Below are 144,179 nucleotides of genomic sequence, written 5' to 3' on the forward strand. Positions count from 1 at the left end.
CAAGTGAATGAAAACGGAAGGAAACTAAACAGGCTTCCTAGAATAGCACAGAACATTACCAGGTTGACTCAAAATACAAAATAATTTCCTGCACTGGATGCTGTCGTGTCGTTCGTCCGGGGATAATCGTTTTATATACCGGTAAGGGAACGTCACACGGCACAAGGTTAGGGTCACAGACGAGCTAACAGCAGCTAGCGAGCTAGCTGTAGCCTAGGTCGTTGGTTAGCTAGTGCTAACACTTACCACATTATATTGTTTAGTCTGGTAGGACGCCTGGCAGCACAAAGTTACTTTAAGCAGTTCTCTAGAGATGCCGGTTACCTCACAAGCAGTTGACGTTTGTTACTAACAGTCATCTTGCTGTTTAAGTTAGCTTTTTCTATGTTCAGTTAGGTAGGACACAGTAGCTGGCCTTGCAACAGTCTTTACCAGCAGTGCAAGTTTACTTCAGTGACATTACAGTAGCGTTAAACCGCAATATGCTTCTAAATAACAAGGCACCAAACAGCTGTTTCGTAGCTAATGTAATTTAACCTGTGGCGCAAGTCAGCGTGAAACAGCAGGCTGGCATGTTAATCTTTTGAGGCAGTACAGTGAGGGACAAAGTTGTTTTGTTTTGTTGTCGTTTTTCTCCTAGGAGCACCATTGTGCTAATTCACGAGGCTCTATGGATGCTTGGCACTAAAGTATTTCGGAAAAGATTAAATGTTAACTTTACTCCTCATTTTTCCTCTTTTTTTCCTTTCTTTAAGGAGCCACGAAACTGTACACGGGTATACATCTGGTCAGCGTTCGCTTCATACAGCATCTACAGTTTCATAGTATGTCTTCCTGGTCCAGTGCGTGAACTGTGTTCCAAATATTATTATTATTATTATTATGCTGCTGCTTCTTCTTCTTCTTCTTCTTTTGTGTCTAATGGCTGAAATGATTATGCAGTCACATGTCAGTAGGATTTAAACAGATACAGCTGAGTTTGTTTGTTTTTTATTCTTTTAAATTGGACATGGTTGCTAATTGGTTTGCCAGGTGTTTGTTATTAAATAACCTCTAGTTAAATTAAACAAGTTGCATTTCTCATGCAAAATGGGAGTGCAATTTCTCAGAAGATAAAGTGTGGCAGAAGTGCAGTGTCTGGCATGAAAAACATGGATATAATTTTGGAAAAATGGAGAGGGTTCATAAAAATCTTGGGGAAAGTGTGAGTCAAATAGAGAAATGGTGGTAAGGTGGGTGTATTGTGTAGTTTTGTTGCTTTTTCACCTTACTGTGTGGAGTTACACATGTGCTCCCTGTGTCTGTCCAGAAGACATGCATGGTAGGTGCCTATTCTGTATTCCACACAAACATGGATGTATACTAAAGTGCTTAAGGGCTTGGAGTAAATGAACCATATTTTTAAAGCAGACTTCTAATAAACAAAATAAAAACATGTTTCCAAGAGACCAGATATCTGTAATTTTAAAACTGTTTGATCCACCAGTGAAAGCCTTGCTACTATGGTCCAGGTGGATTGGGTTCTAGATGATTGGTAAACACCAACCTAACTCACCAAGCATAAGGCAGAGGGATCTGAACTGGAATACTGTGTAGCGAGATGATTAGACCCACTTCATTGTGTCAAAATGTCCTCATAGGTGTATTGTGATCCCAACTTGGCAATGTCCTAACATGCTATGGAAAGGTTTTTCTTTTATAGGCTCCCTGGTTGCTCAAAAGGAAAACCACAGTGTGGCCATTATAACCTTCTGACCTTAACTCTATTAAGGACCTGGGCTGGCATCTTCAGATCAAATGTAGGTGGAAAGTGTTTGTATAATCTGCATTTAGGGCTCCACATGCACTTGGTCGTCTGGGGCTGTAAACATCCCCGACTGGAAGCTGTCTGCACCACAGAGCTTTCAGTCTGATGTTTGCGGCTGCTGGCTACCCCCTACTGCCAAGTTAACCTTTTTATTCAATATTCATTGAAATCCATACCTGATTTAGACACTGTGCTCCTTTAAAGTGTAGTTTTGTGTTCAGTTGTTCAGACTCAGTTCATGTAAACATCCTACACTCAGCTGTTATTGATTGCCACAGAGGCTGAGAGGAGGTTGTTTACTTGAACTGGTTGGGAATGATACTTGGACTTAAGATGGAGTGCCTTCATTCAGATCGTCTGTTACACATCATTCATGAGCTAGCCTGGAATCGACGGCTCAAGGAGAAGAAATTTGAAGTCTTATTTGTCAATTGTTCTGGTTTTTAACAAATAAAGCTACTTGAATACATCTTTGACTCTGTGCTTATTTGCTTAATTTTTTAAGATAATTTTTAAAAAAGAGATTAACTTATTTAAAATGATTCAAATAACACTCATTACCTTTTTTGCTTATTGTGGCACAGTGGTATGTTATGATTTGCCCTTCTTTCAGGTAAAGGGGAAACTGGATGCTGGCTACAATAATACTAACCGCTCAGTATTTCACTTAAGAACACATTTTGATCATTGTTTTAGTTTTCTATCTCCAGTTCTATTTGATTACCTCTGTATTTTGAAAGCATGCTGTTAGAAGTCAAAATGGATCTGTCCACCTACTGTTCTCCAATCTTAAAAAGAGAACTTTGGAGGGCAGTGACCATCTCTACTGAAAAAACAGAAACCAACTAAACAAAAAGGATATATAGATATCTATATCTCAGTAAAATCAGCTGATGCATTGGGTACAGTGATTTGTAAAACATGAGTTTCACATACAGCTTAGTGTTGCTCTGTCACACCATCCTTGTGTTGGACAATATTTTAGTACTGTATATGTGCTTTTCTGGCAAAACTTCATTATCTGTCATGTTAAAGAGCAGTAAAACATTTAAGACTTTAGCATGCATCAAGATATTTAAGACTCCCCCTTTTCCCCTCACATAAACGTTTACATTGCTTTAAAAAAAAAAAAATCAAAATGAAGAATTACTTTGGAGACCACTGCTGCAGCATTTCATACTTGTACAAGAGAATAAAAACGATCAGCGTGTTTGTAAGAAAAACAACATGAGGAATCTAATGACGATTGACCTTTTAGTACATGGCGTCATGCACTGTAACTGTGTTCACCCACTAGATGTCATGTTTGTGCTTCTATTCAATCAGCAGTCTAATTCTACAACTCACTGGTGACGATAATGATAACTTGGCTGTTTCCTTTTCCTGGTTACCACAGTATATTAAATATGTTACTATATGAGTAGTTTTATTAAACACATGTTGAAATAGTGCAAGCTATAATGAAAATATTGGCAGATTTCAAACATAGTGACAACAGATCAACAGATATTGACATCCAAAGGCTGAGGATAGAAAGTGAGTCGAAATCTTAATTTTAGACCTGTTACAGCTAGACTTAAAGTCTAGCTAAAGAGCAAACTTAATGGGTGTGATACTGTATTGTTGATCACTCATACTCACTCTCTTATATGGTTCACCCCCCCCCCCCAGGCATCCCATTTGCCTCTCTTCTGTCCAGTCCACAAAGGCTTTTGCATTACTGCAGTTCTAAGTTACGTTCTTTGACGTAAATACATTTACATTGCTCCAAATGCACATGCAATGCTCATAAAAAAACTGTAGGTGGCAGAAGTTAACCATAAGTAAAGCACAGTTGCTGTTGTGCTGTTCAGCTATATTTGATGGACCAAGAATGTATCATACTTGGTTTGCAGCTCTTTTACACCACTGTTGTACTTTGACAACCTGTAGGTATAGTGAAGGCCTGGTGAGGTAGTATTTCTTTTTTCCCTGTAAAAACCTGACTTGTCAACCACTTTTTCTAGTGAATATACTTTTAAATACAATCACAATGTAAATTCGATATAAATGACATTGAAAATACACTTAGTTACAGCTGTGTTATAATGTATTACCTAATATTCTCATCACACTACAGGACACCAACAGAATCCCCCAAGTAACCTAGAAGAAAATATAATAGGGTCAATATCCATGGGTACATTTACAACTGTACAATCTCCTTAAAAATGCACTGCCAAGTTAGCTCTGTAGCTGGCATGGAGTTTAGCTGCAAACAAATGTCCTTGCATGATTCACCTGCGTGCTCCATCCCCCACAAAGTAGTAGCACACCTTTTTTGGCTGTGTGTTGACAGCCATCATCTCCGAATTCCTCGGTTTAAACAAGTACACGTATTGATTCAAGATCACACACCGAAAGAGGATTTTTAAGGTTGTAGTTAAGCGCAGGGTTCAGCAGTCTTTGTGAGAACATGCACATGGAAAAGAAAGAGAGAGAGAACAACAACAAATAAACAAAACAGGAAAGACCAGAAAATGCACGGATGGGTATTTGTACTATAGTCACTCGTGTTATTACATTTGGCAAACTAGAACACTGTGTTCAATAATGACTTTATATTCTACTCGCAGGAATAGACATTAATGGTTTGAAATCAGTCAGCTTGATGAGGGAGTTTCTACTATCAAAGGAACACATCTAAAAATGTCTGAGAGGCAGACATGCAGCAGTACATTTTGGGAGTGAAAACTACTGTAAAAAACAAAAAAAACCTAAAACTGATCAGGACTGTGTTAGGGCTTGTTGAGCATGCAGGTTTCATCCAGAGAAGAACTGGTTTATATATTTTTTTAAAACTACAGTTACATTATTTCCTGTGTTGCTTTGTTGAAAGACCTTAAATGGATTCACACCTTTTTACCTCTTACTTCTGTGCTTACTTCTTCTACAAGAATGACATATTTTTGATCTGTTGAATGGTATGTTTAATGACGTCAAAAGGTTAAAAGTAATGAGAAGCACTGACTCAGAATAATAACACATTGAATGAAACAGCATTTCATGCTGCAGCTGAAATGCGGAAATGAGTAGGTGTAACAAAGCAAGACAAAAACAAAAGAAAACATGTCCAAACTGGAAAGACTGGGAAAATTACACAGTAGGTATTTGCAATCATCACATTTGGACATGGACATGACTATGCTCTCAAAACACTTCATTACAGTTGGAGTGAGTGTGATGGGGTAATAGTCATTCAAACCGGTTATGTTGTTTTTCTTTGGGAGGTGCACTATGGCGGTGGACCTGAAGCATGTTGGTACAGCTGACTGGGTGAGGGACAAATTAAAAATGTCTGTAAACACCTCAACCTGCTCTGTAGCACATAACCTCAAAGCATGGAGGTGTTTTCAGCGCCACCTGCTTTTCAGGGGTTAGTCCTCCTCAGTACCTTGACAACCTGTAGGCATAGTGAAAGCCTGGTGAGGTAGTATTTCTACCTCACCAGAGAGAGAACAACAACAAAAAAAACACAAACAGCAAAGACCAGAAAAATGCACGGATGGGCATTTGTACTATAGTTACTCATCTTATTACATTTGACAAACTAGAACACTGTGTTCTAGCTGTGTTTCTGAGACCAACACTAGCACTGTCAGCAGATGAAGATCAGGGTGGAACATCACAGCAACAGGCTTTGCATTTTAATTTTTTTAAGAGTTGCTAATACACTGAAAAGAAGAACCTAAACTTTTAAATGATCTCTTACTGCAGTCAAAATATGACACCAAAATGATCACTAGTGATACAAGTTAAGTTGCAAGTCAGTTAACTAATTTAAAAAGTTCTCTCCTCTGAGGTGTTGCTGTAAGCACGCACACTCAAACGCAACAGAAAACCATGCTAAGCCCTTGGGCATCTTGCTTTCATACAGAACTTCCTACATAACATTCTACTACACCACTAGCATGTCACTGTGACTGTGATGTGATACTACACTATCATGCTTTATGCTATCAAGCTAGAACAGTGTAGGTATAAAACAATATCTTTAGTGATGGGGATTTTTAAAGTCTAAAAGTCAAATTATAGTACAAATATTGTATATTGTATATTGCATAGCTTTTTTTTTTGTTATACGTAAAATTGTATTGTATTTATTTAAATTTTTACTTTTTAATTATTTTATTTGCATTTTTCTAATCACTAGGGTTTGAGAGTAACGCAATTTCTATTCTGTGTATGTCCTGTACATGTGGCAGAATTGACAAATAAAGTTGACTTGACTTGACTTGAAAAAAAAAAAATATATGTGTATCTATTGGTGTCACATTTTTCATATTTTGCATGCAAGGAGCCAGACTTTCTTGCAATTCTTAATCTGGAATCTGGTCTTGTGTGACCATAGCTTTATTGGTGGCGCGCAATTTAACTTGAACCACGTTTTTTGTTTTTTTTTTACCTTTGTGCTTAGTTCTCCTACAACAAAGTATGAGAAATCTTTTCATTTCAGCTGCTCTAAATGCCCTTTTTTATGGTGTGGCCAGAGTTACCCACATTGTCTTTCACTCGACCCCTTAGTTCCAGTGAATTAACTCTTAATGCTTTGGCATACCAAGAGATTTTGGACCATTTCATGCTTTTTGTGGAAACAATTTGGGAATGGCCCCTTCCTGTTCCAACATGGCAGTGCACTAATGCACAAAACAAGGTCTATAAAAACATTGATGAGGCAGTTTAGTGTGGAAAAACCTGACCTCTACCTGACAGAATGACATGACATATGAAAACCTCACCTCTCCACATGCACCTGCTTTTTTTTCTTGATCTTAGTTCTACTCCTCCCTCTATACATGTGCAATGATTTTGTTTTTGTTTTTTTACAAAGGAGTGAAAGCATTGCAGACACAATGCAGAGGCATGTCAAGATGTGTGGTGAATAGCACAGAAAGAAATATTCTTCCAGTAAACACATACCCTGTCATCAAATGTATTATGAGACTAGAAATCTTTTGGTGTCCCGATGCGTCATACTGATGTTATTTTTGACACAATCATTCTTTGCAACAGTTCACAGGATGGTCTTCATTGTCTGCAAGGAAAAGCAGCACCTGTGCTAAAGTTAGGTTTAAAATCCGCCCCAGTTATGCAACAATGGTTCGAAGTTTTTTTAGTGAGTGAGAATGTGTTCAAAGGTTTGAAAAAAAAGTTTACTTCCCGTCCCTTACTTTATTGTTCCCTGTCAAAATTGACTGGTCGTCTTAAATTAGCACAAAAACCATTTTTCACGACCAAATTTTTATATTATTTAATATTCAGCATTCTTTAACTGTGAACAATGTCTCAAAGTAGTGTTTAACATAAATTTATAGAATTAGAAATGAAATAACGGCAATGAAAAAACACGAATATGCACTGAAAATAAATGGAAAACCAAAGACCAAACTCAGCATGAAGTGCTATGATTCACATAAATAAAAATAAAATAAAATGGATGCAACTTTGCATTACCTTATCAAGGCAGTCAATGCCTCCTTTGTTCTTGCTGTAGTCCTGGATCATAAGGGGCTTCCTGTCCTCTGTGGTCCTGATAGGGACAACTTTGTATAGCTTGCTCAGCAGGATGACATTTCTATTCTTCTTTGGAACATTTGACACAAGAGTTTGTGTGTCAGTGAAACCAAATTTTGATGAGAGTGCCTCTCTTCCTCTGGCTGATACCAGTGCAGGGGGAAGTTCAGGCTTGTTCTTTCTCACTGTCCCTACCATGGTGAGCTTTCTTTTTAGCAGCTTCTGACCAAGAGCATATGATGTGAAGAAGTTGTCACATGTGATATTACGCCCCTGGAGACCGGTTGTCACGTCCAGCACAACACACATGCCCTGGTTTCCTTCTGCCCTTCCAGTACTGGGTTTCCCTGTGTAGACCTGCATATTCCAGGCATAGCTGCTTCTGGCGTCACACGCTCACCAGATCTTTATACCACATTTCCCTGGTTCTCTTGGAAAGTACACCTTGAAGGAACAGCGACCGCTGAAAGGAACCAGGCAATCATCAACTGTCACCTCAGGGCCTGGATTGTACATAAGTGGTGGGCGCGCCACCCACCTGTCCTAAATGTTTATGACTGAAGGGAAAACTGTGTCTAATTAGGTGTCTAATTAGACACTAATTAGACACTAATTAGACACCAAATGAGACACAAAGTCTAATTAGGTGTCTAATTAGACACTGTCTAATTAGATGAAAATTGTTTAAGGTTTTACCAAAATAGTACCTGTTTGTCATTTCACCAGAGGACGGGTCATGCATCTCCGTAAAAAAGAGTTGGGAGCTAGACTTGAAGTCATCCACACGAGATATCGCATGCTGTGTTGGTCCTGGTGTCATCTTTATGATGTTTTCCACTCCCGCTCTACTTCCTTTGTCCTGGGAGGATGAAGACCAGAGCAAGTGTCGACTCTTGGACTGGAATGTCTCCTCAGGTGCCTGTTCTTCAGGTGCCTCTCCCTCTCCATCTGTTGATTGGTCAGAGTCCTCAAAGTCTGGATCAAAATCTGTGTTTTCTTCCATTCTGCTCTATCTCTGTTTCAATTTCAGTACCCTCTTGTCCAAAACCCGGACCAGAACCTCTTCGACAGTCAGTCGCCTACTCATTGTGCTCAGAGTAAAAGGAGTGCAAGGCAAACACCAAGCTATATATATGGTCTGTGTGAAGATGATACATTGATTAGTCTGGATGGTGTGATTCACGTGGGGGGATAGGCATAAAAGAATGGGAAAGAGATGGGTTCACATAACAGACACCTGTCTAGTCTGTGTGAAGATATGATACATTGTCTCATCAGGAACTTGATGTCATGTACAGGCAGGCAGGATTTGACCCAAACGCAGGACTCATAGAGGCAAAACATGAAGTTGAAGCTAACCAAACAGAAACCTAGATTGGAAAGCTAGAACCCAAATGCACAAGAAACGACGCAACAAGAAGAACTAACTGACAGGGGCTGTGTGCCAATTCAGGGTCTGCACGCTTGAAGTACGCGCACTACGCGTACTACGTACGGTGCATACTATAAGTACGAGAAGTGCGAAAGTGAGAGGCTTGTGAAATGGGATGGTATACGCTTCGTCGCGCTGTTCAGGTTGCCTAGCAACCATGATACTAACCGCAAGAAATGTTTCATACAGCATTGTGTGACAGAAATAAAGGAGAAAAATGTTTTGTTGGTCATTCATTTTTGTCATGACATCACTTTGATTAGTTGAGTATCTGAGACTGAGACCACGGGACTGTAAAACATGATTGTTGGGCTATATATATACAGTGGGGCAAAAAAGTATTTAGTCAGCCACCGATTGTGCAAGTTCCCCCACTTAAAATGATGACAGAGGTCAGTAATTTGCACCAGAGGTACACTTCAACTGTGAGAGACAGAATGTGAAAAAAAAAAATCCATGAATCCACATGGTAGGATTTGTAAAGAATTTATTTGTAAATCAGGGTGGAAAATAAGTATTTGGTCACCTCAAACAAGGAAAATCTCTGGCTCTCACAGACCTGTAATGTCTTCTGTAAGAAGCTTTTCTGTCCCCCACTCGTTACCTGTATGAATGGCACCTGTTTGAACTCATCATCTGTATAAAAGACACCTGTCCACAGCCTCAAACAGTCAGACTCCAAACTCCGCCATGGCCAAGACCAAAGAGCTTTCGAAGGACACCAGGAAAAGTATTGTAGACCTGCACCAGACTGGGAAGAGTGAATCTACAATAGGCAAGCAGCTTGGTGTGAAAAAATCAACTGTGGGAGCAATCATCAGAAAATGGAAGACATACAAGACCACTGATAATCTCCCTCGATCTGGGGCTCCACGCAAGATCTCATCCCGTGGGGTCAAAATGATCATGAGAACGGTGAGCAAAGATCCCAGAACCACACGGGGGGACCTGGTGAATGACCTGCAGAGAGCTGGGACCAAAGTAACAAAGGTCACCATCAGTAACACACTACAACGGCAGGGAATCAAATCCCGCAGTGCCAGACGTGTTCCGCTGCTGAAGCCAGTGCATGTCCAGGCCCGTCTGAAGTTTGCCAGAGAGCACATGGATGATACAGCAGAGGATTGGGAGAATGTCATGTGGTCAGATGAAACCAAAGTAGAACTTTTTGGTATAAACTCAACTCGTCGTGTTTGGAGGAAGAAGAATACTGAGTTGCATCCCAAGAACACCATACCTACTGTGAAGCATGGGGGTGGAAACATCATGCTATGGGGCTGTTTTTCTGCCAAGAGGACAGGACGACTGATCCGTGTTAAGGACAGAATGAATGGGGCCATGTATCGTGAGATTTTGAGCCAAAACCTCCTTCCATCAGTGAGAACTTTGAAGATGAAACGAGGCTGGGTCTTCCAACATGACAATGATCCAAAACACACCGCCCGGGCAACAAAGGAGTGGCTCCGTAAGAAGCATTTGAAAGTCCTGGAGTGGCCTAGCCAGTCTCCAGACCTCAACCCCATAGAAAATCTGTGGCGGGAGTTGAAAGTCCGTGTTGCTCGGCGACAGCCCCAAAACATCACTGCTCTCGAGAAGATCTGCATGGAGGAATGGGCCAAAATACCAGCTACTGTGTGTGCAAACCTGGTAAAGACCTATAGTAAACGTTTGACCTCTGTTATTGCCAACAAAGGTTATGTTACAAAGTATTGAGTTGTATTTTTGTTATTGACCAAATACTTATTTTCCACCCTGATTTACGAATAAATTCTTTACAAATCCTACCATGTGGATTCATGGATTTTTTTTTTTTCACATTCTGTCTCTCACAGTTGAAGTGTACCTCTGGTGCAAATTACTGACCTCTGTCATCATTTTAGGTGGGGGAACTTGCACAATCGGTGGCTGACTAAATACTTTTTTGCCCCACTGTATATTACAGGATATACTGTATTACAGCAGTGAGCTTGAACTCTGGGTCAAAGATTCAAGTTGCATTTATTTAAATTGCCTATCACCTTAAATCTTCACTCAAAGACAAATATCTTTGACTGTTTATAGATAGATGTATTATATATATGAGACAAATATTGTTCGTTTAATATGTTGGCATTACTAAATTTGGGTCAATGTTTACATATATGTGTAAAAACAAAATGTACGAGTTGTGAAAACTGTTTCTGATAGAATGAAGAGTAGACTGATATATTAAATATTCCTTTATTAGGTGAGAAAATCAGACCATGTCATAACTGCTTTAAGTCATACAGAATAGATATCAGAGCCTTAAACAGGCTGGCTTCTGCTAAATGGGTCAAACTGGGTTGAAAGTCTACAAACACATAACATCCTTATAGAATATGATGTAACACTATAGATCAACTTAGCTCAGAATATATAAAGCATATAAACAATTACAGCAATATGATGCAACAAACACAGCAGTACTACTAATCCAAAATACTCAAAGCTTCACAGAACTCAAACAAACATCTATTTTTAGGTCCATTCTGCTGCTGATACATACTTTAGGTTTCTGAATATTAAACTTGTTTCTGCCTTTCATAGTGTGTAACTTGAAGGCCCTGAGTACTTTCTCCCACACTGAAAACACTGGGATGATAACATTATTTGAACATTACCTAATAAGACTGATTCAGGACAGACAGTTAGTTATGTTAAACTTTTCTAGCAGTCCTTCACAAACAGGGAACAGTCTGTCTATTCTCTCCATCTGTCAGCTGCTGCTGGCTCTTCCTCCTCCTCTTCCTCACACACTGCTGAGTTTTTCCTGGTGGATCATCAGGGGTGCAAAGCCTCACAGGTGATGTGCAGCAGTGGGTCCCTCAGTCTGTCCTCACTCTGGACACTTGCAGTTGTCACACATGGAAATCAAATGTGTGATAAGCTGCAGGATTCAAACACAAGTGTAACTTATAAATACATGTTATACTTTTATTACACAATCAGAGAGAAAGAAAGAGAGAGAGAGTGCAGGACAGACAGACAGGTGTCTCAGGTGTAGACACTGCTACAAAACAGCACAAGAGAAGGAGGATTTAGTGTTTGTGTTATTACGAGTGCTCAACAAGGAGAGTTCCCAGTGGACACATGTGTGACTCCTGTGATTAAAGCATCTTTCTTTCAGCTTAATGAGTGAACCGTCAGCTCGTTCAAACACACGTTAAATCCCGTTTGGCTCGACACCACCGAACAGAGGCAGCAATATAACATAGCTAACATTAACAGTGCAGTGGATCCTGCTTGTGCCGTGATATTTGGCAGCATTCACTGACTTTCAGCTTGTTGTGTTTGTGGATATATGACTGACTTTAATTATTAAACATTTGCACATAAATAAGTTACGTTATATTCAGTACTTTTGACAGTTCACTCTTCGGCCGCTCCATCTTATTAGGGAAATTCCACATACATAAATGTAAATTTCAAAACTCAATCCCATCATTTAATTTGTTTTTAATTGAAATTGAATATTACTTAAACTCTCTTAAATTAACTTCCAATAAAAAAGGTTTATCATTGATTGAAATTCATTCAGAAATGTTTAACGAATGAGCTGTCACAACTTTCAAATACAAAGTTGTTATGAAGTTTGTCACATCCCCCCCCTTTTTTTTCTTTTTTCCGCTTTATTTATTTATCCTTCTTATTTCTTTGTACTGTATATTGTTACTCTTATTTGCCTTGTATGTCTACTGTACAAACTGAACTGGAATGACTGACTGTTCGCTTTATAATTTCAATAAAGTTTGGAAAAAAAACCAAAACTCTTCGGCTGCTCCCTTCTGCCGTACTTTGCAGCAAAATTATCCACACCCACCGCCGCGCTATGAATTGTGGGATATATGGGAACACGAAGCGTACACCGGACCACGCTTGATATTTGGGGAAATCGACGGCGCATTTGGAGTATGCAGACAGCCGTCGTCGCGTGGCGGTGACGTAATCACACTTAAAATGTGTACTTCAAGCGTGCGGTCTCTTAATTGGGACACAGCCAGGGACTAAAATACACTGGGAGGCACATGAGGAAACGAGGAACAGGTTGACACACACCTGGGACTCATTGGGCTAGACAAGACAAGGACGTAAAGCAGAATACACTAACATGAGACAAGACCTTCAAAGTAAAACAGGAAATCCACAGACTGAACTCAGAGACAATACTAACACAGTACAGGGACCGGAGGGTCATGAGACATGACTGACTAGGGAATAAGAGAATAACACGAGGGCAGAATTAAACCTAAGAGCTACAAATCACAACCCAGAAGAACAAGAAATCAGAAACCAAAACCCTAGTACTCATGAACAATAGAAGTAGGAGGATCAGCACATAAGCGCGGGAAAAAAGATGTGTACTCGCAAAAGACATTGTTCAGTCTGAAATGTGTGTGTGAGTGAGTGAGTTGGGGAGGTGTATGGGGATGTTTTCTGTCTGATGGATGAATATAGTCTGGATACCCATGGGTGTCATTATGGTGGTCACATTTGACTGGGAACACCACAGGTGTAAAAAGGTTGATTAAAACACTTAAGTTTCAATGAAAGAGGTGATCATAAATCTGTGGAGGATATCATAAGGCCTTGAGGCAATCAGATGTAAAACCTCTCTTGCAATGCACCAAGGGAAAAATCGACTTGCATGTCATATCCAGTCATATCCATTTACATTTCTTCTGCCAGTTATTGTTTTAGCAGATATAAACAGTAAACAAAAAACAAGAGAAACACCCCAATGAAAAGCAACAGTTTCAGCTGTTTCCATGAATTCTGGTGATGAAGCGTCTGTGATGATGGCTTTCTTCTCCTGCTCACGCATGTTCTTATGAAAGGTGAACATCCTCACAATCATTCTTTATAGGACCAGACCAAATGCAGACTTTATTCAGTAGGATCTCAGTAATCACACTTGTGTACGGGAATCGGAGCTCACTAAAAAGAATAGTGAATCGATGTGTAACTTTGCCAAAACAATGTCCGACTATGTAGTTTTCTCAAGTGCCCTACCCACATACCCCAATTAGTGTGTATCAGGAATGTCTTAAAGAGCTAAACTCATGCCTGAATCCTAAATTCAGATAAAACCGAGGTTATTGTACTCAGCCTTAAAAATCTTACAAATCTGCTGCCTAAACAGATGCTTACTCTGGATCGCAACACTGTCGTTCAATCTGCATATTAAACAAGTAAAATGCTGCAGTGAAAGTACTGACAGGGACTAGAAAGAGAGAGCATATTTCTCCAAAACTGTCTTCCCTTCATTGGCTCCCTGTTAAATCCACATTCAAATTGAAATTTCATCTCCTTACATACAAGGTCTTGAATAATCAGGCCCCATCTTATCTACACTCAAAAAAGTGAAATTTGGTGGTTATTGCATTTACAAGACTCTAACATGTAATTTGAACACAATGAATTTATGTTTCTAAGGTGAACGTAATAAAATCATATAAGATCTACAAGAAATTTACCAACTTAGCGCCTCTTAAATTTATTCTTGTTGATATGACATGATAAAATCTAACAAGAGTGGTTAGCTGCCTTAAAGACTCGCGATATCACAAGATCACGTGAGATTCTAAACAACAAGAGGCAGGAAAGCACATGGTTTGCTTCACGGTCATCTTGGAAAGGTAAGAGTGAATCTATCTTCATCCTTGGCAGGTAGCTCCATGCCCTCCTGGGTTTTAATTGCACCTTAGAACACATATGCATCAACACTACAATGAGCGGGTGGAGGGAGGTTTGGAGTCTTCTCCCACCCCCATTCTCTGCGGCCTGCTGGAGCGGGGGGGCTAGTAGGAGGAGTTGGCCGTCCGACTGCGGTCTGGGGTGTGGGGCCTCCCTGCTGCTGCGGAGTCGGGGTGGTCTGCCTCTCCCCACCGCAGGGAAAAGGGTAACACCACCTGGGTCTGGGTGCAATTCCCCCCTCCAGGGGCAAGGGTACCTAGACCCGGTTTGTAGAGTACGCTTGGGGAGTGTGATTGTGTGTACAGCGTCTCTTTATGTCTGTCTCCACGTTGGTTGAGTGTGGAGTGAGTGCATATGAGAGCATGAGGGTGGGAATGGATGTTTGTGTCTGTGTGTGCCTGTATGTCTGTGTCTATATGTCAGGTTGGGTATCAGACGCCACCTCTCTGGGGACACCTCAGGCCCTCCAAGGTTTGGAGGCCTATCTCCACCCACCACCACTTCCCCTGCCGGTGGCGGACTCCCTCAGGTGTCGGTGTGTTGGTGGTTCTTTGTGTCTGGGGGTGGGCGTCCGGGTACACACCGGCTCACTCCTTGGCGGCCGCTTGTCGGGGCCTGGGGCCTGGGGCTCGCTCGGGCCCCTTTGGAGGTGGGGTGCCCCCGGCCTCTCGGCCTAGGGCTCGGTCACTCAGGCGCAGCTGGGGGCCGGCGGAGCTCACGGGCGCGTCACTGCAACCCCCCCTGGCTTCTGCTCCGCGGCTGCTGAGTGAGCCCTCATCTGGGACTCTCCTCAGCTCTTACTGGAACAGTGGCGCGGCTGCCCCTCTGTTGGTCTTCCATGGTCTCTTGTGTTCTGGGGGCCTCTGGATGTCTGGAGTTTTGATCTCCTCCATACCCGCTTCACACCCTGGAGGATGGGGCTGTGGCCCCCCCACACTCCCTAGCAGATCATTACATGGAGAAACCTTTGGAATGCAAGCATGCTGATCCACACAGGTATGCACACATGGGTATTCACAGACGCGGACTAAAGCTTTCTTGGCTGCTGCCTCAAAGCACACTGTGCGCTGTCTATCTTGCATGCTGCACAATATCGTTTATTACTTAGTAAATACTGATATCTATGACTAGCTAGTTTATTGTGATGGTGCTTTGTTTTCTCTATTATTATGTTGCTCTTTGTTGTTTGCTGTCTCCTCTGTTTGTTTGTTTGTTTGTTTTTTCTCCATACAGGTGACCCAGGAGTTTTTTTTTTTTTTTTTGTCTCTCTTCCCCCCCCTTCTCACCGTCTCTTCTCCCCTTGGGTTTTCTTTCTTTCTCTCCCCCTCTCTCTCTCATTCATTCCCCCTGTCCTATTTATTAAAAAAAAAAAAAAAAAAAAAAATGACAAAGGATGAACTGAAGCTCTGCCATCACGTAATGTCGCATACTGCTGTTTCTGATGTCATTTAAAAAAAAAAAAAAAAAAAAAAAAAAAAAAAAAGAATCTATCTTCATCCATCTTGATGAAAATACTTTTTGCACAAAGGCATCATTAGTTTGTCGATTCTTTTCAGTTCTATTTATTCACATTTGTTTTTTTGTTTTTAAAAAAAAAAAATCTGTTTGTTTATGCCATTCTAGCTAGCTAACACGTTAGTGCAAGAATATAGCACAATGTCATGCTAGCATGATAGCCTAATATGAAAGACTTAGCTACTCCAAATATAGATATTGTTTATAACTTAACCTCTGCACATAAGCTAGTTTGGCTCTACCACAGAGACTGTTGTGATAAATTTACATTTTACGTGTGGGTTGTTGAAATTTGTAAGTTTGTAAGTTGCTGATGGACAGTGGTTTATTTAACAATTTATGTGTTTTTAGTACACTGAGGAGGAAAGACAAAACATGAACAGATATGTTTTGCTGTTTTTTAATTTTTTTGAAATTAAATATTTTTCTACTTAATAAACTTGGAGACTTGCAGTTCCCTCCTGTAAAGATAATAAATGTTTAATCTTATCAGGTGGTGAAAGGTCTGGAGAGCTGGCAGGCCAGTTCATCAAATTCATGGTGAGCTAATATTTTTCTTAAAAATTATCACATTCCCATGTTAAAAATGTAATATATTCATTTGTAAGTGACATATAGTTTTGAGACCAAGAAACCATTGCATTCTGATTTTATGTACACATCATCTAAACTTTCTTGAATTGGGGGTATGGCATGATTAAATTAATACACAAATTACAAAACAATATTAAAATGACAGACTTGTCTAAAATGCATAAATACTATTTGAAAAGATTAAGACCGTAATACAATAGCCTCTGTATTTCTCATAAATTCCTGGTAATTCAACTAAAAGTTCTTTAATCCCACTGCTAGGTCGTTGAGATGGATTTCCGTATATATTTGTTTTTTTCCCCCTCTGTGTATAAAGACTGATGCTGTTGAAATCAGAAGAGAATACATCGCCAAAGGTCTTTGCGTGTACCTGAATGAAGATCCTGAGAAGCTGGTGAAGAATTACCTGGTATGTTAACTTGCCTGTATCCTTAACTAAGGAGATGATCAAAGATAAGCTTGAACTACATACAAAAAGTTTCAGGGGATGGGGTTTTCCTATAAATTACCGGTGGCTGTAAAAAATACCTTTTAAAATAGGAAAAGTAAGAGCTTTAAGTTTCTCACTGGATACTACACACACCATTTTTGAGTGTTTTATACTATCATTATTATAATATCATTATAATAACCTCATTCATACACACATTCATACAAGATTTTTATGTAACATTTACACTTCAATGGATGTATCAGGAGCAACTTGGGGTTCAGTATGTTACCCATTGATAGTTTTAGTATCAGATTAGAGAAGCCAGGGATTAAACCAGTAGACAACTTGCTCTACCTCCTGTGCCACAGTCACCCCTATCACAAGATTTTGAAAGACAGGACATTGTTGAGGTACTGAATGAACTTCTCATGAGTCAGGAAAAATATCGGGCAGTCAATTTTGATTACATTTACATTATTATAAGTCTTGAATGAATAAAGCTTTTAGGTATTTTACATTAATGTATAACAGATATTTACTTTTAAAACTGTTTGCAATGGACATTAGTGAGAAATCATTATCTCTTTTTTGTTTGTTTTATTGTCACAGGAAGTTGATAAAAAGCATCGCCACTGCCATAGCAGAGACAGTCTTTGGAATCTGTGTCATTCGGTCAGAGGGTGCGGAGCCTGGCGATGACCCTCAGGATGTTGTGATTGTTCTAGAGGGGGTGGAAGTGATGGGTGAGTTGGGCAATGTAGTTTTTGCAGTGACAATGTTGCTTGGTCTGGTCTATTCACTGAACCTGAGCTACCCTCTGGAACTCAGGTACACCTTTGAGGTCCTGCAGAAGATTCTTATGGAATTAGATGCACACAAACTATCCAACAGCACACAAAGTACAGGTTCTCAAAACACTATTTTCTCGTTGAGAAATGTTCCCATTACAACAGCTACACCATGTATCTGGACCATGAACCTAAAATAATTGCAGATATTTTCTTTTTTGAAAGTGCATCTGTTGACCTTCAAAGTAGTTGTATTGGTCATCGGAAAATCACCTGCTTCAGCCATTCATTGTTGTTAAAAAATTGTTTTAACAGGTTAACTTTCCACTTTGTCCACTACTTTTTTTCTGTTATGTAACTTGTACTTGCATTTCATGTATTCTTTATACATTATGTGAAATTTGCTATAAATTCAATAAATTGGAGAAAACAAAAAGATGTGTATGACAAATTTTTATTTACCTTTTAGATGTAATAGTGAAATGTATGTTAACCAGACTCTAGACTTTGTTAAATGCTCCAAAAAATTACTCTTTAAATTAACTTAAAATAATCATGGAAAGAATTTCCACGTGATTAAATTGCTTTCTATTAGCATTAAAGACTTGTGTTGGAATAACTTAATTTGTATGAGTTGGTTCAACTCAATTAACTTAAGCTGGGACCAAATTTAGTAAATTAGTTGGAGAAAACCTACTGAATTGAGTTGGAACAAAACTCTTTAAGTTGGATCAACACTATTAAAATATATTGGATCAAAATGCAGCAAATACGTTGATTCATCAATCTTTAATTAAGTTGGTCCAACTTGAGTGCATTAAGTTGGAGTAACAGAATTGCATAATGCTAAAATAAAGCAATTTAATCACGTGGAAATTCTTTCCATGATTTTTTTATGTTCATTTAAAGAGTTATTTTTTTGAGTGTAATTGACCCCAATACTGGTGATGTGGTAGTATAGGTGTCTTTGCTCTCAGACTGCAGGCTTACTGATGGTTCCTAGAGTATTTAACCTCCTAGGACCTGGCGTCCACATATGTGGACATGACATTTTTGGTTATTTAGACCCAAATGCTCAATTTTGCTGTGGTCGGCATGAAGTTGGACACTCTGGTGACAGTGGCAGAGAAAAGGACATTAAAGAAACTGCTGGACAATTATGGACAATGCTGGGCATCCTCTGCACACGGATCAGAGGAGCCTATTCAACGACAGGTTGCTTCTCCCAAAGTCAAAAACCAACAGACTTCAAAAGTCCTTTGTCCCACACACCATCAGACTGTTTAACTCCTCACTGGAGGGGAGAGGGAGGGCAAACAGGGGGACTAGGGAGAGCGGGAACAACTCAGCTGTAGAGCTTTTTTTCACTGTGCAATATTCGCAATATTTTTTCTTATATTCGAATGTACAATAATCACTATTCAATATACTCACTCAAATGTGCAATCCTATTTATCCATATTATATATTCTGTATTTATATATGTGTACATGTGTCTATATGGTATATTTATGCTTATATTCTTACTCTCATTCCCCTTATTGTATCTGTAAGATGCAACTTCTGTTGGTGCTGTGCTACTGGAAACTGAGTTTCCCGGAGGAACCCACCCGAGGGATTAATAAAGTTTCATCGAATCTAATCCAATCTCTCATTTTTCTTAGAAACAAACATTGGGTAAAAAAAAAAAAAAAGGTAATTCTTTGGTTTTCACATTCATCGGGCCCCAATATGCCCAAATATCAAAGAGAAATTAAAAATGCATGCTGTGGAAGAGTTCAGGTCTGAGGAGGTTAAACGTAGAATGGGAGGCAGAGCCTTTAGGGCCATGTTTATTTTGCAGTCAGTTCAGTTTTACATTCAGTTTAATTTTGTCTATACAGTGCCAAGTCACATAAACAGTCACTTCAAAGTGCTTCATATTGTAAGGTAGACCCTACTACTTCTACTACTACTACTAATATGATTCCTTTGCTGCATTTTCTAAGATGTTTAACCCATATGGAAAATAAATAATAAAAACTTATATGTGATTACTCATGAAAGTGGCCACTTTCATGAGTAAATCATATAAGGCTTACATGATTTACTCATGAAAGTGGCCACTTTCTCATTACTTTCATATATTGTTTTAGTAAGTATCCAAAACATACAAGTTTCATTATATAATTTTTCAAGGGATCTTATATCTGTTTTCACTCTTATATGCTTTTCATACAAGTTTCACACAAGACAGATACAAACTTTATAAGATTTATATATATCTTTTCCATATGGGAAGTTCAGGTTTTACTGTTTAGTCTTGAGTTTAGTTCTTTTTGCCTTTAAGTTTATTTCTAGTTCGTGTTTTCTTGTCTCTGTCTCATCACTGTCTCCTGTGTCGTTCCTCTCTTTACGTTTTATTCCATGTCTGCTCTGTCTGCGTCATGTGTCTTTCCGTGAGCTATCTAAAGTCTAAATGAATCAATACCACATCTGACACCTCTGCATTTGCAAGTCTCAAGTCACCATTTCTGCTTTACTGGAACAGGAGGAAAGTTAAGAACATAATGACACAAAGACATGTTGTCAGGTGTGGTGCAGAAACTTCTTGAACTGGAAACTTTTGTCTCATCCTCATGCGTCATGCTGATGTCACCGTGAGACATTTCATTGACAAAATCTTTCTTGGATATCAAACAAAGCAGAGATATGATCAGTTTAGACACAATTCAGAGGATGTTCTGTGTAATCAATTTGAGGAGCAGTAGAAGGCCAGCTTTTGGTCCAGATAATCCCCCCCTTCCTTACCGGAGTCTTTGTCGTGGTTCTGGCAGACAAGTTCAAATTACGCCGACGTTGATCTCAAAGCAAAAATATTCAGCTTCACCTCAAGGTCAAGATCACAGTTATTGTTTTTCTGAGAATCTTGTCAATGTTATAACTCAGAAGGAATTGGATTACCTTGGGTTAGGGACAAGGTGCAGAGTGGGACTGGGACCAGGGACACTGCATTTCTGCCTTATTGCCTATTCACACCATGAACTAAACTGGCACTCTTAGCCTGGATTTATTTCCAATTTATGCTCATTGCAACAACATGTTCACACACCCATAATAAGACTTGACATACTGTTCTGGGACTTTCTAAAAACGTTCCTCCTATAGGAAGGCCGTAGTACGATGAGAGTTCTAAGAACTTGGGTGGAGGTTTAAGGGAAAAAAAGTAGAGGCATGTCGAGAGGTGTGATTACAGGTGTGGATATAGCACACAAAAACATGATTAAAAAGAATCACCTTGAACCCACAACATGAATAACAAAAAAACAGGAAAGTGCAGTGATCACATGTCCTGCCTTGCAACGTTGATTTAGTTATTGTTTGTTACTCATGTTGTGTTTATAGTGAAATGTTATAATTACCTTTGTTGTTAATATACAAAAAGGTACAAATATTGACAAAATTGTACGTTTTTAAATTTCTTTTTGTTGGAAACCTTTATACCATGCCATTATTGCTAATATCTATCTGCAGCAGTTCTGTTGTAGATGTGATTAACTTTAATTGTGGTTACTATTTTGCATCATTACACACCAGTGACATGTGGGAACATTTCCAGAAAGCCCTGGAGATATGAAATATACTGACAGCCTTATGCAGCTTTCTGGACTCTTCATGGTGTGAGATTATTATGCTATCATATGTTATCCTATGCCTATAATGTGAATGAGTGAATCATGATACTGCTGTAAGCCACACCATACTTCTTGTTATAGAGCAGACCTTCCCAAAGTGTGGGGCCCGCACTTCTGAAGCATATCTTCCCTTTGGCTTCAATTGCACAAGTGCAAAGGTAGGTCTCCCTGCAGAATTGGTTTTCCCTGCGTCGAGAGCAGGCGCTGGGCTCTTCAAATCACGGACAAACAGTATCCTACATTCTTGATTTTTAGTTCTATGACTAACTACTCCTGACATTTTGGAGATGTTAGCTCTTTATACAGTAAAGTTACAGTGGGATATGAATAATATCAGGCTGATCCTGCCAGGATTTGTTCCCTTGGTTCAAATCACAGACAAACAGTATCCCACAGCTGTTCATGTTTTTAAACCCATTTTGCACAGAGAGGCATTATTTGAAAAATGTATTGATAGCAATGTTGAATGTTATTACACAGGACAGAAAACAACAACATGTAAAATAATCACACCGTGACGCCTCTGCCTTTCTAAATAGAGGGACAGTAACTGCGTGTGTAAATGTAAGCATGTAAAACCTGAAGATAGAGACAAAATACCGTTAATCTGACTATCTGCCATTCTGCAATTCATCTCCTGTAAACGTGGTGCACAGCGTCATGTGGAAATAGGCACATGCCTTTAACTTTGCATGACGAACTCTGAACAAACATTTCATACTGCCGAGTTAAGGAGAGAATATTGTGTGCAGAGAGCACAGAGCACATTCCACAGGAGCTTCACCCCCACCTTTGTTGGAAGCAGAAAAACAGGGAGCCAAGGTCATAACTCAGGCTCACTGGGAGATAGAAAGTATGTATGTTTAGGTTTTTACGACTAGGTGGGGGCCATCAGAGGCTATAAGAGTTTGAGTAACCCTCCACCATTTTGAGATTTTGCTGTGACCCTCTTCATGCATGTCTCCTCATCCGGATGGTTTATGCTCATAAAGTGTTGAATTGTATGGAATAAAAGACTGTTGATTGAGCATTTATACACCGAGTATTGTCCTTCCTTCAGTCCAAAGATTCAATCAATTGGGAGGATTTAACAATGGACATCTTCAACTTTCTGAAATTCAAAAAAATAAAAAAGCAAAACATTATTACTGTCACAGTCTACAGGGTCAAGTTTGAGTTTCTTTTCCTATTTGACTTTTTCTGGGTTTTTTTCTCTTGTACTTTGGTTCAAGTTTTATATCCTCTCATTATCCATTATTTATATTTAAGTTTTCAGTTTCCCTCTGCCTTTTGTCATGTCCTCCTTCACATTTTCCCTCTTTGAAGGTTTGTTGATTTTGTTTCTTTGTTTTTATACCTTCCTTAAATTCTGCAGTAATTTTGTTTTATAGTTTAACCTTTGTTTATGAGTCCTGCATTTGGGTCAGACTCCTGCCTGCCACACAGGCAGCTGTGAGAATTAAATGCATCGTTAATAAGTATCTACTGAGTAATCAAAAATTATTGGTTCATGACTTCATCACGGATGAAGTCTTTTAACTTACATGCAGTACCATGATCAACTACAGACCGTATAAAAGCTTGCTGTGGCTACCCTAATGCTTCTCCCTTGTAAAAAAGGCAGCCACCTCTGTGACACAGAACTTTTTTTATGAATCTTGCTTCACAGTGAAACCTTTAATAGCCATGCTCTGCTTGCTTGTTTTGCTTTGAATAGGATTTGCACTGTTACTTTACTGTGGCAAGCATAAGCTTGTCTTTACTGGAACTGGTGCAGACTTGTGTAGAACTGGTTTGTATTTGCATGTGGTGTATTTTAGCAGTTTGTCAAGGCATTAATGTTTTATTTGCTTTTTTCTACAGCTGTTTATTTTGTCTTCATTTATTTTGTTTTACTTTAGTTTTATATTATTTCAAGTGGACCTTTTGCTATATTGGTCCACTTGATTGTCATAGTTTATTTGCTCTTTATAATTTATTTTTATTTGAAGTTATTACAATCAGAAAGGACAGAACTCGAGGACAGAAAAGAGAAACAATATGACTAAAGAGAAGTTGGGAAGAGAGTTAACAGAAGGAGAAGGGAAAGAAAAATAGAGGAAAAGAGGGATAGAGAGAAAAGACACTGAAAATCTGCTTCTCTATTTGCTTTGCAAAACAGGAAAACAGCACAGAAGGGAAACTACAGCAACAACCAACATAAGCATAGGTAGCAGTAAATAATAAATATTGAATCTTATTGAGTGGCACACAAAGCCAACAACACATGAGATGCTTAAAGGCAGCAGCCAACCAAGATAGTGTGTGTCTGTGAGTACCTGTTTGTACACCTGTGTGTGTGTGAAGGAGCAGGTAGTCACATTTGACCATTGTGACTGTATTTATTCATAATGTCTATTCTGTGTTATTTTCATGAGATTCGTAAGCATGAGATTGTTGTTTTTCCACAGGAAAATGCAAAAAAGGATATTACGTGCTATTAAGGACATGACAAAGGAATCACACCGTATGGAACTTTTAGCCAAGCAAAATCCTTAAAAAAATCATTTTTCTTTCATGCATTTGGGTCAAGTTATAATTTCGTCACTGCCCGCCTCCAAACATCAAACCAATTTGACCCTAAACAAGAAAGGTGTTCCTGCTCGTCTCTAAGCTTTGCTCCACATCCACACATACAGGTAGAATACAGTAGGTAGAGTAGTTTTTGAGTGAAAAACTTTGCATGGTCACAAGAATTTTGAGGTTATCAAGATTTCTGTGGTGTTTCTGCACCACGTTGCATTTAAAAATTATTATTCCTAATCTTCCTCAGTTTGTAATGTGTCTAGTTCAATGCAGAGGGTTTCTTATAAGATTTTTTCCTTCCCACTGTTACCAAGTGCTTGCTCATATGAGGCTGTCTGAATCTGGAGGTTTTCTCTCCATTAATGTAGCATACCATCTTTGGTACCTTCTTAATAATATAGTATCATCTTGTACCATGAAAAATTAAAAAACAAACAAATCCTCCCCTCTGGTTTGTGTATAGAGGTTGAATGGCATTCTAAAACATTTCAAAAAGCATCAATTTTTATACAAGAGATGACTGGTATGAATGACTCCAATTAGAATTGGTAAAGGAGTAGATCACATCAGCTTCAGCACAGGTGAACTACTGCAAACAATAATAAAATAATAAATATAATTATAATAACAGTCATTCATCATTTTCAAAAATGAAACTGAATGAAACTCATTTTCCCATCTAGCATTAAATTATATATAATATTAAGAAATATAATAATAATAATGAATACAAATAAAATCATGTGATATTCTGCTTCTTCTTCTTCTCATTATTTATGGTACTACATTCATAAGCTCATATCAAAAATAATCTGACATGGATACATGGTTTCCTTCCATGTATGGTTTTCATGGGTTAAACAGATCATAAATAAACCCTCCCAGGTAATACTACACTGGCTGTTGCACAGTTAACAGACAGGTTTTTCCTCTTTTCTCAATTCTGAGAACAACCCAAACAATTCAGCTTTCCTAGAACCAAAAATAAACCCCACTATTTGAATAGTAGCTCACCAATTCAAATCTTTCACAGGCTCTCTGCCTGCTTTCTACCTCCTTTACTTTTGAAGGTAAGAGAAAATATAATTACATTTAACACTATTAATTACTCATGACAAGCTTTATAGAACCTCTTAAAAAAACTTATTCAGATGTTGTTAAATATATAAATTTAAAAAACATGTTAGCATTATAGTGTGACTGAATTGTGTCTTTCTGTTTGATTCTTTAGCAGGTTAATAGGATCATTTAGTTTTTAGGAGGTAGAGCAGGTCATCTGCTAAGTGGAATGTTGGTGGTTTGATAGATCAGAAGAGAACACTATAAGAACCAATCTAATTATCAAATATTTTCAAAGCTGTCATGGTCCTGGGTCGGTGACCCAGCGCCTTGAGTTTGTGATTATTATTTTCTAGTTATTCTGATTTGTATTGGTTGTTGGGGTTTGGGTGTCGTGTTTATTTTCCCTACCTGTGTCTCCCTCTGTGCTCTGTACGGGTCCCCGAGTTTTGTGTTGTAAAACAGTCTGGGTGTTTCCTGTTTTACTTTATAGGTCTGTCTCGTTATGCCCATTAGTTCCAGCTGTGTCCCCTCCTGTGTACCATTTCCCGATTACCTGGTGTGTGTATTTATAGTTGGTGTCTGACTGTGCTTCTCGTCGCGTCATCTGTGTTTCTCTGTGAACTTCCCGCGTAGTCTGCATTATTCCATGTTTCTTCGTGTCTCTCTGCTCCTCGCTTCATGTCCTCCATTTTGTATTAGTTTTCCCAGTTTAGGTTTATGTTCGGTTCTGCCCACACCTTGGTTTTGTGCACTGTAAATAAAACCCACTTGCACCTCCGCCATTGTCTGCTATTGGATCCTCCTTTCTCACCCTCCACACGACTGCCGCCCCAGCCGTGACAAAAGCGTCTTTCTATGTTATATTAAATAAACATTGTCCAAGATGTTTTCCTTTCTACTGGGTGTCATGTTATGCTATTTAAGTAGAAAGGCAATGTCTTTTAAATGAGTTAACACATATAAACCCCTCACATATAGCACTGATTATGCAATGCCGTCCCCAGATTATGTCACCAAGGTTGCTTTTGAAACGGTGGATAGTGTTTTGTTGTAGGCTTCTTTGTAACATTGTCTACATTCTTAGATTTACTCACCTGAATGTTTCTCCACTCACTAAATCCACAGATTGTTCTTCATTAAAGATGAATTACAGACAGAAGAAATCCGGGGTTCTTATTTCCCTACTCCTGTGCATCGCAGTGATGCCTATGTTTTTCAGTCCTTCATGGAATTTATCTGTTTACTCCTTTGGGCCCTGGAAGTCAAGCTTTTGTTCCTGTCTCAAATGTATAAGAGATGGTGATCCTTGGTTTAGGGAACAGATTGATGCATCTCCTGAACCCTTTTTGCCAAGAAAACACAGCATCTCAGAGAATGATTTCCTCTGGTGGAAGGTAAATTAAATGATCACTAAACAAAACAAATGTTGATTAACTTTGCATTTCATTATATTTTTCCAACTGTTGGAGCCACTGAAACATATACTTGGAACGTGTGAGATATCCATCTATATATATATATATATATATATATATATATATATGTATATATATATATATATATATATATATATATATATATATATATATATATATATATGTGTATATATATATATATATACATATATATATATATATATATATATATATATATATATATATATATATATATATATATTCAATGTTGACAAAAAAAGTGTAAAACTTGCTGGTTACCAGTTCCATTAACTTTATTAACTTTCCTCTCTTATGTCTGTCAGAAAATAAAGCAGGAAAAATACGACTTCGCTTTCTTCAATGCAACAGTAGACAAGGTGTTTGAGATGCTACCGATCATTTCAGAGGATGTAGAACCCAGGCCTGATCGCTGCAGGATTTGTGCTGTAGTGGGGAATTCTGGTAATTTGAATGGATCACGTTATGGACCTCTGATTGATTTGCATGATTTCGTAATAAGGTAAAATAGAATACAATCAAACATTCACTTTTACTTAGAGTTGACTATTATGTTGTTTAGGGGTGCAACGATACACAAAATTCACGGTTCGGTTCGATACTTTGGTGACACGGTTCGATATTTTTTCGATACAAAAAAATGTTCATGCTTTTTTAATTTGTCATTTATTAAAATTATAAATATATATTTTAACTCAAAAGTACAGTTTTTAAATTTAATGTTGCTGAAACAACAAAGTAATAAAAAAATAAATCTATCTGATCGAGAAATCACTCATCTTTGGAAAAGAGAGTTTATTACAGAGAAATGGCTCTTTCCAAAATAAAAGCTATACTATACGCTTCTTCTGGGGTATACTCTCAGCAGCATATTAAACATATCAGGTGCTCATAAGGAGAATCATGTGCTAACGGCTGTCTAAATGACTCGGGTAAAGTTTGTAGCATGCGTGCTTGTTGTTTTTGTCTGATTCCACTTGTCTTTGCACTAGGATGATGTTGGCGTAAATGTGCAGTCATATTCATTGTGTTCCCACTAGTGCTGTCAGCGTTAATCTGAAATCACGTTAACGCCACAACAAGGCAAATCTCCGTTAACGAGCTACCGCGGATCGCCCCGTGCGTGGGGCTGGGCGGTGTCAACACGTTAACGAGCATGGTTCCCACCCATGCAATTGAGCATTGCGTGGCACATCCGACATACCGTTTTACTTTTGTCCATGACGCGCTTACCTTCAGGGTCATACTTCACATGAAGACCAAAATAGTTCCAAAGGCCAGATCTGAATGAGGGTGGGGAAGGTTTAATTTGCCATGTTGCAATGAGCTTAGCTTCTGTCTTGCTAGCTTGCGCTGCGCTAAGTGGATCTGCGCTCGACAGTGCAGCCTAGGCGGAGTAGTCAAACGCAGATCCACTTCTTTGGCTCTCGGAGGAGGCGGACGCACTTTTTCTCCTCTCCCTTATCTTCCCTGCTAGTTCTTATGTCCTTGTCTAGTCTCGTGTCTTTTTTGCATTACTTTCCCTGGAACACTCTCTCACAGTCTGTGTCTAAAACCTAAAAGATAATTATGGATTTGATCAACTGGTGTCTGAATGCTATTGACACCCTTTAACGAGAAGTCTGGGCTCGGGAGAACCTGAGTTCCCGGGAGGGACTTTCCCTGCCGGATACACGATGGACGGGTGGCAGAGGATTGTGTGCCTGGCGGGACTGTCGATCGAGGACGCTGAAGATATCTACCTGTTCGGAACCATGATAACAGGGTTCTTGCTGATCGGAGCTGGCTTGGCCCTGGCTTATCGGAGAATTAAGAGAGCGGAACCGGCTGTTCAAACCCCCACAAGGCTGCCCGCTGGGATTGGAACGACAGGTGCAACTTCTCAGAAAGGACTCACTGAAGGCAGCATGGTTAAGAGCTTGGAGGCGCTTACGACTGCAGTGAATGCTCAGAATAACACCTCTGAGCGTATGTATGTTGGATTACATCAGGAAAGAATCAACTCAGAACAACATCTCTGGGCGGAAGCTGGATTACATCTCGGATCAGTTGGCTGCGGTCGTGAGGTCTCAGAATCTGCTATGTGAGCAAAAGAGCGAACAGAATCGATGGCTAATAACATCATGGAGAAACTCGCAGCTATTAACTCATTCACTGCCATTGACGTCTATAGCCGTCAATTGCAGTGAATGAGTCAATGGGTTTAACTCATTCACTGCCAATGGCTGGCAGTGAATGAGTTAACGGGAGATTGAGAGACCAGTGTCGGAGTGTTAAAAACAGCTTGAAATTCTCATGAGTTGTTTGCAAAAGAAAAATCACCATCATAATGCGGCTACCCCTTCGGCGCCAGCTGTGGGCTCAAGGCTGGAGCTGAACAAAAACTCCCTGATAACGACTGTGTTGAGTCTTTTCCTTCCCATTCCCTACAAGGCCACCTGGGTTGGCTGGAAGACTGTTTACTTAGCCTGGCGGGGCGAAGGACACTGTCTCAGCTGAACTATGGACACACACACACATACATATACTGATACTGGTAAGCACTCACTGACGCATTACTCTCCCTATCCAACGCCACCTCCAACCCTTACCTCCCCCATGATGTGGACATCGGGTCAGCTGGAGGCGCAGTCGAAGATTGCAGCGGTCCCAGATCAGATGTACACACTGGAACACTTTACCATGTTGCTTGTCTGTGTTTATTGTGTTATGGTGTGTTGATACCTGTGCATTCCTGTATTATCCTTTTGTGTTACACATTTCGATGTTTTTTTCCTCGCTACCTGGCCTGACCTGTCTCCCCAATGTGATGTTTGTATTGTATGTACGGTCGGCAAGGTCTGTCATCTTGGTTGTAGGCAAAAGGCCTGCAACTGACAAATAAAGGCTATCTCATTTCATCTCATTCCCTGAGCTCTCAACACAGACTGCATCGTCAGAATAAAAGTTGATAAAATAAATTAAAAATTTTGTATTGTTCGATACATATGCGTACCAAACCGAAAGAACTGTATCGAACGGTTCAATATCGATACGAGTATCGTTGCACCCCTAATGTTGTTGTATTGACTCTATTCACAAAATATGATTTAACTGCATGATGTTAAATATGTATAATTTAGAATGAACTATGGGCCGACCAGAGGCTTTGAAGTGGATGTTGGTACCAAAACAACTCATCGTGTCATGTATCCAGAGACTGCTAGCTTATTGGACCACACCACTCACCTTGTGTTTTTTCCATTCAAGATGGAGGATTTTTTGTGGCTCCTTGAGAACGTTGGGTAGTTCAAACATTGCTGTTACCTTTTTATGTTTTTGTATTTAGAATATATATTTAGTACACTTTAATATTTAGGGTTGTGAAAAGCTTAACAAATTCATTATTGTGTGCATTTATCATTTCAATCGGAATCTAGCGTTAAATGATTCTAATCACATAATTGCTAATTAATTCCTTTTCTAGCATATATGCCATTAACGTAAAAGCATATTTCCAACAGAGAAAATGGTGATTTAAACAAACAGAGCCTAGCCAACAAGAATTTGGTGAGTACATTATTCTATATTTTAACAAAAATGACAAACTGTATATTCATATATCAAATATAATTTAGTTAAAAGATTATATTGTGCATTATTCGCAGAATAAATGACCTTGTTTAATTACCAGGTGATGATCCTCAATCCGGCTTTCATGAAACACGTTCATCAAGTTTGGTTACTAAAGAAGGGTGCTTATCCATCTACTGGCTTCATGGCTTTGGCTTTGAGCTTGATGATTTGTGATGAGGTAGGATAACATTCCAAAAGTCAAAGAAATACCAGTGAAGCAATAAGGACTGCTGTGCAATAAGTACATATGCCATAACTGCCAACTATGCTAAAAACCCCCCCCCCAGAGAATTGTAATTTTATTTTTGTCCATTACATCTTTGATTGCATTATTTTGGATCTACACTAACAAAAAAGGCCACTTACTTAATTCAATAGTGGACATTGGTTGCACGCAATTGTTTTGCTTTCGCAGAAACTTAAACAACTGAGTTAAATCAACACAACTTTTTCATATTCAATAAACCTGTGCATTTTGTGTTCATAAAATGCGATTGAAACATGTTTAGATGAAGTAAGTTGAGTTCTTAGAATATTTGAATCCTTCACAATTTTGTCATTTTATTTCAACACTATTCAAAACCTTTTACCCCAATACAACTTGGTCACTTAAATACTACATGTTGTCTTCATATTACATAATGTCTAGAGTCTGGTTACCATAAAAAGTGAATGGCTCTACAACAACTACGATCCTCCTATCTTTATCCTGGTTGCAGGGGGGCTGGAAAATAACCCTGAAGTGATAGGTTACAAGACAGGGTACACCCTGGACTGCTCATCTGTCTATCACATAGAGACAAACAACCATTTGCATTTACATTCACGGGTAATTTAGAATCACCAATTAACCTAACTCTAATAACTGCATGACTTCTAACTGTGGGAGGAAACCAGAATACCCAAAGAGAAACAACTGCAAACTAGCCAGATTGTGGATTTGAACCCAGGACCTTCTTACTGTGAAGCAACAGCACTAACTATCATGCCACCAATTCAGGAAATCTATGATTTCAAGCTTTGATGCAGAATTCTTTTGTTTTTGTCCTTGACAGGTTAAACCACTATAAATAGCAATAGCATGTACGGGATGTGTGCTATTGTTGTTTAATCAAAATTTACAAAGACCAAAGAGTAAGAATGATAATGTGCTGTTTACCTCTTTCTCCTGTTTGAAATTAAACAAAGTATACTGTGATGCTGACTTTCCCAACACATGTATAGTAAATCCTTATAGCAGTGGTTCCCAAAATTTTTTGCTAGGCCCCCCTTTGTTTTAGAAGATCATCACAGTGTTGCCAACTTAGTAGTGATGTGTCGGTGGCGAACGAAACGGCTCTTAGAGAATATTTGAAGTGAACGACGCAAGCTGGCTCCTCATTGGGAGCCGTGGTTTTTTCTTTTCTTTCTCTCACCCTCTCTCTCGCACTTTTTTTCCGCTTCACTCCACACGCAAGCCTTGTGCTTTACGCTGGGAAGAGGGGGGCGGTAGTAGGGCTGGGTATCGTCACTGATTTCTAGAATCGATTCAATTCCGATTCACAAGGTCCCGAATCGATTCGATCCACGATTCGATTTCATTCGATTCGATTCGATTTAAATCTGGGAAATTTTGACAGTCAGAAATATTATAATTCAGATCAGCACATTTACATATTTTTGTATCAATAAAAAGGAAGCTGACACACGCAAGACTTTATCACAGGTGTAAGCGTCACAGCAGATGCCTTTGTGTCAAAGTAGCTGAGGATAAAACACAGAAAAACATGAAGGTGATTTTCCTGGCCTGGGATTTTATAAAAATATTCTGCAGTACATCAAAAACGAAAGAAAACCATTAATCAACATATGAACATTACCTCTGAAGTTACAGAAGTTTTATTAGAGACACAGCTAAGCGTTTTGCATTTTGAATAATTTTAAAAAGTTTAAATTTGTTCAGTATTGAACAGCAGAAATGAGGTTTTCTTTTCGGAAGAATGTAAAAGGGAAAAAAACATCGTCCGACAGCGCTGTAAACAACAGTAGACTTGTGCGTAACAAGCAAGCGAATAATGAAGAAAGGGAAACTGTTCTTGAAGTACAGAGAGAGAGAGAGCTGTGCATCGCGATGGAAGCAAAACAGTAAAAGTCAGAGTGAATTCATGACGATGTTTAATGTGACGCGTTTGGATCTTCTTTTGCTGCTGGTTCGGTCAATATTGTTTGGAGAGAGATCAAACTAACAGCTTTAGAATCGGCTCATAAAGCGCGTGAACACAAAGCGCGGACCCGCCGACAGATCAGAATCAGCGAGCTGTCGGCTTTCAGCCCCGACTGTGAGAAAGGCGACATCTAACTGATTCTGATCCGCGGGTCGCGCTGTGTGTTTAAGTCTATGTGCAGAATCCATGTACCTGCTCTCATTTACTGTCTTAACTGTTTGGTGGTTCTTGAAATTTTGTGAGATGTCACCAGAGATTCTGGCATTTCGGGCAAAATAAATTTATATTAAAAAAATCGATTCAGGATTTTAATGAATCGATTTTACGTTATCCAAGCCAGAATCGATTTTAATCGATGAATCGATTATAAAAACCCACCCCTAGGCGGTAGTTACACTCGCAGTAGCACAGGAACAGAGCGGGAGGGGGAGAGAGAGAAAGAGAGCCAGGGACAACAACGTCACATTAGAAAGGTATAGTGATTATCCACAACTATTTTCAGTTGTGGACGATAAAGGATTCAGAAAGTTTATTCATGTAGGTCCATATGACGGAGAATGTGCATTTTCTTTTTGTTTTCATATTTTTTCATATTTATATTTAATTGTGTTGTGGTTTTTTTCAGTGTTTTGTCTTGTTCCACTTTAAATTTGTTTAAAAGGAAAAGCTGAAAATTTAAATGGTTAAAAGTTGAAATGTAGTTTTTTTTGTATTATATGATTTATTTATTACATTTTATGTGGATTGAATAAATAAAAGTATATTTACGGTGGCTCGTAGAGACAAAGCACATACAAACTCCAAAATACGTACAAACTCCAAAACACATACAAACTCCAAAACACGTACAAAGCACAATAGAAGTGCTCCAGGATGCTAGGGGCAGTGTTGAGCTTTTGTTACCTAGTGGCAAGTCAGGAAGTACCAATGACTGGATTTGGTGTGTGGTAGTAACAGGTAAATGAACATTTTTTAAAATTATTTGAATATATATGAGTGCTTGTGTATAAATACACAAACAATACACATATGCTTTCAATTGTGTAATTTAAGTGATCTAGGTAGCTCTGTTTTGGAAGTTCAGTTAACGCTAGAAATGTGTTTTGGAGTTTGTACGTGTCTTGGAGTTTGTACGTGCTTTTTGGAGTTTGTACGTGTTTTGGAGTTTGTACGTGCTTTTTGGAGTTTGTATGTGATTTGTCTCTAGGAGCCACCATATAAATTTATATACAAGCATATATAAATAAAACCACAGTTTTGTTTTTACATTAGTAATTCCTTTTGTGCATAATTTTATATTGCTGTTAATAATTAATTAAAGCAACAAAACAACCTGAAGATCCGGTTGCGAGCCGAAAGAGCCAGCTCTTTTTAGTGAGTCAAGCCGAAAGAGCCGGTTCTCTAAAAAGAGACGGAAATCCCATCACTACAACTTAGTGACTTGGTCGCTAAATTTAGCTACTTTTCAAATCCCCTTAGTGACTTTTTCCCCCTAAAAAAGCGACTAGCGACAAATCTGGCAACTTTTTCTGGTGTCACTGGAGTCTTGTGACGATGTCATTTAGCAACTTCTAGCGACTTTTAGGACAGCCAAAAGCGATTTTCCTTACTTGTTGGCAACACTGCAAATACACCCTCCAACCACACACACGCCCACTGCGGTTTATTCTACACCACACATTCCTATAAATACATTGTCTCTCTGTGCAAAATGCGGTTAAGGAGGATCTCGGCGCTTCCCCAGCTGAGCTAGTGTTTGGTCAGCCCCTCCGCATGCCTGGAGAATTCTTGCCTGAAAATCCTCCTCCCTGCTTCGATCCATCGGTGCTATCTCTCAACCCGCTTTTGTACTCGCTTCGGGTTCCTGGTCCGGTGCACCATTGCGTGCCTGACACTTTTGTTCCAAAGACTTTAGAGACTGCTAAGTTTGTTTTTGTCAGGCACGATGCCCACAGGACACCGCTGCGGCCGCTGTATGACGGCCCATTCAGGGTTATCGAACCGGGCCAGAAACATTTTGTTTTGGATTTTGGGGGTCGAAGGGAGACTGTGTGTGTTGACAGACTTAAACCTGCACATGTTCTTCCGGACAGTAATGTAGTGCCAGCCCAGGCCCCTCGCCGTGGCTGCCCTCCTTCGATGGGGTTGACAGACTCTGATTTTCCCCCCAGAACTACCCCCGGACCACCGGCGTTTGAGCCTCCTCCTGCCTTTCCTGCTCGCCTTCACCAGCCTCGTTCATGGGATGGACCTTCCTCTGCCTGTTCTCTCCCTCCCAGGTTCAGTCGTTCGGGTTTGCTTAGGCCCAGGGTCCTGGACTGAATAGAGACCTGACTGTGTGTTCAGGGCGGGGTATGTGTAGCGGACCACCAGGTGGCTCCACTCACACCCAAGTTGAAGGGAAGTGCTGAGGTGGAGATTTTGGCGCTTACTATATGTGAAGTTCTGAGAGTCAGTTAATAAAGTTGGAGTGAGACACTGAGACCTCCCCTGTTGTTATTACATACCTCCACAGCATTACCATTCAGTTTGAGGGTTACAACAGAAAATGTTATATTTATTATTCTCACGTGGTATCGGACGGGATTATTTTAACAAGCGAAGGACATTTTACCTGATTTTTTTTTTTATCCTCCTGTAACTTCACTGTATAAAAAGCTAAAACCTTCAAAGTTTCAGGAGTGGTTATGAGAAGTCTTTGTGAACTAAAAATCAAGAATGTGGCTCAGATTGGTGAGGTGTGGGTAGGGGGTTATTGCCTTTGGAACGGGAGTCGCTAGTTTTATTCCCAGTAATGGTCCTGGCTAGACCCCACATGCTAAAAAAACAAAACAAAAACCAAGCTGTAAAATGGCGCAGCTACGTATGCAGCTTGTCCGCACCTCGGACACAAACATTTCACTACATGTTGTACTCTGTACTCTGTATGTGACAAATAAAGGTTGTTGTTATTGGCATCCTGGTGTGCCAGAAGGCAGCCAATGATTCTTTTTTGACAGTGTTAATCACTCTGTGCAACCTTCCTGTTCTCAATTGTAGCCCTCAATGGAGAGCATGCTCTCCTACTGTTAGGCCTTCTTTACCAGGGTATTGGTGTATTGGGTCCAGGTGAGATCAGCAGAGATGTGGGTGCCCAGAAACCTGAGGTTGGGGACAGATTCCAGCCGTTCTGTGTTTTTAATCAGAGGGGTGAGGACCTCTCTGTGCCTTGTGAGTTCTTTTCCTTTAACCCTTTAAAACCCGTTGGAGTGGGCGCGCTCCATTTTGCATAACTATTTCTAAATCGCTGTAGAACTGGAACCACGTAAGCTAGCGCAATAACTTTTTTTGCATATGAAACCGGAGGAGTTGTACTTACATCTTATGCCATCAGCTTGCCCTAGGTCACGGTTTCCTTCCACATATAGCTTTGCAAAAATTGCATAAAAAGCATTTGCAGCAACAAAAACGTAATATTCCAGAAACACACTTTGCCGATCCGATTAGCTGTTCAAAACACTTCCTACGTTGGAATAGACCTCAGCGCGAACTATCGCAGGAAAAAGATGTTCAATTCTTTTGTAGTTTATTTCATTTTTTGGCAATTTATGTAGTTACTATGGACTTAATGCATACATATTATTAATATTTGGGCTATAACGGTTGTACTGATGTATAGGAACTTGAAATGGCACTACAGAATGTAAAACTATAAAGATAAGCTCTGGTGGACTTGGTTCTATGGTAGGTCTTAAAGGATTAAGGACGTTCATCTTCAGATGATTTGCTGAACACCAGTGGGACAAGTTCTCTATCTCCTCCCTGTATGCTGTCTCATCTCCAACACACATGAGCCCAACCAAAGTGGTGTCATCGGCATGCTTGATGATGACGTTGTTTGGATGGGTTGGTGTACAATCATAACTGTACAGCAGGGGCTGAAAATGCAGCCCTGGGGGGAATGGTCAAGTCGGACTGACTGAGGCTGGTTTGTGAGGATGTCAGACATTCTCACCACCAAACTGCAGGTGATCCAGTTTGTTGGTGAGATTCCAACTGAGCAAAAAGGTATTGAGCTCTGCGAGTCTGAGGCTGCCGTCGGGGGTTGGGGGCCTCTGTTCTTTGTAGTTAGTTCAGTTAGCTCTTGTGACAAAGCTGAAATTATATGACATATTGAAATTTAACTTTCATTATTTATTTCTTATGTATTTACTTTTTTTTTTGTCCAGGTCAGCGTCTTTGGGTTTGGAGCAGACAGCAATGGAAACTGGGGCCATTACTTTGAAAAAATCAAAGAGCAAAATTTTGGAACTGGATATCATCCAGGAACATATGAATATAATCTTATTCAGCAGCTACACAAAATACAGAAAATCACATTGTATAAAGGACATTAATTTTTTTCCTTTGTTTCCCCTTCCTCTTTTTTAAATCCAATGTTTACAGTACAGCTTAATTCATTGTTAACATAATTTATTTTGTGCTTCAGTGTTTTTATCTTTAGAGGAGTCATCAGATTTCTTTTTATAAAATTGATTCTCATGGTGTGTTTTTATATATTCAAAGACAAGGTCTTCAGGTTTACTAGTGCTTCTAAATCATAGATGTTAATGTGAGTGTGAAAAGTTGTCTGTCCTAAGACTAGGGTGTACCTTCTTCCAGTGACAGTGGAAATAGCATTGAGCTTCCTCTCCTCTACACCCATCTACATAAGAGCTGAAGACGATGGATAGATGGATAAGTGTTTCTTTTGAGTAGGCATCAAGATTATGATAGTTAGCTAAAAGTAAACTGAAAACTACTAGTTGTAATAAGAAAATATTCTTAAATTCTCTATTGCCCTTCCACACTTTTTAAGCAGCCTAGTGTTGATCCACTAATTATTCTTTAAATCAGACTTAATCCGCTTTTAATTACAAAGAATGTATTTCATTTTTGCACATACAAGCTGTGTGGTAATCATTATTAGGATGTTGAAAAGGTGGTGCAGAAAGCTGGTCAGAAGAAAAAAACAAAAATAAACAGCTGATGATGGACAGATGCAACAATATCGATTGTTACTACCTTGTGCAATAAAGAGTATGTAAGTTGTATCACAAGACACAATAAGACAGCTGATTATTTTGTTTCACTAACTCTTCCCGGAAATACATTTTGTATAGGGTATAGGAGCTGTGGCTGTTTGTCTGTGCCCACCTTTAAATTTTAAATACATATAGACATTGAGGGTTCTTGGGAGGGGCTATGCTGACACCGGCTGTTGTCTGGGAGTTGGTCGTTGGCACCCACTGCTCTGCTGTTTTCGTTCTGCATCAGTGATATACTGGCTGCCTTTGTTTGTGATTGCCAGATGCAGTGGCTGCATTTTTAGGGAAATTGTTGTGTATAACTTTATTGTTTACAAAATTTGTGCATAGGTTTTTATTTCTTTATATTTGCATTTCAAGTTGTGAAAATAATTCAGTAACCATGTCTGTGGTTTTTACATAAAAATATATCACTTTTTCCCTATTCGGTTTTTAGGTTTTTTGAGTGATTTCAGATCAGTTGTATTAATACAGTAGTCAGTGAAAAAATAACTGTAAATCGACATATGTGAGACTGTATTCTGAAAATAAGAATACCAAACAAGACAAGACAAAAAACATTTCTAAACGTGAAATATCAAGGTAAAATCAAAAATAGTCAAGAATGATATTACATAATTAGTATCACATACAGTGTTCCCTCATTCATCGTGGGAGTTATGTTCTAAAAATTGATCTACGTCCCTACCCCCTACGGTCACGAGCTGTGGGTAGTGATCAAAAGAAAAAGATTGCGCATACAAGCGAAATGGGCTGCCTTCGAAAGGTGGCTGGCCTCTCCCTAAGAGATGGGGTGAGAAGTTTAGCCATCTGGGAAGGGCTCAGAGAAGCGCTGCTGCTCCTCCACATCGTAAGGAGCCAGTTGAGGTGGTTCGGGCATTAATCTGAGAATGCCTTGGTGTTCCCCCGGATAAGCAGAAAAAGATGGATAGATGGACATCTGCAATACTGGCCCTGTATTTTCTTGGTATTGGATCGACACCAAAATTTGTAGTGTAGCACAGCACTACTATGAATGAGGGAAAGTGTGAATGTTGAATGTTTTTGATGAAATGTCCAGGCAAGCATATACATATTAAATGACACGATATATGTGTTCTAATAGCTAACTGATAACTTCAGGTTTTTTATTTCTATATGACAATTCTTCATAATTAAACAATAAGAACAAGTAGTCTGATGTCCTCTAATCATTATGAAGATATAATTTGAAATACAATAACACATTAAGATTTTTTACAAAGTATCAGCACTGGATCAGTAAATCGGAAAGGAAATCAGTGGTATCGCACATCACTTCCACAAAGCTGCAGAAGAAACCTAGGCCTGAGAAGAAGCCTTATTTCAAATACAAAAGAGTGTGAAATTGTAGTTAGACTTGTATTTGTAAATGAACCTCATGATGTGTAGATTTCTTGATTTTATACATATTGGGCTACATACTTATTTATTATAATTATTATAAGGCTATATAGTACATAAAAATTCACGTTTTATGTTAGTGAAATGTTTAATTATCTGGGCTAAAGAAAATAAAGTTATAGACTATACTTATATGAAGCTTGTATACTTACTGCATTTGATGTATTTTAACCATATGTAATGCACATTACAGGATGTAACACCTGCTTATATGTAAAAAAAAAAGGCTTTGATTTTGCCACCTCTTTTGATTTCCATGCCAAAATTTCTCTAGATCCGCACCTGATACGCATTTAATAACTTGTGATGTTGTAAACTGTTTAGTTGTGTTTGGAAGAAAAGCTAGTATATCACAGCTAACAGCTGGATTTTTCAGTTTGAGTGCAGCCATTGAACAGCAACTTACGAGACCAGAGTGAACGGGAGTGAACGTGAACAGTATAACCTTTGTTTCTTAACATAAAACTAATTGTTGCAGCTAGGGACAGCCCAAATTTTATCTCCTTAAATTGACTTTAGTTTTAGTTTTCTTTAGTTAACTAGCATAAATTAATGTACTATTACCCCCCTCCAACCACATGATGATGCCTTTCTGAGCTGACAGAATGTCACCTAAATATGTTTGTAAAACTTTGACTTTAAGCACTTATTTCTTAAATCCAGCTTCACAGACAGTGTTAAATCTATGTCAGTTTTTGAGAGCTGGGCTCAATGGTGTAATTTAGGCTCTAAATGTGTAGCATTTTATGTGCCCTTTAAATTTTTATTTTATGCTGTTTGTTATTAGCAGCCAATCATGAAACAGTATCATTTGTTCCAATTTCTTAAATTTTATTTCACAAAATGAATATTTCATAAAAATATTGTTTGAGATACATTATATAGTATTTTTGCACAAAAAAGTGATTCTTTATTTGTGAAAGTGGAACAATAAACAACTGTGTTACTGCTTCACCACTATTTAAGTTTGGACATGTTTCAATAATTCGATGCACCCGTTTCCCAGTTTCTTCGCAACATTTAAAGCAGTCGGGGGGGACTCAAGACTAAGTATTGTAGGTTATCAAGTTACCCTTAGCTTAGTGTTTGTGTTACAGGCCTTCAATGGGGTCTGTTTTTATACAGAAAAGTAGAGGCAGGAGACATGAGTAGCGTTTGGTCTGCAGGCTCTTCTTCGTCTTTTTATTAACAGAATTTCACACCATTCTTCTCCGTTCGTATAAACATTCCTCTTCTAGCAAAAAACATAACTTTGAATCTGGTTTACATGTTAAACCCATTTGATCACCTTGTTTTCCTCACAAGTATAAATCTACAATATAATTGTTGTATATCAGTGTCCTTATTTACAAAAAATCTGTAACTAAATTCTACTGCTGTCCAGCATCAACAATATCTCTGTGCAGTAATCTCAACACTGCGATTAACCTGCTCATTATTACTGTTGTAAGTTCTTTATATCTTAACAGATTCAACAATATATTACATTTGTAAACAATAAACAAACATTCCACAATTGCCCAAAAAACAGTTACATCAGATTATATACATATAACAACATAAAGAATAAAAACTAGATTATGTTGAAACCACCTTTATCAGCTGTCAACATACCAGTAATGTCAGGATAGAAGAGGTGTATCTAGGAGCTACATTTGCCACAAAATAAAATGTGTAATAAGACCGGCTACCTCTTTAGACTACAAGTGGAATTGCGGCTTCCATCGCGAATGGCAGGAGAGTTCGGTTTCTTTCAATGAAAACAAACTTTCTCATGACATTTGTGGCCTTTAAACTAAGACAGAAAAAAGTTTCTTGCCTTGTGCATCACAGTTAGCCAACTCAAACTACTAACCTGTTCTTATACATAAAAGTAGAGACAGGAAACATGAGTTGTGTTTGGTCTGCAGGCTCTGCCTCATCTGAGGTACAGAGCTACTTCCTCCTTGTGGCGATGCCATCCAATTGCATCCTTATAACTTTAACTGAAAAGTGCAATACCACAACGCCTTTTACATCACTAAATATTTAAAACCAATTACAACTGTGACCATAGACTTGTAGGTGTCACACTTGCACATGCTTAGAGTGGCCAAGTGAGTGTTTTCTACACACAATGCTATACCATCTTCTGTCACCAGAGACCAATATTGAGTTAACACCCCTTAGCATGCCTAATCATAAACTGTTGGTTTTGGTGTATTGTAAGCACATGTTTATGTTTATAGGTTAGCAGGACTGTTTCGGAATGAACGGAATGTCATGCTGTCATCTTATCTTGTTTGCACATCATCATTGTACATGGGCTGACTGTTTTCCAAGCTGACTACCAAATTCACCAGATCTTAATTCCACTATCCACTGGTGGATTTGTATGTAAATAAGATTGTGAATAACCTTAAGTCTTCAGAGGACAGTTTAACTTTCTCTGTGTCTATTAAATATCTGTACCTAAAGTACTGATATATGCCAGGATACATTTTCTCTTCCCCCAATATTTTGATGGATTTGAACATTTACGTGTTATAAATTGCATACAAATTGTGACGGAGTTACATCGCCCTGGGCCCCAGACAGCTGACCTGGGTGCATACACACACACAACAACCATTAGATTCTACACTTGTCGCACTGGGTTAATGTGGCTGCGGCCAACATATTTTGCCACTTACCTTTAATAAAAAGCCGGTTGTGTAGACTCCCCGTGATCGTCAGTTACACGAGTAGTTGGGCAAGACGATGGTACGTCTGGGGGTCTGTTCTGGGGTTTAAATCGTGGGTTCGCGCACACTTGTAGAGTTACATGAACTGCATTATTTTTTGTTTGGGTTTTCTTTTATTATGAAATGCTGTAGGCTGCCTGAAAGTGGCTATAAATGTATTTGTGAATTATTGTAGAAATACAGCTGGAAATAAGCCGAGGAAAAAAGATTGTTTTGTGAAAGAAATGATGGAGGGATGACTGTTATGCCCAGTGGGAGGGGCAATGGGATATAAAGGCAGGCCACTAGGGCCTACCGAGGCAGTCCGTGAGATGTTACAGTGAGGTTAACATGTAAGCTGGCTCAGCCTCTTGCGTTCTGCACACAGATTTTTGTTTAGTGATGAATAAGTTAGTTGTTTATTTTCTTTGTAAATAATGCATCTGGGAGGCCAGCAGAATAAAGTATACACACTGAACGTTTCCTGACGATGCCTGCATTTTTTCAGGAGAAGTTTAGGAGAGGACCCCACGAAACAAATAATTACAACTTTTAATTTTAATAATAGGGTACGGTCACTTATTTAGAGTCCTCTTTATATTTATGAGACTTATGTTTCTGGAGTCACTGTTGACTGTCTACTAAACCGCTGAATCACTCACACACTGAAATATGCATATTGTACGCTTTAGTCAGTAGTTAATAGCTATTATTATGCAAGAAAAATAGTCTTAAACTGAAAAACTTTGTAACTAGCTGTTGGGTCTGCACCTCAGCAGGCCCTCTAGTTCAGACTTTATTCCCGTGAAGAAAGCAAGTGTTACGAAATCAGTTTCTATTTATTCCTCGGGCATCCAGAGACGGCACCAGACTCAGTAGTCATTTTAACAAAACCTTTATTCATCTTTATTCATCTTCATTTAAACATGCATCTTCTAGAAGGGGAGACAAGCAAGGCCGGTGTCCCTCTGCAAATCTTCCACTCCTTTGTTTGTTATAGTCAGCTTTATAGAAGCGACCCCATCATAAAACCCCCATGGTGTGCTGCAAACTCTGTGTTTGTGTGTGTATGCGCGAGAACGTGAGTGACTGTATGCGCGTACCTGTGTGTATGTGTGAGTGCACATGAGTGAGTGTGCATGTGGGTGTGTCGTAACAGTCAAAGCACTGTGTACAGTGGGGCAAAAAAGTATTTAGTCAGCCACCGATTGTGCAAGTTCCCCCACTTAAAATGATGACAGAGGTCAGTAATTTGCACCAGAGGTACACTTCAACTGTGAGAGACAGAATGTGAAAAAAAAATCCATGAATTCACATGGTAGGATTTGTAAAGAATTTATTCGTAAATTAGGGTGGAAAATAAGCATTTGGTCACCTCAAACAAGGAAAATCTCTGGCTCTCACAGACCTGTAACGTCTTCTGTAAGAAGCTTTTCTGTCCCCCACCCGTTACCTGTATGAATGGCACCTGTTTGAACCCATCATCTGTATAAAAGACACCTGTCCACAGCCTCAAACAGTCAGACTCCAAACTCCGCCATGGCCAAGACCAAAGAGCTTTCGAAGGACACCAGGAAAAGTATTGTAGACCTGCACCAGACTGGGAAGAGTGAATCTACAATAGGCAAGCAGCTTGGTGTGAAAAAATCAACTGTGGGAGCAATCATCAGAAAATGGAAGACATACAAGACCACTGATAATCTCCCTCCATCTGGGGCTCCACGCAAGATCTCATCCCGTGGGGTCAAAATGATCATGAGAACGGTGAGCAAAGATCCCAGAACCACACGGGGGGACCTGGTGAATGACCTGCAGAGAGCTGGGACCAAAGTAACAAAGGTCACCATCAGTAACACACTACAACGGCAGGGAATCAAATCCCGCAGTGCCAGACGTGTTCCGCTGCTGAAGCCAGTACATGTCCAGGCCCGTCTGAAGTTTGCCAGAGAGCACATGGATGATACAGCAGAGGATTGGGAGAATGTCATGTGGTCAGATGAAACCAAAGTAGAACTTTTTGGTATAAACTCAACTCGTCGTGTTTGGAGGAAGAAGAATACTGAGTTGCATCCCAAGAACACCATACCTACTGTGAAGCATGGGGGTGGAAACATCATGCTATGGGGCTGTTTTTCTGCCAAGGGGACAGGACGGCTGATCCGTGTTAAGGACAGAATGAATGGGGCCATGTATCGTGAGATTTTGAGCCAAAACCTCCTTCCATCAGTGAGAACTTTGAAGATGAAACGAGGCTGGGTCTTCCGCCCGGGCAACAAAGGAGTGGCTCCGTAAGAAGCATTTGGAAGTCCTGGAGTGGCCTAGCCAGTCTCCAGACCTCAACCCCATAGAAAATCTGTGGCGGGAGTTGAAAGTCCATGTTGCTCGGCGACAGCCCCAAAACATCACTGGTCTCGAGAAGATCTGCATGGAGGAATGGGCCAAAATACCAGCTACTGTGTGTGCAAACCTGGTAAAGACCTATAGTAAACGTTTGACCTCTGTTATTGCCAACAAAGGTTATGTTACAAAGTATTGAGTTGTATTTTTGTTATTGACCAAATACTTATTTTCCACCCTGATTTACGAATAAATTCTTTACAAATCCTACCATGTGGATTCATGGATTTTTTTTTTCACATTCTGTCTCTCACAGTTGAAGTGTACCTCTGGTGCAAATTACTGACCTCTGTCATCATTTTAGGTGAGGGAACTTGCACAATTGGTGGCTGACTAAATACTTTTTTGCCCCACTGTATGTGTCTCTGTGTATGTGACTTCCTGCTGGTCATAAAAGTAATCTCCTCACTCAATCTACACCAAATCCTTTAGACAACATACAAAACACAGTTAACATATTACAGACACTGAGACCCCCACTCTGCATCCACTGGGCCACTGGCCTCTTGTTGTCTTACATTTACAGATAGGGTGGAGAGTCTCCTGCAAACCTACTTCTAAGTTTATAACAATTATGACCGTTTATTAGATTCAGGTTAAAGCATCAGCATCCACATCCCCCACTGTAGCTTCCTGTCTCCTTTTATGACAGGCAAACCCCCAGTGTCAATAAATTTCTTTCTCTCTACACAATTACACACACTCTCAAGCCTACAGCTAAGCCAAACTAAAACACACAGAAATCCTTCCCTATTCCTCTGATATACTGCTGGACCCTCTCATCTAAGCAAGTTTAGCACATTGTATTCTAATAATTGTTTTCTTGTACTCACACAAGACAGAACAGCGATCAGTTTTCACATGCTAGCATGGACCGCTCGACAGCATTTCTGCCCTCCATGCCAAACAAGTCCAAAGAACCAGCACCCCCTGCAGCCTTTTATTGTGTGACACACAGTTTACACAAACACCCATTGTAAAACCCCCTGTGGTGTGTCAGGCACTTTATATGTGTGTGTATGTATGTGTGTGTGTGTGTGTATGTGAGTGAGTGAGTGTGTGTGGATGGGGGTGCATTTGTGTGACTTCCTGCTGATCACAAAGGGTCATTTCCCCTCACCCCTGCCTTTTTAACCGTCTCACCATACACATAAAGGCCAGGAAGTCACACTTCTTACATAGAATGTGCCTGCAGTTACACTATAGCCCCCCTCACCATTCAACAAGCTAGGGAGGACAATAGAAACAAAAGAATGTCTCTGAGCATACAGTTTAAGGCAAGGCTTACAAATTTAAGTACAATAATGGCAACATTTAATAATTTCAACCTAACACTAGTATGAGTCATACTGGTCACAAGTGTTGGTCAAGTTACTTGAAAATCAGTAACTAATTACTGATTACTTCCCCAAAAAAGTAATCCCGTTACTTTACTGATTACTTATTTTCAAAAGTAATTAATTACTTAGTTACTTAGTTACTTTTTAAAAACACGATTTACAACCTGAAGAGGTGATAAAGTGATAGATCTTTCAGCCCAATTCTACTTTTTTTACATAATCCATCATACAAAATGTAATCAAATGGAAAAGTCTCTTTTCTAACTTGTTTTATCAGTTTTAATCTTTTAACTTTATGCATCCGGCAAAAAGTTAATTATATGCAACATTCTCTGACTTGAATAAGTTAGTTTAACATTTAAACCTATTTTCTGCACATTCCAGCACATAAAAAAAAAAAAATTGTGTTTACACTCACTCTTTCAAATAGATGCAAGTAAAACACAGCAGAAAATAAATAAAGTCAAAGACTCAGCGGTCCTGTTGCTCTATTTTCACCTGTAAAGCAGGACTAGGGTAGGCGGAGGTTTACCCTGGTGCAGGTGTGCCGCGGTCAGTTGAAGAATCTGCGAGTTTCTCTGTGAATTTCCCATTACGTCGTTGTGCACTCGGTGCTTGCTTGGAAGTTTAGGGGTTTTTTTCGCTGTAAAAAGAAGTTTTCTTCCCACGCACGATGGACGCTAATGTTTTTGTCACTTTTTATGGAATCAAACTCAAAGTAAGGTCAGTACTTCCACGCTTTCAACGCTGCACGCTCATACTCTCTCCCACAATTGATACGTGATCCATTGTTGATCTGCACACAGCTGTTGTCACTAACGGAGCACTCGCTTCCGTCACTGTCATGAGACATTCTCGCAAAAAATCACGGTTTTAGTAACGCAGTAACGCAGTGTTCCTACGGGAAAGTAACGGTAATCTAATTACCGTTTTTGCAATAGTAATCCCTTACTTTACTCGTTACTTGAAAAAGTAATCAGATTACAGTAACGCGTTACTGCCCATCTCTGCTGGTCACAAAATAAAGTACAAATCTAGAACTAATTTAACACATTATTACGAGTCCTTTCCTCTGTAGCTTTGACAGTTAATGCGTTGGCAACTTTAAAATGCATCCACACCTTCTCTGTCAATATTCCTTTCAACTAAGCTGATGCCTCAGCAGCTGGTGATTGCAAAAACATTGACTTATCTAAGTGATTTATATCTAAGTAACATAGTAGAAATAGCACAAATAATACCCCAAAATTCCTTGAAACGTAAAAATATGAATTTTACAAGAGAGAACTAACATGCCAATTAGGCCTATTCAAGAATCAACTTTCATTGCCATCATGGAAAGAGGCAAGGCAAGGCAAGGCAAGTTTATTTGTATAGCACAATTCAACAACAAGGTGATTCAAAGTGCTTTACAGAGACATTAGAAACAAGAACAAATAAAAAGCATGGTTTAAAATTGATTAAAACAAGCAAATAAACTAACTAACTAATTAACAAACAAACAAACAAACAAACAACAGTATATAAAATCAAAACAGATAAAATCAGAACAGTAGATAAAATCAGTAGTTAAATGTAAGTTTTGAAATTTAAGCTTAAAGTGTGGATTTGGTGCTTTATTCAAATGCAGCTGAGAACAGGTGAGTCTTCAACCTGGATTTAAATAAACTGAGTGTTTCAGCTGATCTGAGGCTTTCTGGGAGTTTGTTCCAGATATAAGGAGCATAAAAGCTGAATGCAGCTTCTCCGTGTCTGGTTCTGACTCTGAGAACTGATAAAAGACCGGATCCAGATGACCTGAGGGATCTGGATGGTTCATACTGGGTCAGGAGGTCATTGATGTATTTTGGTCCTAAACCATTCAGAGCTTTATAGGCCAGCATCAGAACTTTAAAGTCTATCCTCTGACGGACAGGCAGCCAGTGTAAGGACCTGAGAGCTGGACTGATGTGGTCCACTTTTTTGGTCTTAGTGAGGACTCGAGCAGCAGAGTTCTGAATGAGCTGTAGTTGTCTGACTGATTTTTTAGGTAGACCTGTAAAGATGCTGTTACAGTAATCAAGCCTACTAAAGATGAATGCATGGACTAGTTTTTCCAGGTCCTGTTGAGACATCAGATCTTTTATCCTTGATATATTCTTGAGGTGATAGTAAGCTGACTTTGTTATTGTCTTAATGTGTTTTTCTAAGTTTAGGTCTGCATCCATCACTACACCCAAATTTCTCGCCTGGTTTGTGGTTTTTAGATGTATAGATTGAAGTTCTCTGGTGACCTGTAATCGTTTTTCTTTGGCGCCAAAGACTATTACCTCAGTTTTGTTTTTGTTTAGCTGGAGAAAATTGTGGCACAACCAGTCATTGATTTCCTCAATGCATTTACCAAGAGCCTGTACAGGGCCTCGGTCTCCTGGTGACATTGTGATATATATTTGTGTGTCATCTGCATAGCTGTGATAGTTTATTTTGTTGTTGTTTATAATCTGTGCCAGTGGGAGCATGTAGATGTTAAACAGAAGGGGTCCCAAGATGGAACCTTGGGGAACTCCACATGTGATACTTGTCTGCTCAGATGTGAAGTTACCTATTGATACAAAGTATTTCCTGTTTTCTACGTATGTTTTGAACCAGTTTAGTACAGTTCCTGAAAGACCTGTCCAGTTCTCCAGTCGTTTGAGTAATATGTTGTGGTCAACTGTATCAAATGCTACACTGAGATCCAGTAAAACTAGGACTGACATTTTTCCACTGTCTGTATTCAGACATATGTCATTAAACACTTTGGTCAGAGCGGTTTCAGTGCTGTGGTTCTGTCTAAAACCTGACTGGAAGGCATCGTAGCAATTATTCTGTTTTAAGAAGTAACTGAGCTGTTGAGAAACTGCTTTTTCAATGATCTTACTTAAAAACGGGAGATTTGAGATCGGCCTGTAGTTGTTCATTTGTGTCTTGTCAAGATTGTCCTTTTTCAGTATAGGTTTGATTACAGCAGTTTTTAGTGATTCTGGAAACACACCTGATAATAAAGAAAAGTTGACGATCTGTAACAGGTCTGACTCTAAAGTCTTTGAGACCTTTTTGAAAAAACTTGTTGGCAGGACATCTAAACAGCAGGAGGAGGAGTTCAGTTGACCTAAGATGTCCTCCAGGTCTTTGCTGTTAATAGGTTGAAACTGTTTCATGGTGTTTAAACAGTTTTTTGGTGGACACAGTACATATCCTGGATCTGCTGTTGATGTACCAATTGCTTGTTTAATTTTTTGGATTTTTTCAGTGAAGAATTTGGCAAAGTCATTGCAGGCCATGGTCGAATGAAGTTCAGCTGCCACTGACACAGGGGGGTTTGTTAGCCTGTCAACTGTAGAAAATAAGACCCGAGCATTATGGCTGTTTTTAGTGATGATGTCAGAGAAGTAGGACCTCCTTGCATTCCTCAGTTGTAAATTATAATTGTAAAGTTAGAGAACAGGCATCAGCTAACATATTATCAGCAAAGATCATAATGTGTGTTTTAATGCAAAAGTTTTACATAACACTTCTGTTTTGTAAATATTAAATAACTACTTCCCAATGTTTCATTCTCCATCCACCCGTCCATTTTCTTCCGCTTATCCGGAGCCGGGTCGCGGGGGCAGCAGCCCAAGCAGAGAAGCCCAGACCTCCCTCTCCCCAGACACCTCCTCCAGCTTATCCGGGGGAATACCATGGCATTCCCAGGGCAGCCAAGCGATATAATCCCTCCATTATGTCCTGCCCCGGGGGCCTCCTCCCGGTGGGACATGCCCGGAAAAACTTGCCTAGGAGGCATCCTTGTCAGATGCCCGAACCCCTCTTAACTGGCTCGTTTTGATGTGGAGGAGCAGCGGCTCTACTCTGAGCCCCTCCCGAATGGCCGAACTTCTCACCCTATCTCTAAGGGTGAGAAGTCCCCTATGAAGAGACCATCGAGGGAACAGTTCAGCCTGCCCGGGATAGGGTGCCCGAGGGCAAGCGTCTGGTGACCGGGCGTTAGTCCATGGGGCACAGCCCGAAAAAGGGACATAGGCCCACCACCCACAGGAGGCACCAAAGGGGTCAGGTGCAATGTGAGTCGGGCGGCGGCCAGGAGCAATGGTCCTGGCGGACCGATTCCCAGCTATCAAGACTGTTTCATTCTATTTAGTAATTATAACAATGGTTCTTTCACTTGCAAAAAACAAATAAGAAAAATATAAAAAATATAATACTATTTTATTTTTGGGTCTTGTTCACAAGTGAAGGTAGATCGACCGACAAATTGGTGCTGCGGCTGCAGTGATGCAGACGCTGTACTGGTCCGTCATGGTAAAGAGAGAGCTGAGTGTAAAAGCAAAGCTTTGAATTTACCAGTTACCCTACCCTCAAGCTAGAGGAGGTGGCCCAAATGTTTAAATAATAGATTCCATTAATAAAGCATGTAAGGGAAAAAAAAATAACACAATGTCACAGACTCCAGGCACAGAGACATCCATAAAGACAAGTGATGAGGGATGAGGACTGCGGGATGAGAACAAAATAATAATAATAATAATGGATTTATATAGCGCTTTTCAAGGCACCCAAAGCGCTTTACAATTCCACTATTCATTCACTCTCACATTCATACACTCATTCACTCTCACATTCATACACTGGTGAAGGCAGCTACAGATGTAGCCACAGCTGACCTGGGGCAGACTGACAGAAGCGAGGCTGCCATATCGCGCCATCGGCCCCTCTGGCCATCACCAGTAGGCGGTAGGGTAAAGTGTCTTGCCCAAGAACACAACAACCAGGACAGAGAGCCCGGGGATCAAACCGGCGACCTTCCGGTTACAGATACGCTTCCCAACCCCCTGAGCCACGGTCGCCCCAATAAAAAAAACACACAAGACACACAAGGTTAGAATAAATACCACAAGTTTCACTGAAGGCCTAATCACTGTGAGTTGAAAAAATAAAAGATCACAGTGACATCAGTGGCAGAGAAGTATTAATGAGGATATGCTATTGTAGTTCTTTTGGCAGGATCTGGTGGCTTTGTGGAGACAACTTACGCTGGTTTTAGTAACCTCATTGAATCATCAGCACTGTTTTTTGCAAATCAAACCCAGTTTGTGCTGCAAACTGGGTTTGATGAACATTATTAAGTGATAAGAACAAGTAATCTGATGTCCTGTAATCATTATGACGCTATAATTTGAGATACAATAAATAAAATACATTTTTGTATAAAGTATCGGTATCGGATCAGTATCGTCGATACCACCATGAATATTACTTGGTATTTGTCACGGTCCTGGGTCGGGTCGACCCAGCATTTTGAGTTTCTTATGTTTTGGTTTATTTTTGCATTATGGATTGGTTATTCTCTGGTGATACTGTTTTGATTACAATTATATTCTGATTCTTTAGTTATCTGATGATGATGTTGATGACGATGATGATTATGTCTGGTTTAGGTTTTGTTATCTTGCCCTTATGTTTGGTTTAGGTTGCCTGTGCTTGGTCTTCTCTGCCCGTATGTCCCTCTGTTTGTCCATGACGTCATTATGCCTGTTTACGAGTCTGTCTCTGTCTGGCGTGTGCTTCCTGTCTTATTTTGTAGGTCTGTGTCCTTTGTCAGTGCGTTCAGCTTTGTGCTCTCCCTGTCTCGTCAGTGTAATCAACGTCAGCCGTGTCTCCCAGCTGTTTCCTCTTTGCTCCGTTCACCTCTTGTATTTAGTGTCTGTGTCTTCCCCTACTCGGTGTCGCATCTTTAACGTCTGTTCACCCTCACTTGCTGCGTGTTTAGGATTTCCAGTCCTCCTGCATCTCTGTTTAGAGTTTTGTTTGCTTTTGTGAGTTTTATTTTATCTTGATGTTCTGCTCCAGCAATAAAGCTGCATTTTCTGTCTAAACCTCGTGTCCTGAGAATCCTGCATTTTGGGTCCACCACTCCTGCCTGCCTGCCACACAGCCGACCATGACAGTATTGGATCGGAAAGGAAATCAGTGGTATCGCACATCACTACTTTAGACCATGTTTATTCCAACTTGGCTGGAGCTTACAAAGAAACACCCCTCCCCCACATTGGACAATCATCTCTCCCTGTTCCTCACACCTCTGTATTCACCACTCATCCAACGTGTGAAACTTAGGACAATTAAAGTGTGGCCAGAGGGGACAGACGCAGTTCTCCAGAACAGATTTAAAAACACAGACTGGAATATGTTCACCCACACAGACCTGGACCAGTACGCCTCATCTGTACTGGATTACATTCTGTCATGGTCCCTGTGCCTCACCATCTGATTTTGTATTAGGCAACATGTTCTCTCTCTCTCTCTCTCTCTCTCTCTCTCTCTCCTGCCGGGGCGATGCTCATTATGGGCTCCCGCCCCTGGCCCACGCACCTGCTGCCGATCGGGATAATCACAAGGCCGATTTAAGACAGCAGCACTGTGTCACTCGTCGCTGGATCGTTGAGTTATCAGCGTCAGTCGCTCAGTAGATTGTAAATAAGGATCTGTGAGTTCGTTCCGTCTGTTCGCCTCTAACTATAATCTCTGTGTACAGATCTATCCCGGACCTTTCCCTGCCTGCCTGTCATCCCGTGGACGAGTGAGTGGATGGTGTTTCCCCAGTGTGGGGAGTGAAGAGAGAGAGCCTTTGGAGGACGTCAGATTCCCGTCTTTTCCCTCACATACCCCGGAACCCTGGACCCCCCTCCCCTCCCTCCAGCACTTTGTAAATAGCATCACCTGGTGTCGTTGTGTAAATAAAATCTGTAAATCCTGTAAGGAGTCCCGGTCTGCGCCTGAGTCCGTTAACTGAAACCTGACACATTCACTCTGGTGGCTGTAGCTCAGGTGGCAGAGCAGGTCAGCCACTAATCAGAAGGTCGGTGGTTCGATCCCAGGCTGCATCCTGGCTGCATGCCAAATATCCTTGGGCAAGATACTAACCCCATGTTTGCCTACTGGTGGTGGTCAGAGGGCCCGGTGGCGCCTGTGTCCGGCAGCCTCGCCTCTGTCAGTGCGCCCCAGGGCAGCTGTGGCTACAATGTAGCTTGCCATCGCCAGTGTGTGAATGTGTGTGTGAATGGGTGAATGACTGAATGTAGTGTAAAGCGCTTTGGGGTCCTATGGACTAGAAAAGCGCTATACAAATGCAGGCCATTTACATCTCCAAAACCACAGACAGTGTCACCACCCAGAAACGGATCACTATGTACCCCAACCAGAAGCCTTGGATGAACCGGGATGTTCGTCTCCTCCTGAAGGCCCGCAACACCGCCTTTAGGTCAGGAGATGCACACGCCTACAGTACAGCCAGGGCTAATCTAAAGAAGGGTATCAAAAAAGCCAAACACCACTACAAAAAGAAGGTAGAAGAACACTTCTCCAACTCCAACCCCCGACGCATGTGGCATGGACTCCAGACCATTACAGACTACAGGACCACCAAACCCTCCTCCGCATCCTCTGATGTCTCCTTCCTCAACGAGCTCAACAACTTTTATGCTCGTTTTGAGCGAGGGAACCCCACAACCACAACCAAAGCAGACGTGATGCCAGACCACCAACCTCTGACTCTCTCCCCCACCGATGTAGGAGCGGTGCTGAGCAGGATCAATGTCCACAAGGCTGCAGGCCCTGATGGCATCCCTGGGCGTGTTCTCAGAGCGTGGTCTGGGGAGCTTGCAGGAGTGCTCACAGACATATTCAATCTGTCTTTGGCCCATGCTGTGGTACCGGCCTGCTGTGGTTCCGGCCCAATGGTCCCGATACCCAAAAACTCCAACCCATCTAGCCTCAATGACTACCGCTCAGTAGCACTCACCCCCATCATCACTAAGTGCTTAGAGCAGCTGGTCCTAGCACACAAATCCTGTCTCCCCCCCCACCCTGGACCCCCACCAATTTGCATACCGCCAGAACAGGAGCACAGAGGATGCAGACTCCATCGCACTGCACTCTGTCCTCTCACACCTGGACAACAACAACACCTACGCCAGAATGCTGTTTATAGACTTCAGTTCAGCATTCAATCCAATCCTCCCCTCACAACTCATCAGGAAACTGACAGACCTGGGCATCAGTTCCCTCATGTGCAAATGGTTACTGGACTTCCTGACCAACCGCCCCCAACATGTCCGGCTGGATAACCACTGCTCATCTACAATCACGATGAACAAGGCTGTGTGATGAGCCCTTTCCTCTACTCCCTCTTCACCCACGACTGCAGACCTGCCGATGGTTCTAACACCATCATTAAGTTTGCAGACGACACCGCAGTGATTGGCCTCATCAGTGACAACGATGAGGCCGCCTACGGGGAGGAGGTGGATCGTCTGGCTGAGTGGTGCAACACAAACAACCTGCTGCTTAACACCGAGAAGACCAAGGAGCTCATCGTGGACTACAGGAGGAATGCTGACCCACATCCACCCATCCACATTAAGGGGACGGCTGTGGAGCATGTGAGCAGCTTCAAGTTCCTGGGTGTCCACATCTCCGAGGATCTCATCTGGACGACCAACTTCTCCAAGCTGGTCAAGAAGGCTCACCAGCGCCTCTTCTTCTTGAGGACTCTGAGGAAGAACCACCTGTCCTCAGACATTCTGGTGAACTTCTATCGCTGCACCATCGAGAGCATCCTGACCAACTGCATAACAGTCTGATACGGGAACTGCTCTGCCTCGGACCGGAAGGCGTTGCAGAGGGTCGTGAAAACTTCCCAGCGCATCGCCGGAGCACCACTTCCTGCCATAAAGGACATCAACAGGAAGCGGTGTCTGAAAAGGGCTGGGAAAATCACCCATCACATGGACTCGTCACCCTCCTGCCCTCTGGGAGGCGCTACAGGAGCCTCCGGACTAAGACCACCAGGTACCGAAACAGCGGCTGTATCCCAATTCAGGGTCTGCAGCCTTAAAGGCTGCATTTTAAGGCCGATTACGTCACAGTGGCGCGCCGTAGGCTGTCCCAATTCAAAGGGTGCTCGAAATGCGGCCCTCAAATGCGTCCTTCATTTCCCTGAATTTTAAGGCTGTGGCAGTGTAGACTTCGTGGCCCAACATATCCCACAATTCATAGCGCGGCAGTCGGTGTGGATAATTTTGCCGCAGACGGCAGAAGCGGAGCGGCCGAAGAGTAAACTGTTAAAAGTAAGTACTGAATATTATGTCACTTATTTCTGTGCAAATGTTTAATAATGAGGAGCATTAAAACATTGCTGTTGGCCACATGTCGACAAACTTATTTGCCATTAGCGATGTTTGTACGTTCAGGTTTTACTTACTTTTAAAGCCTTTAAAATATAATAATACAATAGTTGACTTTAATCTTACAGAGAATGAGATGATTTTGTGGATAATTAAAGTCAGGCATATATCCACAAACACAACAAGCTGAAAGTCAGTGATGCTGCTCGGTTTGCAGTCCTGAATATCACGGCACAAGCAGGAGTCACTGCACTGTTAATGTTATATTGCTGCCTCTGTTCGGTGGTGTCGAGCCAAACGGACTTCAACATGTGTTTGAACGAGCTGACAATCACAGGAGTCACACATGTGTCCACTGTACCAGCTGGGAACTCTTCTTATTGAGCACTCGTAATAACACAAACACTAAATCCTCCTTCTCTTGTGCTGTCTTGTAGCAGTGTATACACCTGAGACTGTCACCTGTCTGTCTGTCCTGCACTCTCTCTCTGTTTCTTTGTCTGTGATTGTGTAATAAAAGTATGAACATGTATTTATAAGTTACACTTGTGTTTGAATCCTGCAGCTTATCACACATTTGATTTCCATGTGTGACAACTGCAAGTGTCCAGAGTGAGGACAGACTGAGGGACCCACTGCTGCACATCATCTGTGAGGCTTTGCACCCCTGATGATCCACCAGGACAAACTCAGCAGTGTGTGAGGAAGAGGAGGAGGAAGAGCCAGCAGCAGCTGACAGATGGAGAGAATAGACAGACTGTTCCCTGTTTGTGAAGGACTGCTAGAAAAGTTTAACATAACTAATTGTCTGTCCTGAATCAGTCTTATTAGGTAATGTTCAAATAATTTTATCATCCCAGTGTTTTCAGTGTGGGAGAAAGTACTCAGGGCCTTCAAGTTACACACTATGAAAGGCAGCAACAAGTAGGGATGGGTACCGGTGTCTGGTGCCATCATGGCACTGGTTCTGACATAAACGGTAGTAACCAGACCGAAAAGCAGCGCACATTTCGGTGCTTTTTTTTCCTGAGCTGTGATACACTTCTAGCCAATCATTTTACATTTCCGAAGATAGTAGGCGGGGCCCAGGTACGTACGTTCTTTTAGAGCAGAGCTACAGATTAAAAATGTCCAAGGCGAAGCGGTCAAAAGTCTGGCTTTACTTCACAGCAAAATATGCAAACTCAGCAGCCTGCAACAAGTGCTTTAAGCTGATACTGTGATACTGTCAAAGGAGGTAACACCTCAAATCCGATGAAACACCTGGCGACGCATAGCGTTTTTTTTTTAAAGCCGAAAAATGCGCCGTATTTGATAGCTTGCTGCGAGACCTCACACCGAGCACATATACTGCGGGTGGGTTGCCTGTTATGCAACATCCCCCAAAAACACGAAGAGGAGAGTCCTGGCCCCTAGCCCTGCCAGTGTAGCAGAAATGATGACAGATGATGATGGCAGCAGCCGTTCGTCTCTGCGTGAGCAGCTTAATGTTGTTCGTGTGTAATTTACGTTGAGTAGGCTAACCACGTTATTACATTAATGCATGTAGGCTGAACTAGCAAACATCATCATAGCTACATGCGGCTGTCCTCTTGTTTGATGGCAGATACTCCCTTCACCCTGGCCAAAAAGGCTAAAAAGACCAAAGAAAAAGTGGAAAACAGTTAAACATGAGAGGTTTAGGACAAAGTTTGTGTTTTTTCCATTGTTTAAGCACTGCTTCCAGCCAAGAGTGATACCATATATGCCCCATAGCTGCAGAAAAGGCTAACATTGTTATCTTTTTACAAAAAACAGCTGAACATGAGAGGTTTTTCGACAAATTTTGTGTTCTACATTCTTTAAGCACCGGTTTAAGCACCGTTTAAGCACCGGCACCGTTTCAAAAGTACCGATTTGGCACCGGTATCGGATAAAACCTAAATGATACCCATCCCTAGCAACAAGTTTAATGTTCAGAAACCTAAAGTATGTATCAGCAGCAGAATGGAGCTAAAAATAAATCAAATCAAATCAAAATTTATTTATATTGCACATATTAAAACAACAGTGTTGACCATAGCACATGTGATGTGACAATAGAAGTGATTTGATTTGAGAGTTCAAACTCACTGCTGTAATAACTAATAATGATTAATATAATAACTATAATATTGGCCATATCATATTTACACTGACTTTAGTCTCATGAACAACATTAACTATTTGTTATTTACTAGCTAATCTTATATGACTGTTCAAGGCAAGGCAAGGCAAGTTTATTTGTATAGCACAATTCAACAACAAGGTGATTCAAAGTGCTTTACAGAGACATTAGAAACAAAAACAAATAAAAAGCATGATTTAAAATTGATTAAAACAAGCAAACAAAAACAAACAAACAAACAAAACAGTATATAAAATCAAAACAGATAAAATCAGAACAATAGATAAAATCAGTAGTTAAAATGTTAGTTTTGAAATTTATGCTTAAAAGTGTGGATTTGGTGCTTTATTCAAATGCAGCTGAGAACAGGTGAGTCTTCAACCTGGATTTAAACAAACTGAGTGTTTCAGCTGATCTGAGGCTTTCTGGGAGTTTGTTCCAGATATAAGGAGCATAAAAGCTGAATGCAGCTTCTCCGTGTCTGGTTCTGACTCTGGGAACTGTTAACCCTTTAAAGCCAGTCAGAGCGGGCACGCTCTGTTTTGCGTAACTATTTTTAAATCCCGGTAGCTCTGCAACCACGTAAGCTAGCGCAATAATTTTTTTTGCATATGAAACTGGAGGAGTTGTACTTACATCTTATGCCATCAGCTTGTCCTAGGTTACAGTTTCCTTCCACATATAGCTTTGCAAAAACTGCATAAAAAGCGCTTGCAGCAACAAAAACACAATATTCCAGAAACACGCTTTGCTGATCCGATCAGCTGTTCATAACACTTCCTACGTTGGAATAGACGTCAGCGCGAACTTTTGCATGTCCGCCATGACCTGCCCGAAACCGGAAGTGACGTCATTTTGCGGAAATTTGTAAATTTTGTAAATTTTGTGTAGTAAACTGTAAATTGTAAATATTGTAAAACTTTTCTTCTGTCATTTAATGGTCGGGCATTGTACAGCTACAAGCATTTCACCCCCATGTCATACTGTGTATGGTTGTGTGTGTGTGACAAATAAAATTTGAATTAGAATTTTGAATTTGAATTTGAAATGTAGTTTTTTTTTACCATCAGGGCCTCATGAGCCTATTCTGGTGTTTTTAAAAGTTTTCTTTGACTTTATGCCTTTCTGTGTCGTTTCTGGGATGCTTAGGACTCATATTGCACTGCTGGAAATAGTTTATTTTGATGCATATGCTGCTTTTTTGCAAATTTGCAGTATAATATTTATTTTCGTTTTTCCTGCAGTATATAAAAATTGGTGTATTTCAAAAATAAAACTATGAAGACACTCAAAATAAATTTCCTGTGGTGGGAAACTATTCTGTGCAACTTTTTTGTATTTACAGTTTTGAGGGATAAGCCTCTTAAATTTCTCTAACTAGAAATATATGTTAAAAAAACAAAAGCGATTTTCAATTTTTTGGTAGTTTATTGCACTTTTTTGCAATTTATGTAATTACTATGCACTTAATGCAGACATATTATTAACATCTGGGCTATAATGGTTGTATTGATGTATAGCAACTTGAAATGCTCCCAAAAATGGCACTACAACATAAGCTCTGGCGGACTTGGTTCTATGGTAGGTCTTAAAGGGTTAAAAGACTGGATCCAGATGACCTGAGGGATCTGGAGGGTTCATACTGGGTCAGGAGGTCACTGATGTATTTTGGTCCTAAACCATTCAGAGCTTTATAGACCAGCATCAGAACTTTAAAGTCTATCCTTTGACGGACAGGCAGCCAGTGTAAAGACCTCAGAGCTGGACTGATGTGGTCCACTTTTTTGGTCTTAGTGAGGACTCGAGCAGCAGAGTTCTGAATGAGCTGTAGTTGTCTGACTGATTTTTTAGGTAGACCTGTAAAGATGCTGTTACAGCAATCAAGCCTACTAAAGATGAATGCATGGACTAGTTTTTCCAGGTCCTGTTGAGACATCAGATCTTTTATCCTTGATATATTCTTGAGGTGATAGTAAGCTGATTTTGTTATTGTCTTAATGTGTTTTTCTAAGTTTAGGTCTGCATCCATCACTACACCCAAATTTCTCGCCTGGTTTGTGGTTTTTAGGTGTATAGATTGAAGTTCTCTGGTGACCTGTAATCGTTTTTCTTTGGCGCCAAAGACTATTACCTCAGTTTTGTTTTTGTTTAGCTGGAGAAAATTGTGGCACAACCAGTCATTAATTTCCTCAATGCATTTACCAAGAGCCTGTACAGGGCCTTGGTCTCCTGGTGACATTGTGATATATACTTGTGTGTCATCTGCATAGCTGTGGTAGTTTATTTTGTTGTTCTTTATAATCTGTGCCAGTGGGAGCATGTAAATGTTAAACAGAGGGGGTCCCAAGATGGAACCTTGGGGAACTCCACATGTGATACTTGTCTGCTCAGATGTGAAGTTACCTATTGATACAAAGTATTTCCTGTTTTCTAAGTATGTTTTGAACCAGTTTAGTACAGTTCCTGAAAGACCTGCCCAGTTCTCCAATCGTTTGAGTAATATGTTGTGGTCAACTGTATCAAATGCTGCACTGAGATCCAGTAAAACTAAGACTGACATTTTTCCACTGTCTGTATCCGGTTGTTCAGTGATGACGCGACGAATCCTACTTCCGGGCCTAAAGTAGTCTGCGTTTAATATGGCTTTTGTGTTGTTAACATGTTTAATGTTAAGTATTTTCTTCTATTTGATCTCAAAAAGCTCCTAAAACAGTCAGTGATCACTGTTGACCTCCCTCGGCTTTTATTACCGCTAATCATTTATTTAAGCTCAGTTTTTAAAACCTTAGGATGTAACTACAGCCCAGCCCATGCAGCAGTATATGAATGACTAACCTCATATTCCATCCATCCATCCATCTTTATCCGCTTTATCCGAGGCCGGGTCGCGGGGGCAGCAGCCTAAGCAAGGAGGCCCAGACCTCCCTCTCCCCAGCCACCTCCTCCAGCTTATCCGGGGAAACACCAAGGCGTTCCCAGGCCAGCCGAGAGATATAATCTCTCCAGCGTGTCCTGGGTCTGCCCCGGGGCCTCCTCCCGGTGGGATATGCCTGGAACACCTCACCCAGGAGGCGCCCAGGGGGCATCCTTGTCAGATGCCCGAACCACCTCAGGTGGCTCCTTTCGATGTGGAGCAGCAGCTGCTCTACTCTGAGCCCCTCCCGGATGGCCGAACTTCTCACCCTATCTCTAAGGGAGAGGCCAGCCACCCTTCGGAGGAAGCTCATTTCTGCCGCTTGTATCCGCGATCTCGTTCTGTCGGTCACTACCCACAGCTCGTGGCCATAGGTGAGGGTAGGAACGTAGATCGACCGGTAAATTGAGAGCTTCGCTTTTACACTCAGCTCCCTCTTCACCACGATGGACCGGTGCAGCGTCTGCATTACTGCAGCTGCAGCCCCAATCCGTCTGTCGATCTCCGGCTCCCTTCTCCCATCACTCGCGAACAAGACCCCGAGATACTTGAACTCCTCCACTTGGGGCAGGAACTCATCCCAGACCCGGAGTGGGCACTCCACCCTTTTCTGGCTGAGAACCATGGCCTCAGATTTGGAGGTGCTGATCCTCATTCCCGCTGCTTCACACTCGGCTGCGAACCGTTCCAGTGCAAGCTGGAGGCCCTCACCCGTTGAAGCCAACAGAACCACATCATCCGCAAAAATTAGAAATGAGATTCTGAGGCCACCAAAGCGAAAGCCCTCCGCCACTTGGCTGCGCCTAGAAATCCTGTCCATAAAAAATTATGAACAGAACCGGAGACAAAGGGCAGCCCTGGCGGAGCCCATCACCCACCGGGAACGAGTCCGACATTTTGCCGGCAATGCGAACCAAGCTCTTACAACGGTTGTATAGGGATCGAATGGCCCGTAGCAATGGGCCAGACACCCCATACTCCCGCAACACCTCCCACAGGACACCCCGAGGGACACGGTCGAATGCCTTCTCCAAGTCCTGGTTGGGCAAACTCCCATGCACCCTCAATTATCCTCGAGAGGATAAAGAGCTGGTCCAGTGTTCCGCGACCAGGACGAAAACCGCATTGTTCCTCTTGTATCCGAGGTTCGACTAGCGGACAAACTCTCCTTTCCAGCACCCTGGCATAGACTTTCCCAGGGAGGCTGAGGAGTGTGATCCCCCTGTAGTTGGAACACACCCTCCGGTCCCCCTTCTTAAAGTTGGGGAACACCACCCCGGTCTGCCAGTCCACAGGTACTGCCCCTGATCTCCACGCAACATTGCAGAGGCGTGTCAACCAGGACAGCCCTACAACGTCCAGAGCCTTCAGGAACTCGGGGCGGACCTCATCAACACCAGGGGCTCTGCCACCAAGGAGTTGTTTAACTGCCTCAGTGACCTCGCCCCCGGAAATTGGCGGGTCATTCCCCTCATCCCCAGACTCTGCTTCCTCCTCGGAAGACGTGTCAGTGGGATTAAGGAGGTCCTTGAAGTATTCCTTCCACCGCCTGACAATTTTCTCAGTCGACGTCAGCAGCGCTCCGCCAGCACTATACACAGTGCAGGTAGAGCACCGCTTTCCCCTCCTGAGACGCCTGACGGTTTGCCAGAATCTCTGCGAGGCAGTCCGAAAGTCTTTTTCCATGGCCTCTCCGAACTCCTCCCACACCCGAGTTTTTGCTTCAGCCACTGCCCGAGCCGCATTCCGCTTGGCCTGTCGATACCTGTCGGCTGCCTCCGGAGTCCCACAGGCTAACCAAGCCCGATAGGACTCCTTCTTCAGCCTGGTGGCTCCCTTCACCTCTGGTGTCCACCATTTGGTTCGGGGATTACCACTACGGCAGGCACCAACCACCTTGCGGCCGCAGCTCAATGCAGCAGCTTCGGCAATGGAAACGCTGAACATGGTCCATTCGGACTCAATGTCCCCAGTCTCCCTCGGAATGCTGTTGAAGCTCTGCCGGAGGTGTGCGTTGAAGATCTCGCGGACTGGGGCCTTTGCTAGACATTCCCAGCACACCCTCACTACGCGTTTAGGTGCACCAGGTCTGTCCAGCGTCCTCCCCCGCCACCTGATCCAACTCACCACCAGGTGGTGATCAGTTGACAGCTCAGTCCCTCTCTTTACCCGAGTGTCCAGAACATATGGTCGCAGGTCTGGTGATACGATTACAAAATCGATCATCGACCTACGGCCTAGAGCGTCCTGGTGCCACGTGCACTTATGGACACTCTTATGTTCGAACAGGGTGTTCATTATGGCCAAAATGTGATTAGCACAGAAGTCCAATAACAAAGCACTGCTCGGGTTCAGATCAGGGCCGTATCCGGGTGGCGGCCAGGAGCACAGGTCCTGGCGGACTGACCCCCGGCTGCCAAGACTGGCAATAGGGATCTAACCTCATATTATGGATGGATTATCTCAGTTGTTCTCCTGGCTGAAGCTTGGTCCTTTTACAGCATCCTGCCATGCGATTACATTTGTTCCTGACCACTGAGAACGCTCACGTTAACTTTTATCGAGTGGAAAAAAAGTTAGCTTGTTTATATTATGCTAACATAGCTGTGTTGCTAGCGGTCACGTAGCACATCATTATATACCAGCTAGCCCAACTTCAGTAACCCTACAAATGTCACTGCTGTTTAATTTTCTGTCTTCATTTATGTTGGAAGTGATAACAGAGCTGTATGTTTTAATTTGTTTCCAAAACCCCACAGTCAGGAGATGCTATATTGTATTTAGATAGAAGCTAGCAAGGTAACTCCCTGCTAACTTCTAACTCCGTTAAATGTCATAAATTCCGTTTTCATGGATGCCTGGATGTTAAACTCAATTGTTACACCTGGTAGAGCAGGACGCTGATCATTTTATTAAAGATGAAAGACTTTAGACAGTTTTTCAACTCTCAGTAATGCCATAGTGATCGTTTGATATATGGCCCTGCAGCGAAGTTTAGGTCCAGACACGGCTAGTGACGTCAGACTGAACAACCGGATTCAGACATATGTCATTGAACACTTTGGTCAGAGCAGTTTCAGTGCTGTGGTTCTGTCTAAAACCTGACTGGAAGGCATCATCGCAGTTATTCTGTTTTCAGAAGTAATTGAGCTGTTGAGAAACTGCTTTTTCAATGATCTTACTTAAAAATGGGAGATTTGAGATCGGCCTGTAGTTGTTCATTTGTGTCTTGTCAAGATTGTCCTTTTTCAGTATAGGTTTTATTACAGCAGTTTTTAGTGGTTCCGGAAACATACCTGACATTAAAGAAAAGTTGACAATCTGTAACAGGTCTGACTCTAAAGTCTTTGAGACCTTTTTGAAATAACTTGTTGGCAGGACATCTAAACAGCAAGAGGAGGAGTTCAGTTGACCTAAGATGTCCTCCAAGTCTTTGCTGTTAATAGGGTGAAACTGTTTTATGGTGTTTAAACAGTTTTTCGGTGGGCACAGTACATATTCTGGATCTGCTGTTGATGTACCAATTGATTGTCTAATCTTTTGGATTTTTTCTTTGAAGAATTTGGCAAAGTCATTGCAGGCCATGGTTGAATGAAGTTCAGCTGCCACTGGCACAGGAGGGTTTGTTAGCCTGTCAACTGTAGAAAATAAGTCCCGAGCATTATAGCTGTTTTTGGTGATGATGTCAGAGAAGTAGGACCTTCTTGCACTCCCCAGTTGTAAATTATAATTGTAAAGTTTTTCTTTATAGATGTCATAGTGAACCTGGAGGTTTTTTCTCCATCTGCGCTCAGCTTTCCTACACTCTCTTTTTTCATTTTTCACTAGTGTGGAGTTTCTCCATGGAGACTTTTTCCTTCCAGAGATAACCTTCACCTTAATGGGAGCAATTGTATCCATTACATTTAACATTTTTGCATTGAAGCTATTGACGAGCTCATTGACTGAACCACTGGACAGGTCAGGTGTTAATGGGAAGACCTGGTTAAAGATCACACTACTGTATTCAGTTATACACCGTTTTGTGATCACTGCTGTTGATATATTTGTGTGGCCTGAAATTTTACTTTCAAAGAAAACACAGTGATGATCAGACAGGCCCACATCAGACACAGTAATGTTTGAAATGCTCAGGCCCTTGGAGATCAGTAGGTCAAGAGTGTGTCCTCTATTATGTGTGGCCTCTGTTACATGCTGAGTCAGCCCAAAGTTGCCCAGAGTGTTACTCAGGTCTTTAGTCCCTTTGTCCTGAGGGTTGTCCACATGGATGTTAAAATCCCCAACAATAATTACACAGTTGAAATTAACACGGATCACAGACAGCAGTTCACTGAGGTCATTAAAAAAGTCTGTGCAGTATTTGGGAGGCCTGTAAACATTAAGAAACACAACTTTGGATGGGGCCTTCAGCTGTAAAGCCACATATTCAAAAGACTGAAAACTTCCAGGAGATAGCTGCTTACATTGAAATGAGTCATTAAATAAGACAGCAACCCCTCCTCCTCTCCTGCTCACCCTGGCCTCACTGATAAAACTGTAGTTAGGAGGGGTCGTCTCGATGAGAACAGCTCCACTGTTACTTCGGTCCAACCAAGTTTCAGTTAAAAACATAAAATCAAGGCTGTGCTCAGTGATTAAATCATTACCGTAATTGTCGGGCTATAAGCCGCTACTTTTTGCACAAGCTTTGAACCCTGCGGCTTTTAGTCAGGTGCGGCTTTTCTATGGATTGTCCATGATTTTTGTCATATCATAAGACAATTTGTTTTGTTTGTTCTGCTGTTGTACGGCACTACGTTGCAGAGGTGTGGACTCGAGTCACATGACTTGGACTCGAGTCAGACTCGAGTCATTAATTTTATGACTTTAGACTTGACTTGAAAAAATGTTCTAAGACTTGTGACTTGACTTGGACTTTTACACCAATGACTTAGGACTTGAATTGGACTTGAACCGGTTTACTTGAAAAGACTTGATATTTTACCCCAAATATAAAATTTAACATGCATATTATATAGAGATTGAAAATGTGACGTCATTCACGGGTAGAACCGCAAAGGATTCTGGGAACTCGTGGCAAGCGGTACTAGCGCACGCAGGCTTTCAATTAAAATCAGTTATACAGCGATAAAAAGAAACACAAAAATGTCAAGAAGCTGTTGTATTATTAACTGCAATAGCCGGTCGCATGACAGCCACGGGAAGCCGACGGGTAAAGAGATCGGTTGTTATCGGATTACGTCGCTGAAGAGAAATTGTTCGAGCCATGTTTCCGAAGAAACAAGGAGGCGACTGGATTGCAGCCATTCAAAGACCAAATATAACGTCCCAGAACACTCCAGCTCACAGGTTAGTCTGCTCCAAGCATTTCCACAAAGGTCAGTCTGCTGTTGTAGTTAATACGTCATTTTTCTTAACATAATTGGTGATATAGGTTACAAGCAAGTCTGGCGCTGAACAGAAATTGTCGCGCTATGCTCCTTTGTTTATTGTGCATAAATAGTGAATTGTCCTGACACAATATTGCGTTTCGCTTCTGTTATTATGGTACATTGACAAAAACATATACTTTTATCCACAGGATAAAACAGTTGTTTTGTATCACTAATTGCCCAGTACGATTACAGCATACAATATTATTGTCACTGCTACATTTCTGTGATGCTACCAGAAATTATTTCCACTGCTAATTAATTACCATTGAGCTCAAAGGTCCTATTAATAAACGGTTAACGAATGTGTATTTATGACGACGATTTGTGAGACTGGTAAACTTATGATACGTACGATGGTCTTTACTTTCTACACGGTGCATTTCAAGGTCCTGCACCCATCCGTCGGTAAACTGTACCTGGGCTTGTTGCAGTGACCGGAAGTTACTAAACTTCATGAGTGTATGCACTCACTCCAAGAAGCGTATAATTATAAATATGCATATAAATATGCTACGATGAGATAGCTGACTTCATCTAACTAGCAAATGTTTTCCAGGCTACGTTGGTGATGCAGTTTTTTTTTAAATGATATTTTAAAAAAAATATCATTTATTTATGTATGATATTTTTGTCATGCGATTTTAAAGCCAGTCCTACAACCGCATCCAAGAATAACATGCAGCTTATCTCAGAACTGTCGGTGAAAATTATTCTTGGAGCTAGGTTTAATTGAGCTGCATTTTAAAGAGGTGCAATTTCACAATTTGTGTATATTTTCTAAGTTCACTATTTTGTCATGTGTTGAGAAAAACACAGATTTAAAAATTACATGGTCTAATATTTACATTTAGCATAAAACTGCAACATGCTTTTTTTCGTTTTTTTTTTTAAAGACTCGAAAGGACTTGAAATTCAAAATTTCAGACTTGTGACTTTACTTGGACTTTTACACCAGTGACTTGAGACTCGACTCTGACTTGCCTGACATTACTTGAGACTTGACTTGAGACTTGAGGATAAAGACTTGAGACTTACTTGAGACTTGCAAAACAATGACTTGGTCCCACCTCTGCTACGTTGCCTGGCGGAAGGATCGGGGTTCAAGAGTGGTATGTTAGTCACATGTCCGTCCGCCAGGCAACGTAGTGCTGTACGAAGTAGCGCAAAAAACAAACTTCAAAGTAGCGCTACGCGTTCAGCGGGAGGCGTGGATGATGAGCGGCGATAAACTTGCGAAAAACAAGTTATGCCCAACTCCACCGGTGGATTCTGACAGCGTGGAAAAGTGTGAAAACATCCGCGATCACCACCAGATTTTGAAGGGCTGGACTGCTGCATGATGGAGAGGAGGACACCGACACTGACAATGAGGATTTCTTTGGTTTTGAAAGTGACAACGAAGGAGAGAAGCGGAGAGTGGATGACGAAGCCATCCTGAGCCTGTTTGTATCTGACACTGGAGAAGAGGACTTTGGTGGTTTTAGTGCGCAGGAAGAAGAGAAAGATGGTGGTGAATGACTGACTTTTCTTCTTGTTAAAGCTGTGTCACTGCACCTGAGCCTAAAAGGTAGGCCGAATCTATTTTTCTGGTGTGCTGTAGGTTACTGTTATGTACTACATGTGCAAATATGTACCCATAACTTGTTTTTCAAAATATTAATAAAAGGGGTGTGTCTCCAAACAGCCATCTCTTTTCTGACAATTCCCTTTGTGCATATTCTCTGACATATGATAAGTCAACATCGAAACACCTGCGGCTTTTGGTCAGGTGCGGCTAATGTATGTACAAAACAGGATTTTCCCCTGATTTTAGCTTGTGCGGCTAATATTCAGGTGCGCTTTGTAGTCCGGGAAATACGGTAATTAAAAATGTTTTCCCAGCTAAAGATCTAACATTTAATAAAGCCAACTTAAGTGTTTTAGAGGCATTACTTGTCCCCTCGTGTTTGGGAGCAGTCTGTGGCACACAAGGTATGTTTACTATATTTAAAGATCTTTTAGAGTGCAGCTCTCTGTGTTTTGACCAGGCCACATGTCTCCTGTCACCTAAAAGTACAGAAATTTTAAAACCTTCTAGTAAACAGGGTCCCAGCTTCTTCCACTGCCATAATCCTCGCAGCCCAGACCCTCCACACATCACACATCAGACTGTGGAGACAGAGCATGAAGGTGGTAAGGAGGAACTAAGGGGGGCGAGGCTGGGCAATGTGACTTCGATTGCTCTGTTGAGGGTGGGGCTCGATGGCGAACCTTTAGCTGCTCTGGTGGGGGGTTTATGGGGGACAAAAAGGGATTGGGCCGGGGGGTAGATCTGAGCCCAGCATTGACCCGCTCCATCAATTCCTCAGTGAATTTCAGGTGTGGGCAGGAGGGAGAAAGGGAGGAGGAGGAGGGTGATGGGGGTGATGGCCTGTCAGGGGTTTGGGGGACTGGGGAAGATCGTGGTCCCTGGTCCTGGTCCTGGTCGTCCGTGTTGTTGAAAGAGTTGGAGGCAAATAGGGACCCCTCTTCTTGCCTCAGATGCCTCTCCTTTCTGAGGCTCTTCCCGGGTGGGGGCAGATGGAGCTCCTCCTCAAGGTTTCTGCTGGGCTTTGTCTGTTCTTGGAGTACTGTTTGTTCCTCTTTATGAGATAACTCCTCGTTTATCTCAGCCTTGGCACCAAGCACAGATGGATGACGTATGGAATAAAACAAGTTGGAGGTGAACAGTTTCACCCCTGACTTGTTAAAATTAAATCCATTTGCTTTAAACAGATGCCTGCATTCCCAAAAAATATTAAAGTTGTTGATAAAATGCACTGAGTCGTCAGCACATGCTGATAGTACAGATATGAAGCCCAACAATCATGTTTTACAGTCCTGTGGTCTCAGCCTCAGATACTTATTAAATCACACAAAGCTCATTTAGAAACAAATAAACAAACAAAATATGCTCTCCTTCATTTCTGTCAACCACACGTTTCTGAAGCTATTCACATGGTTGCTAGGCAACCTAGGCAGCGCGACGGAGGCTAGACCGTCCCATTTCACAAGCCTCACACTTCCGGCCTTAGCGGTCTTTGAGTACGCTGCCCTTGAGGACTGTTGAGGCTGCGTACTTTAAGGCTGCAGACCCTGAATTGGGATACAGCCAGCTTCTTCCCCACAGCTGTCAGGCTCCTGAACTCTGCCTCCTGACATCTGACCCACGTTAACACATTGACTGGACATACACACAGCCACAACCACCTACACACACACACACACACAATGGACAACAGTACCCTCAAACACACAATAATAACATGGACTGAACCACCACTCACAACCACTAGCACTTTATATAGCCTCTTAACTGCACTACTGTATAGTTCTGTGTAAATAATCATACGATAATTTTTAATTCTATAACTGTTTACAACTTGCATAGTTCCCATTTCTGTATAGCTGTATATCTCATATATGAATTTCCTTCATATTCTGTATAGTTTTTTTCACATTTATATCCTGTTCATTGCCTGTGCATAGCTTGTACTCACTACAGCCTGTACATACTTATAGTTATAGCATATTCATAACATACTTCATACTGTGTGCATATTACATACCGTAATAGACCCATTTCTGTAATATACTTACATATCTATATTATTGCTAATATATATTGTAATATATCTATATCATGGCTAAAGCACTTCTGGATGGATGCACACTGCGTTCCGTTGCCCTGTACCTGTGATGCAATGACAATAAAGTTGAATTCTATTCTATTCTATTCTATTCTATTCTATTCTATTCTATTCTATTCTATACCACACCTTTTATCTGTACCACTGACAGTTCATGTGCTGACATGTTGCGTCCACACCTTCTCTGTCAACATTCTTTTCCTCAAAGCACAGCTGCTGCCATTAGATTGATGATGATTGTAAAAATAAAGACCTCACCTAAGCAGCTTATATCCAGTGACTCAACAAGTAAACAAAGTAGAATTGACAAAAATAATACCCTATTGCAAAATGTATAAACTCTTTCAAGTTTAAAATTAAAGATCTGAAATTTCTTTAGAGGGAATTAATGTACACATCCAAGGCCAATTCAATGGCACTTTAAATGATTTACTCTAACTGTTATAATGGAAGGAGTACCAAAGGGCTGAAATGGTCAAATATATATACAAATATCAATAAAATGCTCCTCTGATATCTATAAAATTAACATTAAATATCATGTATGTTCTGCAAGCCTGAGATAACTCACACAGTTATCACACTAGTGATCAGCATCAGCCAACAGCAAATATCATAATGTGTACTTTATGCAAATATTTTCATCTCGAAAGCTTCAACTTAAGACAGCGGCTGAGGTGCGACAAAGGATCACTATTTTTGTACTAACTTTGTCTTTCTTTTCTTTTTTACGAGTAGTGTAATTGAATATTTATCTGTTATGCTCTAGATTAAAGACTATGGTTTGTTTATAACATTCTCTACTTACCTTTAGCTGTTTTGGCAGAAAGTGGTAGCTTTATTTATACAGCTTCTCTTACTTTTTGACTTGGTCATATGCGTTCTTTTAGCCTCATTGAATTTTCAGTGTTTTTTGCATATTTTTAACCCACAATGTTCTATATGGTTTTTTTTAGTTAGAGTTTTTTTTAGAGATATGACCATATATGAGGGTGGAATTATTTTCAGCTAATGAGAAAGATCCTCTAGTAAGAAGTATTCATAAAATGTTATGGTGCAAAGCATGGACACAAATTTCAGCTAATTACTGCTGAGTAACAGGCTAATAGATTATATATTTATACGTATGTATGTATATTTGTGTGTGTATGTTTTGTGGGTTTACATAAAACATTTAAATTGTGTGCAACAGTTGTGTGGCAATTCACAAGTCAGACACAACCCCAATAACTGTTTGCACATAGTCCATAACCCCTCCCTCCCTCTCCTTTTGAAAAGTTCCTCTTTTGTTGATAGCTACATAGATAGCTTGGTAGATGTATCATACAGGTTCTTCTTGACTCATATTCCTGCTTTTGTAATTTCATCTTTTTGCTGGTAAGACACCTTAAATTTACACTCTGTCTCATCTCACACTAATCTGTACTGAACCTCCAGTCATTAAGTTTCCCAAATGTATTTTTCTCTCACTATATGTGTGTGTTTGTGTGTGTCTATATATATGTATGTATATATATATATATATATATATATATATATATATATATATATATATATATATATATATATATATATATATATATATATATGTATGTATTAGAGATGATATTTTAGGTTATTCATCAGCAATAGAGTTAATACTACAATGGCACAAGTAATTCATGCAATTACACCAACCGACAGACTCTGAAAGTATTTTAAGTTCTGTGTTTTCCTTTCTGTTGGCTGTCATGCTATTTGATTCAACTTTAGGCAACACACCGTGATGTGCTCAGGAGTAGCAGCTGGTTTATGCTGGTAAATGCTATCTGTGCAAATACCATAAATACAAGAGGACATTAAACCTTCTATGTTTATCTGATTTTTCTGCCTTCCAGTGCAGTGCTCTTAATATGTTGCCAACTATAAATAATTTTAATTAAAGAGTTATCATTTCTGTTACTGTTTTCTTAAAGGCTTAGTGCTAATTTTCACATTCACTCACATTGTATTTGTTCATAGATTGGAACTCCATCAAGATGTATTTCAAAAGGGGAAAATTCAGAGTGCACATTTCCCCACTACTGAGTATCACAGCAATTGTTTTGGTCTCCATCCTTTTATGGAATTTATCTGGATATACCTTCTGTCATCAGGAGTCAAGACTTTGTGCCTGTCACAAATGTCTAACAGACAGTGATCCTTGGTTTAATGACATCATTAGTGAATCTCCTAAACCTTTTATGTCACAGAAACATAAACCCTTGGAGGAAGATTTCAACTGGTGGAAGGTAAATAATGAAAACATATTACAATAAACCTTTGTCCCACTGTGGCCATGTTAAAGTTGTTTTAACTGCCCATCCCTTGTTTATTTTATGACACCTGTGTTTACTGGTATAGCAAGAGCAGTATATTCAAGTGTGTGCTACCTCCACCCAAAAAACCAACACAAATATTCCTCCGTAGTTTAGCTACGGATTAGATAAGTTTAAAAAACCTTGTTTGATACTTATCTTTCTTTCTTTTATGTTTACTCAACTCTTTATCCTTGCAACCCATATTTCTAACTGGCTGAAGAATTGTAAAATACAATTACTTATATAGACATCTTTAAAACAGTGGTTCTTAACCTTGTTGGAGGTACCGAACCCCGCCAGTTGCATATGCGCATTCACTGAACCCCTCTTTAGTGAAAAATAAAATATGATTTTTTTCAAATTCAAGACATAGATATGTTTTTTACTGGTGCACAAAATGAGCCGTGGTGGAGGCTCTGCCGAACCCCTGAGACCGACTCACCGAACCCCTAGGGTTCGATCAAACCCAGGTTAAGAACCACTGCTTTAAAATGACAAAAGAAAAAAAAAGAAGTTTCACCACTCATCTGAGAAGCTTCTTCAGTTCTAAGAGCAACTGGTGGAGAGTCCCAGATCTGAACCTTATTGGAAGTATCCAATTGGAGGGATAATAGGTACTTTGTATCAAACCAGTGATTTATGACCCGCCGTCAAATGATGTATGACAGAAGAAGTAATAAAGGAAGTAATAAAGGTTTACGACAGTCATAATTTTTATGAATATCATAAAATTATATAATAAACAATATAAATAATCATATGACCCAAAATATATCATCATGGAAGTATGGTGATGTAATAGGATGATAAATAGGATGTTAAATGATAAATGGCCTGCATTTGTATAGTGCTTTTCTAGTCCCTAAGGACCCCAAAGCGCTTCACACTACATTCAGTCATTCACCCATTCACACACACACTGGTGACAGCAAGCTACATTGTAGCCACAGCTGCCCTGGGGCGCACTGACAGAGGCAAGGCTGCCGGACACCGGCGCCACCGGGCCCTCTGACCACCACCAGTAGGCAAACATGGGGTTAGTATCTTGCCCAAGGATATTTGGCATGCAACCAGGAGGCAGCCTGGGATCGAACCACCGACCTTCTGATTAGCGGTTGACCTGCTCTGCCACCTGAGCTACAGCCACCCACCCATGTTAAAGCCAAAAGGTTTACTTTTTTGACAAAAAAATTTCATCCTTTTTAGACAACTGTTTTTGGGGACCCGTGCGTGTGTGTGTGTGTGTGTGTGTGTGTGTGTGTGTGTGTGTGTGTGTGTGTAAAAACGTGTTAAAAGGATCTCTTCACAGCCCCCTCACCCAGTTTTCAATTGGAGATGCTCCATGTTTCAGCCATAACTGAAGAGTCCATTCCTGGAAATGGCTTGCATTACCTGGATTTAATTGACACACAACTGAGTTTAAGATTGAAAATAATGAACAGTGATGGCTCTTATCTGGCCCTTGATGTCCTGGTTGTTGTACTTTTGAAACGGTGCCGGTGCTTAAACCGGTGCTTAAAGAATGAAGAACACAAACTTTGTCCAAAAACCTCTCATGTTTAGCTGTTTTTCACTTTTTCTTTGGCCATTTTAGCCTTTTTGGCCAGGGTGAAGGGAGTATCTGCCATCAAACAAGAAGACAGCCGCATGTAACTATGACAGTGTTTGCTAGTTCACCTTACATGCATTAATTTAATAACGTGGTTAGCCTACTCAACGTAAATTACACACGAACAACATTAAGCTACTGATGCAGAGAAGAACGCTGTTGCTGCCATCATCATCTGTCATCATTTCTGCTACACTGGCAGGGCTAGGGGCCAGGACTCACCTCTTCGGGTTCTTGAGGGATGTTGCAAACTCCAGGTCCGATAACAGGCACCACACCCGCAGTAGATGTGCACGGTGTGAGGTGTCGCAGGTCAAGCTATCAAATACGGCGCATTTCTCGGCTTTTAAAAAAACGCTATGCATCGCCAAGTGTTTCATCAGATTCGAGGAGTTACCTCCTTTGCACAGTACCTTAAAGCACTTGTTGCAGGCTGCTGAGTTTGAATCTTTTGCTGTGAAGTACAGCCAGACTTTTGACTTGGGCATTTTTAATCTGTAGCTCTGCTCTAAAAGAACGTACGTACCTGGCCCCACCTACTATGCTTGCTAAGGTAAAATGATTGGCTAGAATCCAAAGTGTATGACATCTCAGTAAAAAAAAAAAAGCACCGAAATAAAGCCCTGAAATGTGCACTGCTTTTCGGTCTGGTTACTACCGTTTATGTCAGAAGTATTTTTTGCCTGTTAAAAACATTCAATTCAAGACTCATTCCACGCAATTATTAAAAAAAACATTATAATACAGTATAGGGCAGTATAGGGCTTTGTATCTACCACTCAATTCAATTCAATTTTATTTATAAAGCACCAAATCACAACAATAGTCGCCTCAAGGTGCTTTATATTGTAAGGTAGACCCTACAATAATACACACCGCTCATTATATCTCACTCCGCTGTGATATAATGAGCTGTCACGGTCACGTAGCTTTCCGTTGCCCTGGAGGTCCACCCATTTGTAGTAGTTAGAGCAACAAAAGATGCCTGGGACAGTTCAGCCATAACTTAAATCTTTTCCTGCTCATACATGCTTGGAACGATCTTGCCACTAAAGCGGACGTGCAACGGGATATCACTGCGTGGCTCAAGCACATTCATCATAGTTTAAACCCCTTGTTTTGCACAACGTCTGCAGCTAAACACCCCAATAGCTTCTGTAATAGCTTTAGCCCGGTCGGACTGGGCAGCAAAGGGCTGCTTAAATACCGCAAACTCCTCTGCTAGCGCTGGCCATAACTAATGCTTGACAGACCCACCACGCGCACCATACACATACTTTTTTTTCTTCTTTTTCCAATCTTACGGATCAACCGTGATCCGTTACACCACTAATGAACACCCATTTCCCAACCAGAGAATCACCACAATACCACCTAATAAACCAGGCATGTCCAAAGTCCGTCAGATTCCAAGTGGCCCACAGCTTCAGTCTAATTATAACTTTCTAAGTCTGAATAAATAAATCATGAATTTAAAGGTGTAATTCTTTTTTCACCACATGGTGGCAGCACCGCCCCCCCCCCCCCCCCCCCCCCCCCCCGCTACTTGCACCTGTGCTGCGAGCCCGCCTTTCTCTGCTCTTTTCTGCCATGGCGACTGTACAAAGAAAGAGAAAGGTTGATGGTGAGAGCTGCCGCTTTCAGGAGTGGTGGGAATTGCAGTTTTTTTTAACTGAAATTCGAGGCAATTGTGTTTGCCTGATTTGTAAAGAGACTGTTGCCTTGTTTAAGGATTTTAACATTAGGAGACACTACGAGACTAAACATGCTGCAACATATAACAAGGTAACAGGGAGTGAGCGCGCTGAAAAAGTGAAGCAACTCCAAGCTGCTCTGGCTTCGCAACAGCGATTTTTCATGCAGGTCTGTGAGACACATGAAAATATCATGAAAGCCAGCTACGAAGTGGCTATGTTAATAGCTAAACATGGCAAACCTTTCACTGAAGGTACGTTTGTCAAAGACTGTGTGTAACTCCGAAATGACAACACAGGCACGGCTTCTTCAAGACGGGCGCTTCGCTGCATTTATTGAACGCCGTGAAAAAATTACAAACATAAAACACAAAGGCTTTAAGCGCTTCAGTCTATCAAAAGTAACACTTGTGCTTTAACAACAAGAAATTACCTCGTGGCCGCCTGCCACTTCGGAGGTCCTAGAACAATAACCTTACTGTGCATTCTAAATTAAAACATAAAATAATTAGAACACCATACATTACAAATTTTCACAATATTACAATACAGTTATAGCAAATGACAAATAGCTTGTACAGTTAGTAGACTAACCAGGCCTTTGCAGATAGCTCGCTGAACTCCTTAGCGTGATTATTAAACGTGGGCTCACAGCCTATATTATCACGCCCAAAACCTTGCGATAATAGCGGTGTAACAAAACTTGTTCTTTGTGACAAGATAAACGCACCTTTACAATATTGTCCACAGAAATGTACAAGCAAGAACATTTTAACTGCTGGAACCATCTATTAAACTTCTTTATACATAAACCATTTCTGTGACACTAACACTGTGTCATGAAAATGGTGGAGAACATTTGCCCAGAGAAGAAGCAAGAATTTCTGAGTGTTTGCTTGGCACACAACACTGTATTCGCTCTAAAGCTCTGTACCACCAACAGTTTCAGCAGTTTCTGCATGACATCCTGGCTGAATATGGTGACGCAATTTATTACAATGATGTGAGGTGGCTAAGTCGGGGGTCTGCACTACAGCGATTTTTCTCTCTCAGAGAGGAAATCAGACAGTTTTTAGATGAGAAGGGACAACCAATGGAAGAACTGTCTGATCCTGTATGGCTAGCAAATCTGGCTTTTTTGGTTGACATCACGAAGTATCTGAATGCGCTGAATGTTAATCTTCAAGGAAAAGACGTAGTGGTGAGCCAACTATATGCTCACATCAAGGTCTTTGGAACCAAACTGCAACTTTTCCAAAGACACTTGTCCCTCACAGAGCCCTGTACCGCACACTTCCCAGTTTTGAAAGAGGTTATTGACAGTTTCCCAGTGGACATTAATGTCCAAATGAAGAGTTACGCAACAGCTATCGCATTTCTTTCTGGAGAATTTAACAAACGCTTTCAGGACTTTGCAGCTATCGAAAAAGACATGCTGCTTTTCTCATCTCCCTTCTCCATGGAACCTGATGATGCTCCTCCGCAGCTTCAGCGGGAGCTCATTGAGCTGCAGTGTGACGATGAGTGCCGCGGAAAACACCGGCAGTGTTCTCTTGTTGACTTTTATCGGCAGCTATAGACAAAGACAGGTTTCCTGAGGTGTGATCTCTTGCTAAGAAAATGCTGAGCTTATTTGGTTCCACATATTTGTGTGGCATTTAACACCATCATCCCCTCAAAACTTGCCACGAAGCTCGTCGACCTTGGGCTGGGAACACCAATCTGCAGATGGATTCTAAACTTCCTCACAAACAGGCCCCAGGTGGTGAGAGTCGGTAAGCACACCTCCTCATCGCTCATCCTAAACACAGGTACGCCACAGGGTTGTGTGCTTAGCCCCCTCCTATATTCCCTGTTCACACACGACTGTGTTGCTAAACATGAGTCCAACATCATCATCAAGTTTGCGGATGACACAGCCATCATAGGCCTCATCACAGACAACGACGAGACGGCGTATAGAGAGGAGGTGATGGCACTGTACGAGTGGTGTCTGGAAAATAACCTGACTCTCAACATCAGCAAAACTAGAAAAATGATAGTGGACTACCGGAAACGACCAGTCAGGGAACACCAGCCCATCCACATCAACGGTGTCAAGGTCGAAAGGGTCAGCAGCTTCAAATTCCTTGGAGTCAACATCACCGAGGACTTCTCCTGGACTCTTCACACAGACACTGCTATCAGGAAAGCTCGCCAGCGGCTTTATTTCCTGAGGAGGCTGAGGAAATTTGGCATGAACGCCAACATCACCTCAGATTTCTGGAGACTGAGCTGAGGGATGCAAAAGATGCAAACTCAGCAGCCAGCAACAAGTGCTTTAAGGTGATACTGTGCAAAGGAGGTAACACCTCGAATCTGATGAAACACCTGGCGACGCATAGCGTTTTTTTAAAATCAGACAAATGCACCCTATTTGATAGCTTGCTGCGAGACCTCACACCGAGCACATCTACTGCGCGTGAAGTGCCTGTTATCAGTCCCGGAGTTAGCAACATCCCCAAAAAACCCGAAGAGGTGAGTCCTGGCCTGTAGCCCTGCCAGTGTAACAGAAATGATGACGGATTATGATGGCAGCAGCAGCCGTTCTTCTCTGGGTCAGTAGCTTAATGTTGTTCGTGTGTAATTTACGTTGAGTAGGCTAACCATGTTATTAAATTAATGCACGTAAGGTGAACTACACCGTCGTAGTTGTTTGAAGGCAGATACTCCCTTCACCCTGGCCAAAAACGCTAAAATGACCAAAGAAAAGTAGAAAACAGCTAAACATGAGAGGTTTTTAGACAAAGTTGGTGTTTTTTCCCCCCCATTGATTAAGCACTGCTTCCAGCCAAGAGTGATACCATAAATCCCCTATAGCTGCAGAAAAGGTTAACATTGTTGTCTTTTTACAAAAAAACAGCAAAACATGAGAGGTTTTTGGACAAAGTTTGTGTTCTTCATTCTTTAAGCACCGGTTCGAGCACCGTTTAAGCACCGGCACCATTTCAAAAGTCCCGTTTTTGTACTGGTATAAAACCTAAAACGTAATTAGCAGTGCTAGTTAGTATAGCTCCAGGCTCAAAGGAAACAGAGCAAAAACAGTCATTAGAATTTAATGTAGCCCCCAAAAGGCAGTCTCAGTAATCTCAGCCGCAGGGAAACCAGGAAATCCACAGTTATTATTGTTCCCTGTCACACAAAACACAGCCCCCGAATAAATAGTCCAAAGTCTGAAACAGAAAAATTGTCCTTTTTACTCACCAAAGCCGGCTGCTCTAAAATCCCGGGGTTGGACTGTGGTGAGGGGCAACAACGGCGTGAGCACCACTTCCCATTTGAAGGCTGGACCGACGGGCCGAGCAGCGAAGCGGTAATGGCTGGGTGAGTGGTAGTGCCCGGGGAGCGAAGGTGAAGCTCGTTCAGAATAAAATCCTGTGCGAGCGGATTAAGTGAGCTGAGCAATCAGGGGAGACCGGGAACTAATCGCTGTAGCCGATTAGCTATAGCTTTCCCCTTATGCTGCGGGGACAGATTGATTAGCCGCTCCACGGAGTAGATGACGTTCCTCTGGAGCTCCTCGGATGGATTAAATGCAGCGGGGTCCACAGTGGCTGGTTCCTACTGTCATGGCTCATGGGGCAAGCCATGTGGATTTTAATGAAGGACCCAAGATGCAGACAGCTTTCAGATGCAAGGGAGTTTCATTAGGGAAGTGAAATAAACATAAATACAGTGGGTATGAAACAGAACCTGAGGATAACCTAAACTGGAGACAACTAATAACAACAGACCTAAAGGTGATACCTAAAGTGTGTGAATGTGTGTGTGAATGGGTGGATGACTGGATGTGTAAAGTGCTTTGGGGTCCTTAGGGACTAGTAAAGCGCTATACAAATACAGGCCATTTAAAGGGGAGATGCAGGGAGACTCGGGAAAACCACACAGGAAAACTATGTCTACTATGAGCGACCATCTTTGAACAGAGGCGGTGGCTCACGACACCAACTGTCTACCATCTATAATCCAGTTTTGAGATCCCTTCCCAGACACCTTAACGCCCACCCAGGAAATCACATGATAGGGTGGGGTTAGGTTTCACAATGAGCTACCCGAAACCTTGGCTGATTGTGACCTACACCCGTTTTCACACCTTGGCTCATGTGATTAGGTAGAGGATCAGTAGGGGGTCCATGTCCCTCTTGGGGGACACTCCCACGGGTCTTAAATCTGGGACTCTCCACCATTTAACCCTAGAAATGAAGAAGCTTCTCGGATAAGAAGTGAAATGTTTTCAAGCAACTCAAAGAAATCGAAGACGCTTTTCCCCCCCAAGCTCCTTAGACTACAATGACCTGGATGATTGAGAACCTTCACAGACATATCTCAATAATTAATAACACAAATGTGAATACGTTTGATCCTTGAAGACACTTAGAAATAGATGCTGGTGCTATCTATCAAATAACTGAAATTGAATCAAACTGAATTGATTTCATGATTTTTAGAATATTGTGTTTCTGTGACTGACAGGGGATTTCTAAAAATCACCCCGTAGTTCTTCAGCTAAGACACCTGAGTTAGAAAACACAAACACTGCAGTTGTCTTTACTCGCGAGGGCAGTCATGAACGCAAAACCTGCGACCTGCGTCTCATCACTGTCTGCGTTCTTTATTTATACTTCAGAATCAGAATCAGAATACTTTATTAATCCCGAAGGAAATTAGGGTTATTTGTCTGTATGTCTGTGTGTGTGTGTGAACAAATAGCTTCTTATTCTAAGAACTCTGAGCTGAGGTTCCCCTTTTTCTAAATCTGTATGTTCTTACAGAAAGAGGAAGCATTAGTTGTTTATCACAGAAAAAGTACATGTCAAAAGTCACGTAGACATTTGCTTAGTGATCAATAAAAGAATACATTTCATGGAGCTGATCACATTATATAAAAACAATTTTCCTCTGACAGTGACAAAAGTCAGAAAGTACGTATATTGTATGATTGGAATACTTAGAATCAGAACAATATTAATCCCTAAGGGAATTACACTATTGCGCACAGTTGCTCCAAGACAATGCAGATATTTTGTCATTAGCAGGGATAATGTTAAAGACGAAATGTGTTTTGAACAAGAGATGTGATCTGAGGTTGCAAAACTTTATTCTTTTTTCTCAGCCCTTACAGGGGGAAAAACAAAACTTCACTGTCTACAATAAAACACTAGAACGTGTGTTTCAGACAATAACACCCATTGCAGATGTTGAAGAACCTCGCCCTGATCGCTGCAGGAGATGTGCAGTGGTGGGGAATTCTGGAAATTTGAGAGGATCCCAGTATGGACCCCTGATTGATTTCCATGATATTGTGATAAGGTAATAATAATTTAATGGCATTTGTCCCGATTCGTGATTGAGGTGTGAGACAAACGACTACTGGTCCAAGTGCGTCAAAACAATGATTTTATTAAACACATGTGTGGAAAGATACACAGCTCGATATTGTCAACCCAGATCTCCCGTCAAAACATACTTTCAGCATGGTTTTATTATGTCAGGGTAAACACCCCTTCTCGCGTTAGACAAAACATCACATGTATAGGTTATCATTAAGTTTCCGTATTTAACAGCATTTTTCCCTATATGGTTGTCCGGCTCCTCCAGATGCTTCCTGTAGACCTTGGATCACTAGTTGCCAAGCAGAGACAAAGCAAGATGTCTTTCACTTTTACCCTAGAAATTATACTTCATGTCTATGTGTATGTAAGCATGTTAGGCATTCATTCACAGCATTCAAGTCATTTCATCAATATATCAGTTCAGACATAACGCTGAACGACATTTTAAACCTTCATTAGACTGTATACTTAACTCTATCATGAGCACAAATGAAATGTGTGTTAATAACATGATTGAAACTGTATGTTTAATAAATGGAATAAATGTTTAATCAAATGCCATTGCTCAAAGCTTAATAAAAAGATAGAAAGGAATCAACATGATATAAAATGATATAATCCCCACACATTATAACCATCATTACACAAAAACAAAACACAAAAGCTAATTTCAACAGCACTGTTCACTGACAAAACCTGAAAAGCCTAGATTCATGTCACAAAAAAATCTAAGTTTTGTTATGTTTTGTTATGCATATAATGTGATGTAAATTACAATGTGTCTAAAATGCTAAATATGTAAACTTATATATCCTTCTGTACTATTTAGAGTCAACCGTGGGATGACCAAAGGTTTTGAAAGAGATGTTGGAACTAAAACAACTCATCGTGTCATGTATCCAGAAAGTTCTACTAGATTGGACAACAAAACTCATCTTTTGTTTTTTCCATTCAAAACACCTGACTTTTTGTGGCTTCTGAAGTCATTAATTCCAGGGTAGGCCAAACATGGCTTCTGTCTTCACTTTAATTATATTTCAATTTCTTTTAAAACTTATGTTGCTAGAAACTGTACTGCTACTGTACTGGAATGGCATTATGAAATTTCAGATTTTAATATCTTTGCAACACAGTCTTAGCTAACTATAAGTAAAGGTGCAAACCAGGTTCGTCTGTTTGAACAAGCAAATTAAACAAGGTTCAAAATTTAGTTAAACCTTAAAGGGTTCAGATCAATGGTGTATATTTTGTTTGGCATTGAAATTATATATTTTAATTTTCTTTCCTGGCCCTTAAACTCATTTACACAGTGGTCCCAACAGGCCAAATGGACTGCAACTTAAGAAAACACCAGCAATGAGAAAAACGCTGCAAAAGCAAACAAAACACAACGGAAATAGAAAAAACAAAAAAAAGAAATAGGAAAAAACTGATTTCCAAAAGCACCAGGGAAGTGTTTCTGGGGAGACAATTTGCAGTAACCAAAATATGCTAAGTATTGCACTGGGAGATACTTAAAAGAAGTGGAGGATCTATCGGTTTTGTGAGGAAAGAAAAGATGAAAGGCAAGTGTGTTACCCTAACTATTAGCCTAAAAATCCATCATAAGTATTATATGAATCATGTTTTTTCCTATTTCTGTTTTTGTTTTTCCCATTTGTGATTTCTTTTTTCCTATTTCTGTTTTGTTTTTCCTATTTCCGTTGTGTTCTGTATGCTTTTGCAGTGTTTTTATTGCTTGTGTTTCCTTAAGTTCCAGTCCGTTTGGGCTCTCAGGGCCACCATACATTTAGCTGTAAAATGTATAGAATGTTATAAATCCTAAATGCTTCAAATAACTTAACTAAATGTTAAAAAAATGTCATTGTTTTGTTGGCTGACATAAAGGGGAAAAAGATTATTTGGGGTAGTATCTATCCACCTAATGCTGATGATCAGACTTTTAAGTGCTTTAAACAACAATATTGCCCTGGTGGGGATTTTACGGTGTCAGTGGATCCAGATCATAGTGCCACTGTAATTTGTAGGCTTGAAAACAAATGTACACTGGCGAAGGCATTTGAAGGTGGTAAACACACTGGACACAGTGAAATAATCTCCTACACAAATCCTTTGTTTACTCCAACACAGATGACTCAAGTTTATGAGCAATGCTGCAGCTATTAGGAGATATCAATATCAGGCCTATATCTCATATCCCAGCCTAATGTATGGGTAACTGAACCCACAAAAAAGAAACTATATGTGGTTCTGTGTCTTTCCTGGGGTGTTCCCACAACTGTTTCATGGGGAAACTTGCTTTAAAGAGCGGAAACACCCACACCCTCTAGCAGATCATTACATGAAGGAACCTTTTAAAAACAAGCACGTCCATGCTCACAGGTGTACACACGGGTGCTCACACACACAAACTACACCCTTTTTGGCTCTTACCTCAAAGCACACTGTGCGCTGTCAATATTATGTGCTGCACAATAATGTTTAATATTTAGTATTTACTGTTATATTCCCATATATCATCGTGATGTTGTTTATTGTATTGCTCTCGTTTTCTTCTGCTTGTTTTCTTTTTTCTTTCTCAACAAGTGATCCGGGTGATTGATATATGTATTTTTTTGTCTGCTTATTTAGTTGGTTTTTGTTTTTTTGCCCTTTATCCCCGTCCCTCTTCTCCGCTGCTTTTTCTCCCTCTTCCTTTCTCCCTTTTCTTTTCCTCATTCAAGTCTGTCCCGTATCTAGCAAGTGAAAATAAAAAAATAAATAAAATAAACTGGGCGATCGTGGCTCAAGAGTTGGGAGGTCGCTGTTGGGTCTGTGTTTCCACAAACCCCGCTAATTCTAGAGACTTATTCATCATGAAGAAAACAAGACAGTCGATCGATCCATTACTTGCGCAAGGGAGGCCTCGTCTGTGTCCAGCACGACAATGACCCCAATGGTGGCCTCCTCTCGCTGCCTTTTATTGACAATCTTCAAACAATAGTTTACAAAGCACCTCCCCTTGCAACCCCCCTTTGGTTACATAGACAAGGCACTGTATGTAAATGACATACACTGAGTGTGTATGTGTGTGTGTGTGTTATGTGAGAATGTGTGTGTGTGTGTGTGTGTGTGTGTGTGTGTGTGTGTTGATCAAAGGGTCATAAACCCAGGAAGTTTACATCAAAAGAAACAGATCTTTCAGATAGGATGTATCTACAATAAAACCTCCCCCAGCACAGAGTGGCTGGAAAGGTGGTCAGGATCAAAGGGATGGCTTTGATCCTACTGCTTAAACTAAGACTGTACAAATTTAAGAAACACAATGGCAACATTCAACAATTAGACTTAACAGTCGCCTTGTAATCGGAAGGTTGCCGGTTCGAGCCCCGGCTTGGACAGTCTCGGTCGTTGTGTCCTTGGGCAAGACACTTCACCCGTTGCCTACTGGTGGTGGTCAGAGGGCCCGGTGGCGCCAGTGTCCGGCAGCCTCGCCTCTGTCAGTGCGCCCCAGGGTGGCTGTGGCTACAATGTAGCTTGCCATCACCAGTGTGTGAATGTGTGTGTGAATGGGTGGATGACTGGATATGTAAAGCGCTTTGGGGTCCTTAGGGACTAGTAAAGCGCTATATAAATACAGGCCATTTACCATAAACAATAAAAGGTGAATCAAATAGACCATTACGGCAAGGCTGGGATGGTCAATTTGATAAAGTAAATCCGTTGGGCATCTTTCCTCGCCTTTAGACAACAATCCTGATGGCAAAAGAGCCAAACGGGACAGGCAAAAAAAGAAAAAAAGATAAGAAAAAAAGAGTGAAAACACAAACGTGTTCTTCATCAATTCTTCTACCAGGCTCATCTTTGATTCATTTTCTCACAATCTACTTCATTTTTCTGCATACAAAAATGCCTTGATTTCCTAAGGGTCATGAATTGAACATCTTGCATTGTCCCATTGTATGTGTGGTCAAGCCTTTGACAGAATGTTAGCTTCAAACCATCCATCCATTCGCTTCCACTTATCCTTTTCAGGGTCGCGGGGGGCGCTGGAGCCTATCCCAGCTGTCATAGGGCGAGAGGCGGGGTACACCCTGGACAGGTCGCCAGTCTGTCGCAGGGCTAACACACAGGGACAGACAACCATTCGCACTCACATTCATTCAAACATTCACACCTATTGGATTATCCAATTAACCTATCCCCACAAGCTGCATGTCTTTGGACGGTGGGAGGAAGCCGGAGTACCCGGAGGGAACCCACGCAAACATGGGGAGAACATGCAAACTCCACACAGAAAGATCCCGGTCTGGTGTTGGAATTGAACTCAGGACCTTCTTGCTGTGCGGCAACGGTGCTAACCACCGTGCCACCGTGCTGCCTAGCTTCAAACCATGTTTCCCTAAAACAGGCACTGCATCTCCCCATTAAATCTGCTCTCTAGTTGCCGTTGGGACCATTGGGAATTTAACTTACAGCTGAAGCAGTAATACTATTACTTTTAGCTGCATATCCACTTTCTTTAACAATTTGCACATTTTTTAGTGGGCTAATAAACAGGAAATATTAAAACACAATTTTGAGACACCCCACTCCCCAAGAGCTGTTTGATATTAAAATATATTCCTATGATATATTCTGGTTTTTCACATAGCTAGCAGCAACTCTTTTTTTTTTACATGGAAAAAAGTTAAATAAATTGTTTTATGAACAACTGAACATCTTATTGTGATTCTTAAGTCTTAGGTAATTATTAGCATTTGTTTGTTAAACAATAATTTCTTTAACAAATTCAACAATATATTTTCTTTTCAACAGGGAAAACGGTGCTCCAAACTCTAACAAGATAACTAACAAAGATTTGGTGAGTATTTTAGGTTTACCTTAACAAAACTGGCAAATGTTGATGCCCAGGAAGTCCAATAATAACTTTATGCTACCATTAATTCAGGCATGCATGCTTACATAGACACACGCAGTCACTGTCCCCCATTTAGAAAGACAGAGGCGTCACACACTCTCACAAACCAATCCCGACATCAAAGTCGTCATTTGGAATAAATGTAATTTTTTAAAATAAGAATTATGTATGCTCCCACTAAAAATCAAGAATGTTGGATACTGTTTGTCGGCGATTTGGACAGCCCAGCGGGTGCTCCCAATGCCTTTGGAGTAGGTGAAGCCTAAGGCAAGATATGCTTCATCACATTTTCCAGTAATGCCCCCCCCCCCCTCACAATGGCTCTCCCCACCCCTCAGCCTTTACTTTGTTGCAGTATTTGTTGTTTACTCTGTTCTGCATCCGGTATGTTATTGTTTTCCACAGTTGCTCATACTTGACAATTATGTGCTCGGAAGGTCATGCATGTCACTGAACAAAGCCATGCCACTAATAGTGGCTTCTTTTAGCCACAGTGGTGCTTATTTAAAGTATTTTGTATATTAGTATATTGTGCATATACTTCATAAAAGAACAATTAATAAAACTCAGATTTAAAGATTTGTCTGATTCATAACAGGTGTCGATCCTTCATCCAGCTTTCATGAAATATGTTCATGATGTCTGGCTGAGAAAGAAGGCTGCTTATCCATCCACTGGCTTCCTTGCTGTGGTTCTCAGCTTATTAATGTGTGATGAGGTATGTTCACCTTACACAATCTACTTCTACATTATAGACATACTTGAAGAAAAACTGATTAAGAAGCTGTAGTTTATGGAGTACACTTGCAAGAGAAAGCACTTCTGAATATATTTCAAGCATGAAAAATGGTAATCTTGAAGCTCCTTAAGTGGAAGGTTGATGCAGCTTTAATGAAGAATGCTATTGTAAATATGTATTCATATTGCCAACTTATAGAAATACTGTTTCTATACTGCTGTAACTGCTATGAAGCTGTAACTTTCACGAAATAATATATTCTGATGTGCCAGCAAAGCATGCCGTCATATGTATTAATATCGTTATATTTTGTAAAGTTCAAGTTCAACTTGTGATAGAAATACTGTCAACAGTATACTGGTGCATTTACAATCTGAGTCGATTAGAGATGATGCCAGTGGCAGTGATAAAACAAAAAGGAGGATGGGGATTATTTAATACTAACAGTTTCGTCAGTGGATCTCGGGATGTTAAAGGAGCTGTGGATGTCAGGTAATTTTTCATGGAGTTACAAACATGTTCACTCAGCTGGTTAACCTAAGAAATATGTATTTAACAGTAAAAAATGAGTTATCATTTATATAATATTTTAACATACAGTATTCTAATACTTTTCAAAGCAGTGCAAAAATGTTGCATCTAGCTTTTGCCTGATTAATTTAGGGCTTGCTAGAAAAAATAAAACTTAAATTTGACTGCAAGGAATGCAAGTAAAACACAGCAAAAAATAAATAAAATCAAAGATTCAGCAGCACTGAGTCCTGTCGCTCTTAAATTTATTGTCACCTGTTTAGCAGGAGTGTGGCGGGTGGAGGTTTGCCAGGTGCCGCAGCGGTCATGTCAGTGGGAGGATCCGGGGGTTTCTCTGTGAATTTAACATTCCTGTGGCAGCGTGCTAGGTGCTTGCTCAGATTCGAGGTTTAATCTTTCGCTGAAGAAAGAAGTTTTCTTCCCACACAGAGTGTACAGCGGACACTAATGTTTTTGTCACTTTTTACAGAATAAAACTTAAAGTAATGCAAGTATGTCCACACTTTAAACGCTGCAAGGTCATAGTCTCTCCCACACTCCTTATGATCTATTGTTGATCTACACACGTCTATTGCTGCCACGGGTGTCGCACATGCTTACGGCATTGTCATGAGACACTTTCACAAACAAAATCATGACAGTTTAGTAACGCAATAACACAGCGTGCTTACAGGAAAGTAACAGTAATTTAATTACATTTTTGTAATAGTAATCCCTTACGTTACTCATTACTTGAAAAAAGTATCCGGAATGCGATACTGCACATCTCTGTTGTTGGAAGTGGAGATAAGGGGTGTTATGATGTGAGAGGATGATAGCAAATCAGAGGGGTTAAAGAACATTTGTAACCTTCCTCTTCTTTATGTCAGACAAAAGACATAGGTCAACAAAAAATTTTTTGTAATCATCAGAAAGCACAAAACACTTTTCTAAACCAGTTTTTCATGCTGACTTCAGTCACATGAACTTTTTGAATTATTAGTAATATTCATTTGCAATAGACTTGGATGCATTTTTTTATTAAACGGCGGGCACCAACCAAGTAAATTTTCAGTGCGAAGTCAGATAGGCAAACACTGTGTCATAGATATAATGACCAGTGTCAGTCAGCTACCAATGTACTGTACCGGCCCACCAGGTATTAAAGCCATAAAGCCTTTGAATGAAAACAAACACTGTTGTGACAGTGATATACACTGTCCTGTTGGTATATGTATGATTTCTATACATTTTACATCAGATAAAAACTTTGGTTGTAAGATTCAGATAATTATTTAATAAAAGCTTGACATTTTAAATGAGAATACAAAAGAAAAGTATTTCTTTGTGCCCCCCTCCCCCATTTCCCTCTTAATGCCCTACCTGCCCCCCTGGCAAAACTTTGCTGGACCCACCCCGGCACAGTTACTAGCTGTCAGCTACTTAGAAAAGGATCCTGGTGTTATTTGTCTCTCAGAAACAGTTCATAACTTCCCATCAACTCATTCATGCCACCTTAAAGATTAACCTGTTTCTCCATCACCTGTTCAGGTCTGATGATTCAGCAGGGATCTCTCCTGGTTTCATCTTCATGTTTCCCTCTCACCACATATCCAAACCGATATCATGACCAGCTGCTTTTACGGCTGTGACTCCAGCAAACATCAGCTGATACTAAGAAATATTAAATAAATTCTAACAACAGCTGATCATGCTGTTGTTTATAGCGCGACATCGCTGGTTTCTTCTTTCTGGCGCAAAGTGGGAGATAAACAAACAAGAGAGAAAAGCCGATCAGCTGATCATTGGTCAGTTTCATGATTAAAGTAGCTACAGGAAAGGGAGGGAGAGAGAATGAGAGCAGCTTACAGCATAAAGACAGAGTAACTCCAGCTTTGTGTCTTTTTCCATTCTAGCTGAAATCCGGGACAAACTGCGTTCCTATTCAGCTCAATGCGAAACGTTTTCTCTGAATACGAGACCATTCAGTTTTTTACGGGACGGTTGGCAACTCTACTAACTAAACTTATGAACAAAATAAACTTCACTATCAGCCCAGCAGCATAGAAACTCCGTCATGCTAGCTAGTACGCAGTACCAGTTATTGTAACTAAATTTAAAAAGTCAGCAAACCGAAAATAAACTACACCTAAACTTGGTTTATATCTGACCCAGATAGACTGCAGGTCATAACTTGACACTTGGACCCTCATCCACCTGCTGGCCTCTGTGGAAACTCCACCATAGCCACCACCAAACAACTGAGTTATTTTTACACATCGGCCAGCATCTGGCCAATCCACCACCATTCATTGTTTATACCGTTAAAAAAAAAAAAATCATTGGCCCATAAAAACGAAAAATCACCATCGGCCCACCGGGCAAATGCCCGGTATGCCCAATGGCTAGTCCAGCTATGCCTCAAGGCGCTTTTTCTGGAAAGGATTCAGAAGTGTGAGTGTAGGAAGTGTATTTTCATTCACATGCGACAGCCCAGTTTCTGGTAGGAATCAAGCAGATGCTGAACTCCTTCCTTGTATGTAGCAGACTTGTGGATGCCCGCAAAGTTTTCGCAGAGCCACTTGAATGCCTCCCAAGCTTCAAACTCTGCTGTTGAGAGTTTTTTTGAAGCATTCATTCTGCAAAACTGACTTGATCTGCGCACTTACAAATATCCCTTGCTTCAATTTCGCAGCACTTATGTTTGGAAACTTTTCAGCAAAGTACTGAAAATGTAGTGAGTTCACTTTGCCCGTGGCTTTGACAAGATTCTTCATTAAGCTTCTTGATATAGAGAGGTGGCAAAAATATTTTATGCAGTTCAACCAGAGGCAGAAACTTGACATAGGCATCTAGTGGCTGCCAGTTACGCTTGACACAGTAGATTGACTGCCCACAGGCCCAGGAAACGGCAGTATTTGGTGATTTGCCTTCCCAAAAGCTTGCATTCCCATCAACATACCAGTCACCTACAGATCACTACTGGTGAGTTTTATATGCAACTGACTCAAGCAGTGTCTTCATGTTGTCATAGGACTCCTTTAGATGAACCGAATGGGCAATCGGCACACTTGGTCTGGCATTTCCATTATGGAGTAGGACTGCCTTCAAGCTTTTTTGTGAAGAATCATTGCAGAGATGACATTCAGCTCTTGTGTCTTGGAACATGCTCTTGTGACAAACTGCTGAAGAGTCCGTTGACGTCATGACAATACCACAGTGAGTCATCAGCAGTGAAGAATGCTGTCAAGTTATGACTTTGACCTCTTTACAGTAACATCCTTGGCAAGCAAATGCTTCAGCTTAAGCCTCAAAGGCAAGAAGTTCTCCTATGTCTTTTGACAGATTTAGATCATGAACGATATTGTACAGCTCTGCTTGTGCAAAAGTCTCTGGTTCTAAATAGTCATCAGGCACGTAATAAAGATCTGATGACTCTGGATTGTAACCAGATGCACCGTGACTGTGTTCCTCGTAATGTTCTACAGAATCTAATGCATCATGTGACAGTACAAGAACAGGCAATTAGTTATCATGAGAAACAGGCCTTATTTTAGAATCCAGACTGGGATATAAAGTTTTGTGCTTATTTTTGGCTGAGAATCCTGTTGTATTCACGTGACAAAAATAGCCACCGTTGAGATGATCTTGCGGTTCCCACCACACCATCAGGATTGCAAATGCCATTGCTGCCACAGATTTAGCTAGTAACACAGTCCATTGGAACAACTGTTGTAGATAACATGTGGAGCCCAAATTTATCCTGGTCACCCAGTGGACAGTCAGAGTACAATTTGCATATCTTCTTAAGGTCTGTTGTAATTGGGTGACATTGTGCTTTCATCGTGAATAAACCAGACAAGTAACAGAAACTGTCTGGATGAGTAAAGCAATATCTAGGCATGGTAACAACTTAAATCAATCGCAAGTAAGGACATGGACCGCAGCTGATGGTTCTCCTATTGCAACTTATGGGGAAAGGTTAGTGACTGCTAGTTTCCACGGTCGGGAATTCCAGTGGAACTTTGTTGTTGATGCCAGCTCAGTGCCTATCTTAGGCGCTGATTTTCTTGCTCACGGGCTGTTAGTCGATTTTGCTCACAGACGTTTGATTAACGCTCTGTCATTCTTTTCGCTGCCCTGTTTTATCCGGGCCGCTAACCCCCTCATCTTGGCCAATTTGGTAGCCCCTGGGGACGTGTTTCAGCGTTTGCTGTGTTTCCGTCACTGTTAACTCCTAATTTCTGCAGCGAAACAAGGGGTTGAGCATTCCCATATCCCATGGTTGGTTCCGGTGTTTTTGCACATGCATTGCCTCGATCCTGCGAAGCTGTCTGTTGCCCGGGAGGAGTTCGCGGCCATGGAGTGCCTGGGCATTGTGCAGCATTCGAACAGTGCCTGGGCCTCTCCCATTCACATGGTGCCCAAGTCGGACAGGCGGTAGTGACCGTGCCGGGATTTTGGACGTTTAAATAACGTTACGGAGAACGAACGTTACCCGATTCCCCACATCCAGGATTTTTCCACCCATCTCGCTGGGACCTTGATTTTTTCCAAAATCGATTTGGTGCAGGGGTCAGTAATACCAAGTGCTGGTACGCGCTGAGGATGTTCCTAAAACCGCCATCATCACTCCCTTTGGCTTGTTGGAGTTCCTGCGCATGCCATTTGGGTTGAAAGGTGCCGCTCAGACGTTTCCATGCTTGATTGACTCTGTTTTGTGGGGCTGCCTTTCGTTTTCGTCTACCTGGATGATATATTGGTGGCCAGCAGGTCGGTGGGCCAGCACCAGGTTTTTCAGCATTTGGTGGAACATGGCCTGATCATCAACCCGTCCAAGTGCCAGTTTGGTTTGCCGGTCCTGGATTTCCTGGGGCACCGCATCTCCGCTGACAGTGTGGTCCCATTGTCAGACAAGGTTCAGGCTGTCACAGCTGTTCCGCGTCCCACCTCAGTTAAGGTGTTGCAGGAGTTCCTGGGTATTGTCAATTTTTATAATCGTTTCGTTCCCCGGGTCGCTCACCTGTTACAACCGCTCTACGCTGTTTTAAAAGGTAAAACGTCTAAAGACCCTGTTGACTGGTCTCCAGACCGCATCTGTGTGTTTTCTGTGGGGAAGTCAGCACTGGCCAATGCTGCTCTGCTGGCACACCTGTCCCGATCAGCGGAGATCGCATTGGCCATCAACCCGTTGGATGTAGCGTTGGGCGCCGTGTTGGAACAGCGGGTCTCCGGCGTCTGGCAGCCCCTTGCCTTTTTCAGTCACACGCTCCGAGATGCTGAGCGTAAGTACAGTGTTACGTACAGAAAGTTGTTGGCTCTCCATCTCACAACACAACATTTTCGATTTTTCCGCAAGGGTCCCAGTTTTACCACGTACATTGACCATAAGCCTCTGACCTTCACCATGTCCAAGGTTTCTGATCCTTGGAGCACGTGCCAGCAGTGTCAGTTGGCGGCCATATCGGAGTTTACTACGGACATTCAGCACGTGGCTGGCAAGTCCAACCTGGTCGCTGACTGTCTGTCCCGCGCGCTGGCGGGACAGACAGTCGGTGACGACTACGCTGCCATGGCTGCGGAGCAGTGCACCGACCCGGCCGTCCTTGCCCTTCGGTCCTCGCAGACGGGCCTCGTGCTGGAAGACACGCCAGTGTGGGACAGTCATCCATGGTTGCTGTGCATCGTGCACCTTTTCTGTGCCTGGCCCCGCGCACCACTCTCTACCAGACGTTTTTGTTCCGCTGTTGCTGGGCTCTTCTAGTTTCGTTTTTGTTTGGCATGATGCCCATCAGCCCCACTTACGTCCGTTTTATGACGGCCCGTTTTGGGTTATTGAAACAGTCCCAAGCATTTTTTATTGGAATTCGGGGGACTTCATGTTCTACAGGAAGCTCCACTGATGCCGGCCCGGGCCCCAGGGTTGCTGACGGACAGTTGGACTCTGACCCTTCCTCGGAGATTGCTCCGCACCCCCGGTGCTCGTCCAGCCAATGGAAGGTTCAGCCTGTCTTTCCCGGCCCGGTGAGCCCACAGCCAGTTCTCTGACTCCCCATCTCAGCCGTTCTGGACTGTTTAAGCCCTGGGTCCTGGACTAGTGGACATTTTCTTTGGGTTTTTGCGAGGGCAGGGGTGGGGGGTGGGGCATGTGTGGTGACCCACTAGAGGGCTTCACTTCCACCCAAGCTTGGAGGAGATGTTCTGTTGTGTTTGGGTGCGATATCCTGAGTTGATGTGTGGAGGTGAATAAAGTTGTAGTGGAAAACTAGAGCTCCTGTGTCGTGTGCCCCATGCCTCCATTATGCCTTTGTTTTTTTTTTGTTTTTTTTCAATTGTAGAAAATAGTAGTTTAGTGTTCCAGAACTAGGTTCAACATTTTTGTCAGTGCTTTGACATATATACAGTATATTTACATGTTTCTTTGAATTGTAACTCCATGAAAAAAATGGTTCATAAAGAAAATTTCAATTACATTGGGGGGTTTTTATGCCTAAAGAGGAATAAAAAAAAACTCTGGAAAGTTTTTTTTCCATGACTGAGGTTTTCATAATTCCTGTGCAATTTGTGGCAACATTTATTTAAGTTCAATACTAAAGACTTAATGACTGTAAAAACTTTGTTTCTTTAGGTTAATGTCTTTGGGTTTGGAGCAGACAGCGAGGGAAACTGGAGCCATTACTTTGAAATCCTTAAAAACAAACGGTTAAAAACAGGAGGCCACCCAGGAGAAGAAGAATATAAAATGATTGTTAAATTACACATGAAGAAGAAAATAGTGTTTTTTAAAGGATGGTAATTTCCTTTACTTTTTCATTTGTCTCCTCATCATTTTCAAGTCATCGTCAGTGATAACCATAACTCCGTAAGAATAAATAAATTTAGTTCTAAAAAAAAAATCTGTGACCAGCAAAACCAAACAGCAAAAAACACAATTACTGAAACTGACATGCACGGTTTGGGATTTTTAGTAATGAAGACTCAGACCTCAAGAGATAAACATCTGTTAATAGAATCATCTGTTAATCCAGTGGTTCCCAAACTTTTATTGGCAGATATAGACAAAATACTGTTACTGTTAATCTAACTATGTTGAGTTTTTATATGCTTACACACACCCTTTCTAAATGGAGGGACAGTAACTCCATTTAGAAAGGCGTCATGGTGTAATTATTTCACGTGTAGTTTTTTTTTTCCTGTGTAATAATATTCAGCATTGCCATCAATACATTTTTTAAAAAATGCCTCTCTGTGCAAAATGGGTTCAAGAACATAAACAGCTGTGGGATACTGTTTGTCCGTGATTTGAACTGGGGGAACAAATTGTGGTTCAGACTGATATTATTTGTATCCCACTGTAACTTTACTGTATAAAGAGCTAACATCTAGGCCCCACACTTTGGGAACCTCTGTGTTAATCTATGACAATTATTAAGCACTATGTAGCAGAGATGGCGACTTGCAATCGCAAGTTAGACCTGACCAAAACAAAAACCAAACCAAAGTTTTGGGATTCGAGTCTTGAGACCTTGTCATGAATTGCTGTGTGAGGCAGGTAGGATTAGACCCAAAATTCTGTTTATTGCAACAACCCTGAGTGAGTATGCACTTATCATTTTAAATGCTGTTGTACATCAATAAAGCAAAGGTCATATAAGATAATTCATAACATTTTACAAGTGTTAGAGAGACTAATTGGTCAATAGAATATCAGTTTCATCCATTAGACTCTTGAGACTTGACTTGGACTTGAAAAAAATTGCTGGTGAATATTTCTTCTATGTAGCATGTCTACATTTTGTCTCCAAAATAAAATGAATACAAAATGCAATGCTGCTTTCAGTTTGTCACTTTTCACTCCATTACCTGATTAGACATGAATGGGTACAGTGCCATTTAGTATCAATCATGAATTCATGCCATTCACATTAAACTCCTGTAACTTGTTCATTATCAAGAAACTATGTATATATGTTTGTTGCTAAAAAGTTATTGAATATATTCTACACTCATACTGGATGCTTCCATCAGAACAGAAGGTTTGGAGATGTTCTACAACACTTCACAATCAGATTTATAATAATGAATGGATTATGTCATGGTGTCTATGTCCAACCTTTGCATGTATAAATATCTGCAGAAAACATGGTGTGGCGATGGTAGGAAGCTGAAGTACTTTGATACAGTCCAGATCAAAAGTGTAAGACTACTTGAAAAATGGTGAAAATAAATAAATAAATAAATCATATTTTGCATGGTTGGATCTTAACAAGGTTCCAAGTAGAGCTTCAACATGCAACAAGAAGAAATGGGAGAGGGACAAAACACTTTTTTGAGAATGCAATTTATTGAAAGCAATGCTTAAACTGTGGTAGCAAATGTTCGCAAGCTTGGCTACCGTTTGGGCCAGCGCCTCCTCTTGCTGGCTCACTCGTGTTTCCGCCATGCCCCAATCCTGAGTTTCAGCACCACTGTCGACTATGCATGATGGACCCGACCACATTTTCCTGTATTCCCGGTTGTCATCTTCACAGACACCAATGGACGCAGATTTTCAGCGGCGTCCTGGACATAACAACAACAACGACAATTCAGAACCCAGTTAATTCTTCTTAAGCAGGCGAGGCACAATTACTGATGCAGCTCCAGCGTGTCCCTGCAGCGTCCCCATGGATCATGCCCTTATACAGGGACGCCATAAGACAGTCATTTGGAATTTTTTAAATGATCCCGGGGGTTATGGAACAAAAAAGTCAAGTGGAAGACCCCAATTACACTAGCACTGAGGCAGAGGATCCAATTGGCTGTCTGTCATGACACTGGACAATCCTAGACGGCACAAAACCGACTGTTTGGACTTTGCAAGAGAGCTTGGGATAGTGAAAGGTGGAATAAAGTTTCCAACATTACTGACATGACAAGCAAATCCCTCCCAGTTTGTGGACTGGTTAGACAATGAGTAATAGCAGTCACCTGTTGAAAGGACTTGTTAAAAAATCTGGCTCAGCACCCATATGGCGCGAGGCCCAGACTCCAGGAAGGAGCACGTAGAAGCCAGGCATGAGAGAGAAGGACCAGCTGCCTGATCGCCAGATGGAGCAGCTTGTGCGACGATCGGTGGGACTTTATTTTTCAGTTTCAATATTTGTTTCAGTTTAGTTTTAAGGTTGCATCGTTGTAACCCCATACAAGCGGGCCATCACTACCATTCAGCAAATAACGCTGTGCTTTGAATTAACGTTATTGTATTCCCAACTCAAAAAAGAAAGCTAACAAGGAGTATTTTAGTTTTACCTTAACAATCAGGGATATTGATATCAAAGAAATCCAGTAATAACTTTAAGCTACCATTAATTCAGGCAGGCCACAAAGTCAGCTGATTTTACTCATTGAACTGGCAAATCTCATATACAGTTGGTTTTACTATTAACCTGCTTTAGCCGAACCACCGTTGCTACAAATGTGCAAGCCGTTTCACAAGCCACCTGCACCTAAACTTTTACTTTGGGCGTTGTCGGGTATTGTTATGGTTTTTCCCAGTCGCTCACACTTGACAGTTATGCGCTTGGAAGGTCGTGAACAAAGCCATGCGACCAAAAATAGATAGTGGCTTCCTTTAGCCACCGTGGTGCTGATTTAAAGTATTTTATTGTGCGTTCACTTCAAAAAGATAAGAGAAGTTTTAATAATAAAACTAGGATTTAACGATTCGTCTGATTCATAACAGGTGACGATCCTTCATCCAGCTTTCATGAAATATGTTCATGACATCTGGCTGAGAAAGAAGGCTGCTTACTGGCTTTCTTACTGTGGTTCTCAGCTTATTAATGTGTGATGAGGTATGTTTATCTTACACATTTTGTATTTGTCCATTATGCATCTGACTCACAGTCATGGTAGTCAGACTCCAAGACACACTGACTAACCAGCAATGTCAGGAAGACATGTATTTATGAAATGTAATTTATGAAAATGTATTTATTGTTATTACTTGATAGTGCACCACTGATTGTGTAGTTGTTAACACATTGGATTGGCAATTGAAAGGTTGCTGGTTTGATTCCAGCTGGAGATACACATGGCCTTTTGGGGTTGTCTGAAAGGGCATCCAACATAAAAAGCTCTTCCACATCAAAGATGCAGAGCTACCCACTTGTGTCAAGCCAGAAATAGTTTTACATAACTCTCTGATAGCACTGTATAGTGATGCCTAACTTAGTACTGACCAAGTAAAGACAGGACCAGTGTTGGAGTCGAGCAGACTCAACTAACACTTTCAACTTATAAAAGCAGCGTATTCATGTCCATGTAGGGGAGAACAGTGTGATGTGACCTTTGAGCCGAATATATTATAAATATATTTGCATAATAATAATGTAAATATATTCTAATTATCCTTTAACTTCGCATTTTTTCATGGAATATATAGGTGTGTATATCTAACCCCAACTTAGACCCTCGGTCAGGAGTCATCCACTATATTTGTCCATGGGCTAAAATTTTCTCAGCAGATACTGTGAGGGTCAGATGCTCTTGTAAAATAAAATTTATATTTTATCTTGGGCACCAATTGCATGTTAGCCTTTGTCAGCATTAACAGACTCACATTAACTGTACTGCAGCAAGCAACTAGGGGGCATACCCTGAAAAGGCCCAAACTGTTGCTCTGACATCTCAATACTCATAGTACTAACCAAACTTCAAATGAACAAGAGAGGATAACAAGTACATCTCTGCAGGCTGCCTGGACAGTCTCCAAGCATAATTAGCCATTTACAAGCTAATGTGAGGAAGGTGATGCCTCTGGCCCAGGTGGCTCTGTTGATGTTATTGAAACCACAACTGTGCGCTACTGTGTGTGTCCTGCAGGCCACCAGCTGACATTCACTGCCCCAGGTAATCAGAATATGCAAGTTTGATTGTTAATAAATTGTTCCAAGTCTTATCAATCAGGGAACAAAAACATAAATCCGTATGGAAAAAGGTTATTTATTTTATACACAGTTATTAATGCTAACACAAAGCTAGCAGTGAAGAAATGAACAGCAACATAGGATTATACATTTCTATCCATATTCTTTTCTTTTGCAGAGTCATTGTCACCACAACGTTTTTGGCTTCCTATTGGCCAGTGGTGGGAAGTTGGGTGAGTGCCAAAAGTTCTTCTTATCTCCTATTCCTAACCTATTTTTCTTGACCTCAATGACATTTTCATTGAGTAGAAGATGGACTGCAAAACACCCATCTAACTTTTCACACCATGCTCTGTTGTTTTATGCAGGACATTTAACGAAGAAAAGCCTATGAAACATATACATTCAATACAAAGGTTGCAATTATAAACAATAAGGACCATTAAGGGTCAGATTTACTGAAGTCTGCAGGAGCCAAAAGCCTTCTCTGGACATTTAAAAGCTACTGTGTTTAGTGAGAGGCACAGTGTCAATTTGTGACTGTCAGTTGTGAATAGCACTATGTATTCATTAGAGTTTGACTTAAGTAAGTCTGTCCAATAGCATATAACATTTCATAAATTGTATTTATTATATTTAGCTTCTGTATAACTCCTTCCCTACTCCCTGTTTAGGATTTTTGTGACTGCAGTAAAATACCCTCCATCCATTACTTATTCGAGCAGAACTTTACTGAAGTAAAAATTAATCCTAAGACTGCAATACAGCAAAGGACTTTACTAATGAACACTGATTATAAAGAAAGTTAATCACATTTTTATCAGTTAATAGAGATCATAATCTTGAGCTTATCAAGCATTCTGTGTTTTTATGGAAGGCAGCAACTCAGTAATAAATAGTTTTGTTCCAGCGGTGTAATGCTCAAAATTCAGCTGTGAGTTTAGAAAACTGTTAAGAGCTATAACTATATCAGGAAGTTATGGCATGGAATGGAAAACACAGTTACAGTTAACATTTATAGATCTGCACAACTTTGTCTGTTGTTTTAATCAATGGTCGCATGGTCCGGCACAAAGAATTGGGCGACAGCATTTTCTACTTTCTTTTCATAAAAGATGGTGCAAATTATCCTATGCTAATTTAGTTACATGTCCAACAAAGTGGACGCCATGCACTGAGTATATTACTACTGCATTTCATACCACTACTGTAACTTTGTTGTTCTGGATAAACCTGAGCTGCAGTTACATTTTTAGTGTAAATAAATTGATCCATCCATCCATCCATTCGCTTCCGCTTATCCTTTTCAGGGTCACGGGGGGCGCTGGAGCCTATCCCAGCTGTCATAGGGCGAAAGGCGGGGTACACCCTGGACAGGTCGCCAGTCTGTCGCAGGGCCAACACATAGGGACAGACAACCATTCACACTCACATTCACACCTAGTGGCAATTTGGATTATCCAATTAACCTATCCCCACAAGCTGCATGTCTTTGGACGGTGGGAGGAAGCCGGAGTACCCGGAGAGAACCCACGCAAACACGGGGAGAACATGCAAACTCCACACAGAAAGACCACGGCCTGATGGTGGAATTGAACTCAGGACCTTCTTGCTGTGCGGCAACAGTGCTAACCACCGTGCCACCGTGCTGCCACGCAAATAGCCATAAATAAATTGATATTAATTGATATTTGTTATTAGAATTCATTTTTCTGATGGGAGCGGGCTTGTTCAGGGTGGTATGCATGTAAGCTTCTGTAGTGCCAATGTGGATCAGCAGGGGAGCTGGCTCCAGGGAGGTGTACTTGTCTTCACCCCAGAGGAAAGGGGACAATCTCCTGGGTCTGGGGGTGGATTGCCCATTAACTAACAGGATTAGTTAATAATAGCAGTAGTGTCAGTGGATCTCAGGATGTTTTAAAGGAGCTGTGGATGTCATATGTATTCTAATACTTTGCAAAGTAATGCAGTCTAGTTCCTGCCCGATTAACTACAGGCTTTCTAGGATTTTCTACAGGGGGGAAAAAAGGAACATACTCTTCAGTATTACTGAAATTTACAGCACTTAGGTATGGAGGTCCAGGAGTGATAAAATTAATTGGTACCACTTTACAATAAGTCTCCCCTTATAGATGCTAATAAATAGTTTATAGCTATATTATTAATTAATCTGTAAATGCTTTATAAACCATTATTAATGGTTTATTATGCATTAGTCAAGGGTGAGAAAAAGAAAAAAAAACTGACCGGTTTCTTGCCAAATAGTGAGCCAAATGTGTTCACCTATATATTTCATCTAGAGTTGCTATATTAAACATTTCAGACTAAGTTACTATCCTGTAAGCACAATCAGCATTTGTAAACATATTTTTTATCATATAAAATTGTACTTCATAAATGCATTATAAATATCCACAACTATCAATCGGAGCTTTGTTGTAAAGTGTAAAGCATAAAACCATTTATTAATATAAATTTAATGATGCACATAAACAAAACTAAAAATATACTGTACAACTAAGTGATATAAATCGTTTGGAGTAACCAATAGTAATAGAGCTATTCACATGTTATGTGATGTTAGTTAGCCACTGTAGCTAGCAGCCAAATGGCTCGGTAGCTAGCTAGCTAGCATTATACTCACCTTCATGTCTAACTGCTGACGTCGTTGGCTTAGTGCAATCTAGATCATCCAGTCTCTGCTTTTTGTATCTCTTCGAACGTGTGCTAACTGTGTAAGTCGCAGACGCACACAAATTTTTATCTTCTGCTCCATCCATGGCGCAAGAACTTGAACGAGCGCCTTCAGTGTTTCTGTTCGTGCCCCTTTGGCTTGACCTTCCAGAGCGCTCCACTGCCTGTCGCGCTCTGAGAGGAGGGGCTTTCCTTAATAAAGTTAACTGTGATTGGATGGTTGTATAAGCTCCTCTGCGTTTAAATTAAATTTGTTTTCCCTCCCTTTGGCGGCAGAACATATTTCTTTAGCATGAATCCAGCGGGTTAGATCTACATAACAAAGTCGGAGATAGGGCTGGGCGATATGACCCAAAATTCATATCTCGATATTTTTTAGCTGGATGGCGATATAAGATATATATCTCGATATTTTTTTTAAGCCATAAAGTAAGAACAAAAAGAGAGTTCTTAGTTAAAGCTGTGTCCCAGATGTCACACAGGCACTTTTATTAACATACAGCACAGATGTACATGAAAAATTACTCAAAAATAAATTATGAGCATTCATTAAATAATAATGCTCCATAAATAAAATAAAACAATGTTGTTTTTGTGCATAACAAAGAGCTCACAATTGTGCAGTCAAAATGTAAACTAAAAGACGCTGAGCGTAATAACAAAGACAGACAGATTTCACAGCAGCTCTATTTCCAAGTTTTACTGCGTGACTGACAGCCTGGAGTTTGAAATCCACTTCATAACCACGTCTCTTACAGGTGCTATTTATGGTCCTTATACACACACAATACGGTAATATTACGTTGAAGCACAGTACGTATCACTCCGCGAGGCTCCTCGGTAGCCGTAATGCGCCGACAATCTATCAAGCGGTGCAGCTCCGTAGCTGACCAAAATCGTACTCAAACATTTTTGACAGATTGCTGAGCGCCGCGTACCACATAAAATCGGTTCGCGTCCATCAAGCACAACCAGAAATCATACATAAGGCGCGCTGTCAACTTTTGAGAGAATGAAAGGATTTTAGACTATGCAGCCCGTAGGGACTAGCGCGGTTAGCTCGTTAGCATGGTTAGCTCGTTAACACGTTGACGCCGTCCAGCCCCACGCATGGGGCGATGCGCAGTAACTCGTTAACGGAGATTTGCCGTGTCCATCTTGTCGCTGCCTGCACGTGAAGCGATGGGGGAGGAGGGGGAGTTGTGTTCAGTGAAGGATAGAGGCGAGGAGGAGTAATGTTGCGTAGAGACAAAAGTAGACGAAAGAGAGGCAAACTTGCGGCTCCACAACTATAATTATAACGTAACATAGACTATATCGATATAAAGGATATTGTCACATCTTATATCTCGTATAAAAATATATCGATATGTTTTAAAAACTCGATATATCGCCCAGCTCTAGTCGGAGATACATTATAACAGGTGAGACAATCCTCTTTTTTGCGTGGGACTATTTTTGATTATAGGGCTTGTTTTATATAGCATGTGAAGTTCTTTAACTCTGAACCGATTTGCACTAGACTCCCATAGAGTATTTTACGGTGTTTCGAGGTGATAATAAAATAAATTACTCATTTTTTCCCACCAGAATGTCTCTGGGAATGAGATTGCGCGCCAGAATAGAAGGAAAACAAACTAAATATAAGGCACTAAGGCTCATTAAATGGCTGCAGAAGAAACACCTGCTAAAAAAGAAGCTTAGATGTCCTGTTTGTCACCATAAGATGAAAATGATTTCCGTGGTGAAGAAAGACCAATATATGTGGTATGTATAATGCATGATAATGTAGTGCATGTAGTAAATATAACAAAATATTTCGGTTATCAATGCAAGAGGGAGCATTAACCTCTTTTCATTATTATTTTCTTCATACTTAATTTTGTGATTATCTTTTCAATTAATGCTCTTGTTTAAGGGTCCATTTCTTTACTTAACTCATTTGTATGTTCTCAGGTGCTGCAAAAGAGCAAGTCATAGGAAAGTTTCCAGAACAATTAGAACTGGCTCCCTCTTTGAGAAATCAAAAACATCTCTTTTCAGTTGGATGAAGTTCATTTACAGGTATATGTAGATGTAGACATTAATAGTAATGCACCTTTCATAATTGAACACCAATACGAGACTTGTGAAATAAAATTAGGGCCTCAGAAAGTAATAATTGCCTGGATTTCTATCACAGATTTTCACAAGGGCTCAGGCTCAGACAAATAGATATGATCGATGATGAAGTGGCTGGCAGCTCCAGAACACTAAGTAGCATGGCAAGACACATTCGACATGTTTGTATACGTGCAATTAAAAGACACAGAATAAACAATGGACACCGTCTTGGTGGTGACAGAGAATTTGTGGTTATAGATGAAAGCTGTCTCCGTCATCAGCGAAAGGTTGGTAAACTCTCAGACAGGTTTGTTAGAATCAATGCAGATCTGAATGTGTCCTCTAAACATGGAAACCTTTACCATAAGTAAAAAAAATTAGTAGAAGCAACCATCTTTTTGAATGTTTCTTTGTAGATATTCTGTTTAATTTTATTCTTTTTGTTTTCAGTATGCACGTGGACGCTTTCGAAATGCATGGAAAAGGAAGAAATGGGTATTTGGAATGATGGGAATTAAAGACAAAAGGCGAAGGCTTGTGTTAAAACTTGTTGAAAAACGATCAAGGTGCCACCTTGTTCCTCTGATCAGACAGCATGTTAAGTTGGGTAGTGCCATTATCAGTGATGAGTGGAGAGCCTACAAGAATGTTTTGACAAACATAGGGTACAGACATTACACTGTAAATCACAGCAGGTGGTTTGTAGATCCTCAATCTGGCAGTCATACACAGCATATCGAAAGGGCTTGGATGACCATCAAAGGACATGTCCGTAGACTAAGAGCAAATCGCACTGAGAAGTTGCTGGAGGAACACCTGATGGTTCTTGAGTGGTCATCTTGGCTTGGTTCGCGACACCCTGATGGACCACTGGGACGCTTATTTAAGGACATACAAAAAATATTTCCAGTTTGAACCAGTCTGGCATGAACTTTTTCTGGAGTGGGTGACTGTTTGGTGTTTTAAAAAACACATTTAATGTTACATGTGTTACTCTTACAATACATTTTTGACAGTAGTTAAATGTTATTTCAAGCACTGATTGTAATTTAGGTCTAAGTGTTATAAATGGTGACATTATACATTTAAGACTCACTTTTGGCAATTAAATGTTTATTAGTGATTAATAAATGGTGTTATGCTTTACACTTTACAATAAGGCTCCCATTTGGCATTTATAAATGTTTATTTGTCATTAATAAATGGTTTTATGAATTACACTTTACAATAAGGCTCCCATTTGGCATTTATAAATATTTATTATTCATTAATAAATGGTGTTATGCTTTACACTTTACAATAAGTCTCCCATGTGGCATTTATAAATATTTATTATTCATTAATAAATGGTTTTATGCTTTACACTGTACAACAAAGCTCCGATTGATAGTTGTGGATATTTATAATGCATTTATGAAGTACAATTTTATATGATAAAAAATATGTTTACAAATGCTGATTGTGCTTACAGGATAGTAACTTAGTCTGAAATGTTTAATATAGCAACTCTAGATGAAATATATAGGTGAACACATTTGGCTCACTATTTGGCAAGAAACCGGTCAGTTTTTTTTCTTTTTCTCACCCTTAACTAATGCATAATAAACCATTAATAATGGTTTATAAAGCATTTACAGATTAATTAATAATATAGCTATAAACTATTTATTAGCATCTATAAGGGGAGACTTATTGTAAAGTGGTACCAATTAGTTAAATAAACATGCCATGAAATAATTAAACATTTTATTAATTAATTAAAATGCAAATCACCTAAATAATATTTGAATAATTAAATAAATGGCCACTCTGAAGACATTTAATAAATTATTCATATCAAATTTTATTTAATTATTAGTAAATGGCCTGTATTTGTATAGCGTTTTACTAGTCCCTAAGGACCCCAAAGCACTTTACACATTCAGTCATCCACCCATTCACACGCTGGTGATGCCAAGCTACATTGTAGCCACAGCCACCCTGACAGAGGCGAGGCTGCCAGGCACTGGTGCCACCGGGCCCTCTGACCACCACCAGTAGGCAACGGGTGAAGTGTCTTGCCCAAGGACACAACGACCGAGACTGTCCAAGCCGGGGCTTGAACCAGCAACCTTCCGATTACAAGGCGAACTCCCAACTCTTGAGCCACGATCGCCATATTTTTGCATGTTTTAATTAATTATATATTATTATTATTTGACCACAATTAATTATTTAATGACATGTTATTTAATTAATTTTGGCATTCAATGACAGCTCGACGGACCCTCAGTTTACCTGCATATATCCTGTTCATGATTTTATAATTAATTACATATATAATATAATTATAATATATAATATAAATAAAATCAGAAATAAATAATGTATTTGATGTGTTTTACATTAAATTAATGGCATTTAATTAATCAATTCCAATTTCAGGCTAATCTGTTTCTTATATTTTACTGGTTTAGAGTTATTCCAGATTCTGACTGATACTGCTGTCTGATATGACACGTTTTTCATCCTGTGACCAACCACTCATATACTCTAGCTTACAATGAGGGTCAAAGGTCAGACTGCAGTAAACAACCTTGTACATAAACAGTGGCATGAAAGATTATCTTTCTTCTTTTTGCATTTGTTACATGCTATATGTTTCAGATTGTGAAACTAATTTCAATATTAGACAGTAAAGTAAATGCAAAATGCAAATTTTGTGTATGATGATTTAATTTGGTAAGGAAGCAAAAAACAAATTATCCAACCCTGACCCTATGAAAAATTAATAGTCCAGCCAATACAGAGTTTGAGTTGAATGTAATAATGTGACAAAAGAAAGCAAATGTTAGGCATTTGTTACCATCTTTAAACCAGATGCTTAACAAAAACCCATATTTACAGATATATACAGATGGCACATGTTATTGCACAAATTATGTTTTATAACCATTTCGTTAATTTTATTAAATAATAGATCATTCATCAGTCGAAAATAATGGATTGCATTTATATAGCGCTTTTTGAGACCCTCGACGTGCTTTACAATTCCACTATTCATTCACTCTCACATTCACACACTGGTGGAGGCAAGCTACAGTTGTAGCCACAGCTGCCCTGGGGCAGACTGACAGAAGCTGCCATATCGTGCCATCGGCCTCTAATGGCCAACACCAGTAGGTGGTAGGTGAAGTATCTTGCCCAAGGACACAACGTCCAAGACAGACAGAGCAGGGGATCAAACCGGCAAACCCCTTAAAGCTTGGTCCCCTCAAAAAAGTACATATTTCACACCTTTGATTAAATACTGTCAAGGGCTGAGTGAGCGGCTGGTGTTTTTCCATTCCTGGGTGGGATCCTGGACACTCACCTCTTCCTCATTCAGTGACAATCAGCATGGCTGCATTTAAGCTCGGCATGGTCATCTCTCCTTCGTTAGTCCATCAGGTACCTATGGTAACAACACGGCCACAATTCCTTGTTATTTAGCTATTGCTTTTTGCATTCTTACCTCGTCTCCTTGTGTCTAAAGCTTGCCTTGCATCCACTCTCAACCTGACTCTGTCTGCAACCTCATGCCAGCCTCACGGCATCACGGGCATTGGCGGAAAAAACATTAATATTACAGATAATAATAAAACATTAAAACATAAACATTATAATACAGACTTATAATTTGGACCGATGTTTTTTCGAAATTCTTTACGCGAAAAGTGAGTGCGAGAGCCCTCGGTGCGCCTGCTTGCTGCTGAAGTCAAAGTAAACTTTATTGTCATCTCCGCTACATACAGTCCAGTATATAGAGAGACGAGATGATAAGGCTCCAGTTACAGCAGTGCAAGAAAACAAACAATAAATATAAGAAGAGTAAGAAAATAAATATACACTTTAGCACTAGGGGAAAAGGGGTCAGTAACAATTTGAATGGTAAATGGCCTGTATTTATATAGCGCTTTACTAGTCCCTAAGGACCCCAAATCGCTTTACATATCCAGTCATCCACCCATTCACACACACATTCACACACTGGTGATGGCAAGCTACATTGTAGCCACAGCCACCCTGGGGCGCACTGACAGTCGAGGTTGCCGGACACTGGCGCCACCGGGCCCTCTGACCACCACCAGTAGGCAACGGGTGAAGTGTCTTGCCCAAGGACACAACGACCGAAACTGTCCAAGCCGGGGCTCGAACCGGCAACCTTCCGATTACAAGGCGAACTCCCAACTCTTGAGCCACGATCGCCCCACAAAATTTACAATTTACAGTTTGATGATTTAAAGTCTCACACACGTCGAAAGGGGGGGCTGCTGCTTCCAAATAGAGCACATTTCATTTATAATGTTGTAAATCCAAGCCCATTATGGATTCATGATTTGAATCCTGGGTTGTGTGGAATCCCAGAAATACACCTTAGACAAAGCGAATCTGTGAACTAAGGTGTAGGTCTGTTAGGTTATGTTGTGGTGATCGTCGAGTTGGGGGACTTATATTCATACTGAAGTGCGAAATTAAAACCAATGGAAGATGGACAAGAAAAGTTGAAACCCATCAGGTGCTCAGTTTAGAAAAAAGAGAAAAGAAGAGGAGGAGAAACGAGCAAAAGATGCAGGTAAGCAGATGTGTCATTGGATAATGGCATGTATCCTGAAACAATCAGAATCAGAATACTTTAATATTAATCCCCAAGGAAATAACGTGGATTGCAGTTGCTCCAAGAAGAAATGGTAAAAATAGTAACAGTAACAGACTAAACTCCAAACATTAGTCATTGTCACCTTAGTTTTATTGTTGTTGGCGATATTCACCTGGAGTCATTCACTCTCACTGACAATCACTTATACACGCGAGGAACTACTTGGATTACGGTGGTCCTGTTTGTCAATGTACGACTCTTCTAATGCTCGGACAGATGTGATTCTTGGTGAGGATTTATTTTACCGGTCAAAGACTAATTTTGGAAAGCCCCGCCGCTTGAGAAAACGCGGAAAGAAAGGCGGCGTGCGTCAGCATGTAAGAAAACTTCGGAGGAAGAATCGTGTTCCTCTGCCTTCTGTGATTCTGGCCAATGTCCAATCTCTTAGGAACAAAACGGATGAATTACAAGGAAATGTGCTTCATCTACAGGGAGGCTTGTCTGATGGCACTTACCGAGACATGGCTGACCGATATGGACAGTGACACTTCACTGCGAATCAGCGGCTTTGGGACCCCTGTCAGATTGGATCGGAACTGTGGAGTAACACGCAAATCTCACCGAGGAGGGGTTTGTTTGTATATCAACCAGGGCTGGTGTAATAATTTTACTGTGCGGGAGCGGTTGTGTCTTCTTGACATCGAGCTCCTTTCAGTATCTGTCAGGCCTTTTTACTTACCGAGGGAGTTCCCTCAAATTTTTGTCACTGTTGTTTACATTCATCCTAAGGCTGACGTTAAAGTTGCTGCCGATGCCATTTTTAAAGTGGTACACAATCTGCAGACTCTCTCACCGGATGCTCCTAATTTTATTTTTGGTGATTTTAACAATTGTAATCTTAAGAAATCACTGAACAATTTCTTTCAATATGTCACTTGTCCTACAAGGAATAACAAAACGCTGGATTTGTGTTATGGACCAATTAAGGCGGCATATAAGTCTGTGGCTGGACCTGGACCTGGTTCTTCGGATCACAATGTTATTCACCTCCTCCCTGCTTACAGATCTGTGATTAGGAGGGAGAAGGCCTGTGTGAAGCGGACTAATGTCTGGACAAAAGACAGTTGTGTTGCCCTTCAGGGGTGTTTTGATTGCACTGACTGGTCCTTGTTTCAAGAGAGCACTTCTGATTTGGATGAACTCACCGATGTGGTGTGTAGCTACATCTCTTTTTGCAAAGACTCTGTGGTTCCAGTCAGAGAATTTAAGACTTTCCCTAATAACAAACCATGGCTCTCTAAAGATATTAAGGATCTGATTCTTAAAAGGAAAATTGCTTTTAACGAGGGAGACGTTCCCACTATGAGAATATTGAGGAAGGAGGTGAGGGCTGCAATAAAGATCGCTAAGATGAGGTACAGAAATAAGATTGAGGCAGAACTCAGCAGTAACAACCTGAAAAGAGCTTGGCTTGGTATGAAAATAATGGCAGGGCTACACACGAAAGGTAAAAGTAGCAATACCTTAGAGGGGTTTACCTCTGACAAACATCTGGCAGACAGTCTTAACAGTTTTTACCTTCGTTTTGAGAACTTTGACTGTTCTAGGCAGACCAGCACACTGAGGGAAAAGACTATCACTCCCCCATCTATTTGTATTGATGAGAGGGGGTAGCTAATCTTTTTAGACACACTGAAAGCAAGAGTCCTGGACCTGACAACATCTGTGGACAGCTACTGAGAACTTGTGCTGATCAGCTGTGTGGGATTTTTCACCATATCTTCTCACTTTCTTTAGAGCTACAGACAGTACCTAAGATTTGGAAACATGCTATGATTGTTCCTGTTGCTAAGGGCAGTTCTCCTAAGGCACTGAATGATTTTAGGTCTGTGGCTCTGACTTCTTTAGTGATGAAGACATTTGAGAAGATAATTAAGAAGGAGATTTTAATGCAGGTTGAACACCATCTTGACCCCTTCCAGTTCGCCTATAGAGCAGGGAGAGGTGTGGAGGACGCTGTTGTCATACTCCTGCATCTCTTGTATAAGCATCTTGAGGCCCCCCACACCCATGCAAGATTATTATTTGCTGACTTTTCGTTTGCATTTAATACAATTCAACCCCTCTTACTTGCGGACAGGCTTTACAATCATTTCAAGCTTGACACTAGTCTGGTCGGCTGGGTGACAGACTTTCTGATCAATAGGTCAGAATGTGTGAGGGTGAATCATGTATTTTCTGATGACCCCAGGGTTGTTGCCTCTCTCCTCTTCTGTTCATTCTGTACACGAATGAGTGTCGCAGCAATTTCACAAACAGACACATCCTGAAATTTGCTGACGACACAGTAATCGTCAGTCTTCTAGTGGGGGATGAGTCAGGCCATGGACAGGTTGTAGATGATTTTGTGAATTGGTGTGATGAGTCCTTCCTTTCACTTAATGTGTCAAAAACTAAAGACATGATTATTGATTTTAGGAAGTCCTCTTATTGCTCATTACCTACTATCATTAAAACTGCCGATATTGGGATCGTTGAGAGTTATACATATCTAGGTGTGGTACTTGACCATAAACTGTGTTTTGAATCTCATGCTGATGCCACTACTAAAAAAGTTCAACAAAGACTGTTCTTTTTAAGGAAAATGAGATCTTTTAAAGTCTCATCTGAGATGTTGTCTTTGTTTTATAGAAGTTTTATCGAATCTGTGATGTCTTTTTGTATTGCTGCCTGGTTTGGTAACCTGATGGTGAAGAATAAGAATCGGTTGGGACTTCTGGTAAAAACTGTGTCATGGTTCGAGTTTTTGAGGAGGAGACAAACGACTGCATGGTCCTCAGTAGATGTCAAAATAGTGGTTTTTATTATACACATATATATGTGGGGAAGATGAGCATCATAAACCTTTCAGAGCTGATCTCCCCCGAACAACCATGTCACAAGGCTTTTATTGCAATGATGACGTCAAGTCACATGATAAGTATCAGTCAGTTCTCAGAACTCAAGAAGTTCTCCTTATATGGCCATCAACTGCTACTTTAGAAACAAACAAGTGTGTATTATGTTGTGCAGTTTTGTGAAAGTATGTGCAAAGAGAGACTGTCCTGAGACGACCTCCCTGTCCTTAATAAGTGTGTGTGTGAACGTGCTTGTTTTACATAACTATGTGCATGTTGTTATTCGCCTGAATATGTGCAAGTGAATGGAATAGGCCCTACTGGACCCACCAGCTCGAGTGGTGTGGATACAATGATGTGCAACAGCTTAAGCAGATAGAAAGAATGATACAGAACAACAATAGACTGATTAAAGTGATGATAATCTGTGTACATTAATATCTTGCTCAGATTGACATAGCTATAAATCAAAGATTATTCTGTCAACTGATTCGACAATGCTAAATGATTGATTAATGATAGTTCTGACTATAAACTGTCACCATAAGAATACAAAATAAAATATCTCTTGTCCACAACTGCTAGCAAAATTTCAGGGCGCTGGCAAGATGGACTTTTGGCCATTTACAATAGAAATGTGCTTAGAAAGGCTCATTCTATTATTAATTATGTGAACCATCCACTTCACAGTGAGTTTGAGTTTTTGCCTTCTGGCCGCCGTTTTAGAGTACCTCCGAGGAGGACCAAAAGACTCCAGGTCTCTTTTATCCCTACTGCGACTTGTCTCCTTAATGGCAAATAATTGTCCTTGAACTTTCTATCATTAATATTGTTATTATTATTTTATAGTATTGTTCTGTTTATTTTTATCCTTCTGCTGCTAAACTAATTTCCCCTTGTGGGACAATAAAGAAATTGAATTGAATTGAATTGAATTGAATTGAATTGAGCCAGCATAAGAAGTGGTCCTGTCTAGTTTGGTTTATCCTTTATGTGGATAACAGGTGGTCAGAACAACAAAAACAAAGCAACAAAACACATTCAAACATAACACTGGGAGAGCACTGAGAGAGTACTGCAAAAAAATTCATTTCATTTGTTTATGGCTGTAGCAGGGCCTCCTGTGAATTTGACCTTGTGAGAGTGTGTCCCAGCATCTTTCCTGCCTCAATTGTCACACTTTTTGTTCACCTGACTCTACTCAGCAATTAACATGGAATACCTAAGTGCAAAGAGCCTTGTTGGTTTGCAGCTAGTGAGCTGTGTGTGTGATGACTGCTTGCTCTTTTTTGTTTGTTTGTTGATTTAACCTTTTAACTTATTTTTCAGTTTAGTGACCAACTCCTAGGGTTTTGTGTTGTTTTCTTTCTTTAAAGGTGAAAGCAGCTTGCCTGTTGCCTCTAGTTTAATTAGTAATTTAAATGTTAATAAAAATCTAATTTGTGGACATTTGATTCTCTAAATGTAAAGATACATATCATATAGAATAATTCCATGTAGAATAGAACAGAATAGCCCTTTATTTTCATTGTGCATGTACAATGAAATTATGTGTGATCCATGCCAACTATAATATATACAGTCTAGAGGAAGATATACATAACCTGAGTAAAGCACACTATGGAGGGAAAAGTGCTTGGAAACAGTGTAAAAGGACTTAGTCTGAGTATAGAGTCCGTATGTGAGTGGCCTGAGGGTTATTTAGACCATGGCTCAGATAGGTGAGGTGGGTGGGGTGTGAGGGGATAGTGTTTGTTAACAGTCTGAGTGGCCCAAAGGAAGATGCTGTTGTGAGTCTGGAGGTGTGGGACCTGATTAACATGAGGTGCCAACCAAAGGGCAACAGGTCAAACAGGTTGTGGGTGGGGTCACCTGGGATGGACCTGGTTTTTCTGAGGCAGGAGGCAGTGGCAGAGGGCAGCCAGTGTTTTTCTGGGCAGTGTTAATTACCCTCTGTAGAGTCTTCCAGTTCTCAGTTGCCCATGCTTACCAAACACCCGGGAATGTGAAGGGCACACTCTCCACTGAGGAGTGGTAGAAGGCCAGCAGCAGCTTCCGGTACAAATGATTCTTCATCAGGTCACAGAGGAAGTGCAACTGCTATTAGGCCTTCATTACCAGGGTGTTGGTGTTGTGGGTTGGGGTGACATTAGCAGAGAGGGGGTTGCCCAGAACTGAAGGTGGAGACAGAATCCACCCGGCCCAGACAGTGGACCATTATGTTTTTTTTAAGGACGTTCATCTTCAGGTTATTTCTGAGCATCAGCAGGACAAGTTCTCTACCTCCACCCTGCACGCTGTCTCATCTCCATCAGAGATGAGCCCAACCACGGTGGTGTCATCAGCATACTTGACGATGATGTTGGTTGGGTGGGTTGGTGTACGATGAGATGTAGGTGGATTGCATGGAGCTGGAGTGAAGAGAGATGGAGATGGGAACAAGGGCATCTGCAATGGAGAATGACAAATGTGCAGTGAGATTTAAAGTATTGCCATGAATGCTGGCCTGGAGAGGTGTGGGAGAAGGTGATTGGACCAGTGATGACACAAACAGCTTGACAGAGTGATAAAGCTTAGATTTAGCCAGCAGCATTTGGGAGTGGACAGATGTGTAGCCATAGAGCTTCCTCACTGAACTTACGCATAAGCTTCATTTATTACCTTATACTTGATGTCTGGCATCTAAAACAATCATTTTTGCTATTTTCCTTTTCACCTTTTCAATTCCTTTATGAGCAGTTTATGGCTGGGATTGCTTGTTTTGTCTGCACAGGTCCTTGTGTTACATTACATTGACTATACCATGTGGTAGAGTAGAGGAAATTCCTCAAAGGATCAAGCAATGGAGATCAAGCATTTTTTTAAATTTTTTTTTTATAAATTTTATTTTCAGTCACAGCAGCATGTTAACAACAAAACATTGAACATACAGTAGTTTGCTGTTCAGTAGTTACAATACCCCAAAAGATAATAGAAATAGAGAAGGAAAAAACAAACAAACAAACCAAAGAAACCCCTACAAAACAACAAAAAACAAACAAACAACAACAAACAAATATAAAAATAAAATGTATAAGGGACATTCAGTGTACAGTTAACTATGATAGTGATATAGAGATATGGCATCCGGTCATGATAAGGTGGTCATTTTAAATGTTTCCATGTACATCAGGAATGGCTGCCATGCCTTAAGAAATTTGGCGGTTGAACCTGCCAGTGTATATCTCATCTTTTCTAAATGTAAAAACCTCATGAGCTCCGCAAGCCACTGTTCATGTGTGGGAGGAGCTTCCTGCTTCCATCTTAAAAGTATAAGGCGCCTTGCGATAAGTGAAGCAAAGGCAATAAAATTCGAATAGCATTTTGGCAAAGTGATGTCTTGAGGTATCACCCCAAAGATAGCCGTTAGAGCAGAAGGATCATATTTAACGTTATACATCTCTGACAGAGTGTTAAATATAGACACCCAATAGTTATGAAGATTGGGGCATGTCCAAAAGGTATGAAGGAGCGAACCTGTTTCTGCTTTACATCTGTTACACAGAGGGTCAGCTCCTGGATAGAACTTGGCTAACTTTTCCTTGGAGATATGTAATCGGTGTAGGACCTTAAATCGAAGGAGCCCATGCCTGGCACATATCGAAGAAGAGTGTACCCTCTGGAGAAAAGATTGCCGGAGCTCATCTGTTATAGTCATCCCAAGGTCTTTCTCCCACTGTGCTTTAAGGATGAAGAGAGAAGGAGATTGAAGATTTAATAGTATAGCATAGATTTCTTTAATCGCCCCTCTCTTATGAACGTTTATATTAATAATTTTATCCAAAGAAGTTTCCTCAGGTAGTTCCGGAAATGAAGGAAATCGACTCTTTACAAAGTGACGAATTTGTAAATAGCGGAAAAAAGGTTGCCGAGGAACATTAAACTGCTTCAGGAGCTGCGTGAATGAGGCAAAAATCCCATCTACAAAAAGGTCTTTGATATTTCTAAGGCCATTACTTTCCCATATTTTAAAGGCCGAGTCCATCATGGAGGGTGGGAACATATGATTTGAGCAGATAGGTGCTTTAATTGACATTAAGTGTAACCCCAACCTTTTCCTACATTGCACCCAGATTCTGAGCGAGTCATACAACAAAGGGTTACGTTTATAGGTGTATAGTTCTAATGGGAGAGCTGAACTCAACAAAGCTGATAGGCAAATTTCGCCACAATTGGATGACTCAATTTGGAGCCAAGCTGGAGTCTCTGTAGTAACATTACTCATCCAGTACAGCATATTACGAATATTTGCTGCCCAATAATAAGACTGAAAGTTTGGCAAGGCTAATCCACCCATTGGCTTAGTCCTCTGCATGAAATCTTTACGAATTCGTGGACTTTTGCCATTCCAAATAAATGCAGAGATATGCTTATTCAGTGTTATAAAATACTTATTGGGTAAGTAGCATGGGATACATTGAAATAAATAAAGGAACTTGGGTAGTATGTTCATTTTGATAGAATTGATGCGGCCAATTAATGACAGTGGTAAATTGTTCCATCTCTGAAGATCTGTCTCAGTATTTTTAAGCAGCAGGACAAAGTTTCTTTCATAAAGATCTTTGTATGAGTGGGTAACCTCAACCCCCAGATAGGTCACATACCCTGATTTAACGTTCAATTGAAAATCCGAAAATGAAATCTTTCTGGCTATAGAGTTGACACAGAGAAGTTCACTTTATGCAGGTTCAACTTGTAACCTGAAATATTACCAAAACATTCAAAAATGGCAAGAGCACAGGGAAGAGAGCATAAAGGCTCTGACATATACAGCAGGAGGTCATCAGCATATAAAGATATTTTGTGCTCCTGGTCACCTCTGAAGATGCCCTTAATGCAACTGTCAGCTCGCAGTTTAATCGACAGTGGTTCAATTGATAATGCAAAAAGAAGAGGGGATAAGGGACAACCTTGTCTCGTACCACGGAGAAGTGGGAAATAAGAAGAGAATAATGAATTTGTTCTAACACGTGCCATAGGTGAGGAGTAAAGTAACTGAATCCATGAAATGAAATTAGGGCCAAATCCAAATTTATGTAGCGTATAAAACAGATAATCCCACTCCACCCGGTCAAATGCCTTCTCAGCATCGAGTAATAAGGCAATTTCAGGGGTTGTAGTTGACTTGGTGTGTAATATGTTTAAAAACCTGCGCAGGTTGAAAAAACCATGCCTACCCTTCACGAAACCTGTCTGATCTGGAGAAATTAACAATGGTAGATATTGCTCTAGCCTGAGAGCAAGTGTTTTTGACAGTATTTTTAAATCTACATTTAAGAGTGATATAGGACGATATGATGAACACTCTAATGGATCCTTATTTGGCTTCAATAGGAGTGAGATGGTCGCTTGTCGAAGCGTTAGGGGAAGACATTTTGAAACCAATGACTCAATGAACATGTCTCGTAATAAAGGTGATAAACTGTCTTTAAAGGTCTTGAAAAATTCAACCGGATACCCATCCGGACCCGGGGATTTGCCATTCTGCATTGAGCTAATCGCCAATTTAATTTCTTCCACTGTATTTTGCTCCTCCAATTGGTCTCTGAATGCCGGGGTTAAAGTCGGAACTGTCATTCCATCAAAAAAAGCCTCAAACAGTCCAGGCGTGTTTAAAGATTCAGAATAATAGAGACTGGAATAGAATATTTTGAAACTCTCATTTATTTTTTGTGGTGTAGTGGTGACATGTCCAGATTCAGTCCTAATTTCAGGGATTATACGAGTTGCTTCTGATTTACGAAGCTGATGTGCTAAAATTTTAGATGCTTTTTCTCCGTGCTCATACCATCTTCCTCTAGATTTAAGAATCATAGACTCTGACTGCTGGGTTGAGATTAAATTAAATTCAGTCTGTAACGTTAGTCTTTTATACAAATCTGGAGAGGGGGTTGTAGAGTGTTGCTCATCCAATTGCGAAATAAGGTGTATCAATTCAGAAAGACGTTTCCGTTTCTGTTTTCTAGTATATGAACAGTATGATATAATATGGCCCCGTAAGAATGCTTTTAAGCTTTCCCAAACCGTAATATAGGCCATGCCAGGCGTAATGTTTGTTCTTATAAAGATATCAATTTGTTTGGAAAGATATTCCACAAACTCCTTATCTGACAAAGAAAGAGGATTGAGTCTCCAGGAGTGCACAAAGGGTTCATCCGGGAAGCCGAGTTCCAAAACAAGTGGACTGTGATCAGATATTACTATGCTATTGTATTTACAAGTCTTGATATTGGGAATCAATTTTTTGTCAACAAAAAAGTAGTCTATACGAGAATACGTTTGATGCACTGCAGAAAAAAAGGAATATTGTTTAGTGGAGGGGTAGAGAAATCGCCACGCATCAACAGCCCCATAGGTTTGTAAATATGACTGTAACACTAATGAGGATTTAGGGAGTGGAAGTCTTTTATCTGAGGAGCGATCTAGTACTGGATCCATAACAGTATTCATGTCCCCTCCAAGGATCAATTGGTGTGTATTGATCTGTGGAAGGGAATTAAGAAAGTCATTGAAAAAAGTTGAGTCATTCCAATTCGGAGCATATACGTTTGCTAAAATAAGTGAAGTATTAAACAGGGACCCTGTCACAACTACATAGCGACCATTTGGGTCAGCTATTGTGTGAGAGACTATAAATGGAGTATTCTTATTAATCAAAATTGCTACACCTCTGGCTTTACCATTGAATTTGGAATGAAAAATTTGTCCAACCCAATTTCGTCTTAATCTGGCATGATCTGTATGCTTAAGGTGTGTTTCTTGAAGAAATGCTACATGTACTTTAAGATAAAGAAGATGAGAGAGTACCTTATTTCGTTTCACTGGGCGGTTCAATCCCTTCACTAATAAAGTTAACATGGCAGCCATTACTCACAGCAGTTGAAGTGTCATCAACAGAAGTCATCACCATATAAGTACATGATGAAAAAGGCGGTTCCAAACGCAAATACCAATCCTATCATGGGTGCACACTGAAATGTTGTTGTTAACAATAATCTGAGCAAATAATATACAACAAAAAAGAAAAAAAACAAAAGAAAAAAAAGAAGTAGATAAGTTCCTCCCACCCACCTCCCCGTGTTCAGTGTTGTCCCCAAACGACACACACCAATTTCCCAAAGCTCCCCAGCTTCTATTAAGAGTCCTATTCACCTTATTCATAACCACAGCCCCACATGAAGCATCTGAACTATGAATCACACATGTAGTCCAAAATATATTCAAATTAGAAAGTCACAAAGTCCAACATAATAGAGTAAAATAATTAAGAGACGGAAAGAGAAAAACTCCCACGTCGCATTTACCCGTAACCGAAAAACGGACCTGTTTCACTTCTCATCAAAGCTGACCCCGGAGTCCCTTTTAAGTGACAAGTACTGGAATATAGTTAACCTCCCAGGAAACAAGGGCAAACTCACCAACATCTGAGATTTCTAAATGAACATTGAACATGAAACTAAGCTAAACCAAAGATCGTCCGTTTATTGATTGACAAAAATATAGTCACGATGGTACGAAAGTCCCGGTGGTTCTTATGAAATGTCATTCGGGAGATGACTCAAACTTGGAGTCAATGAAATCTTTCACTGCTTTAGGAGAGTCGAATACCTGTGTTTCTCCATTAAACGAGATCCGAAGCCGGGCAGGATAAAGAAGACCATAGCGAACTCCGTCTTTTTTCCGTAGTAGTCCCTTCACCTCGCTGAAAGCAGCCCGGCGTCTGGCCAGGTCGGCGCTGTAGTCAGGAAAGATGAAGATCTGCTTCCCTTGAAACTCCAGCCAGCCTTTCTGTCTGGCTAAGCGCTGTATCCGCTCCTTCTCCTGGTAGTAATGAATGCGAACAATGAACGGCTGCGGTCGTCCTCCCTCCGTCGGCAACGCAACCGCCGCCCGGTGAGCTCTGTCCAGGATCGGAGCCTGCTCCAAACCGCCGGGACCACCCAGTACAACGTGCAACAGATCAGCAACAAATTTAGTGGGATTCCCTTGTTCGGCTCCCTCCGGCACTCCTAATATACGCAAGTTGCATCGTCTTCTCCGCTTCTCCAAGTCGTCCGTTTTCAGCAGCAACTTCTTGTATTGGTTACTCAGATCTGCGAAACATGTCTCCATAACTTCTAGCCGCCTGTCCAGATTATTGAAGCCTTCTTCGTGTTCGCCCAACTTCTCAGTACATTCGTCAAGAGTGGTTTGGATGGGCGAAATGGCTCGTTTAATTTCGTCCCGTAGGTTGTCATTTTCCTCTTGAATCACTTCTTTGACAATGTCGCAGAAAGCTAGTAGTGTCGCTGGGTCAACGGTAGTTTTGCTAGCGGTCCCTGAGCAGCTAGCCTGCGCTCCTTTAGCAGACTGCTTAGGAGGCATTTCACTTAGAGATAAGGCAAAAAGACGGAAAGAACAACAGCTAAAACAATGCTGACTTTCTTAATAGAGCTTAAGAAATCTCTGAATTGGGCCACAATAGGTGAACCATAAAGTAATTTAACAGATAAATGAGATCTCGTGGTTTGCGCGTCTACTCCATAACGCGCCCCCTAGCGGACCCCCGAGATCAAGCATTTTAAGGCCGGTTTCGTCCCAGTGACGTGATGAAGGCTGTCCCAATTTGAAGGGTAGGGGTGTCCAAATTCATAGGCTGCATCCTCCTGAGGACCCATCCTTTGCGGTCTACGTGGGCTGGGTCCTCAGAAGGTCGGGTAGACCTTCAGGTAGACTGGAGTGAGGTAGACCTTGAGCTCCCGGCTAGCTATCGAGCTGGTAGATAACAGACGTCTCCGAAAACGTCGGAGCACTTTTGCAAATATGCAATGTCTTGATAAACCAAGCAGATACTTGAAGTTTGCACAACTACATTCTTGCCTGAAAATATGTTAAAAGTTTCTTTTGTCACCCAGAAAGAATAATAAGAGTAATATTAAAACTTAAAAGTGGCCGCTATTGTTGGAAAATGGAATTGGCTTTAAAATACTTTAAAATATATGCAGTTCAATAGTTGACCTTTATCTTACAGAGAATGTGATGATTTTATGGATAATTAAAGTCAGGCATATATCCACAAACACAACAAGCTGAAAGTCAGTGAATGCTGTTTGGTTTTGTAACGGAGCGGAAAGGCTGATTTTATTTCCAAGATGTTTTGTGTTTTTAAAAGGAAGGAAACCTTCCTCAAAACGGGCAGAGCAGTGGAGCTGCCAAGGGAAGCACACAATTTAAACTGTAAGATTAAAAATATAATTTATTATATTTAAATAGTTAAAAATGTAAAATGAATTAAAAGGGGTAACACAATAAAAAGCAATAAAACACAACATTAAAAGTCCAGTGGCATCCGCCACGATATAAAAGTCACAAAGAACTAACAAAGTCCAGCGAAGTGATGTAAAAGGGAAACCCAGCGGAGTCCTCGCCTTCCTCCCCGCATTCCGCGTCCTGGTACGCTGAAGAAAGGGAGGGAGCGGCAGTCACTATTCTTTTCGGCAATTTTCATTCAATAAAAGGGGCTAAGTCGAAGACTTACCCCAGGTGGGCAGAGCTCTCAACTCCGCCCGCCGCTTCTTTAAAACTGCAAATCGGCACCAGCTGTCTCGCCGCCTCTGCTCTCCCGCAGTGCACAAGCTGGGCTCTCGTTACTACTGCCGTCCGCCTGTTCGCTCCGCGTCCCTAGTCGCTGGTGCTGTCCGTCCTCCTCTTGAACGCCAAGCTCCACCAGCCCCTTCGGCTTGCAGGCGCCGCCGCCGCCGCCTGGCACCACTTACTCCTGGCCGTCTCTCAAGCCTCTCGGTCCAACTCCTTCCTGTGGTCTGTCAGGCCCTCTTATTGGCCTCTCTCGGATCTCTCGCAGGTGTGATCAGTTTATTATCAGGTAGGGGCGGAGTCTTTCCAGGACAAGTCACCAAATAAATACCATTAAAACATGCAGTAAAACTCATAAAAACAAACCAGTGTACAATATCAAAACATTAAAAAGGTAAAACGCAGCAAAACATGCACAGTAGACAAACTTAGATGACTTGTCCCTTTCCACCCCGTGACAGTTTGCAGTCCTGAATATCACGGCACAAGCAGGATTCACTGGACAGTTAATGTTAGCTATGTTATATTGCTGCCTCTGTTCGGTGGTGTCGAGCAAAACGGACTTTAACGTGTGTTTGAACGAGCTGACGGTTCACTCGTTAAGCTGAAAGAAAGATGCTTTAATCACAGGAGTTGCACATGTGTCGACTGTACCAGCTGGGAACTCTTCTTGTTGAGCACTCGTAATAACACAAACACTAAATCTTCCTTCTCTTGTGCTGTTTTGTAGCAGTGTCCACACCTGAGACTGTCACCTGTCTGTCTGTCCTGCACTCCGGCAGAACCAGGCTCAGGGAGGGGCGGCCATCTGCTGCGACCGGTTGGGGTGAGAGAAGGAAGACAGGATAAAAGACATGCTGTGGAAGAGAGACAGAGGTTAATAACAGATATGATTCAATGCAGAGAGGTCTGTTAATACATAGTGAGTGAGAAAGGTGACTGGAAAGGAAAAACTCAATGCATCATGGGAATCCCCCGGCAGCCTATGTCTATTGCAGCATAACTAAGGGAGGATTCAGGGTCACCTGGTCCAGCCCTAACTATATGCTTTAGCAAAAAGGAAAGTTTTAAGCCTAATCTTAAAAGTAGAGATAGTGTCTGTCTCCCGAATCCAAACTGGAAGCTGGTTCCACAGAAGAGGGGCCTGAAAACTGAAGGCTCTCCCTCCCATTCTACTTTTAAATACTCTAGGAACAACAAGTAGGCCTGCAGAGCGAGAGCGAAGTGCTCTAATAGGGTGATATGGTACTACAAGGTCATTAAGATAAGATGGGGCCTGATTATTTAAGACCTTGTATGTGAGGAGCAGGATTTTGAATTCAATTCTGGATTTAACAGGAAGCCAATGAAGGGAAGCCAAAACAGGAGAAATATGCTCTCTCTTTCTAGTCCCTGTCAGTACTCTTGCTGCAGCATTTTGGATTAGCTGAAGGCTTTTCAGTGAGTTGTTTGGACATCCTGATAATAATGAATTACAGTAGTCCAGCCTGGAAGTAATAAATGCATGAACTAGTTTTTCAGCGTCACTCTGAGACAGGATATTTCTAATTTTAGAGATGTTGCGCAAATGGAAGAACGCAGTCTTACATATTTGTTTAATATGTGCATTGAAGGACATGTCCACAGTCCTGTGGTCTCAGCCTCAGATACTTACAGTGGGGCAAAAAAGTATTTAGTCAGCCACCGATTGTGCAAGTTCCCCCACTTAAAATGATGACAGAGGTCAGTAATTTGCACCAGAGGTACACTTCAACTGTGAGAGACAGAATGTGAAAAAAAAATCCATGAATTCACATGGTAGGATTTGTAAAGAATTTATTCGTAAATCAGGGTGGAAAATAAGTATTTGGTCACCTCAAACAAGGAAAATCTCTGGCTCTCACAGACCTGTAACGTCTTCTGTAAGAAGCTTTTCTGTCCCCCACTCGTTACCTGTATGAATGGCACCTGTTTGAACTCATCATCTGTACAAAAGACACCTGTCCACAGCTTCAAACAGTCAGACTCCAAACTCCGCCATGGCCAAGACCAAAGAGCTTTCGAAGGACACCAGGAAAAGTATTGTAGACCTGCACCAGACTGGGAAGAGTGAATCTACAATAGGCAAGCAGCTTGGTGTGAAAAAATCAACTGTGGGAGTGTGATGGCATCAGCCACACAGGGGTAAATTAGTCCATTTTTCACTTTATTAGTTTGCTTTGCAGTTTTCTTCATTAATCATTTGGTTAAACCTAACACTGGTATTATGAGGCGCGCACATAGTAACATTGTGTGGTTTTTCTAAAATGTTTTGTTATATTAATTATGTTTCTCTTTCTTTGAGTTACCTGGGTTTGGGCGGTGGCTGTTTCCTGTCTGGGCAAAAGGCGTGGCTGCTCAGCAGGACCAACCATGGGCTTACCAGGAGCAGGGGTGTTTTAGGTTTAGTTAGGTTATTCTGTGCTTAGTTAATATTAGTGTGTGCTTTTTGTTTTTTTCCCCCCTATTGTGTTCAAATGGTTTGGCCAAATCATTATAAAAGCTACCCTCATGTGTCTTTGTAATTAGGTCAGTTTGTGAGTTAAGTTGTGTCTCACTTTGTTGTTTAAGTTTCTGGAAATTACTTTTTGTAGAGTTATATCAGAATCAGAATACTTTATTGATCCCTGGGGGAAATTATTTTTTGTTACAGTGCTCCATTTTAAACCAACATTAAGACAAGACGGACAATACACTAACTAAGAATAGTATAATATATATATATATATATATATATATATATATATATATATATATATATATATATATATATATATATATATATATATATATATATATATATATATATATACATACATACATAAGTCACTCATAAATAAATAGTTGGAAAAGAAACATGTGTAGCTGTAGTAGCAAACAGTGTGTTAAGTGGATGCGTTGTACAGGGAGATGGCCACAGGCAGGGTATGATTTCCTGTGTCGTTCAGTGGTGCTTTTCGGTAATCTCAGTCTCTCACTGAACGTGCTCCTGTGACTGACCAGCATGTCATGGAGTGGGTGGGAGGTGTTATCCAACATTGTCTTTATCTTGGACAGCATCCGCCTCTCCGACACCACCTTGAGGGAGTCCAGCTCCATCCCCACAACATTGCTTGCCTTATGGATTAGTTTATTAAATCTGTTGGCATCTGCGACCCTCAGCCTGCTCCCCCAGCATGCAACAGCATAGAGGATCGCACTGGCCACAACAGACTCATAGAAAATCCTGAGCATTTTCTGGCAGATGTTGAAGGACCTCAGTCGCCTCAAAAAATAGAGACGACTCTGGCCCTTCCTGTAAAGTGCTGTGGTGTTTTTAGCCCAGTCCAGTTTATTGTCAATGTGTACTCCAAGGTATTTATAGTCCTCCACAATGTCAACATTGAGCCCCTGGATTGAAACAGGGGTCAAGTGTTTATTTAGTTGACCTGTTTTATGGGCCTGCTAAGTATGGTTTTGAATTTTGTTAATTTTGGACTTTTTGAGGGTTAAAATAAAGAAAACCCTTTTTGAAGATATTTTTTTGCCTGTGTCCTCTTTGCTTTGGCTGCTTGGTCCCTCACAGGGAGCAATCATCAGAAAATGGAAGACATACAAGACCACTGATAATCTCCCTCGATTTGGGGCTCCACGCAAGATCTCATCCATCAGTAACACACTACAACGGCAGGGAATCAAATCCCGCAGTGCCAGACGTGTACCGCTGCTGAAGCCAGTGCATGTCCAGGCCCGTCTGAAGTTTGCCAGAGAGCACATGGATGATACAGCAGAGGATTGGGAGAATGTCATCTGGTCAGATGAAACCAAAGTAGAACTTTTTGGTATAAACTCAACTCGTCGTGTTTGGAGGAAGAAGAATACTGAGTTGCATCCCAAGAACACCATACCTACTGTGAAGCATGGGGGTGGAAACATCATGCTATGGGGCTGTTTTTCTGCCAAGGGGACAGGACGACTGATCCGTGTTAAGGACAGAATGAATGGGGCCATGTATCGTGAGATTTTGAGCCAAAACCTCCTTCCGTCAGTGAGAACTTTGAAGATGAAACGAGGCTGGGTCTTCCAACATGACAATGATCCAAAACACACCGCCCGGGCAACAAAGGAGTGGCTCCGTAAGAAGCATTTGAAAGTCCTGGAGTGGCCTAGCCAGTCTCCAGACCTCAACCCCATAGAAAATCTGTGGCGGGAGTTGAAAGTCCGTGTTGCTCGGCGACAGCCCCAAAACATCACTGCTCTCGAGAAGATCTGCATGCAGGAATGGGCCAAAATACCAGCTACTGTGTGTGCAAACCTAGTAAAGACCTATAGTAAACGTTTGACCTCTGTTATTGCCAACAAAGGTTATGTTACAAAGTATTGAGTTGTATTTTTCTTATTGACCAAATACTTATTTTCCACCCTGATTTACGAATAAATTCTTTACAAATCCTACCATGTGGATTCATGGATTTTTTTTTTTTTTTTTTCACATTCTGTCTCTCACAGTTGAAGTGTACCTCTGGTGCAAATTACTGACCTCTGTCATCATTTTAGGTGGGGGAACTTGCACAATCGGTGGCTGACTAAATACTTTTTTGCCCCACTGTATTAAATCACACAAAGCTCATTTAGAAACAAATAAACAAACAAACAAACAAAATATGTTCTCCTTCATTTCTGTCAACCACAAGTTTCCAGCTATCATGGTTCCTAGGCAACCCGGGCAGCGCGACGGAGGCTAGACCATCCCATTTCACAAGCCTCACACTTCCGGCCTCAGCGGTCTTTGAGAACTCTGCCTCCTGACATCTGACCCACGTTAACACATTGACTGGACATACACACACCCACAACCACCTACACACACACACAGTGGACAACAGTACCCTCAAACACACAATAATAACATGGACTGAACCACCACTCACAACCACTAGCACTTTATATAGCCTCTTAACTGCACTACTGTATAGTTCTGTGTAAATAATCATACGATAATTTTTAATTCTATAACTGTTTACAACTTGCATAGTTCCCATTTCTGTATAGCTGTATATCTCATATATGGATTTCCTTCATATTCTGTATAGTTTTTTCATATTTATATCCTTTTCATTGCCTGTGCATAGCTTGTACTTACTACAGCCTGTACATACTTATAGTTATAGCATATTCATAACATACTTCATACCGTGTACATATTACATACCGTAATAGACCCATTTCTGTAATATACTTACATATCTATATTATTGCTAATATGTATTGTCCATCCATCCATCCATCTTCATCCGCTTTGTCTGGGGCCGGGTCGCGGGGGCAGCAGCCTAAGCAAAGAGGCCCAGACCTCCCTCTCCCCAGCCACCTCCTCCAGCTTATCCGGGGGAATACCAAGGCGTTCTCAGGCCAGCCGAGAGATATAATCTCTCCAGCGTGTCCTGGGTCTGCCCCGGGGCCTCCTCCCGGTGGGACATGCCTGGAACACCTCACCCAGGAGGCGCCCAGGGGGCATCCTTGTCAGATGCCCGAACCACCTCAGCTGGCTCCTTTCGATGTGGAGCAGCAGCTGCTCTACTCTGAGCCCCTCCCGGATGGCCGAACTTCTCACCCTATCTCTAAGGGAGAGGCCAGCCACCCTTCGGAGGAAGCTCATTTCTGCCGCTTGTATCCGCGATCTCGTTCTTTCGGTCACTACCCACAGCTCGTGGCCATAGGTGAGGGTAGGGACGTAGATCGACCGGTAAATTGAGAGCTTCGCTTTTACACTCAGCTCCCTCTTCACCACGACGGACCGGTGCAGCGTCCGCATTACTGCAGCTGCAGCCCCAATCCGTCTGTCGATCTCCGGCTCCCTTCTCCCATCACTCGCGAACAAGACCCCGAGATACTTGAACTCCTCCACTTGGGGCAGGAACTCATCCCCAACCCGGAGTGGGCACTCCACCCTTTTCCGGCTGAGAACCATGGCCTCAGATTTGGAGGTGCTGATCCTCATTCCCGCTGCTTCACACTCGGCTGCGAACCGTTCCAGTGCGAGCTGGAGGCCCTCACCCGATGAAGCCAACAGAACCACATCATCTGCAAAAATCAGAGATGAGATTCTGAGGCCACCAAAGCGAAAGCCCTCCGCCACTTGGCTGCGCCTAGAAATCCTGTCCATAAAAATTATGAACAGAACCGGAGACAAAGGGCAGCCCTGGCGGAGCCCATCACCCACCGGGAACGAGTCAGACTTATTGCCGGCAATGCGAACCAAGCTCTTGCAACGGTTGTATAGGGATCGAATGGCCCGTAGCAATGGGCCAGACACCCCATATTCCCGCAACACCTCCCACAGGACACCCCGAGGGACACGGTCGAATGCCTTCTCCAAGTCCACAAAACACATGTAGACTGGTTGGGCAAACTCCCATGCACCCTCAAGTATCCTGGAGAGGATAAAGAGCTGGTCCAGTGTTCCGCGACCAGGACGAAAACCGCATTGTTCCTCCTGTATCCGAGGTTCGACTAACGGACGAACTCTCCTTTCCAGCACCCTGGCATAGACTTTCCCAGGGAGGCTGAGGAGTGTGATCCCCCTGTAGTTGGAACACACCCTCCGGTCCCCTTTCTTAAAGATGGGGACCACCACCCCGGTCTGCCAGTCCACAGGTACTGCCCCTGATCTCCACGCAACATTGCAGAGGCGTGTCAACCAGGACAGCCCTACAACGTCCAGAGCCTTCAGGAACTCGGGGCGGACCTCATCAACACCAGGGGCTCTGCCACCAAGGAGTTGTTTAACTGCCTCAGTGACCTCGCCCCCGGAAATTGGCGGGTCATTCCCCTCATCCCCAGACTCTGCTTCCTCCTCGGAAGACGTGTCAGTGGGATTAAGGAGGTCCTCGAAGTATTCCTTCCACCGCCTGACAATTTTCTCAGTCGACGTCAGCAGCGCTCAGCCAGCACTATACACAGTGCAGGTAGAGCACCGCTTTCCCCTCCTGAGACGTCTGACGGTTTGCCAGAATCTCTTCGAGGCAGTCCGAAAGTCTTTTTCCATGGCCTCTCCGAACTCCTCCCACACCCGAGTTTTTGCTTCAGCCACTGCCCGAGCCGCATTCCGCTTGGCCTGTCGATACCTGTCGGCTGCCTCCGGAGTCCCACAGGCTAACCAAGCCCGATAGGACTCCTTCTTCAGCCTAGTGGCTCCCTTCACCTCTGGTGTCCACCATTTGGTTCGGGGATTACCACCACGGCAGGCACCAACCACCTTGCGGCCGCAGCTCAATGCAGCAGCTTCGGCAATGGAGACGCTGAACATGGTCCATTCGGACTCAATGTCCCCAGTCTCCCTCGGAATGCTGTTGAAGCTCTGCCGGAGGTGTGCGTTGAAGATCTCGCGGACTGGGGCCTCTGCTAGACGTTCCCAGCACACCCTCACTACACGTTTAGGTGCACCAGGTCTGTCCAGCGTCTTCCCCCGCCACCTGATCCAACTCACCACCAGGTGGTGATCAGTTGACAGCTCAGCCCCTCTCTTTACCCGAGTGTCCAGAACATATGGTCGCAGATCTGCTGATACAATTACAAAATCGATCATCGACCTACGGCCTAGAGCGTCCTGGTGCCACGTGCACTTATGGACACTCTTATGTTCGAACAGGGTGTTCGTTATGGCCAAACTGTGATTAGCACAGAAGTCCAATAACAGAGCACCGCTCGGGTTCAGATCAGGGAGGCCGTTCCTCCCAATCACGCCCCTCCAGGTCTCGCTGTCGTTACCCACGTGAGCATTGAAGTCTCCCAGCAGGACAACAGAGTCTCCAGGTGGAGCACCCTCCAGCACCCCCCCCCCCCCCCCCCCGGGACTCTAAGAAGGCTGGGTACTCTGAACTGCCACTCGGCGCATAAGCGCAGATGACAGTCAGGACCCGTTCTCCGACCCTAAGGTGCAGGGAACAAACCCTCTCGTCCACCGGGAAAAACCCCAACGTACCGGCAGCAAGCCGAGGGGATATTAGGATGCCCACCCCAGCCCGCCGCCTCTCACCAGGGGCAACTCCAGACTGAGACAGAGTCCAGCCCCTCTCCAGGAGACTGGTTCCAGAGCCCAAGCCATGTGTAGAGGTGAGCCCGACTATATCTAGCCGGTACCTCTCAACCTCCCGCACTAACTCAGGCTCCTTCCCCACCAGAGAGGTGACATTCCATGTCCCTATTGCCAGTCTTGGCAGCCGGGGGTCAGTCCGCCAGGGCCTCCGCTCCTGGCCGCCACCCGGCACACAATATGTATTGTAATATATCTATATCATGACTAAAGCACTTCTGGATGGATGCACACTGCGTTCCGTTGCCCTGTACCTGTGACATGTGCAATGACAATAAAGTTGAATTCTATTCTATTCTATACCACACCTTTTATCTGTACCACTGACAGTTCATGTGCTGACATGTTGCGTCCACACCTTCTCTGTCAACATTCTTTTCCTCAAAGCACAGCTGCTGCCATTAGATTGATGATGATTGTAAAAATAAAGACCTCACCTAAGCAGCTTATATCCAGTGACTCAACAAGTAAACAAAGTAGAATTGACAAAAATAATACCCTATTGCAAAACGTATAAACTCTTTCAAGTTTAAAATTAAAAATGGAATTAATGTACACATCCAAGGCCAATTCAATGGCACTTTAAATGATTTACTCTAACTGCTATAATGGAAGGAGTACCAAAGGGCTGAAATGGTCAAATATATATACAAATATCAATAAAATTCTCCTCTGATATCTATAAAATTAACATTAAATGTCATGTATATTCTGCAAGCCTGAGATAACTCACACAGTTATCACACTAGTGATCAGCATCAGCCAACAGCAAATATCATAATGTGTACTTTATGCAAATATTTTCATCTCGAAAGCTTCAACTTAAGACAGCGGCTGAGGTGTGACAAAGGATCACTATTTTTGTACTAACTTTGTCTTTCTTTTCTTTTTTACGAGTAGTGTAATTGAATATTTATCTGTTATGCTCTAGATTAAAGACTATGGTTTGTTTATAACATTCTCTACTTACTTTTAGCTGTTTTGGCAGAAAGTTGTAGCTTTATTTATACAGCTTCTCTCTTACTTTTTGACTTGGTCATATGCGTTCTTTTAGCCTCATTGAATTTTCAGTGTTTTTTGCATATTTTTAACCCATGATGTTCTATAGGGTTTTTTTTTTCAGTTAGAGTTTTTTTTTAGAGATATGACCATATCTCTTTTTTCAAGATGGCACCGAGTATGGCAGCCTTGTCGCGAGCTCCCCCAAGCAACAGCTTTTTTCTGTGTTTAATTTTACTTTTCCTTCATTTTTTCACGAGTAGCACATGTCTCCTTGTGTACGACCGACAAACCTTACTGGACATAAAAGACGATCTTTCTTATAACTTTCCGGAGTTCAAGTTTTGCAACACGGACGCTCCGTTTGCAGACCCCCCATTCATCTCACCTGAGACGCCTTTGTTCTCTGGCCCTGGAGGCCGCAAACGCCGACGCAGAGGGAGAAGATCTGGCGTTCTGGTTCGACTGAGACGGCGCACTTACAGACCACCGTTACCCAGTTTATTACTGGCTAATGTGCAGTCTCTGGAGAACAAGCTGTGCGAGCTTCGGGCACGGATCTCATTCCAGCGAGAGATGCGGGACTGCTGCGTGATCTGCCTCACAGAAACCTGGCTATCGGACAAGGTACCGGACTCCGCAATACAACTACCGGGGTTCTCCGTGCATCGCGCGGACAGGTCACAGGATCTTACTGGGAAAAGCAGAGGCGGTGGTGTATGTTTCATGATCAACAACAGCTGGTGTGATTATGCGAACGTGCACCCGGTCAAATCCTTCTGCTCACCGGACCTGGAGTACCTGATGATTAAGTGCCGGCCATTCTGGCTACCGAGGGAATTTACAGCAGTGATTATTACGGCTGTTTACATTCCCCCACAAGCCGACACTGACCGAGCACTCAGGGAACTGTACAGCACGATCAGCAGCGAGGAAACCGCACACCCAGAGGCAGCATTTATCACAGCCGGAGAAACCTGAAGAAAGTCTCACCCAAACTCCACCAACACATCCATTTTAACACCCGTGGAGATCGGACACTCGACCACTGCTACACCTCTTTCCGGGATGCGTACAAAGCCCTCCCCCGCGCCCCATTCGGCCAATCAGATCACCGCTCCATCCTGCTCCTGCCCGCCTACAGGCAGAAGCTGAAACAGGAAGCTACAACCCGGAGGGCGGTGCACTGTTGGACGGACCAATCGGAGTCTGCGCTGCGGGACTGTTTTGATCACGCAGACTGGGAAATGTTTCACGTGGCTGCTAGGGACATTGATGAATACACAGACTCAGTCTGCGGATTTATCAGGAAATGCGTGGAAGATGTCGTCCCATCCAGAACAGTTAAATCCTTCCCAAATCAAAAACCCTGGATTAACGGAGATGTTCGCGCGGCACGGAGCACCGCTTTTGCCTCTGCGAACACATCGGACTACAAACACGCACATTACCAACTCCAGAAGACGATCAAAGCAGCCAAACGTGAGTACAGGGACAGGGTGGAGCAACAGTTTGACAACTCTCGGAGTATGTGGCAGGGACTAAACACGATCACAGACTTTAGAGGGAAAACCAGCACACCGCAGACCACGGCCTCTCTGTGTGAGGATCTAAACGTATTCTACGCTAGATTCGACACAGCGAACACCATGAGACCGGACAGTGTGCGCGCCGCGGATGACGTCAGTGCGCACACTGTGTCTGAGGAGGATGTGCGGAGGTGCTTCAGGAAGGTGAACACACGCAAAGCTACTGGTCTGGACGGGATTCCCGGCCGCGTCCTCAGGTCATGCGCGGCTCAGCTGGCTGGAGTGTTCACGCACATCTTCAACCTTTCCCTCTCTCTGTCTGTAGTCCCAGCCTGCTTCAAAATGGCCACCATCGTCCCTGTACCCAAATCCTCCACCATCTCCTCATTGAACGACTGGCGACCTGTAGCCCTGACCCCCATCGTAAGCAAATGCTTCGAGAAGCTGGTCAGGGACTTCATCTGCTCTGCACTACCCGACTCACTGGACCCTCTACAGTTCGCATACCGCCACAACAGGTCCACTGATGATGCCATAGCCCTGACACTACACACTGCCCTGTCACACCTGGAGAAGAGAGACACGTATGTGAGAATGCTGTTTGTAGATTACAGCTCAGCATTCAATACCATCGTTCCCTCGAAGCTGGACAGGAAACTGCAGGATCTAGGACTGAGTAGCTCCCTCTTGTTACCGCGCCAGATCCGCGGCCCCGAACCGTAGTAAGGAAACCTCTGGCAGTTACTTGAAGGTTCCGTAACTGACTCGCAGCCGGCAACAGCTTACTATACAGGTCAACTCCGCTAGCAAGAAGATCGAGGGAGACGTAGGAAACTGCTTTACCGAACCTTTATTTCTCCTCCAAGGTACGAACACCGCGTACAGTGGGCTGAAACAGTTTACTCACAGCCAGTGTTGGGAAGGTTACTTTTAAAATGTATTCCGTTACAGAATACAGAATACATGCCCCAAAATGTATTCTGTAACGTATTCCGTTACGTTACTCAATGAGAGTAACGTATTCTGAATACTTTGGATTACTTAATATATTATCGTGCTTTTTACAACAACGTGAATGTACTATTGCTGTGTGATTTATTACTATTACTGAAGGTCCGCGACTCCGAACTGTAGTAAAGGGACCTCTGACTAATACGGCGGGGTCCCTGTCGGCTCATAGCCGAAAAATAGCTTTACTTTGTTGTGTGGGTCAATTTTTCTTGCGAGAGACAGAGAGAGGCGTTGAAAGACTGCTCCAACGGAACTTATTGTTTTCGGAGGAAAACACGAACACGGTGTACAGTCGAGTCTTAATAGCTTACTTACAACTGGGCTCGTCAGGCACTCTTCTTGGCTGCAGTGGTTATTATTATATTTACATGCTTCCAGCTCCCGTTTTTCCTCGACGACAACTCGTACCTTTCCACTCGCCTTTTTCTCCCTCCTCGCGCTCACAGACACATAACGTGTATGGCAGTGCATTCTCCCTGCAACACGGACTATACTGCCCATGATGCTACATTCTTTAGAGCTATGCTTGTAGCATTCTGCCTGTTAGCTCAGCACAACAACAACAACGAAAAGGCGCTCTCTCACCCAGGAAACACACAGTCGCAGAAAGAGAGAGAGAGCGTCGCCCTGTAACCATGGCAACCGTAACGCTGCCGCCTGGAACGAAAGAACGTAGCTGTCAAACAAAACCCAAACAGTCCTGACCCGCGACAAAATGAAACAGGAAAGTACCGCAGTGTAATCCATTTATTTCAACAAAGTAACTGTATTCTGAATACCACCTTTTTAAACAGTAACTGTAACGGAATACAGTTACTCATATTTTGTATTCTAAATAAGTAACGGCGGTACATGTATTCCGTTACTCCCCAACACTGCTCACAGCGGGCATCGCCGATACAACTCTGGCTGTCGAGGGAGTTATTACATTCCTTTTATTTACTTTCTCTTCGTCTCTTCTGTAGTTAACCGTTACTCTTCCTTTTTCCTTCTTTTTTTTTGCTCTCCGCCCCGCACACATTTCCCATCAGGCTCATCCTTAAAGGGCCATGCCTGTAACACTCTGCAGCTGGATCCTTAGCTTCCTGTCTGACAGACGCCAAGTGGTCAGACTGGGCAGCATCACCTCATCCCCCGTCACACTGAACACTGGTGCTCCACAGGGGTGTGTACTGAGCCCTCTCCTGTACTCACTCTACACCTACGACTGCACAGCCACTAACAGCTCCAACATCATTGTGAAGTTTGCGGACGACACTACAGTGGTGGGTCTTATCACCAACAGTGATGAGACGGCTTACAGGGAGGAGGTCAGCGCCCTGACCCACTGGTGTCAAGACAACCATCTCACCCTCAACGTCGCAAAGACAAAGGAGTTGATAGTGGACTTCCGGAGGTGCAGAGAAGTACACACCCCCATCACCATCAACGGCGCTGCTGTGGAGAGAGTGAGCAGCTTCCGGTTCCTTGGTGTACATCTGGCTGAGGATCTTACGTGGTCAGTACACACAAACAAAACAGTGAAGAAGGCGCAGCAGCGCCTCTTCTTTCTCAGGAGACTGAAAAGATTCGGCATGAGCCCCCGCATCCTCAGGACCTTCTATCACTGTGCCATTGAGAGCATCCTCACTGGATGCATCACCACCTGGTATGGCAACAGCACCGCCTACAACTGCAAAGCTCTCCAGCGAGTAGTGCGGTGCTCTGAACGGATAATTGGAGGTGAGCTTCCCTCCCTCCAAGACATCTACAGGAAGCGCTGCCTGAGGAAAGCGGGGAGGATCATCAAGGACTCCAGTCACCCCAGCCATAAACTGTTCAGACTACTTCCATCAGGAAGGAGGTTCTGCAGCATCCGGTCCCGTACCAGCAGACTGAGAGACAGCTTTTTCCATCAGGCCATCAGACTGCTGAACACTTCATAGACACCTCAGCTTCACTACTGGAACTTTAACATTATGCACTCCATACTGTACAGTAACGCCACTGTTTTGCACATGTCTCACTCTGTATATTTTATTTTATTTATTTTATATATTCTATTTATTGTTTACTCTATTTAATTTGTAAAATATGTGTACACACACACACACACACACACACACACACACACACACACACACACGTAGAAAAATATTTAGTATACACATCCAGAAATGCATATACTATTATACATTGTACATATATTTATTAGTTTCAGATGTAGCCATTCTTGTATTTTGCTTGTTTACATTATTGTATTTTGCACAACTCTGTTGCTTGTGAAGCTCGCACACAAGAATTTCACTCACATGTGCTGTACCAATGTACCTGCACATGTGATGTGACAATAAAAGTGATTTGATTTGATTTCATTTCATTTATTTATTCATTTGATTTGATTTGATATATGAGGGTGGAATTATTTTTCAGCTAATGAGAAAGATCCTCTAGTAAGAAGTATTCATAAAATGTTATGGTGCAAAGCGTGGACACAAATTTCAGCTAATTACTGCTGAGTAACAGGCTAATAGATTATATATTTATACGTATGTATGTATATTTGTGTGTGTATGTTTTGTGGGTTTACATAAAACATTTAAATTGTGTGCAACAGTTGTGTGGCAATTCACAAGTCAGACACAACCCCAATAATTGTTTGCACATAGTCCATAACCCCTCCCTCCCTCTCCTTTTGAAAAGTTCCTCTTTTGTTGATAGCTACATAGATAGCTTGATAGATGTATCATACAGGTTCTTCTTGACTCATATTCCTGCTTTTGTAATTTCATCTTTTTGCTGGTAAGACACATTATAATTTACACTCTGTCTCATCTCACACTAATCTGTACTGAACCTCCAGTCATTAAGTTTCCCAAATGTATTTTTCTCTCACTATATGTGTGTGTTTGTGTGTGTCTATATATATATATATATATATATATATATATATATATATATATATATATATATATATATATATATATTCATCAGCAATAGAGTTAATACTACAATGGCACAAGTAATTCATGCAATTACACAAACCAACAGACTCTGAAAGTATTTTAAGTTCTGTGTTTTCCTTTCTGTTGGCTGTCATGCTATTTGATTCAACTTTAGGCAACACACCGTGATGTGCTCAGGAGTAGCAGCTGGTTTATGCTGGTAAATGCTATCTGTGCAAATACCATAAATACAAGAGGACATTAAACCTTCTATGTTTATCTGATTTTTCTGCCTTCCAGTGCAGTGCTCTTAATATGTTGCAAACTATAAATAATTTTAATTAAAGAGTTATCATTTCTGTTACTGTTTTCTTAAAGGCTTAGTGCTAATTTTCACATTCACTCACATTGTATTTGTTCACAGATTGGAACTCCATCAAGATGTATTTCAAAAGGGGAAAATTCAGAGTGCACATTTCCCCACTACTGAATATCACAGCAATTGTTTTGGTCTCCATCCTTTTATGGAATTTATCTGGATATACCTTCTGTCATCAGGAGTCAAGACTTTGTGCCTGTCACAAATGTCTAACAGACAGTGATCCTTGGTTTAATGACATCATTAGTGAATCTCCTAAACCTTTTATGTCACAGAAACATAAACCCTCGGAGGAAGATTTCAACTGGTGGAAGGTAAATAATGAAAACATATTACAATAAACCTTTGTCCCACTGTGGCCATGTTAAAGTTGTTTTAACTGCCCATCCCTAGTTTATTTTATGACACCTGTGTTTACTGGTATAGTAAGAGCAGTATATTCAAGTGTGTGCTACCTCCACCCAAAAAACCAACACAAATATTCCTCCATAGTTTAGCTACGGATTAGATGAGTTTAAAAAACCTTGTTTTATACTTATCTTTTTTTATTTTATGTTTACTCAACTCTTTGTCCTTGCAACCCGTATGTCTAACTGGCTGAAGAATTGTAAAATACAATTACTTATATAGATATCTTTAAAATGACAAAAGAAAAAAAAGAAGTTTCACCACTCATCTGAGAAGCTTCTTCATTTCTAAGAGCAACTGGTGGAGATTCCCAGATTTTAACCTTATTGGAAGTATCCAATTGGAGGGATAATAGGTACTTTGTATCAAACCAGTGATTTATGACCCATCGTCAAATGCTGTATGACAGAAGAAGTAATAAAGGAAGTAATAAAGGTTTACGACAGTCATAATTTTTATGAATATCATAAAATTATATAATAAACAATATAAATAATCATATAAATAATCACCATACTTCCATATAATCATGGGCAGGGCTAGGGGCCAGGACTCTCGTCTTCGGTTTCTTGGGGGATGTTGCTAACTCCGGGTCCGATAACAGGCACCACACCCGCAGTAGATGTGCTCGGTGTGAGGTCTCGCAGCAAGCTATCAAATACAGTGTCAAAGGAGCTTGCAAAGAAAAGCGTCTGTCACATGGTGGGGAGTCCCAGAAATCTGGGACTCTCCACCATTTGACCTTAGAACTGAAGAAGCTTCTCGGATGAGAGGTGAAACGTCTTCAAGCAACTTAAAGAACTCCAGACGCTTTTCTTTGCAAGCTCCTTTGACTACGATGACCTGGATGACTGAGAACCTGCACAGACCTATCAAATACAGTGCATTTCTCGGCTTTTAACAAAATGCTATACGTATACCGGTACCCATTCCTAATTGTGGCACAGTGGTATGTTATGATTTGCCCTTTCTTTCAGGGGAAACTGGATGGTCGCTACATTAATACTAACCGCTCAGTATTTCACTTCAGAACACATCTTGATCATTGTTTTAGTTTTCTATCTCCAGTTTGATTTGATTGGCTCTGTATTTTGAAAGCATGCTGTTAGAAGTCAAAATTGATCTGTCCACCTACTGTTCTCCAATCTTAAAAAGAGGGCAGTGACCATCTCTACTGAAAAAACAAAAAAACAGAAACCAAACAAACAAACAAACAAGATATATAGATATCTATCTATATGGATATCTATATCTCAGTTAAATCAGCTGATGCATTAGGTACAGTGGTTTGTAAAACATGAGTTTTTCATGCAGCTTAGTGTTGCTCTGTCACACCATCCTTGTGTTGGACAATATTTTAGTACTGTATATGTGCTTTTGTGGGAAAACTTCATTATCTGTCATGTTAAAGAACAGTAAAACATTTAAGACTCCCCTTTTTTTCCCCCTCACATAAAAATTTACATTCCTGTTAAAAAAAAATCAAAATAAATTACTTTGGAGACCACTGCTGCAGCATTTCATACATGTACAAGAGAATAAAAACGATCAGCGTGTTTGTAAGGAAAACAACATGAGGAATCTAATGACGATTGACCTTTTAGTACATGGTGTCATGCACTTTAACTGTGTTCACCACTAGATGTCAGGTTTGTGCTTCTATTCAATCAGCAGTCTAATTCTACAACTCACTGGTGACGATAATGATAACTTGGCTGTTTCCTTTTCCTGGTTACCACAGTATATTAAATATGTTGCTATAAGAGTAGTTTTAAACACAACATGTTCAAATAGTGCAAGCTATAATGAAAATATTGGCAGATTTCAAACATAGTGACAACAGATCAACAGATATTGACATCCAAAGGCTGAGGATAGAAAGTGAGTCGAAATCTTAATTTTAGACCTGTTACAGCTAGACTTAAAGTCTAGCTAAAGAGCAAACTTAATGGGTGCGATACTGTATTGTTGATCACTAATACTCACTCTCTTATATGGTTCAACGCCCCCTCAGGTATCCCATTTGCCTCTCTTCTGTCCAGTCCACAAAGGCTTTTGCATTACTGCAGTTCTGAGTTACGTTCTTTGATGTAAATACATTTACATTGCTCCAAATGCACATGCAATGCTCATAAAAAACTGTAGGTGGCGGAAGTTAACCACAAATAAAGCACAGTTGCTGTTGTGCTGTTCAGCTATATTTGAAGGACCAAGAATGTATCATACTTGGTTTGCAGCTCTTTTACACCACTGTTGTACTTTGACAACCTGTAGGTATAGTGAAGGCCTGGTGAGGTAGTATTTCTTTTTTCCCTGTAAAAACCTGACTTGTCAACCACTTTTTCTAGTGAATATACTTTTAAATACAATTACAATGTAAATTTGATATAAATGACATTGAAAATACACTTAGTTACAGCTGTGTTATAATGTATTACCTAATATTCTCATCACACTACAGGACACCAACAGAATCCCCCAAGTAACCTAGAAGATAATATAATAGGGTCAATATCCATGGGTACATTTACAACTGTACAATCTCCTTAAAAATGCCCTGCCAAGTTAGCTCTGTAGCTGGCATGGAGTTTAGCTGCAAACAAATGTCCTTGCATGATTCACCTGTGTGCTTCATCCCCCACAAAGTAGTAGCACACCTTTTTTGGCTGTGTGTTGACAGCCATCATCTCAGAATTCCTCGGTTTAAACAAGGACACATATTGATTCAAGATCACACACCGAAAGATTGTAGTTAAGGGCAGGGTTCAGCAGTCTTTGTGAGAACATGCACATGGAAAAGAGAGAGAGAGAGAGAGAGAGAGAGAGAGAGAGAGAGAACAACAAAACAAAAAACAAAAAACCGGAAAGACCAGAAAATGGGTATTTGTAATATAGTCACTCGTGTTATTACATTTGGCAAACTAGAACACTGTGTTCAATAATGACTTTATATTCTACTTGCAGCAATGCAAATTAATGGTTCGAAATCAGTCAGCTTGATGAGGGAGTTTCTACTATCAAAGGAACACATCTAAAAATGTTTGAGAGGCTGACATGCAGAAGTACATTTTGGGAGTGAAAACTACTGTAAAAAACAAAACAAATCTAAAACTGATCAGGACTGTGTTAGGGCTTGTTGAGCATGCAGGTTTCATCCAGAGAAGAACTGGTTTATACATTTTTTAAAACTACAGTTACATTATTTCCTGTGCTGCTTTGTTGAAAGACCTTAAATGGATTCACCCCTTTTTACCTCTTACCTCTGTGCTTACTTCTTCTACAAGAATTACATAGTTTTGATCTGTTGAATGGTATGTTTAATGAAGTCAAAAGGTTAAAAGTAATGAGAAGCACTGACTCAGAATGATAACACATTGAAACATACTTTGAATGCTGCAGCTGAAATGCGAAAATGAGTAGGTGTAACAAAGCAGGACAAACATGCCCAAACTGGAAAGACTGGGAAAATTACACAGTTGGTATTTGTAATTATCACGCTTGGGCACTGCAGAAGAAAGCGCAAGCAGCTTTCCTAATCGTGGAAAAAGTTCTTTTCAAGTTTCAATTCAATTCAGTTTTATTTATATAGCCTCAAATCACAACAAAGGTCGCCTCAAGGTGCTTCTTGAATGCTGAACGGTCTATAATCAGCATTCGAGGATCTAATGTGTCCGGGATGGCTTTTTTGACATGGGACATGACTATCCTCTCAAAACGACTATGACTATGCTCTCAAAACACTTAATTACAGTTGGAGTGAGCGCGATGGAGTAGTAGTCATTCAAACCGGTTATGTTGTTTTTCTTTGGGAGGTGCACTACGGCGGTGGACCTGAAGCATGTAGGTACAGCTGACTGGGTGAGGGACAAATTAAAAACATCTGTAAACACCTCAACCAGCTCTGTAGCACAGAACCTCAATGCATGGAGGTGTTTTCAGCCAGAACCTTGACAACCTGTTGGCATAGTGAAAGCCTGGTGAGGTAGTATTTCTACGATGAAGATCAGGGTGGAACATCACATCAACAGGCTTTGCATTTTCATTTTTTTAAGAGTTGCTAATACACTGAAAAGAAGAACCTAAACTTTTAAATAATCTCTTACTGTAGTCAAAATATGACACCAAAATGATCACTAGTGATACAAGTTAAGTTGCAAGTCAGTTAACTAATTTAAAAAGTTCTCTCCTCTGAGGTGTTGCTGTAAGCACGCACACTCAAACGCAACAGAAAACCATGCTAAGCCCTTGGGAATCTTGCTTTCATACAGAACTTCCTACATAACATTCTACTACACCACTAGCATGTCACTGTGACTATGATGTGATACTACACTATCATGCTTTATGCCAGTGGTTCTCAAACTTTTTTTGCTGCGCCCCCCTTTGTTTTACAAGAAAAATGTTGCGCACCCACGCACGCACACATCCTCCAACCACACACACCCATATTTTGCTCCATTGCGGTTTATTTCACACCTCAAACATTTAGTAAACAATTAAGCAAATACAAGTAATCTGCAATAAATTACAGGTAGTAAGAAAATAAACTACTAACTCTTTTATGCTACGTGCACACCTACACAGGTATTTTTGAAAACACAGCTGTTTCGTCCACACGGAAACGGCGTTTGGAATCACCGAAAACTGAGATTTTTTTAAAACTCCTTTTTTGCGTTTACGTGTGGACGAGGAATACAGAGTTCATCACGCAACGTCAAAGGTATGTGCCTTTTTTCACGTCATGCTGTGCGCCACGATATTGTTTACATGAGATGAATTGCAGAATGGCAGATAGAGACAAAATACTGTTAATCTGACTATCGTCAGGTTTTACACGCAGTTACTGTCCCTCCATTTAGAAAGGCAGAGGTATCATGGATCATGGTGTGATTATTTTACATGTAGTTGTTTTTTTCCTGTGTAATAATATTCAACATTGCTATCAATACATTTTTCAAAAAATGCCTCTCTGTGCAAAATAGGTTTAAAAACATAAACAGCTGTGGGATACTGTTTGTCCGTGATTTTAACCGGGGGAACAAATCGTGGCACGAACAGCCTGATATTATTTGTATCCCACTGTAACTTTACTGTATAAAGAGCTAACATCTGCAAAATGTATGGAGTAGTTAATCATTACAAGACGTGTTTGTGAACTAAAAATCACGAATGTGGGATACTGTTTGTCTGTGATTTAAACAGCCCAGCGCTGCTCCCGACTAAGGGAAAACCAATTCTGCAGGGAGACCTACCTTGGCACTTGTGCAGGTGAAGCTAAAGGGCAGATATGCTTCACCATATTTTCTAGTCTTTGGCTTAGAATGAAGTTGGTTTGGAAACATATTCAGCTATGCTTCATCTCCTGCTTTGCGTTTCTGTAGGCTCCACGTGCTAACAGTGTCCAAGCGTTTTTGTTTTTTTCCCCCCTTTTCATCCCTGCCATGGCTCTGCCCTAGTGGGCGGGTCTGCTTTATGCTATCAAGCTAGAATAGTGTAGGTATAAAACAATATCTTTAGTGATGGGGATTTTTTAAGTCAAATTATAGTACAAATATATGTAATCTATTGGTATCACTTGACTGGTTTTCAACAGTAATACATTGGAATAGTTTTATGGTGAATGTTTTATACTTTCTGTTCCACACTACAGGATACTCTAGTGCACAAACAACTGAAGTAACACATTTTTTTTTTCAAAACCCGGACCAGAACCTATTCGTAATTTATTCGTAAATCAGGGTGGAAAATAAGTATTTGGTCAATAAGAAAAATACAACTCAATACTTTGTAACATAACCTTTGTTGGCAATAACAGAGGTCAAACGTTTACTATAGGTCTTTACCAGGTTTGCACACACAGTAGCTGGTATTTTGGCCCATTCCTCCATGCAGATCTTCTCGAGAGCAGTGATGTTTTGGGGCTGTCGCCGAGCAACACGGACTTTCAACTCCCGCCACAGATTTTCTATGGGGTTGAGGTCTGGAGACTGGCTAGGCCACTCCAGGACTTTCAAATGCTTCTTACGGAGCCACTCCTTTGTTGCCCGGGCGGTGTGTTTTGGATCATTGTCATGTTGGAAGACCCAGCCTCATTTCATCTTCAAAGTTCTCACTGATGGAAGGAGGTTTTGGCTCAAAATCTCACGATACATGGCCCCATTCATTCTGTCCTTAACACGGATCAGTCGTCCTGTCCTCTTGGCAGAAAAACAGCCCCATAGCATGATGTTTCCACCCCCATGCTTCACAGTAGGTATGGTGTTCTTGGGATGCAACTCAGTATTCTTCTTCCTCCAAACACGACGAGTTGAGTTTATACCAAAAAGTTATACTTTGGTTTCATCTGACCACATGACATTCTCCCAATCCTCTGCTGTATCATCCATGTGCTCTCTGGCAAACTTCAGACGGGCCTGGACATGCACTGGCTTCAGCAGCGGAACACGTCTGGCACTGCGGGATTTGATTCCCTGCCGTTGTAGTGTGTTACTGATGGTGACCTTTGTTACTTTGGTCCCAGCTCTCTGCAGGTCATTCACCAGGTCCCCCCGTGTGGTTCTGGGATCTTTGCTCACCGTTCTCATGATCATTTTGACCGCACGGGATGAGATCTTGCGTGGAGCCCCAGATCGAGGGAGATTATCAGTGGTCTTGTATGTCTTCCATTTTCTGATGATTGCTCCCACAGTTGATTTTTTCACACCAAGCTGCTTGCCTATTGTAGATTCACTCTTCCCAGTCTAGTGCAGGTCTACAATACTTTTCCTGGTGTCCTTCGAAAGCTCTTTGGTCTTGGCCATGGCGGAGTTTGGAGTCTGACTGTTTGAGGCTGTGGACAGGTGTCTTTTATACAGATGATGGGTTCAAACAGGTGCCATTCATACAGGTAACGGGTGGGGGACAGAAAAGCTTCTTACAGAAGACGTTACAGGTCTGTGAGAGCCAGAGATTTTCCATGTTTGAGGTGACCAAATGCTTATTTTCCACCCTAATTTACGAATAAATTCTTTACAAATCCTACCATGTGAATTCATGGATTTTTTTTTCACATTCTGTCTCTCACAGTTGAAGTGTACCTCTGGTGCAAATTACTGACCTCTGTCATCATTTTAAGTGGGGGAACTTGCACAATCGGTAGCTGACTAAATACTTTTTTGCCCCACTGTATATGGTCTGTGTGAAGATGATACATTGATTAGTCTGGATGGTGTGATTCACGTGGGGGGATAGGCATAAAAGCGTGGGAAAGAGATGGGTTCACATAACAGACACCTGTCTAGTCTGTGTGAAGATATGATACATTGTTTCATCAGGAACTTGATGTCATGTACAGGCAGGCAGGATTGGACCCAAACACAGGACTCATAGAGGCAAAACATGAACTTGAAGCAAGCCAAACAGAAACCTAGATTGGAAAGCTAGAACCCAAATGCACAAGAAACAACGTAACAAGAAGAACTAACAGCCAGGGACTAAAATACACTGGGGGGCACATGAGGAAATGAGGAACAGGTGGGCACACACCTGGGACTCATTGGGCTAGACAAGACAAGGACGTAAAGCAGAATACACTAACATGAGACAAGACCTTCAAAGTAAAACAGGAAATCCACAGACTGAACTCAGAGACAATACTAACACAGTACAGGGACCGGAGGGTCTCGAGACATGACTGACTAGGGAATAAGAGAATAACACGAGGGCAGAATTAAACCTAAGAGCTACAAATCACAACCCAGAAGAACAAGAAATCAGAAACCAAAACCCTAGTACTCATGAACAATAGAAGTAGGAGGATCAGCACATAAGCGTGGGAAAAAAGATGTGTACTCGCAAAAGACATTGTTCAGTCTGAAATGTGTGAGTGAGTGAGTGAGTTGGGGAGGTGTATGGGGATGTTTTCTGTCTGATGGATGAATATAGTCTGGATACCCATGGGTGTCATTATGGTGGTCACATTTGACTGGGAACACCACAGGTGTAAAAACACTTAAGTTTCAATGAAAGAGGTGATCATAAATCTGTGGAGGATATCATAAGGCCTTGAGGCAATCAGATGTAAAACCTCTCGTGCAATGCACCAAGGGAAAAATCTACTTGCATGTCATATCCAGCCTTTACATTTCTTCTGCCAGTTATTATTTTAGCAGATATAAACAGTAAACAAAAAACAAGAGAAACACCCCAATGAAAAGCAACAGTTTCAGCTGTTTCCATGAATTCTGGTGATGAAGCGTCTGTGATGATGGCTTTCTTCTCCTGCTGTTATGGTTCAAAATATTGGGGATGGAGACAAGAGAAAAAACCATAATAACAACACTGGTCCGGCCGGGTTAAGTCAAACGATGATTTTAATGAACACACGCGTGGGAGATGGACACCGTATGCAGACAGCCTCAGATCTCAAAATGGTGGAGCATTGATCAAACTCTTATAGCCTCTGGTGCCCCCACCTTATCATAAAAGCCTAAACATTCACATGCTTTTCTCTCACACGGCGCCTAAGCTATGACCTTGGCTCCCCGTTTATCTGCTCCTGCTGAGATGGGGCAGAAAACTCCAGTATATTCTGTTCTCTTCTAATCAGACAAATAAGGCGATGACTTTCTGCAAACAGTATTTCTTATAACATCATAAAACAATATCATTCATCCACAATAAATCAGCAGTCTAATGTAATGCAAATCAGTTTAACGAATGCAATAGTTATCAGCTTCTTCTAATTCAGGAGAATAATGCAAACTAAAACTACATAATAATTCACAATCTTTAGTTACGGGTATAACATGGCATAAAATAATATTATAATCTAACACTGCTCACGCATGTTCTTATGAAAGGTGAACGTCCTCACAATCATTCTTTATAGGACCAGACCAAATGCAGACTTTATTCAGTAGGATCTCAGTAATGACACTTGTGTACGGGAATCGGAGCTCACTAAAAAGAATAGTGAATCGATGCCCTTTAGGGCCATGTTTATTTTGCAGTCAGTTCAGTTTTACATTCAGTTTAATTTTATCTATACAGTGCCAAGTCACATAAACAGTCACTTCAAAGTGCTTCATATTGTGAGGTAGACCCTACTACTTCTACTACTACTACTAATATGATTCCTTTGCTGCATTTTCTAAGATGTTTAAGTTCAGGTTTTACTGTTTAGTCTTGAGTTTAGTTCTTTTTGCCTTTAAGTTTATTTCTAGTTGGTGTTTTCTTTTTTTTTTTTTCCTCTCTTATTTTTTCCTCTTGTGTTTGCAGGTTCACTGACTTTAACAACAGTCCTATAGTTTAAATGTTCTCTTTATGATTGGAAGACATCCTTCATTGTCCCTCCTTTTCTGTCATATGCCCATGAATGGAGGCAAACTTTACCTCCAAAACACAAAACTGAACAGTCTTCAGATGGTGTCTAGCTTACATTTTCTTCATAGCCGAGTCTGCTTCTTGTTAGTTTTGCACTTATGTCTCAAGTAACCACATGGGTATTAGCATTCCAAGCCCCAGATTATAGCTGCATGGTGGTATGCAAGTGCAGCTGATCTGATGAGTATGTGCTGGGCCAGTGTGTTGTTCCGGCATCGGCCGGCATCATTTCTCCACAGTTTTGTTTTTATAGCATGTGTGCCTCTGTGAGGGGTGGTGGGGGGAGCATGTGATGCCATACACCAGTTGTTTGGTGCTCTGCACCTGCTGCACTCATCAAAGTGAACAGACAGGTTTACTGGCCGGCCCCAGGCTTGACCCTGTGCCACTGGACTCTGTTCATCCACAAATGAGAATTGAGATTGGCTCAAACCTCCAAGTGTTACGAGCTTATGTGTAGGCATTTACCCAGTTAGCAATACATGCATACATACATACTTTGTTCTGTTTTATTGGATACATGTTTGATCTACTTTGAAGAACAGCAAGGGTTTATAGTGTGTTTCATCTCTAGAAAACAAATATTCAAATTAGAAGATTGATTTGTTTCTTTCAAGGAAGCAAAAATTTCATGTTTCTAAAAAATTATTTTTCTTTTGAACACTGAGTCAAAATAACACACCAGATAAATATTTGTTAACATGCAGATATTATCCGACAGGACATATATCTGCCGATACACTTGCTCTCTGATGTATCCATCGGTGTGTGAATGG

General features: G+C 41.3%; 3 protein-coding genes and 2 long non-coding RNA genes across 10 annotated transcripts; 4 read left to right on the forward strand and 1 right to left on the reverse strand.

The window, feature by feature from the left end:
* Window positions 1-14,266: 14,266 nt before the first annotated feature.
* Window positions 14,267-18,597, forward strand: LOC147304436 (uncharacterized). The gene is made up of 4 exons (XR_015126996.1): window positions 14,267-14,449; window positions 16,516-16,562; window positions 16,953-17,025; window positions 17,659-18,597. It is a non-coding gene; the product is annotated as an uncharacterized LOC147304436 (long non-coding RNA).
* A 6,408-nt stretch (window positions 18,598-25,005) lies between these two features.
* Window positions 25,006-37,901, forward strand: LOC147304437 (CMP-N-acetylneuraminate-beta-galactosamide-alpha-2,3-sialyltransferase 1-like). 3 transcript variants are annotated; one of them, XM_086281257.1, is made up of 7 exons: window positions 25,006-25,146; window positions 26,264-26,532; window positions 26,898-27,094; window positions 29,715-29,876; window positions 30,096-30,141; window positions 30,266-30,385; window positions 36,620-37,901. In XM_086281257.1, the coding sequence occupies exons 2-7, from the start codon at window positions 26,281-26,283 to the stop codon at window positions 36,785-36,787; spliced, it is 945 nt and encodes a 314-aa protein (XP_086137383.1). In that variant the 5' UTR covers window positions 25,006-25,146; window positions 26,264-26,280; the 3' UTR covers window positions 36,788-37,901. The 3 variants fall into 3 exon arrangements, with proteins under 3 accessions (XP_086137383.1, XP_086137384.1, XP_086137382.1); XM_086281258.1 differs by having other exon boundaries at window positions 34,583-36,759; XM_086281256.1 differs by lacking the exon at window positions 25,006-25,146 and having other exon boundaries at window positions 25,184-26,532.
* On the forward strand, window positions 25,139-93,695 carry LOC147304438 (CMP-N-acetylneuraminate-beta-galactosamide-alpha-2,3-sialyltransferase 1-like). 4 transcript variants are annotated; one of them, XM_086281260.1, is made up of 7 exons: window positions 25,139-25,146; window positions 70,706-70,974; window positions 79,499-79,695; window positions 80,548-80,715; window positions 84,516-84,561; window positions 85,217-85,336; window positions 92,496-93,695. In XM_086281260.1, exons 2-7 carry the CDS (start codon window positions 70,723-70,725, stop codon window positions 92,661-92,663), a joined length of 951 nt encoding a protein of 316 aa, XP_086137386.1. In that variant the 5' UTR covers window positions 25,139-25,146; window positions 70,706-70,722; the 3' UTR covers window positions 92,664-93,695. The 4 variants fall into 4 exon arrangements, with proteins under 4 accessions (XP_086137386.1, XP_086137385.1, XP_086137388.1 ...); XM_086281259.1 differs by lacking the exon at window positions 25,139-25,146 and adding an exon at window positions 68,873-70,081; XM_086281262.1 differs by lacking the exon at window positions 25,139-25,146 and adding an exon at window positions 68,873-70,081 and having other exon boundaries at window positions 79,562-79,695.
* LOC147304439 (uncharacterized) lies at window positions 67,173-68,870 on the reverse strand. Its single transcript, XM_086279512.1, has 2 exons — window positions 68,834-68,870; window positions 67,173-67,852 (listed from the first exon to the last, which is right to left on the reverse strand). Exons 1-2 carry the CDS (start codon window positions 68,868-68,870, stop codon window positions 67,173-67,175), a joined length of 717 nt encoding a protein of 238 aa, XP_086135638.1.
* A 7,065-nt stretch (window positions 93,696-100,760) lies between the features above and the next one.
* LOC147304440 (uncharacterized) lies at window positions 100,761-102,605 on the forward strand. The gene is made up of 3 exons (XR_015126859.1): window positions 100,761-101,238; window positions 101,428-101,535; window positions 101,654-102,605. It is a non-coding gene; the product is annotated as an uncharacterized LOC147304440 (long non-coding RNA).
* Window positions 102,606-144,179: the final 41,574 nt, after the last annotated feature.

This window comes from Aulonocara sp. 'chitande type north' Nkhata Bay, linkage group LG22 (genome assembly GCF_057382095.1).
Source record: "Aulonocara sp. 'chitande type north' Nkhata Bay isolate Kocher_YH1m ecotype deep benthic linkage group LG22, A_spYH_male_GT1.1, whole genome shotgun sequence".
Lineage (NCBI taxonomy): Eukaryota > Metazoa > Chordata > Actinopteri > Cichliformes > Cichlidae > Aulonocara > Aulonocara sp. 'chitande type north' Nkhata Bay.

What these genes read in the sequence shown, in the direction of transcription:
- LOC147304437 (XM_086281256.1), top strand. Translation starts at nt 26,125, where the DNA reads ATGCAATGCCGTCCCCAGATTATGTCACCAAGGTTGCTTTTGAAACGG. An exon ending in ATGATTTCCTCTGGTGGAAG is followed by an intron (nt 26,533 to 26,897) that starts GTAAATTAAATG and finishes TATGTCTGTCAG; the next exon opens with AAAATAAAGCAGGAAAAATA. An exon ending in GCTTGATGATTTGTGATGAG is followed by an intron (nt 30,386 to 36,619) that starts GTAGGATAACAT and finishes TTTTTTGTCCAG; the next exon opens with GTCAGCGTCTTTGGGTTTGG.
- LOC147304439 (XM_086279512.1), bottom strand. Translation starts at nt 68,870, where the DNA reads ATGTCAGCACATGAACTGTCAGTGGTACAGATAAAAG. An exon ending in GTCAGTGGTACAGATAAAAG is followed by an intron (nt 67,853 to 68,833) that starts GTGTGGTATAGA and finishes CTGTACTATCAG; the next exon opens with CATGTGCTGACGACTCAGTG.
- LOC147304438 (XM_086281260.1), top strand. Translation starts at nt 70,723, where the DNA reads ATGTATTTCAAAAGGGGAAAATTCAGAGTGCACATTTCCCCACTACTG. An exon ending in TTCCATGATATTGTGATAAG is followed by an intron (nt 79,696 to 80,547) that starts GTAATAATAATT and finishes TGTACTATTTAG; the next exon opens with AGTCAACCGTGGGATGACCA. An exon ending in CTGAAGTCATTAATTCCAGG is followed by an intron (nt 80,716 to 84,515) that starts GTAGGCCAAACA and finishes TCTTTTCAACAG; the next exon opens with GGAAAACGGTGCTCCAAACT.